At 42.4% G+C, this 144,179-nt stretch overlaps 2 protein-coding genes across 14 annotated transcripts in view; both read right to left on the bottom strand.

Annotated features, from left to right (window-relative positions):
- Anks1b (ankyrin repeat and sterile alpha motif domain containing 1B) overlaps nucleotides 1–3,410 on the bottom strand; it is a 1,165,946-nt gene extending 1,162,536 nt beyond the window's left edge. For 3 of the 5 annotated variants that reach the window (XM_087557137.1, XM_087557138.1, XM_087557132.1), the window contains exon 1: nucleotides 2,487–3,402. In XM_087557137.1, the coding sequence (XP_087413263.1) occupies nucleotides 2,487–2,620 (134 nt within the window). In that variant the 5' untranslated portion in view covers nucleotides 2,621–3,402. Of the gene's footprint in view, nucleotides 1–2,486 lie in introns of all 5 variants that reach the window. The other 2 variants (NM_001414940.1, NM_001271371.3) reach the window with 1 other exon arrangement.
- A 51,601-nt stretch (nucleotides 3,411–55,011) lies between these two features.
- Bltp3b (bridge-like lipid transfer protein family member 3B) lies at nucleotides 55,012–135,091 on the bottom strand. 9 transcript variants are annotated; one of them, XR_015624317.1, is made up of 22 exons: nucleotides 134,806–135,089; nucleotides 124,826–124,960; nucleotides 100,195–100,357; nucleotides 99,016–99,054; nucleotides 96,958–97,049; nucleotides 93,609–93,798; nucleotides 92,354–92,494; nucleotides 87,867–88,037; nucleotides 84,748–84,928; nucleotides 82,275–82,358; nucleotides 80,276–80,458; nucleotides 79,545–79,663; nucleotides 76,424–76,565; nucleotides 71,440–71,633; nucleotides 67,904–69,405; nucleotides 67,207–67,379; nucleotides 65,309–65,451; nucleotides 64,210–64,360; nucleotides 61,753–62,006; nucleotides 61,366–61,474; nucleotides 58,269–59,483; nucleotides 55,652–57,556 (listed from the first exon to the last, which is right to left on the bottom strand). XR_015624317.1 is itself a non-coding variant. In XM_087558434.1 (22 exons), the coding sequence occupies exons 5-22, from the start codon at nucleotides 97,029–97,031 to the stop codon at nucleotides 57,422–57,424; spliced, it is 4,140 nt and encodes a 1,379-aa protein (XP_087414560.1). In that variant the 5' UTR covers nucleotides 97,032–97,049; nucleotides 99,016–99,070; nucleotides 100,195–100,357; nucleotides 124,826–124,960; nucleotides 134,806–135,089; the 3' UTR covers nucleotides 55,652–57,421.
- Between the last annotated feature and the right edge of the window lie 9,088 nt (nucleotides 135,092–144,179).

Raw genomic sequence — 144,179 nt, 5'->3', positions numbered from 1 at the left:
CCACATAAAATATGTCCTCTTAGAAACATTTTATTCAAAGGATCGCCTAAATACAATTGCAGCTCCTATTCTGCTAAAAGACATATGAGAGTTGTTGGGTCAGTGTGAGGTAAGTAAATGCAAGTCTGGAAGGTTCTGCCATTAGTTGTGGGGTTTGCAACTTGATTCAAACTGTCCCCATGAATACATCGTTTTCCATGCGTGTTCCTATAGAGCTACCAGGGCCGCCCAACAAAATCAGTAATAAAGAAGATCCATTCCAGATGAACACTGTGGCTCGTGCTTTTCTGGCTTAAATATTTACTAGCATTAAATACTTGGTGCTTTAACCCTAAAACTTGTCAACTGTTTCTGTTTCAAAAATAACACAACTGAGAAGGGAGTATATGAAAAAAAAACATTTGTTTCACTTTGTGTCAATGAAATTAACTAAATCTCTCATTGCTAATGAATTCTTTATTTTCTAAGAATATTAATTTTTAATCTTTAAGGAACTGGTTTTAGCACACAGCCAGAATCATTTTTACACTTATGCATTGATACTTTTGCAAACACACCTGGTTCACTTATCACTTAAAACTGTAGCTGACTTTTTCTATAAAGTATCTAGAGGTAAACATCAGAACTGTAGTCTAAAATATGTATATTACCTACCTGTATTTGAAAATGGGGCACACAGAATAACTATCTTTTCTAAGTCTAAGACCCACTGGGGGGCAGAGTGTCTACACACAGTCATTGTTCTGCAATGAAATACCATTCCAATATGTCACTGTCACCAATTATATATAATAGTCTATGGTTCTTTAAACTCACCATTTTTTCAGTTATGTTCATTTCACTGTAAGACAACCTTTTCCTTTCCCTAGAGACAATAGTGTAATTAATTGCACCATTTGACCACAACCTATGGGAAACTGTGTATACAACACAATATTTTCATGCAAAAGTTTGTATCAAACACTTAGGGACATCAGCACAAGAGGTCAGAGCAGCAGTTCTCAACCCCAGGGCTTGCGATCTCTTTGAGAGTCAAATTACCCTTTCACAGGGGTTGCCTTAGACTCCCAGAAAACATAGATATTTACCTTGCAATTGGTAACAGTAGCAAAATGACAGTTATAAAGTAGCAACAAAAGTAATTTATGGTTGGGGTGTCACAATAGGAGGGACTGTATTAAAGGGTCACAGCATTGGGAAGGTTCAGTGGATAACGATGTTTGCTTGCTCTCAAACCTGAGAACCTGAGTATCACTTCTTGAATCCACATGATAGAGGGAAGAAAAAAAAAAAAAACAGACTCTCACAAGTTGTCCTCTGTTTTCTGAATGGGCTAGATGGCATACACAGCACACACACACACACACACACACACACACACACACACACACACACGCACGCACACACACCAAACATATGTACTTTTTATTTTTTTTATGAAAAGTAGTACAAAATACTTTTAAGCAAAAAAATCACTTCAGCTTTTAAATTTTTTTTTACAGGTATCGTTAAGTTGCCTAAGAGATGTTTTAACATAGAGCTATGCATGATGACAGACGCTTCCAAAACTACACAGGACAAACTAAGCAATACAACTTGAGAACTGAAGAGATTTCCTTGAATTTCATTTAATGAGTGCTCTTCGGGCTTCCTGCCTCCTAGGCGATTTCATTCGTACAATTCAACTTTTAATAATTTCCCAAACACACAAATCAACCCGGCTCTCCCTAGCTTATGTATGGTGAATAAAGACCTTGACTTTTTTTTTTAATGTCACCTTAGAAAGAGCCTTTGAGCAATATTTGTCTCCCCTGCAACATGTTGACATTAAAAGGCCTCTGCTGTATTCCACACACACTTTCCCAAGCCGGATGTGGCTTCCAGCAGCCTGAGTTTCACTCAGCCGTGTCCGGGGAAACTAAAAGTCCTGCCTAAAGCTGCCTCACCTGCCTCATCAAGTTTTACACAGTCCTGATTGACATCTCCTCGGAAGGTCCACAGGCTTTGTTTTTGTGGGATCATAACCCACCGCTGATGCCTTCTGCAGGAAAAGGTAGCAGCAATCCAGGGAGCCTGTGGCTGTCACAGGGTAACTGCAAGCATCCAACAGCTTCTCATTTAAAGAGCCAACTAGTAGGGGTGGGCTTTCACAGCTGCAAACACCAACAGTAATGGGCATGCCGATTTTCTTCTAGCAACATCAGGACCTGTACAAGTTCTGCACCACAGCTTGGAGAAAAGTAGCTGATTGACGCATTGATGGAAAAAGCTATTTTAAAATTACTCCAAGAGTCTAAACCATCAGTCTGACTGGGAGGCTCTTGCCTCCACTTCACACACAAGGTCTGTTTTCCTGCCTAATTTAAGAATGAATCGCTGACATCTCCAAGGTGCCATACCCTAAGGAGAGAACGTACCCATCACAATGCTAACGAGGGGTGTACAGAACACCACCCCTCGCGCCCGCAGTGGGTGCCAATTCTTACCTTAGCAGATTAGACAGGGGCAGAGGTCCGGATCCACCACCCAGGATCCCTCCTTTCCTGCCAGATAGGAGTTTCTCGACCAGAGCCACATTGCCAGTACGAGCAGCCTCTAGCAGCTCCTGGTCCTTCCCCATAGTCTCTCACCGAGTCCGCTACAGAGTCCTTTCCCTGCTCCGGTCCTCCTCCAGGTCCACTCCCCAAAAGCCAGGGCCCTCCCCGCCCCACCCTAAAAGGACGCTGAGATTCCCCGCAGCCCCGCACAGGGAGCAGCACGCCGTCCTCCTTCTCCCGGAGCAGCTTTACAATGGGGAGCAGCCCGTGTTTGGGTAGAGGGGCTGGCCGAGCGGCGACGCGCCCCCACAGCCACTCCCCTGCATTCCCGAGGCCTCCTTCCCGCGGGTGGGGTGCGAGCGGGTGGGGACTGGGCCCGGGTGCTGCCGAGGAACGGAAGGAGGATGCAGAGCTCGGAGGAGGACGCTGAGCACAGAGAATGCCAAGCACTGGGCAGGATGCTCCGGCGCTGACAGGAGGATGCTGAGCACAGGGAAGGATGCTCCGGCACTGAGGAGCAACACGGAGCTCTGAGGCTGATGAGGAGCGAGTCAAGCGCGTCCTCCCGGGAGCTAGAGGGTAGCGAACCACAACGGCAGAGGCGGCCCGTGCTTACGAGCGCCCAGCCTGGACCCTACTGGGTTCTGCGCCCGGCAGGCTCGGCTCTTTCAGGGCGGCGATGGCCGCGGCCCGTGGCTGCAAGAAGCGCGGCAGCCGCGGCTGGGGTGGCTGCGGCCCGCGCCGAGGCTGGGCTGTGCGGGCTGTGCGGGCGAGCCGCGGCGGGTGCGTGCGGAGGGCGGCGGCGGCGGCAGCTCGGAGGCTCGGCGCGCGGGGGGCGTGTGCGCGCGGCAGGTGCGGCCCGGGGCCGGCCGTGGGGCGGGCGGGGATGGGGGGTGCAGCTCTGTGCCCAGTGGGCGGGGCCCTCCTTGCTCCCTCCTCCGTGCTCCCTCCGCTCTCCTCCCTCCTTCCCCGCTCTTTGCTCCCTCTCCCTCCTCTCTCTTCTCCCCCAACCCCCCACCCCGCTTCTGCTCACTTCTCCCGTCTCCTCGGAAGAGGTTTAACTGTGTGAGTACTGGAGATCACCGGGCTAGCTGCTGAGGCGCCTTCTCTGCCTGGAGCCCAGAGTCAGTCAGTAGCGTTACTTGGGGGAAATCTTCCACTAGGATGGAGATACCTGATGCTGGGAAGGGGCGCTTTTGCTGCTGTTTCTGTCCCAGTGCAGGGGACTTGAAGGATATTTCATCCTCTTGCTTGGCCCCTGGTGAGAGTCTGAGATGTCCGCCCTTGGAAGAGGCAGAAGAGGTTTGTTTCATCCTAGTGTCTGAACCACTGAATGCCTTGTGACTTTTGCAGGTTGTTTAGGGGTTTTAATCAGCCTGAATTTTACTTGGGCTTTGGAGATCTGCTGACTTGTGCAAGCACCAGAAAAAGGGTTCTCATTGGAAATTCTTCCACATCCACCCTAGGAAAAATATAAATGGGCATGGATGAGAGAACTGCTTTGATTTGCATATATCATCAGCAGTTCATTGTGCATGGCTGCCTTGATTTTGTTGGCTGTTTTCCTTGCCTGTGCTAGAGAACGAATGCTTATTCTCCTTTGAAACTTCCTGTGACAGCTTGTGGTCAATTGGAAGGAAAAGATGTGACCGTCGTTTACAAGAACCCGATGAACTGGATGTCATTACTAAATATTACTTTAGAACTAAAGTTAGAGGTCCAGAAAAGGACAAGGTGCCACACAGTCGTTGGCTGACAAACTAGACCTGGGAGCTAGTAAGATGGCTCAGCAGGTAAAAGAGCTTATGCCCAGCCTGAGGACCTCCTCAGCCCTCTTAGAAAAAGGAAATAGCTCCCACCAGTTGTCCTCTGGCCCCCATATGCACGCACGCGCATGCATGTGCACGTGCACACATACCTGTGTGCTCCCATTAAATAAATAAATAAATAAATAAATAAATAAATAAATAAATAAATAAATAAATAATAGGGTTGGAGAGATAGTTCTACAGTTAAAGAGTATTCTCCTGCTCTTTCGGAGAATCAGAGTTCAGTTCCTAGCACCCATATCAAGTGGCTGACAATTTTGTGTAACTCCAGCCATAGGGAATCCAAATCAGCTGGCCTCCACAGGCCCTACACTTCGGCGCGTGCATGCACGCACGCGTGCACACACACACACACACACACACGCACACACACACACACATAGAAACAAATCCTTAAAATAAATCAATAATAAATGGAAAAAATTTAATAGCTGTATCCTAGAACTGGCTTAATTCAGATCCCGACAACATTGAATAGCAAATGACACCAAAGTTAATTCTTACAAACATTGGATGAGCGGTCGCCACATGCCAGAAGCCATATGTACTATATTTTTGTTTCCACACTCGACAAAATTTCTGTAGAATATGAGACTATCATGCATGCATTTTGCTTTTCTGTGGGGGCAGAGGTGCCTCTTATATCCTTAGTGTACATATGAGGACACTGATGAGTTCAAAGTCATGCTGCTGGGAAGTAAGGCAGGCAGGACAAACCCAGGACTCCCTGCTGTCTAGGCCAAGACCTTAAGTGAACAACAGGGAAACTCAAAAGACACTCAGGAAAATAGATAGGTAGATAGATAGATAGATAGATAGATAGATAGATAGATAGATAGATAGATAGATAAAAATAATTTAAAGTGTTTTTCTGTAGCTCAATATTCTAAGATTTTATTTCAGTGGCTTAGAGCATCAGGTAAATTTGTAGCTTCTCCTTGCAAGATCCCCAGAAGACACAGAGTTTGACAGTCTGATGTTTTGGTTTTGCTTTTCATTTTAAAATCTATTTTAATGAGAAGACGATATATGACCCCTGACATAACAGGCCTAGCAGAACAGTTCGTGAAACAAGAAAAGAGTAGTCATGAATTCGTTTTGAAAACAGCACAGGAAAAATCCTTTTTCTCCTTTACTACTGTTGCCTCCCAAACAAACAAAAAACAAAAAAAAAAAAAAACTTCTCCCAGCATATTCTATAAGTACTCAAGAGAGAAAAGCTAAACTATTAACCGATATCAAATCATGGACGAGTTAGTGACTGGGGGCTCACGAGTCCTCCATATCAAAATCATGCGACTTCCAGGGGGGAAACCATTAAAAATGATTTGTGCTAAAGATCAGTGCCAAGTTCCAGCCACTCTGCTGACATATGATATTCAAAAGCAATTTTCTACTCTACACTTTTTATTTTAGACACTTCCTAACTTCCTACTGAAGAGGACAAAGGCTTTCACTGAATGATAATAAGCTCGCAAATTAAAAGAGAAAACAATATTCCAAGAATCCAAAGGGGCTAGATATACAGGATGTTTTTTAAGTGTCCAGATTTCATCAAATATACTTGCATCTGTGAGCAATAGAAAGAAACATTAAATCTTGGGAGCCAACTAGTCAATCTGGATCTCAGTTTGTTAGATAAAAGTTTGGAAATCATCTCTACTAGGCTTCCCCATCCTAACAATATAGTCTAGTAGTGAAATACAGAGATTCTTATTTTAACCTGATTTTAGGACTAGGAGGTAGATAGAATTGCTGTAAAAAAAAAATGTAGCCCTTACTCCTTTTAAATCCTTTATTTTAGATTACCATATACACAAATGTAATTATAAATTATTTTGAGCACATGGAGAAGTGTGTGTGCGTGCGTGTGTGTGTGTGTGTGTGTGTGTGTGTGTGTGTGTGTGTGTGTGTGTAGAGTGTTGGGATCACTAAATGGAGCTTATGATGGTTTGTATATGCTCAGCTCAGGGAGTGACACTATTAGGAGGTGTGGCCTTGCTGGAGTGGGTGTGTCACTGTGGGTGTGGCTTTAAGACCCTCATCCTAGCTGCCTGGAAGCCAATATTCTGCTATCACCCTTCAGATGAAGATGTAGAGCTCTCAGCTCCTCCTGCACCATGCCTGCCTGGACACTGCCATGCTCCCACCTTGATGATACTGGACTGAACCTCTGAACCTATAAGCCAGCCCCAATTAAATGTTGTCCTTTATAAGAGTCATCTTGGTCATGGTTTCTGTTCATGGCAGTAAAACCCCAACTAAGACAGGGCTAAAAATAAAAAAATGGGAAGAAAAACAAAGATGAAACAAGAAAGCATGTATTTATAGAATGTAAACAAGGAAAGCCTTTGAAAACATAAGGACAGTGAAGTATCTTGAACCTAAATCAACTTAGAATGATATCTCTTAGTCTGTTGATCTGTTTGCCGTGAGGAAAAAAGAAAAGATAATGTCTTAAAATGTGGAGTTCATGGAAGAGCTTGAAGGGGCTCGAGACCCCATATGTACAACAATGCCAAGCAACCAGAGCTTCCAGGGACTAAGCCACTACCTAAAGACTATACATGGACTGACCTGGACTCTGACCCCATAGGTAGCAATGAATATCCTAGTAAGAGCACCAGTGGAAGGAGAAGCCCTGGGTCCTGCTAAGACTGAACCCCCAGTGAACTAGATGTTGGGGGGAGGACAGCAAGGGGGGAGGATGGGGAGGGGAACACCCATAAAGAAGGGGAGGGGAAGGGGTTAGGGGGATGTTTGCCCGGAAACCGGGAAAGGGAATAACACTCGAAATGTATATAAGAAATACTCAAGTTAATAAAAAAAAAAAATGTGGAGTTCACAAGTAAGGCTCTGGTCCTCAACTCTCCTAAAACTTCAACCCTTTAAGATAATTCTCATGCTTTTGATGACCACCAACCATGAGATTATTTTCCTTGCTACTTCGTAACTGTGATTTTGCTACTGTTATGAGCCTTAGTGTAAATATCCGTGTTTTCCAAGGTCAACCCACCGAGGGGTAGCACTGAGCTAAGGTGTGGCAATTGGAATTGGGTAATGCTCTCCTACGCTCCTGGAACACTTGGTATCCAGTTAGTGGTGCCGTGTGGGAAGGCTATAGACCCTTTAAGAGGTGGAGCCTTCTTGGAGGAAGTACATCACTGGAGGTCGACTGAGGTCGCACAGCCTGACCTCACTTCCTTTTCTTTCCCTCTGCTTCCTGTTTGTGGCTGAAATGTGATCCTTCCTGGCTTTGAGACCAGTCTCACGTTTGTGCTGCCCTGCACTCTCTGTCAACATGGACTGACTATATCTCATATTGTCTGGAACGTTACGCTCAAACAAATCCCTTTCTTCCCTGACCTGCTCTGTGTTAGAGTACTTTACCACTGAAACAGAAAGGTTAACTATAGATAAGCTAAGCTAGGATAGCACTGTAACTTGGGTGAAGCAGGCATGTGCTCCCTTCACCCATTTCAGGCCTATCTCTCGTGTGGTTGGTCTATGGGGCAGACGTGAACAAATCCTAAATCCGGAATATAGATTTAGGATACTAGTTAAGGATACTAGAACCCTGAGTAAGAGACCAGGATTTGTATTCCTATGTTTCAGTCCATTCCTTTTTCATTTCCCTTGTCCCAAAGCCTTTCTCTCTCACTCTCTTGGTGGGGAGTCTGGGGGACAAAGAACAAGCATATCGCCAATGTACAGTGTTTATGAAAATTTCCAGTCCATGAGCATTGAAGACCATGAGGTGATAATCACTCAGTCCTCTCCAAACGAGTTCGTCATGTGCACGTTATCTTCATTGCTGGCCCAGGTAAGTTCTAACAGTATACATCTCTACTAGAGTCACACAGTAAGGAGTCACCCACCCTAGTGATAGACCTGCAGAGGACGAAGGGGACATGCCCTTGCTTCATCCAAGCTACAGCGCCATCCTAGCTGTGTTTATGCGTTATGTTACTTTTCTGTTGCAGTGCTAAAGTGCTCTGTCAGAGAGCAATGTAGGGAAGAAAGGAGTTCATTTTAGCTTAGAGTTCCAGAAGACCTACCTCCCTGGAAATGTGGATCTTGGGACCTGCCTCTGGGAAAAGCTACATCTGGCACATATACAAACATATACCAGAATGATTCTGCCAGATTAAAATCTGAAGAGGCTAAATATCCAGGATTTTTTTTTCAGTGTCCAGATTTCTACCTGTGAGTGGTAGACAGAACCATTAAATTGAGGGAGACCAACTAGATGATATGTTTGTCTGTTAGGTGATCATTTGGAATCCATTTCTTCCCAATCCAAACAATAAATTCTTTGGTCAACTATATAGATTTTTTTTTTTATTATTTCATCCTGATTACAGGTCTAGGAGTCTCTCTACCAAAGAGAGTAAGAACAAAAAACAAAATGAGAACTAGGAAGCTGGATGCCAAAACCCACCAACCTGTTTAGTGACCCATGAAGAGGCAAGAGAAAAAGAAAACTAGAGTTAAGCCAGAATCAAATCAACTCCACCCACTGGCAAAGCATTCCCGAAGGGTCTAAGTAGAAAAAAACAAAGTGTTCACTGCCTCAGCGCTCCCTCTTAGTAACAGAAGTTTCCTGTCGCCTAGGGAGAGCCAGTGAGGAGGAATAGAGATTCCCCCAGGATCCTACTCCTCACGTTCCATCACCCTTCCTAGGGCTTGAGGTATTAACTCCCTCCCTTCTCAGAGACAACCTACTTCTGTGCTACTCTTACCTTTGAGAGCCCCACGTATACCCAAGGTGGGGCCCCACATATACTCACTGAAAATGTAGTGTAGTCTACAAACCCTCACACTGAGAGGAGCTCTCTAAAATTAGGAAACCCCCCCCATTGAAATTAGCTTTCCCCCATCTCTTTATTTTTCTACTGAGAAGCTGGGTGCGGTACTCCACACCGTTGATCCCAGTGATCTAGAGGCAGGTCGATCTCTGAGTTTGAGGCTAGCTAGCCTTGTCTACAGAGTGAGTTCCAGGATATCCTACACAGAGGATTCTACTGAGAAAATGCCAGGTACATCTGACAACCTATTATACACCACCCATCTTAGTTAGGGTTTTAGTGCTGTAAAGAGACACCATGACCACAGCAATACTTAGAATGTCTAACATTTAATTGGGGCTGACTTACAGCTTTAGATGTTTAATCCATTATCTTCATGGTAGGAAACATGGCAGATAAAACGCTGCAGGAGCCAAGACTTCTCCATCTTTATACAAAAGCAGACAGGAGAAGACTGATTCCACAGTAGGCAGAATTTGAGCATAGGAGACCTCAAAGCCCTCCTACACAGCGATGTACTTCCTTCAATAAGGCCACACCTCCTAACAGTGCCATTCCCTATGACCAACCATTCAAACACATGAATCTATGGGGGTCAAACCTATTCAAACCACCACAGTACCTCAGAGAAGCAGCTAAAAAGATACACAAACATATAATTTAGTCTGGGCATCTGATCGCCTTCAAACAGCTAATCTCAGCCTTCCTTCTTTAACCCCATCTACTTAGTAATGTAGGTTGTGCAGTCTCTGTCACAGCACTCAGTCCTGCTGTTGTACCTTAAAAGTGGCCTTAAGGAGATATTTAAATAAATGAGGGTAGTTGTAATCTAGTTAAAAAAGAAAAAAATTTCCTTATGTACACAGAAATGTGAAATTTATATTATATTTATATCATATCCACAGATTACAGGATAACTTATCAACTGCTTAAAAATGCAAAGGCTGGGGGTTGGGGATTTAGCTCAGTGGTAGAGCCAAGCAAGCGAAAGACCCTGGGTTCGGTCCCCAGCTCCAAAAAAAAAAAGAAAAAAAATGCAAAGGCTGGAGAGATGGCTCAGTGGTTAAGAGCACTCACCACTCTTCCAGAGGACAGGAGTTCCACTCCCAGTACTTAGAGCAGATCACAATTACCTGTAACTCTACTCCCAAGAGAGTCAATGCCTCCTCGTGGCCTTTGCTGGTACTGCACACATGTGGTACACAGAAAAACACACAGGGAAAGCACCCGTGCACACAAACATGGTGTTAGTGAGGAGTTCTTAGTTCTTTGGCTATAAAGGCTGTCAAATGGGACTGACCCAAGCTACAATGACTTGATCTAAAGCCTACCTAGAATAATACTTCTTCATTTAGCTTGACTGTTTAAATGTGGGGGTATAGAGAAGAATCAGACTAAATGACCCCTTATGCCATCTCCCCCCATCCCTTAGCCTGGGCAGATAGGAAGTCTCCCCATCACTAAATTCTAATTCCCATATATCTAGAATTGACTCTTAGCATCTTTTGTTGCATTTTTACTGTGCTTTTCTTTAGGCCTCCTTGTGTCCACCTTTGCCACAGTTATAGCAAGCATCTTGAAGAAGAAGGGGCCAACCAAGCCATAACTAAACTTAGGAGAAGAAGGAGGGTATATGCTAGTATTGATGACCAAAAACAAGGGGCTCCACACAACTGAGTTCCAAATTCTTGAGGGTAGCTACCAGCTGGTTGATGCTGATGTCTGTGAGGGAAAGCAGTAATCGTGGATTAACTGCAGTTTCTGAAATAAACTACCAATGCCAGGTTGAGGAAGTGCAGCTGGAGGAAACACAGCCTCCTTCAAGCATCCTCTGTTGGTGGATCAGAACCAGGGGCAAAGCAGTGATAGTGGTTTGCAAAACTTTGAAGTATAGTACAACCACACATAACATAACAACCTCTTTCATGTACACAGGAAACTAAGCTTCCTGTACACAGCAGTGGTCTTGTGCGCTCATCTTGCCTACTAACGTAGCTGTTACAGGTTGTAGGCATGCTATACAATGGTGACGCAACACCAAAATCGCCTAACTATGCACTTCCCAGAATGCATCTCTGTCATTAGCATCACAGAACTATATATGAGAGTGGGTATAAAGTTAAGAAATAGTAACATTATAATTGACATAGCCACTCCCTGGAAGTTTCGATTCTTCATGCCTTGATCAAGGGATCCCTTGATCCCTTCACAGTGTTCTACCCTCGGCTTCTAAGTGTTCCTAATTCCCTCTCTCCATTCCTAAGACTCTTGGACCTCTGCTCCGACTCCTGAAATTTCCAGCCCTTTTGGATTCTACTGTCTGCTCCAGGGCAGAATCCTACCTACCCCTTACTAGTTCCTATAAAAGCTCTGATCACTTTCAATAACTTGGAGGGTGAGATGTTTTCTTACAGAATTTCACCAAGCACCTGAAAAACCATTTATAATTCTCTTTACTTAGCACACTCTGATACTCATCAGAGAGACTCCTGGGCCCAGACATTCAGCGCTGCCTAAAAGAGACCCTTGAAAAATATGATCCAGTGGTCTAGTTGTAAGACGAACACATTCCAGCTGTTTTTCCTCCTCCTCCCCCTCCTCCTCATCCTCCTCCCCCTCCTCCTCCTCCTTCTCATGGATTTTCTTTTTTATTTCTTTTTCTTTTTCCTTGTTTCTTTTTATTTTTTTCTTGTTTTGGTTGATTTGTTTGTGACAAGATCTCAATGTACAGCTACCCCAAACTCCCAATCCCCCTGCCTCAGCCTCCCAAGTGCTAGAATTATTATAGGCCTGCCCCATTGTTGTTCAGTTTCCTCCCGTAGTTTGATGGGTACAACCTCTATTATTAGCAGACTGCAATCCCAGCACTCCAGATGGCCAAGGGAGGAAGACGGCCACAGGTTCGAGAACAGCACGGACTGAACACTGTGAGCCAGCCCCACTGAGCCCATCAAGGGTGGACAGATGCACCCCAGGATGGGGATGCCGGGTGGCTCATGGAAAATGACTGTGAATTCCAAAGTACTAAATAGGCTAACATTTCCCATCATGCTGCCGCAACCCAACATTGCTTTGTTTGATGGAACAATACAAAATCTCTTCATGCTATATTGGACTTACCCCAACAAACACACGCATGCACGCATGCGCACACACACACACACACACATTCACACACACACACACACACACACACACACACACCACTTCTCCACACACTCACCATAACCACACATATTCACACACCCATACACACCACTCCTCCTACATACACACACACACACACCACTCCTCTTCCACACACACATTCACACCCCCATACGTACCATTCCTCCTACACGCATACACAAACACACACAAATACATTCACACCACACACACACACACACACACCCCACTTCACACACTCACCACACCCACACACATTCACACACCACTCCTCCTACATACACACACACACACCACTTCTCCACATACTCACCACACCCACACACATTCACACACCCATACACACCACTCCTCCTACATGCATACACACACACACACACACACACACACACACACAGCCAAAGTGAAAACCCAAGACAGATTTAAAACTAGAAGAAAAAGTTAGCTTTCTAGTCTCACAATTCATGTGTCCTTTGTCTGTATTCTATTCTTGTCACCTGATACCACCATTCTTGGTCTTTCCAGGCGTACTACTCTACCTGAACTCACAGCTGTTTGTCTACAGACATGTAAGCATCATGTTTGCGGTCTGCATTTGAGGGACTTTTTTCTTTCTGAGTTTGTGTGACCTCGCTTAATATTACATGTTCTATGTCCGTCCAGCTTCCTGGGTCTTGAAATCGCCTCGCTTCCTCTTGGCTCCTTCCCAAACTATCTCATGAGTGTGCTTATCTGACTGATGGTGTTCTATAAATCCCTGAGGTTCTGCACACATCTCTTCATCATTACTTTGTTTGCTCTTTTTTTATGATTTATTTATTTAATGTATGTGAGTACACTGTCGCTGTCTTCAGACACACCAGAAGAGGGCATCAGATCCCACTGGATCCCAGATGGTTGTGAGCCACCATGTGGTTGCTGGGAATTGAACTCAGGACCTCTGGAAGAGCAGTCAGCGCTCTTAACCACTGAGCCATCTCTCCAGCCCTCGTTTGCTCTTTAAAGTTGGTACTTTCCAGAAATCTGTCTTCAAGTGCTCCAGCTCCCTTTCCTCCTGTCTGTAGCTGTTGAATACCTATGAATTTTTCTAATCAATTTGGCTATTATATATTTTCTGTATCAGTACTTCTGTTTATTTTTTTAAAATAAATTCTGCTGCTTTCTTGTTACTTATTCTGCTCATAGATCACCTTCCTGGTTCCCTTTGTGAATAGTTTCCTTTAGGTATTTGAGCATATACAAGAGGGTGTTTTAAACCTTTACTGAGTTTGATACTTATGTTTCTGCAGGGACACAGACTAAGAGATTTCCTTTCTTAAATGCATCATTTTTCCTTTTTCTTTTTATGCTTGTGTTTTGTCAAAAATTAGGCATCTGGAAAAAAAAAACACAGCCATAACCACTGCTTTGAAGATAGTCTCTGAATTGAGGAAGCCCTTCATTAATTAAATTAATCTAAATATTTTTGGTCTTCTCAGACCTTTTCTCCTCCCCTTCTCTCCTTCTGTGTGTGTGTGTGTGTGTGTGCGCATTGTGTGTATATGTTATATGTGTTATGTGTATATATGTTGTGTATGTGTATGATGTGTGTGTTGTATTGTGTTATGTTGTGTATTGTGTCTATATGTCTTATGTGTATATTGTGTCTATATGTCTTATGTGTGTACATTTGTGGGGTATGTGTGTGTGCATGCATTCTTGCATGCGTGCGTGTGTGCTCTTTTCTGATTCCCCCAGTGTAGATGACTGCTTTTAAATGTTTTGGTTTTCTGGGGTTTCTCCTGCTTGTTGTTGAAGCCCTAGCTGTTGTATTATGTCCCTCAGTCAGTTATGCCTGGCCCCAGGAGTCTGTGAGCTGCAGCTACTTACACTGCCACGAGGCCTTTGCACTGCTTCCTGTGGCTCTCTCTGCCCAAAATCCAAACTGTTCTACTTTTGACCGTCTGAGCTCTAAATTAGGAAACAAAGAGACTAAGCAGGTATACCCTAGGCAGGCATGAACGTTGCTTATGAGGTCCACTCTGCTATCTCCAGTTTGCAGAATGAGGTCCACAGTCAGGTTTTCCCAAATTTTTCTGAGCTATGCTATGCCAGGGAATAAGTTAGAGCAAGTGAGTGGAATAAGAAAAAGGAAGAAAGAAAGAAAGAAAGAAAGAAAGAAAGAAAGAAAGAAAGAAAGAAAGAGAGAGAAAGAAAGAGAGAAAGAAAGAAAGAGAGAAAGAAGGAGAGAAAGAAGGAGGGGGAGGGAGGGAGGGAGGGAGGGAGGAAGGAAGAAAGAAAGAAAGAAAGAAAGAAAGAAAGAAAGAAAGAAAGGAAGGGAGGGGGAGGGAGGAAGGAAGGAAGGAAGAAAGAAAGAAAGAAAGAAAGAAAGAAAGAAAGAAAGAAAGAAAGAAAGAAGGAAAGAACAAACTTTTCCTGCTGAGTGTGCACTTACTCCAGGGGGGGCATTCACTCCCTCACTATATACATCACTACTAATTTTTAGAGAACTCTGAGATGGCTATTCTTGGCAGCCAACTTGACCACATCTGAAATTAACTAAACCCAAGTGGTTGGGTACACCTGTGAGAATTAATTTCTTCCTTTATTAAATCATTTGAAGTGGGAAGACTCACTTTTAATCCAGATCTTTTGAAATGGAAAGGTTCACTTTTAATCTGGATCTTTCGAGGTGGGAAGACCCACCTTTAATTTGGGCCACACCGTCTGATGACAGCCTATATGAAGGACACAGAAGAAGGAAGCTTGCTCTCGCTCTCACCGCCAAGTCCACTCCTTCCCTGACATTAGAGCCCACTTCTTTGGAGTTCCGTAATATACTGAGGACCAGCTGAGACACCCAGCCTTGTGGACTGAACGACTACTGGATTCTTGGTTCTTTTTTTGGTAAACTTTGTTAGTCTAGCTGGACCACAGCCTGTAAGCCATTCTAATAAATCCCCTTTATACATATAATATATGTATATAACATATATAATGCATATATACATATATGTATTATATATATATGTATATACATTACACAAACATATATATACATATATACATATACATATACATATATAATATATATATAGCACCAGGTAAGCTAACAAGCTCTTTTTCTCTATACCTATCTCTGTAGATATGGGTAGAATTTTCTCCCTCCATTTCAGTTCTCTGGCAGATCAGGACATCACTGTTTTTCTGTTTCTTCCTTATTGTAAGGATGGGCATGGTGACTTTCGAACTCTTTGTACATCATAACTTCAGTTGGAAACATGTCTTTCTAATTATTTATTCATTCTACATGGACTTTTGGTTTTTTACTGGTATATATCAAACACCTTGGCCTTGGATTCAAAACGGGATTTTCATAAGTAAGATACAGTATAAAGACCAACTTGCTTGTTTGCCCGTTCTGAAATGCACTGACTTATTTTTGATTCTTTGTTTGATTCACCGTTAACCCACTTTGGGGGACCAGGGTAGTAAATGCACTTTAATGAACTGTCACGTCTCATTAAGTATCTCAGTAAGTCTCAAGGCTTCATCTACAGACCAAGTAGTGAAACCTCGAGACACTCGGGGTCTGGTACTTCCCAGATCCGCATACTTCATGTAAAGCTTCGTATATTCCTTAGTCCTGTGCCAGCTCTTCATTGCACTTAAAAAAAGTCACCCTTCATGGGCCTGGAGAGATGGCTCAATGGTTATGAGCACTGACTGCTCTTCCAGAAGTCTTGAGTTCAATTCCCAGCAACCACATGGTGGTTCATAACCATCTGTAATGGGATCCTATATCCTCTTCTGGTGTGTCTGAAGACAGCAACAGTGTGCTCACATAAAACAAATAAACCTCCTTGGGCCTGGATAAATAGCTCTGTGTTTAAAAGGACTGGATACCAGAAGACCTAAGTCCAGTGTCTGCCACTTGCATATTGGATCACATCTGCCTATAACTCCATTGCAGGGTATCTGTGGCCCTCTTCTGTCTTCTGAAGGAACTGGTGTGTGTGTGTGTGTGTGTGTGTGTGTGTGTGTGTGTGTGTGTGTGTGTGTTGCACAGAGAGATACACAGAACAACCATATATGTAAGACTGAGGTTCTCCTCACCTTTTTGTGTGATTGTCGCAATGTCCTCCATTTGCCCAAACTTCAAATCCAGGTCTGGCTTCCCTGAGCAAATGTTGTGTGTCTGTTTGTTTTGTTTTTGACACAGGAGTCTCTGTCCTGAAACTCACTCCATAGACCAGGCTGTCCTCAGACTCACAGAGATCTGCCTGCCTCTGCTTCCCGAGTGCTGGGAGTAGAGGCGTTAGCCACCACCGACCAGCAGCAAATAGGTTTTTAACGAAGATGATAGCGGCAGAGACCTTGGGATCACTGGCCCTGCTCTCTGGAGTTTGACCTCTCTTATTTTAGGGATCCTGACAGTTTAGGTAACTAATGCAGCCATTCACAGTATCTAGCTCCATTTAATAAGCCTTGAATTTTCTTCATGTCTTATTGGCAAAAGTGTCTGTTAAGACCGAATAAGGTAAAGTTTAGATAGGGAGTTTCTAGAAAGTAGGGAAGCTTTACCTAAATATAGAAAACAATAGATTGCAAAATTGATTCTGATTAAGTGTGTGTGTCTGTGTATCTGTGTGTGTGTGCCTGTGTGTGGCTGCTTGAGTCTGTGTCTGGGTGTGTGTATGTATGTGTCTATGTGTGGCTGTGTGTGTGGTTGTGTGTGTGTGTCTGTGTTTGCATCTGTGTGTGGCCGTGTTTATGTGCTTGTGTGTATCTGTGTGTCTGTGTGTGTGTGTGTGTGTATGATTGTGTATGTATGGCTGTGTGTGTGTGACTGTGTAGCTGTGTGTGGCTGTTTGTGGCTTTTTGTGTGTCTGTGTGTGCGTCTGTGTGTGGCTATGTTTATGTGCTTGTGTGTGTCTGTGTGTGTGTGTGATTGTGTATATATGACTGTGTGTGGCTGTGTAGCTGTGTGTAGCTGTTTGTGGCTTTTTGTGTGGCTGTGTGTGTATGCACATATGATGTATGTGGATGTATGTGTGTGTGCATATTCCTGTGAGCATTGGTATGCATCTGCCACACGTGAATGTCAGAGAACTCCTCAGATTTCTCTTACCTTCCACCTTGTTTTGAGACACTCTCTTTGCTGCCCACCACTGGATATGCTAGGCTGCCTGGCCTGTGTACCCCTGGCTATTTTTCTTTACCCACATCCTATCCCATGATAGGAACATTACAGACCCGCCACCACACCTGGCTTTTATGTGGGTTCTGGGGCTTCGAGCTCAGGCCCTTGTGATTGTGCACTTTGCCCACTGGGTCCCGCTCCAGCCCCTCTGCTGAAGTTTTGTTGATTACACACAACAGTAGGACTAAGAGGTAACAATGCTGAACAGTTTGGCAGGATAAACTCTCTTCGGGTGGGCAGCCCATGGAGGTAACAGCCAGAGCCCGTTCAAAAGCTTTGCCTATAACCAGACACTTAACGTGGACTGGTTCATTTCCTCCTTACAAGTTTTGGAGCTGTGTACATATACAGTGGCATCTAGAAACTTCTGTCCCCTTCCCCACTGCCACATGCCCACCAGCAAACACCCACCAGGAAGGGACTTCAGGAATATTGCACTAGGCATTCTAACATGAGACTACCAGCATTATACTCCTTGAAGGTCAGCTCGTAATAATTACATTTTAATGCCATGCTTTTGCTTTTATCAGTCACTCGGACATCTGCTAGCAAAGAGGATGGAGGGATGTTCTTGGGAACATCCCCTGCTACTCTGCAATGGATTCTCCGTGAAACCTCACTGGTAAGTAAGGGAGCTGAACTAGGAAAGTTTGGGTGAGCACCGAGACTTCTTTGTGGACAATGCTAACTAGGCCATTGGTTATTTCTCTTCTCATCTTGACTCCTAGGAAACAGACCATGGCAGGTTTGGCATACTTGTGGTCTTTCTTTACATTGTGGCCTTTACTATTGTACTGACTGGGTTTGTATGTCAACTTGACACAAGCTGGAGTTATTACAGAGAAAGGAGTCTCCCTTGAGGAAATGCCTCTATGAGACCCAGCTGTAAGGCATTTTCTCAACTACTCATCAAGGGGGGAGGACTCAGCCCATTATGGGTGGTGCGATCCCCTGGGCTGGTGGTCCTGGGTTCTATAAGAGAACAAGCTGAGCAAACCAGGGGAGGCAAGCCAGTAAGAAATATCCCTCTATGGCCTCTGCATCAGCTCCTGCTTCCTGACCTGCTTGAGTTCCAGTCCTGACTTCCTTTGGTGATGAACAGCAATGTGGAAGTGTAAGCTGAATAAACCCTTTCCTCCCCAACTTGCTTCTTGGCCGTGATGTTTGTGCAGGAATAGAAACCCTGACTAAGACACCTATTTATTTGACATATTTTGTCTTTGTTTCCATAGCTGTGCAGCTGATATTTGATGTCTTTGTTATTAGAGCTCCATCTTATGAATTTCCTGTCTGCCAGGTGCTGCCCTGACTGATAGAATGGACACTAAGAACGGTATCTTCCAATCTCCATGGAGTTTCAATCAGAAGCTGTAAGAGATATCAGTAATCAAGAAAAAGAGGCCACCCCCTGGTTTTTGCCAATTTCTATTTACTGCCTGTAGTGGTTTGAATATGCTTGGCCCAGGGAGTAGTACTATTAGGAGGTGTGGTCTTGTTGGAATAGGTATGGCCTTGATGGAGGAAGTGTGTCACTGTAGGTGTGAACGTTGAGACACTCTTCCTAGCTACCTGGAAGCCAGTCTTCTGTGTGCCTTCAGAACAAGATAGAGAACTCTCAGCACCGCCAGCACCATGCCTGCCTGGATGCTGCCATGCTTCCTGCCTTGATGATAATGGACTGAACCTTTGAATCTGTAAGCCAGTCCCAATTAAATATCTATAAGAGTTGCTTTGGCCATGGTGTCTCTTCACAGCATATGAAACCCTCACACACCGCTCCATCCATGAAGGCACAGAATATCATGGAAACCGGCTCCCCTTTCAGCAAGCGTGTTAAGAAACACACTTGCATCGCTTTAATGATGTAACGAGAGCATGGCTTTCCCAGGGAACTCATTCAGCTCCTCCCGGACGCTTGCTGTGTACTAGGAAGTCTGCCAAGTCCTGGCGTTTCAGCGCTGAAGAAGCCAAATGCGATCACAAGCGTACAGAAGCCACCTTCTATTCAGGCAGAGCGCTATGGAGCAGGGACCAACAGCGTTGACGAGTGTTAGGAAGAACGTTCAAAGCCCTGGGACAAAGAGCAGCAGATCCATCACCTAAGTTTGGGGGCGAGTGGAATATCTGTCTCTGTGTGAGACATTGAATCTGGGACCTGAGAAATGAGGTGGAAGGAGGGATACGGGGAGGGGCGTTCCATGAACACTGTGGGGAGCATGATAGCTGACCCTCATGTCAGCCCCTCTCTTCAGCTGTGCTCCTAGCTTGCTTTATACCCTCACATATCCTCGCTGTGCTTAATTTCATTCTAGTCATCGAATGCTCTTAATTTCACAAAACACATAAGGTATTATTTTTTAAAAAAATGCTTTTTCTAAAAATGAAAAAAATTTTCTTTTCCACTTGTGTATACCCCCTGACATCATTTTAAATGAACTTTATGTGAAGAAGCCTCCCTGTAGTAAAAGAAAACAAAGTAAATAAACCAGGGCTCCACTTTGCAAAGTGCCTGTGTATATGCTCCAGACCAGGGAGTAGGGATGGGGACAGTCTCAACAATATGAAGAAAAAAAAAATGCTAAGCTAAATATAAAGGTTGAATAGTTAATTCTAGCTATAATTGTCTGCCATACATATGCTTTTTAGTTCCCATGAGCTAACAAAGAAACATGTGCAGCTAATTCTCTATTTATTTGCTGCAGTACAAAGTCCTCCCACCTACCATGTTCATGGGCTGGCTCCTTCCTGCTACCCAGCTGAAGCTGAAACCTGCCAATATGGGGACCAAGCTGGATCCCATCTGCAGCCAAGAACAGAAGGGGAACCATTGTGACATTTTTCTGGGCACAGTAGTTCTCATCAGACTAAATGTATGTGTTTTATTTTATATTGCTACCGAATGCATTTTCTATTATCCCTCAGATCATAGGGCATATCATAATAAAGGGCTAGAGCTGCGGGCAGAAAACCTGGGCTTGAATCAGAACATCTGGAGTCCAACCCTGGTATGACCTTTTCTTAGTTTGGAGACCTTGGGGAGATAGTGTGCCCACATGGGAATGTAATACACACACAGTCACCTTCAGAGGTCTGCTATTAGCTTGCTGGGATTGAAGTAACAAAATACCATAGAGTAGAGGAGTTAAAGAAGAACAACATGTTTGCACATAGCTTCGGAAGCTAGACATCACAGGGTTAATATCTTCTGGTTGGCTCAGCTTCCCTGTGGTCATAAGTCTTACTTCCATGTGTCTTTATCCTCTTCTTAAAGGGACAGTACTCAGATTAGATTAGACCTGTCTCAACCCATTTGTTTCTTTATAAAGACCTAGTCACCAAATAAGTCTCATGCTGATGTAACTGGGATTGGAATTTTAACATGTGGACACGAACTTGGAAAGACACAGTTTGGCCCACAAGAACAGAATAACGGATTTACCATTTGTCTGTCTGTCTTTCTGGTTGTGACATAACCACATATATCCCAGGCTGGGTGAATTTCCTACGTGACTGAGGCTGGCCTCCTACCTTTACCTCTCAAATATGGGAATTATAGGCAGACAGAACACATCTGGCTAGTTAGCTGTCTTGCAAATCAGATTAATCAAGACTACTTAGTTCTAAGTAGATGTTCAATAAATGTTCATTAAATCTAAACAAGTAAAATTTAAAAGTTATTTTATTACTAATGTTGCCTAGATCTCCACTTGATTGCTAAATTGGCGGTAAAGGTAAATTTTAAATAACAAAACTATATTCTTACAGGGATACAGAGCTCCTGCCTGGTGTTTGGAAGTAATTTCATGCTTGAACCAATTCCCCTTCTTCTTTTGAGATTTAGCATAATCAGGGAGATGTTATTTCAGTTTGAAATTCATAAGTTCATAATGCTCGTTGGAGTCATAAGAATCTTCTCATTGTGGAAGTTCTGAGCATTTTTAAAATTTTAATAATTGGAGCTGACTTTTTCTCACATTCTATTCTAAATTAAATATTTTTAGTTTTTTATTTAGTATTTGTGGCGGGGAGGGAGACAGAGGTAGGGGGAAGGGAAGGGGGAAGGGGGAGGAACAGGGAGAGGGAGAGGGAGAGGGAGAGGGAGAGGGAGAGGGAGAGGGAGAGAGAGAGAGAGAGAGAGAGAGAGAGAGAGAGAGAGAAGAGAAGAGAGAGAGATATGCTGGCTTATATGTGGAGACCAGAGTCAGGAATCAGTTCTCTCCTGGAGACACAATCAGGCTTATTTGACAAGCACTTTTACCTGTTAAGCTGCCTTACTGACCCAAACTATAAACATTTAAGTTGATTGTTCAACTCTTAAGTTCAAGTATATAAATGTTATGTGTGTGTTACTTCATATAGTAAAACCAGGGAAATGGTAATTGTATTAATAAGTACATTAATACTACTATATTAGTGAATGGATTCATTATTAGTAGCGAGCACAAGGATAAAGAAACATTCCAGTGCTATTTTGGGAGCAAAATTAGACTAAAAGTTAAAAAAAAAAAGAAAAAGAAAGAAAGAAAGAAAGTGACCCCCCCCCAAATCCTCAGTCGTTAAATCACTTCCCTAAAACAACCAAGATAGATCAGCTGGCCGAGTACTTACCCAGCATGCGTGAAGCCTGGGCTTGAGCTCCAGCGTTGCATAAAGCAGGCAGGCGCATGCCTATAATCACAACACCCCAGAGGTGTAGGGAGGAGGATCCCAAGTTCAAGGTCATTAATGGCTAAGATAGCAAGTTCAAGACCCACAGGGGACCATCTGAACATAGAACAAAAACTGCCAGCCTGCCCTTACAATGATATTTGGTAGCTCTGACGTGTCCTGAGATCCCTAACTCACCTTCAAATAGTTTAAAAATAAAGGTTTATATCACACAAATTATATTCTTTAGAGACAGGATGCTCTAGGATGTTGTTGTGCTTCTGACCAAGGTATACTTTAAAAGAAATACCGTGATGTAAGAGCCACTTGCTTTCACAGCATACCCTCTGTGGGACCAGGAGTTTTCAGCTAAGTAGGGCTGAGGGGTTTATAATGTAAGTTCATTAAGATCCCAGCACTTGCTAGACAGAAGCAAGTGAATCTCTGTGAGTTCAAGGCTACCTTCACCTACATAGGAAGCTCCAGGCTAGCCAAGGTTACTCAGTAAGACCCTGTCTCAAAATAAGTAAATATGAATAAAAAGTGTATTGAGCCAAAAGTTAAAAACATAATCAGGAAAAAATTCTCTTTCCATTTTTTTTTAAAAATGAGGTCTTGCTACAGTGACCAAAGTGACCTTGACCTCATGATTATACTGCGTCAGTCTCATGGGAGTTGGAAATTTAGGCACGTACAACCATAGGCAGTTTGGCATATAGTCTTAAGGATTAAGCTCAGAGTTTGCCTTAATACAATAAGCTGTGTTTACTAATTATATCAGTCACTGTGGGCTGGCTACAATAACAAATTAATACAATAAGACAACCTCCCCAGGGTGTCTTATAGGGACACTAATCCTATTGGATTGGGGCCCCTGGTTTTTACTTTATTTACCACTTAGGCCTTATTTGTTTAGGTACAGTCAAAATAGGTGTCTGTATCCCACTTAAGTCTAACTTGGAAGCCAAGCTTGTAGAGGAATTTTAATCTAGCAACTTGACTTCTCTGGCAGAGGATCACATCCAAAGATCTTCTAGGTCTATGTGATCTGACTGGAATGCAGACATGCTCTGGATTGCAGTATGATCTGGTTGGAATGTATAATCACACACCCTTACTACACACCTTGAATCCCTAACAGTAAAGGTAAAGTTAGTTTGTAGAAGGAAGCAGCCATGTTTGAAAGTGACGTCTAATTGAGGGGCAGACAAAGTGACGAATCAGAGAAAGATTTGACAGAATGAGTCAGAGATAGAATACACACACCCAACTCTCACAAAAACAGACGTGAAAGAAAGACAACAGACATGAAAGAAAGCAGAGCGGGGAAGGGGGGTTATGAGGTCAGTCAGTGCAGCTCTTAGGCAGTGTACATCAGCAGAGACAGAACAAGCCAGAGAATGAGATTGAATCAGTCAGCTTGAAAAAGAGTTTGAGTCAGAACAGCTGAGTTGAACCAACCAGCCAGAGTTCAGAAAGAGCTAGAAAGGGTGAGCTTATTCAGCAGGAAGACTCCCAGACGACGATTTCATTTGGCAAATAAAACCAATATTTATGCAAGCTGGCCTTGAACTCAAAATCCTGCTAGTCTAAGTCTCATGAGTACTGGGATTAAGTATGGTTATGTACCCATCTCCATGTTAGGTCTGAAAGGTAAATTTTAAAAGGAGCACAATTCCATTCATAGCATTTATACGTTGAAGGCCTTCAAGGAGTGCAATCCTATAGGACCAAAGATACTTACAGCATTTTCCATAACATGGTTAGCTTGCTTTGCATTTTAATCCCATAGGCATTCAAGACAAGATTCACAGTATTAATAAAGGGTAAAGTTACCTACAAAAAAAATACCCTGTTTTAAACATCAGTTTAAGAAAAAAAAAGATGTATTTTTACATCTATCCTTGAAATTTATTTAAAATTGTAAGCAACTGCTCCATTTCTTGTTAAATCATTACAATTAGAATACACTATCATTCTACAAAACAATTTGTGCAGAGCATTATTGATGGCTGGCATTTCCCTTATTTCTTTGTTAACTGAAATACCATTGCTTTGGACTTCTGCTGCAGCCATATGATTACCATTGATCCAGAATCAGAAATGAAATTTTTATTCTTTAATAGTAGATGACAATGACAATAGTGGTGGCAAGGATGAAGAAAACGTAACAGTCCAATGCAGATTATTGGCTTAGACATTGTTACCCCTTGTGTACTTTTTATTTTGGCTATTAATACCTTATGTTATTGATGGTGACTTGATATGATTAAAACTTTAATGTACAGACAGTATAGTCTCACAATCAGCTCGAGTATACTTTTTGGTTATTTCCACATTCCTAAATCTGTTACAGCCATGTGAGCTTACAAAAAGATTGAACACCAAGTAAAGAAATTTTTCTGGAAATGGTGTTATATTAATAATCCTACAATTCAGTCTATATTGCTCACTTAATAGCTATGATTAAAAATATGATTGTGTGTTTTTAATGCTATAGCTGTTCTGGGAAAAGGCAGTTATGTTCCACAGAAAATGGATTTTTAGGCATTTAAATTGATGTTCATCAAGTACATTTTCTTGTGTGACTAGCAATCTTTTAAAGAAAACTCATGTTAGAATTCAAAATATACCCCCTTAAAAGCGTTATTGAACTATCATTTATAGATCATAGAGTTTATCTTTTTTTAAGTGTAAACTTGTATAACATGCAGAGTTGTACAAACACCACCAGATTCAAGATTCGAGTGTTAGAGGATTTAGGTCAACCAACCAATTCCCTTGGACCCCTGCAGTGAAGCCATCCTTGCCTGTGACCCATAGCTTCTGGGCCAGCTACTTCTTCTTCCGTAAATTTATATTCATATTTCATCTCTACGACTGGTTTCTTTTATGTCAAGAAATGAAGTGTGTTCTTGCTGAGCTACACTTAACTCCTAATAATTGTTTATCTCTCTTTTTAATTTTTAACCTTTTACTGAATCTTTATGAGTTTCATATCATGCCCTCGGATCCCACTCATCCCCATATCCCTTTATTTATTTTATATTTATTTCATTTATTTACATTCCTGTCGTTGCCCCCTCCCACAGTCCCCCCTCCCACAGTTCCTCATTCCATTCCTCCTCCCACTTTCCTCTGAGAGGATGCTTCCCCCACCCACCCACCATGCCTCCCCCTTCCCTTGAGCCTCAAGGCTATCAAGGATTAGGTGCATCTCCTCCCACTGAGGCTAGACCAGGTAATCCTCTGCTACTTATGTCCTGGGACTACTGACCAGCCTGTGTATGCCCCTGGTTGGTGGCTCAGTCTCCTGGAGCTCCTCGGGTTAGTTGAGACTCCTGGTCTTCCTATGGGGTTGCTCTCCCCAAAAGTTTCTTCAATTCTTCCCCTAATTCAACCATAGGGGTCCCCAACTTCGGTCCAGTATTGGCTCTAACTACCTGTGTCTGTCTAAAGCAGCTGCTGGTAGGGCCTCTCAGAGGGCAGCCATGACCAGCTCCCGCCTGTAAGCACATCATAGCATCAGGAATATCAGTAACAGTGTCAGGCCTTGGTGCCCCCCCACCCGCTCCGCCATGAGATGGATCCCAAGTTGAGCCAATCACTGGCCCACCTTTCCTTAAGTCTCTTCTCGGTTTTTGTCCCTGCAGTTTTAGACAGAAGCAAATCTGGGCCAGAAAGTTTGACTGTGGGTTGGTAACCCTGTCACTCTATGTCAGGCCCTGTCTTTCTACTGAAGGCGGACTCTTCGAGTTCCTTATCCTCACAGTTGGGCACTTTGGCGAAGGTCACCCCCATTGAGAACTGAGAGTCTCTCACCTCCCAGGTTTCTGGAACTTTCTAGAGTGTCCCCCCACCTCCCACCCCCTGAGGTTGCATATTTCCATTCATTCTCCTGGCCCTCTGGACTTCTCTCCTGCCCCAACTCCCATACCTGACTGTGTTCCCCTTTTCCCCTCCCTCCTCACGTCCCCTCTCCTACCCAGGTCCCTCCCTCTGTCTCCAGTGATTTCCTTCTTCTGTCTCCCAAGTGGGATTGAAGCATCCTCACTTGGGCCCTTTGACTTGTTAACCTTCTTGAGTTCTGTGGATTTGATCCTAGGTATTCTGTACTTTTTGGCTAATATTCACTTATCACACACACAGCATGCATGTCCTTTTGGGTCTGGGTTACCTCACTCAGGATGATATTTGGATAGTTCCATCCATTTGCCTGCAAAATTTATGATGCCCTCATTCTTAATAACTGAATAGCATTCCATTGTGTAAATAAACCACATTTTCCATATCTATTCTTTGGTTGAAGGGCACCTGGGTTCTTTCCAGCTTCTGGCTATGACAAATAAGGCTGCTATGAATAAAGTGGAGCCTGTATCCTTGTGGTATGGTGGGGCATCTTTTAGGTATATGCCCAAGAGCACTACAACTCAGTCTTCCGGTAGAATTATTTCTAATTTTCTGAGAAGCTGCCAGATTGATTTCCAGAATGGTTGTACCAGTTTGCAATCTCGCCAACAATGGAAAAGTGTTCCTCCTTCTCCACATCTTTGCCAACATGTGCTGTCACTTGAGGTTTTGATCTTAGTCATTCTGATTGGTGTGAGGTGGAATCACAGGGTCATTTTGATTTGCATTTCCCTGATGACTACTGACTGAACATTTTCTTAAGTGCTTCTCTGCCATTTAAGATTCTTCTGTTGTGAATTCTGTTTAGCTCTATCCCCAATTTTTTTAATTGGGTTATTTGGTTTGGGTGGGGTGTTAGTTTCTTGAGTTCTTTATATATTTTTGGATATTAGCCCTCTATCGGATGTGGGGTGAGTGAAGATTTTTCCCCCAATCTGTAGATTACTGATTTATTCTATTGACAGTGTCTTTTGCCTTACAGAAGCTTTTCAGGTTTATGAGGTCCCATTTTTCAATTATTGATCTTAGATCCTGAGGCATTGATGTTCTATTTAGGAAATTTCCCCCTGTGTCAATGAGTTTGAGGCTCTTCCCCAATTTCTCTTCTATTAAATTCAGTCTATCTGCTTTTATGTTGAGGTCCTCGATCCACCTGGACATGATCTTTGTGCAAGGTGATAAATATGGGTCTATTCTCATTCTTCTACAGATAGACCACCAGCTAGACCAGCACCATTTATTGAAGAAGCTGACATAATACAGCTTGAGGTGAGGGATGGTGATTCCCCCAGATCTTTTATTGTTGAGAATTATTTTGGCTATCCTGGATTTTGTTTTTGTTTTTGTTTTTTGTTTGTTTTCCATATGAAGTCTAGAATCGATCTTTCCATGTCTGTGAAGAATTGTGTTGCAATTTTGATGGGGATTTCACTGAATCCTGCTTTTGGCAAGATGGCCATTTTCATTATGTTAATACTACCAATCCACGAGCGTGGGAGATCTTTCCATCTTCTGATGTCTTCTTCAATTTCTTTCTTCAGGAATTTGAAGTTATTGTCATATAGATCTTTCACTTGCTTAGTAAGAGTTAAATCAAGGTATTTTATACTATTTATGACTATTGTGAATGATGCTGTTTCCCTAATTTCTTTCTCAGCCTATTTATCATTTGTATAAAGGAAGGCTACTGATTTGTCAGAGTTTTTATATCCAGTCACTTTGCTGAAGTTGTTTATCAGTCGAAGGAGTTCTCTGGTGAAATTTTGGTGGTCATTTATGTATGATTATGTATATATCATCTGCAAATACTGATACTTTGACTTCTTTCCAATTCGTATCTCCTTCATTTCCTTTTGTTGTCTAATTATTCTAACTAGAAACATACTATATTGAATAGAGAGGGAGTGGGCAATCTTGTTTGTACCGGATTTTAGTGGGATTGCTTCTAGTTTCCATTTAATTTGATGTTGACTGCTGGTTTGCTATGTATTTCTTTTATTATGTATGTGCCATGAATTCCTGGTCTCTCCAAGACTTTTAACATGAAGGGGTGTTGTATTTTGTCAAATGCTTTTTCAACATCTAATGTGATTATCCAGTTTGTTTATATAGTGTATTATATTGGTGTATTTTTGTATATTGAATCATCCCTGCATTCCTGAGATGAAGCCTACTTTATCTTGGTGATTGTTAGTTTTGTTGTGTTCTTGGATTTGGTTTTCAAAAATTTTTATTGAGTAATTTTTCATTGATATTCATAAATGAAATTGGCCTGAAGTTTTGTTTGTTGGGTCTTTGCGTAGTTTAGGTATCAGAGAAATTGTGGCTTCATAGAATGAATTAAGTAGTGTTCCTTCTGTTCGTATTTTGTAGATGACTTTGAGGAGTATAGGTATTTATTAGCTCTTCTTTGAAGGTCTGGTAGAATTTTGCACAAAAGCCATCTAGCCCTAAGCTTTTTTTTTTCATTAGGAGGTTTTTAGTGATTATTTCTATTTTCTTAGGGGTTACAGGACTATGTAGATAGTTTACCTGATCTTGTTTTAACTTTGCTACATACTATCTGTCTAGAAAATTGTCTATTTCATCTAGATTTTCTAGCTTTGTTGAGTGTAGACTTTTTGTTGTAGGTTCTGATGATTTTTTTTAATTTCCTCAGTTTCTGTTGTTATGTCTCCCTTTTCATTTCTTGTTAATTTGCATAATGTCTCTGTGCCCTTCAGTTAATTTGGCTAAGGGCTTATATATCTTGTTGACTTTCTCAAAGAACAAACTCTTAGTTTTGTTTTGTTTTTTAACTCTTGGTTTTATCGATTCTTTATATTGTTCTCTTTGTTTCTAACTGGTTAATTTCATCCCTGAGTTTGAGGATTTCCTGCCTTCTATTCCTCTTGGGTGCGTTTGCTTCTTTCTATTCTAGAGCTTTCAGGGGTGCTGTTAAGTTGCTAGTATAGGATCTCTCCAATTTTGTTACGAAGGCACTTAGTCTATGAATTTTCCTCTTAGCACTGCTTTCAATGTGTCAAATAAGTTTGGGTATGTTGTTTCTTCATTTTCTTTGAACTCTAGAAAGTCTTTTCTTTATTTCTTCCCTGACCAAGTTATCATTGAGCAGATTTTAGTCCAGGTTCCATGAATATGTGAGCTTTCTGTTTTTACGGTTATTGAAGACCAACCTTAGTCCATGGTGATCTGATAGGATACACGGGGTTATTTCAATCTTCTTGTATCTGTTGAGGCCTGTTTTGTGTCTGATTATATGGCCAATTTTGGAGAAGATTTCATAAGGTGCTGAGAAAAAAGTGTATTCTCTTGTTTTGGGGTGAAATCTTCTGTAGATATCTGTTGAGTCCATTTGGTTAATAACTTCTATTAGTTTCACTGTGTCTCTGTTTAGTTTCTGTTTCAATGACCTGTCCATTGGTGAGACTGGGGTGTTGAAGTCTCCCTCTAGTAATATGTAAGGTTCAATGTGTATTTAGAGCTTTAGTAAAGTTTCTCTTATGAGTGTGGGTGCCCTTGCATTTGGGGCATAGATGTTCAGAATTGAGACTTCTTCTTGATGGATTTTTTCCTATGATGAATATGAAGTGTCCTTCCCTATCTCATTTGATAACTTTTAGTTAAAAGTCTATTTTATTGAATATTAGAATGACAACTCCAGCTTGTTTCTTGGGACCATTTACTAGGAAAACTCTTTTCCAGCCTTTTTTCTAAGGAAGTGTCTGTCTTTATAACTGAAGTGTGTTTTCTGTATGAAGCAAAATGCTGGGTCCTGTTTATGTATTCAGTTGTTAGCCTGTGTCTTTTTACTGGGGAATTGAGTCCATTGAAGTTGATAGAAATTAAAGACAGATAATTGTTAGTTCCTGTTATTTTTGTTGCTGGAGGTTGTATTATGTGTGTATGATTCTCTTCTGTTGTGAGATATTTAATTTCTTGTCTTTTCTTCGATGTAGTTACCCTCCTTGTTTTGGAGTTTTCCTTCTAGGATCCTCTGTAGGACTAGATTGGTAGATAGATATTGTTTAACTTTGGTTTTGTCATGGAATATTTTAGATTCTCCACCTATGGTGATTGAGAGTTTTGCTGGGTATAGTAGTCTGGGCTCGCATTTGTGTTCTCTTAGAGTCTGCATGACATCTATCCAGGCTCCTCTGTCTTTTAGTGTCTCTGTTGAGAAGTTTGGTGTAGTTCTGATAGGTCTGCCTTCATATGTTACTTGGACTTTTTCCTTTATGATTTTTAATATTCTTTGTTCTATGAATTTAGTGGTTTGATTATGTGACAAGAGGATTTTCTTTTCTAGTCCAATCTATTTGGTGTTCTGTAGGCTTCTTGTATATTTATGTCCATCTCTTTCTTTAGGGAAGTTTTCTTCTATAATTTTGTTGAAGACGTTTTCTGCCCCTTTGAGCTGGGAATCTTCACCCTCTCCTATTCCCATTATTCTTAGGTTTGATCTTTTCATTGTGTCCTGAATTTCCTGGATATTTTTGTGTTAGGAGCTTTCTACACTTTGTACTTTCTTTGACGAATGTGTCAATATCTCCTATGATATCTTCCATGCCTGAGAGTCTCTCTTCTGTCTCTTGTATTCTGTTGAAGCTACTTGCATATGTAGCTCTTGATCTCCTTCCTAGGTTTTCCCTCTCCAGGGTTTGCCTCCACTTGTGATTTCTTTGTTGTTTCTATTTCCATTTTTAGGTCTTGGACCGTTTTGTTCACTTCTGTCACCTGTTTGATAGTATTTTCCTGTATTACTTTAAGGAATTTGTTTCCTCTCCGAGGACTTCTACCTGTTTGTGTTTTCCTGTATTTCTTTAAGAGAGTTATTTATATCCTCCTTAAAGGCCTCAATCATCTTCATGAGGTGGAATTTTAGGTCAGAATCTTGCTTTTCAGGCATGTTGGGGTATCCAGGGCTTGCTGTGGTGGGAGGACTGGGTTCTGATGGTGTCAAATTGCATTGGGTTCTGTTGTTTAAGTTCTTGGCTTGACTTTCATCATCTGGTTATCTCTGGTGTTAACTTACCTGAGTATCTTGACTGGAGCCAGCTTCCTTGGAAGCAAGTCATGTTCTTCGGCCTGGGTTACAGCCAATCTCCGGGGAGGCAGGCAGCAGTGTCTCTGGTTAGGGCAGGCCTCCTGTGTTCCTGGTAAGGGCAAACCTCCTGGGCAACAGGCAGGCTTTGGGTTCCAGGAGCAGGATCTTCCCCAGTTGCATAGTGAGGTGCAAACAGGAAGGACTGTGTCCCTGATTAGGGAAGACCTCCTGTGTCCCTGGTTAGGGCAAACCCCCTGTGTTCCTGGTTATTGCGGACTTCCTGGGAGAAAGGCAGGCTATGTCCCTGGTTATTGCAGACCTCCTGGGTGACAGACAGGCTCTTGGGTGTGGGTGTTGACCTGCCAGTCTGGCCCAGGTGGAGAAGCAGACCAGGAGCTCTGTATCTTTTATATCTACCCTCTGCCCTCGCAACCTCCCCTTGAAAAGAAAACAAAAGTAAAGGTTTAAAAACTACATTTTTTAAATTAAAACAAAGCACATCTCGCCATGAAAGCTGCAGTGTGTTACAATGTGCCGCGCTGTATATCCTTTCCCCCAAACAGCTTTACTTACAAATGTTCACTGCAATGAGTCATTGGTCTGGTTCAAGGCCTCTGGCTTCTGCTTATCAATACTGGATCCTCACCTGGACTCCTGTCTGTTATCCTGTTGTTGCCCTGTGTCCTGGAGATCCTGAAGCTTTGGTTCTGTAGGACCAGCTGCCCCCACACACTAGCAATTCACAGATGAGGTAGATGTTGGGGTGGGCCTGTCAGCCCACCAGCTCTCTTGTGCCTGTGCCACCAGTGCCCGATTTCCTGCTTTGCCCAGGTAAAGGGTAAGGCTAGCTCTCCCGCTCTTATGCCTATACCACCAGAGCCAGCTCTACTGTGCTGCCCAGGTGACGTTTGGCCCACACTCCCACGTGCTGAAATCAGGGAGGGGTGGGGCTGGCTCTGCCCAGCTCTTGGACATCGAACATGGCCCCAGGTAGCAGTCCAAACCAGAGATGTCCACATGGCTTTTAATGGAAATGTGGGCCCTGGACATCAACACAGATGGGCTGCTTCAGAGCCATGGACCCAGACAGTGCAGTCTGGGTCAGTCAGTGCATCACCATGACCTCAGGGGACAGCGCAGGCTGTTCCCCACCAAGTTTGTGTCCCCAGTCACACCTCTCTTCATGGTGTACAAACCATTCCACTTCTCCTCTTCTCCCATCTCTCCAACCACATCCTTGCTCACTGTACTGGCACCCACGGGTGTCTCCCACCTCTGGGTGGTGGCAGGCAGACCTCTCCTTTTTAAAGTTTTAAGATTTATTTATTTTATTTTCTGTGTATGATTGTTCCACCTACATGTATGTCTGTGTACCGTGTGCGTGCTTAGTGCCCATGTAGACCAGAGGGGTACATCAGATCCCCTGGAATGGGAGTTGGCGGTAGTTGCGAGCCATGATGTAGGTGCAGAAAGCCAAAAGTACAAATGCCTTTAACTGCTAAGCCATCTATCTAGCTCCTTATTTATCCTTCTAAAGTGTGAAAATGCCTGAAAACATCCATACAGGCAACGTTATATAGACTGATCAGGGTTTTGTGGAAATACATGTGCATATAACTATATTTAATGTGTGTGCAGTAACAAACAGTAAAGCTGTAGTTGTTAACAGTAGTTTATTCCTTCGAGCAAAATATTTCTCTCTCCTATGATGCTACTGAGAGTCACCATGCGACTCTGAATATCTTTTGACGTGGCCCCAGATAGCAGCCCAAACCAGAGACGTCCACGTGCCCGTATCTTTTGCATTACTTGCTGAATTATATTCTGCTGAGCATATTTGCCAAATTTCCCCCAGTCATCAACTGATAGCTGTGGTGGTTTGAATGGGAACGGCTCCCATGGGATCATGCTTGAATATTTGGTCCCCAGCTTGTGGAACTGTTCGTCTGAGAAGAATCGAGGAGTCTGGCCCTTTATCTGACATCAGTGGGAGGGGAGGGAGGCTCCAGCATAGGAGGGTGCTAGAGGGGTGAATGGGAGTGGGTGAGTGAATGGCGAATCGTCCTCATAGAGGCAAAGGGGGAGGGGATGGGGGGTTGTGGAGGGGTAACTGGAAAGGGGGAAATGTAAACGAATAAAATGATCAATAAAACAATAAAAAAGGAGTGTGGCCTTGTTGGAGGAGGTTTGTCACTAGAGGTGGGCTTTGAGGTTCCAAAAGCTCATGTCATTTCCAGTTAGTGCTCTCTCTCTCTCTCTCTCTCTCTCTCTCTCTCTCTCTCTCTCTCTCTCTCTCTCTCTCTCTCTGTGTGTGTGTGTGTGTGTGTGTGTGTGTGTGTGCGCGCGCGCGCGCGCGCGCGCGCGCGCCTGGTTCTTGTGGATCAAGAAGTAAGCTCTCAGCTACTGCTCCAACGACATGCCCGCCCGCCCGCCCGCCCGCCCGTCTGCCCATCTGCCCGCCTGCCCGCCTGCCTGCCCGCCCGCCTGCCCGCCCGCCTGCCCGCCCGCCTGTCTGCCCGCCTGCCCGCCCGCCCGCCCGCCCGCCCGCCCGTCTGCCCGCCTGCCCGCCCGCCCGCCCGCCCGCCTGCCTGCCTGCCTGTCTGTCTGCCCGCCTGCCTGCCTGCCTGCTGTCTGCCTGCCTGCCTGCCTGCCTGTTGCTATGCCTCCTGTCATGACATGACTCACCCTCTGAAACTTTAAGCTCCCAATAAACTATGTATTCCATAAGTTGCTTTGGTCGTGGTGCTTTGTACAGCAATTAAAGTAACTAGGACAACAGCTAATTCAGTTACTTCTATTGGGGTGGTAATTAGGAATAATGGTGGTTTGGGAACATTTATACAAAAAAGTATTTATGTGAAGTTTTTTTTTTTTTTACTTCTCCGAGGTCAGCATCCAGGAGTAGGCTTGGTGGGTCGTGTGGTAAGTAGTTTCCGTTTTGAAGACTCACTCAGACTACCTGACAGTAATTGCACCACTTTAAACCGCTACTAACACTGTGACAGTCCGACTGTACCACATCTTCACCAGCACTTGGAAGTTCAGTCGTTCAAAGATTCAAATGGGGGGGTTGGGGATTTAGCTCAGTGGTAGAGCGCGTGCGTAACAAGCACAAGGCCCTGGGTTCGGTCCTCAGCTCCGGAAAAAAAAAAAAAAAGATTGAAATGGGAATGTGGTAGTATGATGTGGATTTAATCTAAAGTCTCCAACAGTCAAGGAATTTATGTTTCTTTCTATTAACCATCTGCACAAATGTCCTGATTGGGTTTATGTTGTTCGATTTGATTTATTTTTATCTTGGCATTAAGTTGTATGTGCTCTCAGTTAGATATGAAAACAAATGTTTTGTCAGGAAAAAATGCTTAGCAAATATTTTCTCCCTCGCTTCTAGCTTGTCTTTTCATTTTCTCTAATGATTTGACAAGGAAAATATTTTTTTTGAAATTTGCTTACACATTCTTTGGAAATATTTTGTATTATGTGTCTTAACCCAAGGTTGCAGAGCTTTTCTTGTGTGTCTTGATATGTTTTGAATTAATTTTGATTCGATTCAAACAAGAGCATCACAGTTCACTTCTCTTTATTTAAATGTATCTAATGTCTGGGCGTGCTTTACCTGCATGGACGCTGAACCACACGTGTGTGTAATGCCTGCAGAGGCCAGTAGAGGGCGTCAGATCCCCTGGTACTGGAATTCTGAATTGCTGTGAGCTGCCCGGCATGTGGATACTGGGAATGGAAGCCAAATCCTCTGGAAGAGCAGCCCAGTGCCCTCAACTGTTGAACATCACGTCAGCCCCCTCTTTTCATCTAAATGAATACCTAACTGTTTCAAAATCACTTTGTGAAGACTCTTTTCTTTACCCTTTGAATTAATTGACCACTTAAGTATGGGGTCATTTCTGGATTCTCAGTTCTATATGCTTTTATTTTCTCAAATCCTTCATGTGGAATCACCCAGAACAGGATAAAATTTAAAGGAAAATGAGTATATTTTATACTGAAGCACATAACACATCAGAATTTAAATATAGTAATGATCAGGGGAAAATTGATCTCTCCAAAATCATAGTCTTACCCGCACATTTTAAAACAAAAATAACAAGTCGATTTTGATCATTTTTACTGGGACCTAGAAAAAAAACCAGAAGAGAATACTGCTTGAAAGAATAAACTACTGTTGACAACTACTACACTGCTTGTATTCATCTAGAAAAAATAACACATCTAGAGAGAATAAATAAACAATATTATGAGACAATTGTAGCCTAGCAAGAAAATACCTTTAAATTTTAGGCCAAGTCTTTAGACAGCAACAATTACATTAATGGGTATAAAAGGTGAGGACTCAGAAGTTGGTCCTCAGTGTTTACCTAGCATTCGGGAAACCCTGGGTCTCCATCCCCAGCAATGCCTGTAATCCTAACGCTGGGAAGGCAGAGGCAGGTGGATCAAAAGCTCCTGGTCAGTCTCAACTACATGGTGAGTTCAAGGACAGCATGGGATATGTGAGACTCTCTGTCAAAAAGAATAAAAGAAGACTTACTGACGGGAGCAAACCATTGTCAGAAATTTTGAGTTTTGAGAAAGAGAAAGATCTAAAAGTTGCCACAGGCCTGGAGATGCTCAGATGTTTCTATTTTCAGAATATCTGAACATGACTGCTAAGAATCCACCTTACTGAAAGCTGCAGTCAGGGGACACATAAAGCACACAGTTTATCAGTAGACTTTTGGTAGAAGATAAAAGCTTTTCTTCACTACATTCAGTGTAATATCTGAAGATAGCAAACATAAGTCCTGAATCATTTAAAGGAGCCAGTAAGTATGTCTTTATTAAAAAGAAAAAAAAAAAAAGAAAGAAAGAACCTCAGACCTATCTCTGGAAAAGTCATATAACAAAGTGAAAACAGAGGTATAAAACCAAAAATGCAGAAAGATTTGCAAATTGATTGCTAAGCTTTGCTCTGCATTTGAAAGAATTGTTAAGTCGTAATGGCGTGGCTTCATCTCAAGTCATTCAAAATGGCCCTCTTTTCCTTGTGACAAAGCTAATGATACAAGGTATCAACTGGGCAATACCCAAGTCCAGGTTAAATATGAGTTTCAAGGTCCCAGAGGAAGCCAGGGCTAGAAATACAGCTCCCGGATAGTCGATACACTCTTGCTTTGTAACAGTTAGCGGCTGGGGATAGTCGATACACTCTTGCTTTGTAACAGTTAGCGGCTGGGGATAGTCGATACACTCTTGCTTTCTAACAGTTAGCGGCTGGGGATAGTTGATACACTCTTGCTTTGTAACACTTATTGTTAACTATCGACAGTCTAGAACCACCTGTACGCTGGGCCTCCCAGCATAGCTCATGGAGATTAGCTTGACTGCAATAAATGAGCTGAGAAGATCAACCATGTGTGGAAACCAGTCCCTGACTAATCCTGGGCTGGACCCATGGAGAGAAAGCTGAGATCCACACTGTTCCCTTCTCTTCCCTGCTTGTGGATCTGATGTGACAAGCTGCTTCAGGTTCCCGATGCCCTGGCTCGCCCTCCATGATGTAGCTTGAACTGGGAGCTGTAATAATCCCCTTCTCCCTGAGGTTGCCTTTGTCAGACTATTTCATTACAGCTTCAAGAAAATAGCTAAGGCTCTATTTAGTCAAAAGACCAGAATGGAGCCCCATCTTGAATGGGGAATGGATAGACTCTTTTACATTCAGACCCTGGCCAGCAGAGGTCAGATGGAAAAAGGCGAGGGTAGTCACTGGCGAATCCTAGGACCCTGCCTTAACCCCTGAAGGCCTTAAAAGCAGGGTGTTATTAGTCATACAAGAAAGAGGACAATATGTAGATGAGCTTCGAGGTTGGGGGATGCAGATTTTGTCTTCTGATTATTCTTTTCCACAGTAAAATATTAACCAAGTGTTGGTTTGAATGGGGCAAAGGAAAGCATGTGGAAAGTCTATACACACACACACACACACACACACACACACACACACACAATATTAAATAGTTGATTGAGTAGTAGTATGGGCAAACTAGGCATCTCTGGTGGCTTATTAAATAGCACTTCACGTTCATAAATTTCAATCAAGATTAGTAGACAAAGGATTAAGAGACGAGACAATAATTAGTGTGTTGAGGTCTGCCCCCTCCCCACCCAGCATGGCTGTAGCCATTTTGTTCTGTGCCTGCCAGCTATTTCATACTGTTGCTCTAATACGTCAGCCAATCACTGACAGAGAAATAACTTGACTCAGATCAAGTTCATGGTCTATTTTTCACTAATTGTTGTTTACACATGTGTGTATATGTATGTATGTATATCCTTACACACAGTATACAACCTGCTCAGTCTATATAACATTACTTGTATGTTTATAACCAAGGTGAACCATTTGATGTTATATTAGTGTGCTCTTCCCTGGAAAGGACTGTTTCTCTCACTCTCAGCATTCCTTAGTCATCTGTAGTTCTTCGTGAAGGATCGAAGCCTGTGGTCTTTCCTCTCTCCACTTTTGCATATCTCTTGTCCTTGTCCAGCCTGTGCTTAGGCAGTCACCTTGGTAAGCCTCTATGAGTGTGGCTTCTGATATTTCTAGGAAATGCAACCTCACAGCAAATCCCTTGACCCTCTGGCTCTGACAATCTTTCCAGCCCCTCTTCCTCAATGATCCCTGAGCTTTACATGTAAGAGTTATGCTATGATGTATACGCAGGGACTGGGCTCCAGAACTGCATTTTGCTGCTTTTCTGTAATGCTCTCTGAGTCTGTTGCAAAGCAAAGGTTCTCTGATTTTTTTTTGGGGGGGGGGGGGAGGGAGGGTGGAGGTGGGGATGGTGGTAAGGATTACATTTATCTGTGGGTATAAGGACAAACATTTGAAATAAAGTTATGGATTATGCTGGTTTGCCAAAATGATGGTTGTGGGTTCTCTTCCAAGATCTATGAATTCCCCAGCCCTGGGTAGTTGGCTTTCCAGTACTAGATTTAAGCTCCACCAGCCAAGGGAAGTCGGGGATTACCAGAAGCTAGAAGAAGCAAGGAAGAAACTATGTTCGGAGAGCATGACCCTGCTGACCACTCTGTGTTAATGTTCTCTTGCTGTCATAAAGCAAGGTAACTTGGGGAGGAAAGGGTTTATTTTAGTTTACAGTTGTAATTCATCATGAAGAGAAGTCAGGGCAGGAGCCCAAGGCAAAGAGGTCTGGAGGTGGGAACTGAAGCAGAGGCCATAGAAGAACGCTGATTGGCTTGCTCTCCCTGGCTTGCTCACTTACCTTTGTTATGCAACCCGGAACCACCTGCCCAGGTAGGGCACTACTCAGAAAGGGCTGGGCCATCTTCAGTCATTAATCGAGAAAATGTCCCCAGTGACCTGCACACAGGCCAGTGTGATAGAGGCATTTTCTCAACCGAGGTTCCCTTGTGCTAGATGACACAATTTGTGCCACGTCTACAAAACGCTATACAAAAGAAAACCACACTGGCCAGCACACACTCACATTTGACTTCTAGCTTCTAAAGAAAATTGTGAAGTAATAAATTTTTATCACTATAAGCCACCCAGATTGTGGGGCTTTGTCACAGCCACCCTTGGAGATTAATATATGACGTTAATCTCTACATGATCAAAACATGGTGGAAACTATTAGAAGGTCAAGTAAAACCATCCCCTTGCATAGACTCCAAATTCTCTTGGGGTTTTTTTTCCCTTCTTGATGCATACCAATAAAGCATCATTACATCTGAATTTAAACCCTTCCCATAATGACAACTGTGCAGTATAACCAGCCTGGAAAAAAACACAAGATTACGCTGACCAGTTTCACTTAAAGCACATGAGAAAGTGGATCCTAACACGGTTGTCAGTTATACCATAGTCCTCCATTACATTTACTCTTCCATAAAGTGTTTCTCCTCTCTCTCAAGCTCTTCAGTACCTATCTCTTCGTCCTTGTAACAACCTGTCTGAAGAACACAAAATGTCATTAAAATGTTTAGGCAATTTCTCTTAACCACAGCAGCCCGCCTACCTTCCTTTGTTCTCATATTCCGTTTTCCTATGCTCCTAGCAAAAACTGACCCTCCCAATACCACATACTCGCATATATTTTATACTGTGTGACCTTCTGGGGACAATGTAAAGAAACTGCCCCAAAATTTCCCTTTGATCCTCTTGCACAAAATATCTCCTGGTGAGTCATTCTCATTATCTAATATTTGACATAAAAAAACTAATAATAGTAATAATAAATTATATATTTGTTATATATAATCTTTATATTATATACTTTGTTTTTTACATATAAAATATATGTGATTATAATGTATAATTAAATATGTAATAATTGACATATTATTTCTTTTAGCCTTCTTCCCTTCCAGTCACACACATACCCCTTTTTTCCACAGGGTGACATTTCCTCTAGTTTATACCTAATTAATTAACTCGTGGCTTAATTATTAATGGTGCCCTTTTCAAATGTTTCAGTTAAGACTGCAACTTTTAAATGTAAAACATCTTCAAAGAGCTCTCTGATCATGCTCTCCCACTTTCTCTCCTTTTTTCTTTGAGGGACACACTGTAAATCCGCCCCCTCCTACCACTACTCCTTTGTGACTCCTCTTTTCATGCCATCCACCTTGCTCACACTGTGAAAAGGAAGTCTTGGTTTTGGCCCTTGGGCAACATTCACCACAGCTGATCATTCCCTCCCTCTCAATTCCTGCGGTTCAGTTGGCTGTCATGGCTATCCCTCATTCTCGGCTGTGACTTAGGAAGAAACACGTGTCCCAGCTGGTAGCAAAGAGAAAGAAACAGGAAAGCACAGACCCCTCCCTTTAAGGAAAGTCCCCACAGCAATGTAGAACTTTTCTCCTTTGTAAACGTGGCCTCCACGGCTGCACCAAAAGGCCTTGGAGTTATACGTACTCACATATATTTTATATATGCAAATGCATTTTCATGTGTGCACATGCTCCGGAAAAACCACCTAAGAACTGGAGGCTCCAGTCCCAAAATAACATGCATGGTATGTACTCAGTTATAAGTGGACATTAGCCATGAAATACAGGTACTCTACAGACCCAGTGAAGCTAAACAAGACGGAAGGCCCAAGCGAGGAAACTTGGATCTCACTTAGATGGGGGGAGGGAGGATGGGAGGGGGATGGGGGTTCAGGATCAGGTGTGGGGAAAGACAGGAGAAATGGCTACATGGCCATGAAAATTAATAGAAATCTGCAACTGATGGGGGTGAGTAGGTGGGGAGCATCTCCAGGAGGAGACAGAGACCCGGGGTAAGGGAAGCACCCAAAACTCAACTCCACGTGGACCAAAGACCTTAACATAAGACCCGGGACGTTTGGAGAGAAAAGCAGGAAGTGCGCATCAGCTTTCAGACACGGACAGCAACATTCCAGATAAGACTCCCGTAGCTCGGGAAGGAAGACTGACAATCGACGATGATGCCATGAAGCGAAGAAGCTTCGGTCCAAAAAGAAAAGTACAATGAGAATAAACACACAGCCCACAGGACAGGAGAGAATCTCCACCAGCCACTCCCCTGACATTCTTGAGCTTACGTAAAACAAAACATAAAGAAAATAAATAGCCCAATTGAAAATTGAGCTGTGGTACTGAACAGAAAATTCTCAAAAGAAGGAAATGCAGATGGCTAGGAAACACTCTAAAAAAATGCTCAGCATACACAGGCTGGACCACCTCCCCACCCCCTTACATAGGTAGCAGATATGGGCTCCATATTCATGTGGGTCCCCAACAACTGGAGAGTGGGCTGTTCCTAAATCTATTACCTGCCTGTGGATTCCATTCCCCTGACTGGGCTGCCTTGGCTAGCCTCAGTGGGAGAGGATGTGCCTGGCCCTACTTGATGTCCTGGATTTGTTACCCAGGGGAGGCTCCCTGTTCTCAAAGAAGGGAAGGGGAAAAGGGGAGGTGTTATGTGGGGGTGGACCAGGAAGAAGGGGAGCTGCAATTGAGATGTAAAGGGAATAGAAAATAATGAAAAAAATGCTCAGCATTCATAAGCACCAACTAAAACTACGCTAAGAGGAATCACTTTGGAAATCTAAAAAATAGAACTGTCACATGACACAGCTCTACCCTCCCCAAGGACTTTAGATACAACTACGAAAATATTTGGACATCTATGCTTGCTGTTGCTCTATTCAAACAGCGAGCCTATGGAATCCACGTTGATGTCCATCAAGAGATCAGTGGGTATCCTGGCAAAATGGCGCATACCTTTAATCCCAGTAGTTGGGAGGCAGAGGCACAAGGACCTCTGAGTTCAAGGTCAACTTAGTCTACAGAGTGAGTTCCAGAACAGCCAGGGTCACACAGAGAATTCTGTCTTGAAGAAACCAAAGGGGGAGAGGGGTAAGAAAAAAGTGTGGCATGTGTACATAGTGACATTTACTCAGCTGTAAAGAAAAATGAAATCATGAAATTCCCAGGTGAATAGATGGAACTGGAAAAACAATTATCCGGATAAAACTGAGGTCCAGGAAGACAGATGTATGTTTTCTCTCCTATGCAGATCCTAGCTTCAGAGCGTGGTTTGTATAACTTGGACTCAAGTAGAAACCAGGACAGTGGAAAGAAGCTTTTTGGTGGCATGTTATGGGATGGACTAGTAGACTACAAGGGAAAAGGAGGTAGAGATGTGGAGATATTGAAGTAGAAAGGCCTGAGGAGAAACAGGCATGGGGATATGTGAGAAAGGTGAAGGAAGGGCTTACTCAAAGACAGCCAACTCTCTCACAATCAAATTTGGAAACTAACTGGACAGGCCATAGGATACATGGGAGATGAACAAAGGGGAGTTCAGGGAGTTGGAGGATAAGGCGGGAATGGGGGCAGGAGTATGTGAGAAAGAGAGGGGAATTGGATAGGGTAGCCAAAACCAAGGATACATGAAAAGCTTTATGGGAACCCACTAGTTACTATGATAATTTCAAGATTCAACTTAAAAAAGAGAAAAGGTTGGATTGGAATTACCCTGAGTGAGCGGGTAATATGACTTTTAGAAGATATGGTTTGCTATATGAAAATCACAGCTGAAGGCATGGTTACTGGTTGGGGGACCCCAGAGTTCTCCCAAACAGTACATACTATTGCCATTGTCTTGTTACTCTCCATAAGAATGTGGTAAGATCTAAGTGTGGAACAAGCCACACACTTTGGCTGCAGGATATATACATATAAAATCAACGTCAAGCCAGCCAGCCAGGTACTTCCTCTCTTCTTGCACTCACAGTGGGAGAGGGTGCTCTGCAGGCTGCTTGGGGAGAAAACTCAGGGCACCTATACCAACGCTGCCCGTCCCAGCCCAGGGAACACTGCAGGAGAGAAGAACATAGAACCTGGAGAGCTGGAGGAATGCTGGGACAAAAATGCTGCCTTCTGGACATGCATGATCATAGCACTCGTGGGGACACAGAAGCTGTCATTACCAGCACAAGATCCTCTCGTGGATGGGATAGATGCTCTCCAAGCTTCACCCCCGACTGAGTTGCTAGTTGTTGGGGGAGGAGATATCACTCTTTAGAAGATGTGTCACTGGAAGGTTTCTCAGGTTCCAGTGGATGATGGTCCCACAGCCACACATGCCAGTACCTGGGCTTAGTGGGTTATCAAAAACAAGCAAACAAAACACCCTTCAGCGTTGTCTCCTCCTCCTCCTCCTCCTCCTCCTCCTCCTCCTCCTCCTCCTCCTCCTCCTCTTGTCATTGTCATCGTCATCACCAACATCAGGCCCCAAGTGCCTCCCGAGTGCTGGGATCAAAGGTGTGTGCCAACCATGCTTGGCTCTTCAGTCTTGGTATTTGGCAGATTTCCCTTTTGCGTTTCCTTCAGTGAAATGTAAAAGCATCAAATGTATATGGTAGCAATGAACTGGATGGTGTGCCCAGGAAGTGATGGTGTGTATACTGCATAGATAAAGAGTTAATACAACTGAGAGGCAGAATGCAGAGATCCCAAAACAAGCAATTCACAAACTCGTTCTCAATCTGATGCTCATAGCAATTACGAGAAGTAAATATAAAGAGTGAGTTGAAGAGTTCGCTACTATTTTACAAACTCTTTGCTTTTAATGAGACTTTCAGTTGTTTTTCTTACTTCAGAACTTTCTAGAGAGAAAGGTCTATCTTAGGATAATATGGCTGGATGCAGTTATGGTACAGTTGAGAATAGATCCTAAGAAGTAAATGCAACAGCATACACTCTTTTGGTATGAATATGTTCACTACATTACAGAGTTGTACACAATAGTGTGTACAAAATAGCCAGGTAACACCTACACAACTATAGGGTGACTGATAAATTTTATTCTACTCCATAAAGTATCATACAATAGTTACAAAGAGCTCAGTCATATTGGTAAATGTTCATAAGAAAAAAATTTCATGGTTGAATAAATGCAAATGCTAAGTAATTAGTGTAATTAGGGAATAAGAAAATTAAAAATCCTTAATATGCTCAAAAATATATTAAAGTGCTATTTCCAACACAAGCAGAGAAACCAAGCAAGCACTTGAGTCGTTTCTCCAGGGAGTGGATGAGGCCAGAAGAATCAAAGGCAAAAGAACATGTCCTGCTACTGCCTTGACTAGAGGGGGCTGAGAGCTAAGGCATGCCTGTCCTCTCTACAAGCTGGGGACACGTTCCACGGCCAGGAAGGGAACGCTCCGTCCTGAAGGTATGAACTGATCTCAGCAACAGTCTGAAGGAGCTCGGGAGCCTTGGGACCCCAGGAAGTAACGCAGCCTTTCTTGTCACCTTGATTTCCGCCTTCATAATGGGAGATGGATCTAGCTGAGCTGCACTGTACCGGAAAATTGTGTTGTGAAATAAATTTCTGGTAGTTGATTATAGCAACAATAGAGATTAATAAAGAGGGAAATGCAGAGTCTGTTTAACAATTCTACAGGACCGCCGGAACCTGAAGGAAACAGACCGGATAAACAGTTCTCTGCACCCAAATCCCGTGGGAGGGAGAGCTAAACCTTCAGAGAGGCAGACAAGCCTGGGAAACCAGAAGAGACTGCTCTCTGTACATACATCTCGGACGCCAGAGGAAAACACCAAAGGCCATCTGGAACCCTGGTGCACTGAAGCTCCCGGAAGGGGCGGCGCATATCTTCCTGGTTGCTGCCGCTGCAGAGGGCCCGTGGGCAGCACCCCGCGAGCGAACTTGAGCCTCGGGACCACAGGTAAGACCAACTTTTCTGCTGCAAGAAAGCTGCCTGGTGAACTCAAGACACAGGCCCACAGGAACAGCTGAAGACCTGTAGAGAAGAAAAACTACACACCCGAAAGCAGAACACTCTGTCCCCATAACTGACAGAAAGAGAGGAAAACAGGTCTACAGCACTCCTGACACACAGGCTTATAGGACAGTCTAGCCACTGTCAGAAATAGCAGAACAAAGTAACACTAGAGATAATCTGATGGCGAGTGGCAAGCGCAGGAACCCAAGCAACAGAAACCAAGACTACATGGCATCATCGGAGCCCAATTCTCCCAGCAAAACAAACATGGAATATCCAAGCACACCAGAAAAGCAAGATCTAGTTTCAAAATCATATTTGATCATGATGCTGGAGGACTTCAAGAAAGACGTGAAGAACTCCCTTAGGGAAACACAGGAAAACATTAATAAACAAGTAGAAGCCTACAGAGAGGAATCGAAAAAATCCCTGAAAGAATCGCAAAAATCCCTGAAAGAATTCCAGGAAAACACAATCAAACAGTTGAAGGAATTAAAAATGGAAATAGAAGCAATCAAGAAAGAACACATGGAAACAACCCTGGATATAGAAAACCAAAAGAAGAGACAAGGAGCTGTAGATACAAGCTTCACCAACAGAATACAAGAGATGGAAGAGAGAATCTCAGGAGCAGAAGATTCCATAGAAATCATTGACTCAACTGTCAAAGATAATGTAAAGTGGAAAAAGCTACTGGTCCAAAACATACAGGAAATCCAGGACTCAATGAGAAGATCAAACCTAAGGATAATAGGTATAGAAGAGAGTGAAGACTCCCAGCTCAAAGGACCAGTAAATATCTTCAACAAAATCATAGAAGAAAACTTCCCTAACCTAAAAAAAGAGATACCCATAGGCATACAAGAAGCCTACAGAACTCCAAATAGATTGGACCAGAAAAGAAACACCTCCCGTCACATAATAGTCAAAACACCAAACGCACAAAATAAAGAATATTAAAAGCAGTAAGGGAAAAAGGTCAAGTAACATATAAAGGCAGACCTATCAGAATCACACCAGACTTCTCGCCAGAAACTATGAAGGCCAGAAGATCCTGGACTGATGTCATACAGACCCTAAGAGAACACAAATGCCAGCCCAGGTTACTGTATCCTGCAAAACTCTCAATTAACAATTCTACAGTAGGTGTAAGGAATGCCTTTCAGCTTTAAAAGGTGTGCAAATAGAGTAGATGTAACCTGCAAGAAAACTCAGTATCGGGCTTACATACAGGCTGGAAAGGGCAAGATACCATCAAGGACATGGATTCACTTTGTTATAGAACGTAAAGTTGCCCCATAAAAGCCTTACCTGTGCTTACACGTTTTACAAGGCTGATAACATACATGATTGTGGATAGTTGGAACATTGCAGGTTCAGAGCCAAATCATCCTACAGTATCTTTTTAAAACTCAATCATATCGTGTGTGTGTGTGTGTGTGTGTGTGTGTGTGTGTGTGTGTGTGTGTGTACGCATGCTCGTGACTGCAGGTGCCCAGGGAGGACAGAAAAGGGTATCAGATCCCCTGGAGCTGGAGTTACAGGCAGTTGTGAGCCACCATGTGGACGCTGAGAAACAAGCGGGCACCATTTACAAGAGCAGCAAGCACTTTTAATCTCTGCACCATTTCTCCAGCCCTTGAGTTATTTTAGTCCCTTTAATCGGCATGCGCTGCCCATCTCTGTTTGACCTAACATAATTGTGACCGTTACATAAGCCCTTTCCAAATGTACTAACAAATCAGCAGTTTCCATCGACTCAAAGGCTACCTAGTAATATCATCAGATAGCATCCAAGACCAGAGCTGAGATCTCTCCACCTGCTTATATGATGTCTCCACCAATGTATTTGGAAAGTGCCCTGAGTTAGGACTTTTTGTCCTACAAAAACCTCAGTCCCCATGTTGGAACTGAATTTGGGGCAACCTGAATTTGTGCTCTCAGCCCATGGTTGCCCATATTTTGCTCCAGAACAAGCTCTCATTTCCTTCGAGATCAGAGTTGTGTTTTCAAAGGAACGACTGTAACATGACCATCATGGGGGAAAATATATGCTCATCCAAGGTGAATCTGGGTAGATCTCAGGCACATAGAAATACAGCTCTGACTGGGTAGGTCAGTGGTCTCACCCTGTGGGTCTCACCCCTGTTGAGAGCCAAGACTCTTTCACAGGGGCTGCATATCTGTTACTTACATTATGACTCATAACAGTAGCAAATTTAGCTATGAAACACAAATAAAAATAATTTTATGGTTGGGGGTCACCACAACATGAGGAACTGTATTGAAGAGTCACAGCATCAGGAAGGGTGAGAACCCTGGGCTAGGTCACTAGGCTAACAAGATCACTTATTTATAGATCCTTGCCTCACCCCATCCCTGGTCACAGCCTTCATATAAAGGATTGGTAGGGATGATGGGAAAACTGACTTTCCTAGTTCTGGGTCTAAGTCACCTTGGGACTGGAAACCATGTCTCCAGGGTGGCAGGTGATGACTTCTGCCTTTATATGTTGTTGAGAGCTGACTTCAGTATTACGGCAGAGATGGGTACCTGCAACAGATGCCACAAAATACATCCCTTACCCTTTGGAGGGAAAAAAAATGTGCTGACTTCTGTCCTAGTTACCGTAATTATTGAGCACCCTCCCCACAATGAAATAAATTAAAGATATAGTAAATTAAAAATAAAAACACAACTGCAAATGTACATATATACACCATACACATGTACATTTAGGAAACCTGACTCAGTAAAAATGACCTTGAATGGTTATAAATCACACAAACTATACATGGAGGATAGTAAGTATACTCCTTAAAGACACTACAAGAATCATCCAGACCAGCAGTTGCAGCTTCTGATCAGCCACATGGCCTCTGTCACCATCTCTGTTCTGCCTCACACGTCCTGGCCTGCAGGTGGCACTTCTCAGACTTCAGCTCCAGTGTCATCTTCTAAGAGGTCTTTAGCCTCCAAGTCTGGATCACACAGATTTACTTAATCAGAACATATTGAAGCTGTCTACTTGCCCCCTCCTCTGCACTGAATCCACACAGGGAGGGAGGGTTGGTGCTCCTCAGACCACAGCCTGCCACACCGATGTTAGAAATGTGTGTAGAGTCATGAGAGCTTGTCACATCCCACTATAGACCTCATCCTCATCACTAAGACTGTTTTAAACGGTTTGGGTGTTTAGCAGACTGTGTTTCCTCCCCTGACTTTCCCGTTGACAGTCTAAGGTTTTTGTTGTTTTACCTTTATTTGGAGTGGGTAAGGGGAAAGCAGCCATGCTCTGCAGGTTCTAGAGGGCAGAATTGTGACAACTCTTGGGACTTGTTCCCCTATTATATAGCCAGGTTCTTCCTAGATTCAAACACTCCAGCAGTAGGGAAGGTCTTTAAGACAGGTAAACAAGTCAAAATAGTTTCAGGAAGTCCCTGAAGCTGACAAGACTACTAGGCCTCTCCCTCTCAACAGTAATACTACTTAGTCACTCTTGGAAAAACCAAGCTGCAAAGAAGACCAGGCCACGTTCCCAGAAGAAGCAGAAAACAGCTAAGATTCCTAGAAGACAGGAGACCAACTGGAAAGGAGAGACTACAACCTGTTGAGCAGTCTGTATCAGGACTCTGGAGGTATCTGCATGGTCTGCTATGGGCTTCCTATTCAGGGTGAACAGACATGTGTAGCTGTGTCTACCCATGAAAAGCCTGCCACATGCCTTCTCCAACCATACAGGTTCTTAAGAAGTAACTCAAGTCATCAGGCTTGACAGCAATGGCTTTATCTGTGGAGTTCTGTGTGGCCATGTAATCAAAGTATGACCAGTACTCTGGACCTGGGTAATACATCTGAATCAAGGATGGCTTAGGCAGATTTGTGATCCATTTTATGTTCAGCAAAATGTAATAAATCTCATGAAAAATTCCTGGTAAAGTGTCTTACTTTAAAAGGTATTTGTAGGGGTTGGGGATTTAGCTCAGTGGTAGAGCGCTTGCCTAGGAAGCGCAAGGCCCTGGGTTCGGTCCCCAGCTCCGAAAAAAAGAACCAAAAAAAAAAAAAAAAAGGTATTTGTAAATAACATCAAACCTGACAATATTCACACTATACACACACACACACACACACACACAAACACACACACACATCGAGTAATTAATTTTTTTAAATAAAAGATTTCAGAATTGAAAAAAAAACCATTAGCTCTAGTGACTTTTCCTAGACCAAAAATGTATTTCACATATTTCATAAGACATAAAGGGCATTGGCTTGTTTTTGTATTTCTCATGAATCTTTGTTTCAAAATCTCTGCTGGCCACATACATGCTAATTTCAAGGCTTTAACATTCACATGGATTGCCCTATACCCATATGGTAATTCATTAGACTGCATCTAATGGTTCATAAAAATCATCATGCTCATATTCTACATCATGTTAACTTTGGACTGCTCAAGAACCAAACAAAAATATACCAAATATAATTCAATAAACATTCCTTAGCATTTGAAAAGAAATATTAAAATACTAAAACAGGAACTAGCAAGTGGCTCGGTAGTTAGAGTGCGCACTGGCCTTCCAGAGGACTAGAGCTCGACTCCCAGCACTCACACTGGGTGGCTCACAACCAGCTCTCACTCCAGCGTGAGGACAGGATGCCTCTGGGTTCTGTAGGCACCGACACTAACATGCACATACCCATACACAAACATATACAAGCACATTACAAGTAATACAAGTTTGTTAAACTTACCTGTTGGGCAAGGGAGATGGCTCAGTTGATAAAGTGCTTGCCATGAAGGCATGGGAAGCCAAGATTGAATCTCTAGGACCCAGGTCAAAAAACCCAGGCCTGGCTCACAGACTAGACTGGCAATTGTGGAGCCTGCATGAATCTACATGCTAGGTCCTCTGCATGTATGTTGTAGTTATTGGCTTGGTGTTTGAGGGACTCCTGTCCGTGGGAGTTGGGGTGTCTCTGACTCTTTTGTCTGCCTTTAGGGCCCTTTTCCTCCTACTTGGTTGCCTTGCCCAGCCTTGATGTGAGGGTTTGTGCTAGTATTATGGTATCTAGTGTTGTGTTCAGATGATGTCTCTAGGAGGCTTGGTCTTTCCTGGGTGGGTGAGAAAGGAAGAAAGGGAAGGGAGAACTGGGAAGAGTGGAAGCTGTGGTTGGAAATGTATTGTATAAAAAAATAAATAAAAACATATTTTAAAGGCCAGGAATGATGACCCATGTGTGCAATCACATGTATGTAACCACAGTGCTAGGAAAACAGGTGGGTCTCTGGAGCTCACTGGCCAGCCAGTCTAGCCAAATCAATTTGGTGAGAGACTCTGTCTCAAAAACTAAGGTGGGGTAATTCGAGAGCTCAGTCAACATCAATCTCCAGCTTACACACACACACACACACACACACACACACACACACACACACACACACACACACCCTACTTAGCACCTCAAGGGATAAGCTAAAAAGAAAAGATTATGGAATTAGGCACAACTGAAATTCAAAGTGTCAGTCACTTTTCCCAGAGAGAAAGCATTTCAGGTGCTGCTCCCATGGACTATGTGAACTCTGTTTAGCAAATGGGATTGGCAGCTCTCAACAGCCGTAACACCATATGCCACCACAGACGCCAGATGACACTCTGTGTAGCTACCACCCACAGGGATATGCTGACTTTCCACCTTGTGACAAACCAGCCAGAAACTCAGATATTCCACAAACCGGGGGCAGTGTGGCCCACACTTGCATGCCGCCACTTCACACTTTCTCCACTGTGGACACAAAGCCCCCACACCCACTTCCGACAAATAACCACCTCCCTCTCCATGTTGCGTCTCCCTTACATCCAACTAAGGAAAAAGGCAAACCTGAAAAACCTCCTCTGCATCCTACTTTATGTGTAACTCAAAAGAGTCAAAAAATGTACTAAGCACCTATGCCCGCACTGTATAAGGCCAAAGAAATGCAAAGTTTAATAAGGACGATGACAAAATCCTCGTGCAGTTCACCATCTAGTAGGTCAGACGCTAATCAGACAGACATGTCTACAATCACAAAGGCATATGGCAGTAGGGATTTATGAGCAAGTGAGAAGCCATAACGGATGGTCTTAAGGAATCAGGAAATGTTTCCCTTAAAGGATGGGCCTGCTAAGATCTGAGACACAAACAGGAATTAGCCAGGCGATGAGGAAGGACATATATTTCAAACCCCTGAAACGTGTGTGCACAGAGTGTTCGTTCCGAATGCTTAGAGTAGAGTAACGAGGACAGAGGACACAGTAAGACATGCTTTACAAAAAGAAAGAGGGAAAAGGAGGCTCACTGGCAGCAAGTGCTAACCTCTACTTCAGGTGTGTTTTAAGAAGTGTGTGCCAGTTTTTAACCCCTTGAGTGGGGGGAATCAACTCACTGAACAACAGCACTTACACATGAGGCAGACTTCTCGTGGCAACAATGAAAAGCTGCTACTAAAGGATTATTCTAGGGACTAACGGCTTTGATTAAAATTGCTTACAAGGCAGCACACGGTGTCTCTTTGGCTATTGTCTCCTATTAAAAGGTACTGCCTTTATCCTCTTGTTTAAATGTGATTCTGTATATATATTTTTAAAGCTCCTGTCTAGGTTTCCATGTGGCTCTTTCCAGAGCTTAACTGTTATCCCTCCCAATGACACACGAATCAGCTCCCAGTCGCTGTGAGAGCATCCACATGCTCTGCATGCTCCAGCCAGATGGAAGAGGGCAGGGGCAGGGTCCCACCCCAAGCTGACAAGCTATAGGCATCTGACTGCCTAGAGTAGTCAGCTCTGTTTAATCATGTGACCCTGATATGCTGATCACATCCAGGAGCAGTTGGTCAACACGAACTGGATTTGATGGGTGAAGATCATAAAGTTGGGTGGGAAGTGCAGTGGGAAAGAACAGGGAGGAGTTGGGGGGGTGTTATCAAAGTACATTGTATTAAATTATCAAAGAATTAATAAAATGTTATCAGATGGTGGAGAGAGCTCCGTTTAAAAACCAGGATGAGAATCACTATAAACAGGCCAGTTAGGAGACAACTGTCTCAATACGAATAAAGTTGGTGATGGCCACACGGGTGAGAAATGAAGCAAACAAAGTTGTTTACAAAGTAAAGCCTAAGGACTTGGTGAGGATACGAGAACATGTGTGTTCTGGTACAATCTAGGTGAGAGTCTCTGGACCAGGATTGAATATACACTACACAGATGGGACCAGGATTAGACACACATTACCCAGAAGGGACCAGGATTGAATATACACTACACAGATGGGACCAGGATTGAAAACGCACTCTACAGACGGGACCAGGATTGAACACACACTACACAGACAGGACCAGGATTGAACACTCACTCTACAGACGGGACCAGGATTGAACACGCACTATACGGATGGGACCAGGATTGAACACACACTACACAGACAGGACCAGGATTGAACACACACTACATAGACAGGACCAGGATTGAACACGCACTCTACAGACGGGACCAGGATTGAACACGCACTATACGGATGGGACCAGGATTGAACACACACTACACAGACAGGACCAGGATTGAACACGCACTCTACAGACAGGACCAGGATTGAACACACACTCTACAGACGGGACCAGGTTTGACCATAAAACAACGGACACAGACGCCTTGGGTGTCGTGGTGTGTGGATGAGAACGCCCACTGCTCAGATGTTTGGATATTTGGTATTCAGTTGGTGGTGCTGTTTGGCTAGGTTTAGGAAGTGTAGCCTTGCTGGAGGAAATGTCAGTTGGGACAAGCTTTGAGGTTTCCAGAGCCAAGTACCATTTGCAGCTTGCTCTCTCAGATTCCTGCTCAGTTCAGACTGTGAACTTCTGTTTGAGCCACCATGCTTGCAGCCTGCCTCTGCTCTGCCATCATGGACTTTTAACTTTCTGGAATCCTAAATACAAGTAAACCCTTCTTTCTATAAGGCACCTTGGCCATGGGGTTTCATCTCAGGAATAAAAAGGCAATGAGTACAAGGGCAGATATAGAGGATTAGGTGGAGTGGGCAGTGAGTATCATTAAAATCCACTGCATGCATGTATGAAACTCTCAAATAAAAATATTACATTAAAAAAAGAAGTTAATACCTTGGTCAGTCTAAGATAATGGAGTATTGTTAGACAAAGTATAACTTTCATACTAACATATGACTCTCCTACAAGTAATATCAAATGGTAATATTTAAAATTTCTAAGATATGAGAAAAGAATAATGCACCAAAAATGTTTTGATGTTAACCTAAAAAGCAATGCATATCACCCAACACACACACACACACAGACACACACACACACACACACACACACACAGACACACACACACACACACACACACACACATACATAGACAGTGAGGTCATGGCAAAAGAGAAAAGATACAAATTCAAATATGAATAAAAAATAAGAAGCCCATAAATAAGCCTAGAAATTTATAACTAACAATTTTTTGACCAGAATACCAAGAATATAAGGGAGAAAAGAGCCTCTTTAATAAACTGAGCTGGGAAAAACCAGAGGCAGAAGAGTGAAATCAGACTATCACACTACACTATATGCAAACATCAACTCAAAATAGAAACAATACTTAAACAAAAAAATCAGTTGTTGGAGGCTAGAGAAATGGCTGACTGGTAAAAAGCACTGGCTACTCTCCCGGAGGTCATGAGTTCAATTCCCTGTAACCAAATGGTGGCTCACAACACATCTACAGTGGGATCCAATGCCCTCTTTGGTATAGAAATGTACATGAAGACAGAGCACATAAATAAATAAATAAATAAATAAATAAATAAATAAATAAATAAATAAATAAATAAATAAATCTTTTTAAAAATCAGCGTCAATGCACTGGAGGGGGTGGTAAACACAGAGGAAAAGTTCTGTGACATTAGCCTTCAAAACAAAGTTTAAAATATAACCCCTGACATACATGTAACAAAAGCAAAAACAGGCAGATGGGATAAAATCAGACTGAGAAGCTTCTTCGACGAGGGGTATGAAGAAGCTACAGAATGAAGGAACCACTGTGTCTCCAACAGGGGGTTATAGCTATGACATATGTAAGGAATCCAAGCAACCCAGAAACAAGAGCTTTTGAAAAAAAAATACATATACAAATGACCTAGATAGACAGTTCTGACAAACAGCAAATATCAGAGGACATGAGAAATGTTCAGAATCCCTAGTCATGGGAAAGCCCAAAAGTTCTAAGAAGCTGTGGTGGATTGAGTACGCCTAGCCAGGGAGTGGTACTATTTGGAAGTATGGCCTTGTTGGAGTAGGTATGGTTTTGTTAAGTGGGTGTATCACTGTGGGCATGGGCTTTAAGACCCTCATCCTAGCAGCCTTCAGATGAAGAGGTAGAACTCTCAGCTCCTCCTGCACCATGCCTGCTTGGACTCAGCCATGCTTCCTGCCTTGACGATAATGCACTGAACCTCTGAACCTGTAAGCCAGCCCCAATGAAATGCTGTCCTTATAAGAGTTGCCTTGGTCAGGGGTTGGGGATTTAGCTCAGTGGTAGAGCGCTTGCCTAACAAGCGCAAGGCCCTGGGTTCGGTCCCCAGCTCCGAAAAAAAAAAAAAAAAATGTTCCAATGAAGAGTTGCCTTGGTCATGGTGTCTGTTCACATCAGTAAATTCTTATTTAGTCAGGAGCCAAAGAATAACAAGCTTTTGTTAGGACGTGGAGAAAAGTAAACCCGTGTGTGATGTTGGTAAAAATATAAATTAGCATAGCTATTACGAAAAGCAGTAAAAATTAAAAACACAACTATCATAAGACCCAGCAATGTTCCACCTGGATAGATAACCAAGAGTATAAAATCAATGTACTCAAGGGAGAGGTGCAATGCCATGCTCACCACAGCAATATTTACAACATCCCAGATGCAGGATCTCCTAAGTATCCACTACTAAATGGAGAATGTGATTTACACACAACAGAAAAATATCCAGTACTCAGAAAAAAGTCCCGTCATTTATGACAGCGTGGCTGAGTCTGGAGGAGGCAATGCAAAGTGAAATCAAGCAAACCCAGACACGTACTGCGCAAGCTACACTCAGTGCAGAAGAGTCGCTCATGAGACCAGACACTGGATGTTAGGGTGCTTGAGGAAGTGGGGAAATGTCTGTTGATGGGTACAGAATTTCCAATTGGAGAATAAAATTCAAGAAATCTGTATCATGGTAACTGTAACTCATAACATGCTATATGCTTATAAGTTAGTGAGAAATTTTATGTATTCTTGCCACAAAAACAATGTACATGAGATAATGTGTATGTTAAGTACCTTCATTTTACTATTCCACAATGTGTATATATATAAAAATCACTTGGTGCACATAATTTTTAACTTATCAATTAAAAATTTTAAAAGTTCCCCAAATAATAATGAAAAGCAAAATATTATTACCACTTTGCACTTCTGAACATTCACATATTAGAGATTTAACCAAAATAAAATTCAAGATATGACCATTTTATTTCCAATTAATAGTACTGTTAAAAATTCTGCTGCTTACTGTAGGCTTCTCTTTTTTTCTATTAAATAGTATGAAGTTAATTTAATGAAACAAAAATTGTCCTAGTATCTTTCAATTAGTTTGTATAATATACATCTATATCTTAAATAAACACCACACACACACACACACACACACACACACACACACACACACACACACACACACACACTCTCTCACACGGGAGCTCACCATTTCCGGCTAACTCCATCCCAGGGTTCCTGAAACCCTCTTCTGGCTTCCGCAGGCACTGTACTCACATGCACAAACCCACACTCACATAAACACGGTAAAAAGTAAAAATGAAATCTTTAAAAATACAGTCTTCTTTGAAGAAAACCAGGCAGGACAGTGACTCGTCCCTTCGCCACCACCTTGACAAAGTCTCCAACCCAATGGCTATGCGGAAATGAAGCAGATAGTGGTGCACTTCAGGTCAAAACCACAGCACCACGAACACTGAGGGTTCTTCCTCTCAGGTTCCCAGCACCCCAGCCACACCCACATTCCATAGGGGAATACACTAAATATTTTGGGAGATGTTTCCTGAATCATAAACCACTATCAAGACAGTACTTTTATGAAAAAAACAACAACAATCAGACAAACAAAGGATCTGGGATGCTCGGCGTGTATCAGTTCTGCTGTTTATAGATTTCACGGGAAGGCCGAATACATTTTAAGGGAATGAGGAAACCGTTCAGTGTCTAGTAACATGAAACAGTATCACATTATTCCATAGGAAACGTGTATATTTATGTAGAACAGGTCAGTCCTGAGAAACGGCGTCAGCTCAGTTCGTGTCCCATCCATCCTCCTCTGAGATCGCTCTTGCTGCGTCCATACCAGACATCCCAGGTTGGTTAGCAGGGCATACATCTGAAGCTCTCACCAGACCTCCGCACCTCATCTACGGCTACATACAGCAGCCTAAAGAAGCACGGCTTTCAGGTGTGGTGTAAAGACTCTGAGGTAATAGGGAACGAGTTAATTTGTTCTTGGCTGTAGTTGGCTCCCAAAGAGTGCCTGTGTTTTTCAAATGATGTCAACTAGAAAAAGACGATGTGGGGAGGAGGGAGGTAAATACTGTTCTCAATAAAACTGAAATCACTCCAACATGTGACGTAATGAAGTATGTAACTGCTGCCAAGTCCTCAGATGGAGAGATGGCTGTAATTCCGGCCAACATGCAAAGCACCGAGAGTGTCACAGCAAGGGCCATGGTTTCCAAGTCCCTTAAAGAAAGGACAGTCCAGCTGTCTCATGGCCTATCTGGATATGTTTATATTGAGGAATGTGAGGTTTAAAATAGACACCACTTACTTTAATTCTATCAGAAATATATTATCTTCAAAAACCTGTTTCTTAAAATACTTGTGCACTTTATTTCATACGATTCTCTCATGGTGTTTCCAACCTTACCCCATAGAAAATAGATTTCAAAATTTACCAATGACTCGTATAGAAGACTGTGTGTGTGTGTGTGTGTGTGTGTGTGTGCGCGCACACACATATATACACACATAGACACATCACAGAAATCTAATCAAAATTGGCTTTATATATTCATATGAGCAAACGTGTGTAATATGATGGTACAGGAATGGTATGAAACTTTTATGTGTGTGAAAAACAAATTCTCAGAAAACATTCTCCTTAAAGAGGAAAGATAAAGAATTATTAAAATAGTATTAATTAAAATTTTTATAGTTACAAATACTGCCAAATACAGCAAGATAAACTGCCTCTTTACTTCTAGTGACACACATTTGATGGAATGTACAGGTGATCCTTTAAGTCACTTGCCCATATGCCCTTCCACTTGTGCTTTGATTACATGTGTGCCTTACTGATGAAGCCTCCCCCATCACGGAAGGTGTCTTCCCTTTCACATTTTCAAGTTACTTCATAAGCTCAGTAGGGTCAATAGTTTTCCATTTGTAAACTCGGTAATTATATAATTTATTAATCTGATTGGACTTTTTACAACAATTAAATAATTATAGATTAAGTACATAATTTTAATAACATTTAAAATGTAATCCTACTTTTCTTTTACATGAGCCCTAAAAGCATCTGGGGTTTTTTATGTGAAAATAACAGTAAATTATTAACAAGGAGAAATAAATTCAGCAGTCTGCATGAGCACAACAGGTCTTCGTTTTTCTTTTAAAAATGCTTGGGACGAGACACTGAAGTTAGGAGCGGGCGTTTTTCACTGGGCATGGAACTGTGTTACAGTGTGCACAGCCTTCACGGGGCCACCCAGCTGACTGTGCCACTTGCAGCCAAGGTTTCCTCCACAGGGTCTGGAACAGCCACACTTTACCACACGCTTTATTTCATGTAAAGGAAAACCTCCCACCAACTGGTTACATCCGCATTTGAAACATGCCCACGCTCTCACGGCCGCTGCAGCTGGCCCAGGGCCAGCCTCTTCATCTGGTGGAGAAGCTCGTCTCTGGCCGAGTGAGCCTCCGCCAGCTCCATCCTAGCCTGAGCCAGCTCTTGCCTAAGACACTCGTTTTCCTCCATGAGCTGAAAAGACATTTGGAAAACGAGAGGTTTTAATCGCTTTCTGGAAATGTAACTATTTTATGTGGCATCACTTGAGATGGTAAACCACCCAATGCTGGTCAGGGTCCACGTGAGCTGAAAACTGCTGCCAGGAGCTATTGGAAAGCACTTACTATGCAATTAACTGTGTTCCTAAATCTTGACCCAGTAATTCAAAATACTAATTAACTTCTCAATTCCAAATTTAACAGTGATACTGTGTCACTGTAGTACCTGTGGGCTTCTGTGTCTTCAGACACGTGACCTCCCTTCTCTGTCACATCTCCATCTTTCCGTCCTGTACCAGTTCTTTCAACTTGCCACTTTCCCACCTGCTCCTCCTCCACCCCTTACTGGGATCCCTTCTTTTTTCTACTAGATTTCACAGTTGCCCACTTTCTCTTTTACCTAAGTCATGCTCTTAGGTGAGCTTTACTAGACCTACAATTCAACTAGCTCACAGACAAGACACAGCCTGGCCCGGAACAACTCTCTCCTGATCTTCAGACTCATGCTGTAAACACTCCAACAAGGCATTTTCTTTCAGACGGTCAAAACTTTCTAAGACTTAATTCAGGTATTTTGCCCTCTCAGATCCACTGCATGAGGATACAATAAAAACTAAGGATGGTGTTTTAACTGCTGGTGTTTTGGTAGTTGTCAAATGCTAGAATTAAACCTAAGTTCCCAGTACCTGTTCCCGTGTAATGTCAACCGAGCCCTCAGGAAAGGTAGCTGACTGTGAAGGCAAAGGAACCTCTGGGCTCGTCTGGGTGGCTTGGGTGACACTGCTTTGCTTCCTGACGTCACACGTCCCCCTGGTCCGTACCTCTGAATTGCTGCTGGCACTGTCTTTGAAATCAGTCCCGGTGTTAAACAGCTGAGAATCTGAACAAACAAATAAAACGCTTGGAAAACAACTCCAAGTCATCTGACAAATCTTTAGGGTTTATGAAGAACTAATTTTAAGATGAGAACATAACTGCTACTGTGAGGACAGTAGTTTGTGATAGAGAAACAGAGACAACACACACGGTAAAACCAAAAGCTTATTCTCTCAAAGATCCCAAAACAAGAACAACAACATGCCAAGAAATTACAAATAAGATCAAGATGCTTGCGACAGAGACACAGCTATCCTGTACAAAATATTAGAGAAGTGAAGAAGAGTATATCAACATATAAACTATAAACGCACTCCAGGCAAGCAGTACTGAATGCAGGATGCCGTACATTAAAACCAGTCAAATAACTGAATATCTCTACAGAGTACTTAGTAAGAGTTTTGGAATTACTTCAAAGCCTGTGGAAAGGCACATGAGGACTGGGCATGGTGGCACATGTCCTTAATCCAACACTTGAGAGGCAGGGGAAGGCGGACATCTGAGAGATTCAGGACAGCCTGGCCTGCATGAGAGTTCAAGAACAGCCAGGGCTACATAGAGAGACTGCTTTGAAAACCAAAACAGTAAAAAGAAGGCACTTGAAAACCCTACAGCTCACCATAATAAACGTATAGACAATCTGGAACAGAAAGGGAGCTTTCTCAGTGTGACAGACAGGTGGTAGGCACCCCACACTTGTATACTTAAGGGTGGTTTTTCTCCTCTTTGCCACACTTAGGAACAGGACAACCTCTCTTCTCACAACCTCAATACTGCCCGCGAAGGTCTGAGCCATCGCAGTTGGGCAGGGAAAGGGAATCAAGAGACCTCAACTGTCAGGAAGGCAGGGCACTTACAGGTGATATGATCTTGTACACAAAAATATAGAACGAGTTGGGAAAAAACAACTGGGGGCTGTGGAGGCGGCTCAGCAGCTGAGAGCTCTGCTGCTCTTCCAGACCTGAGTTCAGGTCCCAGAATCCACATGGTGGCTCACAACTGTCTTGGGGATCTGATGCCCTCTTCTGGTGCGCAGATGCCCATGCAAACAAAACATAGGTTTACATAAAATAAAAAATCTAAATAAACAAACAACTGGAACTAGTGAACTGTTCAGCAAAGCTGTAGAATTAAAAAACCAGTAACATGAAAAATAAACAATATATTTATATACCACTCTATGTAACGTCTTGAAATGAAATTTAGAAAACAATTAAAATGTCTTCAAAATTGGCACAAGCCCTGTGTTCATCCACCAGAACAATCAAACATATTTTTAGAGAAAATAATACTTAAATTTAGAAAGATTGTAACATTTGCTGAGCCTGGTGCAAGCAAGCATGTCTAGAACCCAGTCCTAGAGAAGCAGATGGAAAGACTGCAAGTCCCAGGCTAGCCTAGGCTACAACAGAAAACAGGAAAACCAGACTTCATCAAATACAGCTGAGCTTCAAACCTATTTAAGTTTTTAAGACTTGTTTTATTTTCATATATGAGCATTTTTACCTGCATGTGCATCTGTGTGTGTGTGTGTGTGTGTGTGTGTGTGTGTGTGTGTGTGTGTGTGTGTGTGTGTGTGCGCCAGAAGAGGACGTTGAGCCCCCTAGAACTGGAGTGGGCTTACCCATGGGGTGGACCCTCCATGTTCTCTCTAGTCTCAGGTTCTTGGCCTCATTAACAGTAGCAGGTGTAGGCGCCATCTCATGCAATGGGCTTTAAATCCAATTAGAAATTGGCTGGTTACTGCCATAACATTAATGTTACTACTGCAACAATGGGCTTATCTTGCAAAAGTCATTATTGTAGCTCACAGGGTTTGTAGCTGTGGGAGACAGATGTGTACTGCACTGTCCAGCACTATGGATGCACTAGGAGGGCTGAAGCTTTCGGTTGAGTGCAGTTCAAATTCTCCACTGTCTAGGCCACAAACACGCAGTGTCTTCAGCAACAGATCTAACCCTCAAAATGCGGAAAGCAAGCACGATGGCTACACTACATTGGCATTACGCTGCATTGTTTACGTGGACTATGGAACCCCATTGGCCAAGAACTCAAGATGTAAACCATTCTAGGGGTTCTATTTGGTAACACATTATAACATTATATCTAGCTGGGGAACTGGGTGCCTCATTCTATGGTGACTGACTATATGTCAATTCTTTTTCTATGTGTAAATATTTTAGAAGCTGTCCACACTAATAGGTCACCTGGCTTTCAAGAGGCCTTTAGTGTTAGTTATCTCACCTCTAGCCTTCTCTCCCATCCCCATTAACCCCTCCACTTCAGGTCTCCTTCATCCCTCTATAGTCAGGGGAAGAACTGCCCCCCCTGACTAGCTACCCAACCTCTGTGTGGTTCTCAAACAAACAGTCCTATCTAGAGCATAAAAGTGAACACCCATATACAGAAGATGCATGCAGGGTTTGTCTCCCTGGGCCTTGCTCACACAGGGTGTTTATTTCTATTCTCCATCCATTTCCCTGCATAGTTCATAATTTTATTTTTCTTAGCAGTTGAACAGTTGTGTCTCCAACTGTTCCTATGAGGAGGTAGAAGGCAGGGGACAGAGACTTGCTGCCTTTTACACACACACACACACACATACACACACACACACACACACACACACACACACACACACACACACACACACAGAGGTCACACAAAATCACCAGCTCCTTTCTTATTTTCCTTCCAGACACATCTGCAGCAGCACAGGTATAAAGCTAACTACTGATGAGTTACTGCAGGGTTTATACCCAGACACCACAGACTGATATGGCCAAAGTGGCGATCCCTCAATCCACTACTGATGATCCGCACACAGTAACGGTGAGTGACAAACGAACAGCCATGGCTGTGCCATGCCGGCACGCCAGGCGCTCACTGGCATCGTTCTCAGGGTACCTCTGATGTGGAAAGAACCGTCGTCATTCCTCTCCACCACGAGATGATCGATGTGCACAGTTACGGGACTTGGCTGGAGGGACACTGTGCTACCCCGGGGACTGTCATCCTACAGATAAGGAGAAAATATTGGCAAGTTCTTATAGAAATAAATGAAAATGTTCAAACGGTCAACCTGAATAAACAATCATGTCACATTAGGTTAATATAAACATAAACTGCCTGCACTATTTCCCTCTCTACAAAGGGTCTCTGCAGCCTTCACTGTAAATACCGATCACTCCGCTTCACAAACTCTGACAGAGACAGCATGATTTCACACACAAACCCAAGTCCAGAAAGGGCGGTGTGGGCGTCTGTGAAGTAAGAGGCTGACTGTGGACGTACTGTCACGTTTATCTGTGTGTTGGACACTTGTATCTTCATTGGCATGGCTGTCGCAACAGTGTCATCCTCCAGGAAGTGCTGAAGGTTCACAAGGGAAGAGGTGAGGAACTCCGTAGTAAAGTTCTCTATGTGGCATTGGAGGAATCCATTTTTTTCTGCAAGCAGAGAGTGTACGACAGCACCTGGCCCACTTTCAAACCTCAGAGAAATCTCAGGAGAGGATTTGGGATGAATTATAGCTTTCTGGTCAGAACCTGAGAAAAAAAATGAAATATTGAAACTTTGTAACTAACACTACCAAAAAAGGATATTATATACCATTAAGATTATAGTGAAAACTATCAGACACTGCATATTAAAGAAATCCACAAAACTGCCTCAATATTTACTCCTAATTCAAAGGACTCTACATTATAAATAAAATATATCATAAACAACATAATTTCACTTTTTCCCCACAATTTTCAAATACACTACTGGCAACTTTTCTATATCTTCTACTTTTTCATAATAGGGAAAATTCAGGATGCACAGTCAGATCCAACATCCACCTGCGTGCCTGGCTATGTCTCTGAAGAAGACAGGAAAACTGTGGTGAAGGGAGTCTTAGGTTTTGCACCTTCCTCATCAAATTAGGGTCTTAAATAAAATGAAAGTATATAGAAGACACGTCACTGAAATATTCCCAAAGAATACTTAAAACTGAAATTACAGTAAAGAATATGTAATTCATTTATAATTAGATTTAGTTATGGGTTGACCTTGTTCCAAGGAAGAATTTGAGTTGGTTTATAGAGATAAACACCAACATATAAAAAAAAATTAAAAATCACAGAAGTCTTATATTATATCCAATGCAAATAGGTACCAGGAAAGGGAAGACTGATACCGATTATCTGGGGATGGGAACTGATGGAGTACTTATTTTATGCCAACTAACATCACAATAAACAGAAGAAAACCAGTACACAGCACAGCAAGGAGACCTCATGAGGAGACGCCACAAGGAGAACCTACATAAGAAGGGACGAGAAGGCAAAGATGAACTCCAGAGGCTTCTGTTCTCAATTATTCAAGACAAACTATTCTGGTTACTAAGGCTAAAAATGGCCTGGAGTCTTTTTTTAGATTTTCCTTTATTCTTCTCTCATAAATACATCCTGACTCCAGCCTCCCATCCTTCTTCTCCTCCCAGTTCCTCTCTGCCTCCCCTCCCCCAGATCCACTGCTCCTCCATTCTCCTTCAGAAAAGACCAGGCCTTCCCAACCAAACATGGCATAACAAGACACAGTAAGACGAGGCATAAACCCTCACTCATATCAAGGCTGGGTGAGGCATTCTAGTAGGAAGAAAAGGATCAGGCTGGGGAGATGGCTCAATGAGTAAGAGCACTGACTGCTCTTCCAGACATCCTGAGTTCAATTCCCAGTAACCAACATGGTGGCTCACAACCATCTGTAAAGGGGATCCAGTGTCCTCTTCTGGTGTGTGTGAAGACAGTGACAGTGAAATCACATACATACATAAATAAATAAATCTTAAAAAAAAAAAAAAAGTCCAGAGCAGGCAAGAGTCAAGACCCAACTCCCACTGTTAGGGTTCCTCCAAAGTCCCCAAACTAAACAACCACAGCAAGAATGCCACAGGCCTAGCACAGAGCCATGCAGGCTGGGGTGGCCACACCCGTCTGTGTGAGGCCCTGTGAGCCCCCGTGAGCCCTGCTTGCTTATGATTCCTTCCACCTCCCAGGGTAAGAAGTGACAGCATGCTTTCTGATACTGTGCAAAGCTGTATTAATTTCTATACATTATGTATCATATAGAATTCTGTACACACGGCAAGAACAAATCACTGACATTTTAGTCAGTGTGGTCTCTCAAGCTGAGTCAAAATGACAACAAGACCATTAGTGAGCCATGTGTGGAACACAAAACACATTTAAACATATGTAAGGATTCTGTGTGGAATGTGGCTTAAGATTAAATGTGGGTTAAGTGTGGTTTAAGAAATGTGGTTCTCAGTTCAACCACTGAACTGAGAACAGGGTCCCCAATTGAGAAATTAGAAAAACGACTGAAGGAGCTGAAGGGATTTGCAACCCCATAAGAACAACAACATCAACCAACCAGATCCCCCAGAGCTCCCAGAGACTAAACCACCATCCCAAGAGTACGCAGGGATGGACCTACGGCTCCATCCACATATGTAGCAGAGCACGGCCTTGTCAGTCATCCATGGGAAGACAGGCCCTTGGTCCTGTCAAGGCTCAATGCCCCAGTGTAGGAGAATGTCAGGGCAGGGAGGTGGGAGGGAGTGGGTGGAAGGGTAAGGGAGCACCCTCACAGAAGTGAGGGGTGGAGTGATGGGATAGAGAGTTCTTGGAGGGAAACCAGGAAATGGGATAACATTTAAAATGTAAATTAAAAATGCAATAAAAAAAAAAAGAAAAACCTTACCAATTGGACGGTTACTGAGGTAATGCCGCAGACTGACGTTGCCTAACTGACTTGGCGTCACCTGGTTCACCTGAAGACAGACTTCTGTATCTTCCCCTCGGATATCAATTTCCCCACTAACACCAATGATTTTAAACACCACGACCGACATCTGTTAATGGTGGTATAAACAGAGTTAGTACCCCACCCACATAATTCCGAAAGAAAAAAAGAAAAGGAAAAAGAAATAATAAGCAACTATTATCTCTACAAATACAGTTCTCCCTTATCAATCAGGCTACCCTTGGGGCCCACAGAGCCTGGCGACTGCATTCCATAGCTCGAGTGTCTCTAGTTCTTTTGAACTAGACATGGTAAGTTGCAGGGCAATGCCACAAGTAAGGACCTTCATAGCACTACACTGCTTCACGAGACTCAGAACCTGTGTGACGTTTCCTAGACCTCTGTGCATAAGGAGCTATGAAATATAATCGACCTTGGGTTTAGAATCGAGTTCCATGTCCAAGATATTGCATACGAAAAATTCCCAAATCCACAAAATTCAAGTCCAAAACTACTCTGGACCCAAGAATTTTGGACAAAGGACACAGTCTTTGTAGACTCATCTCCAGTGGCTTTTGTTTTCAATCAGTAGAGAGAAAGTATTTGGTTACAAGACTAACAATATGACATGTCCATATGACTGAATGTTCACTAAAAGTAGGGTATGTCTGCATTTTTTTTTTCAGAAAATTTCACTTGTGTCAGCAAGGTTTGAAAGAAACTAGCTTCCTCCTATTTCCTTTGTAGAAGGACACTTACTATAAGAACTGGCTGCCGTCTCTGCTGTCAAACTTCTAAAAAGTTTACACAAGAGGAACTAAAATACTGGCCAAAACATAAATGGGAAAGAAGACAGAAAAAAATGCACACATCACCTCTCCCTTCTGCAATACAAACAAAACAGACTTAAAGAGTAAAGCACAGGAATAGCCAGCTGACTCAGCAGAAGCACTGTCCAGGGCAGCATCCGAGCGGCCATCTTATGAATGAAGCTCCCTAGACATGCATGCACTAAGCATGAAGGACAGTGGCTTCCCCACAGGACTGTGGCTGTTACCAGATCATCGCGGAGTTCCTGTGTGCCCTCTGAGGTGGTGCTGACAGCATCTGGAGAGGCTTCCCCACAATTCTGCATGTTTGCATTAATGTTCCCACTCTCTGCCGGGCTCTGGCAACTTGTACTTGAGTTCCTTTTAATTGCTGAAATAATACAAAGGTAAATTAATAAACTAAGATCTGTTTATACATGCTCCAGCAATGTTTATATTTATCAAAAAGTGAACTAGACCCTTTAATTCTTTCAAGCAAAGCCTTCTTTAAATTCCACTAAGCAAACAGGGTCAAATGATGGTCCCTTAGCAAATGAGAAATGATCTTCTATAGTAAAATGCCAGAGATACTGGGCTGACTAGATTTATGTCAACTTGATACGAACTACAGTCACCTGAGAGGAGAAAATCCGACTGAGAAAACACCTCCACGAGATCTGGCTGGGACCAGCTTGTAGAGCAGGTTCTTAGTTAGTAATTGATGGGGAGGGCCCAGGGCATTGTGGGTGGTGCCACCACTGGGCTGGTGGTCCTGAGTCTATAAGAAAGCAGGCTGAGCAAGCCATCAGAAGCAAGCCAGTGAGCACCACGCCATGGCCTCTGCATCAGCTCCTGCCTCCACATTCCTGCCCTGTGTGAGTGCCTGTCCTGCCTTCCTCCAGTGATAGCGTCTGATGTGGAAGTGTGAGCCACATGAGTCAGATACGAAGGCCCTACACGTAATGAACTAACGATGACAGTGATGATCAATGAAGTGACAAGCAAGTCTCTCCTGCTGGGGTGACACTGCTACAATGGGGAAGTCCCGTCAGCCTCACATCCCCCCTTCTACACACCACACAGATCCAGTCTGAGCCCTTCCTCTCTCTTCTCCCCATCCTACAGCAACCCCCAGTCAGCTCTTGCATGAATTGAATACCATGTGACTGTTCTCCAGTATTTTCTAGCTATCTATAAGAAAAGGAATCAGACCATTAATTTTCTGTCTATCACACATTAATACTGTAAGATGCCATGAAAGAACTAAAATTCCAATGACGTCCAAGACACAAAACTATACGCCCCACTCAGCCCAGTGCTTACCGCCGTGCAACCAACCGGCATCTCCCCACACTTGGCAGCATGGAATGTTTAGTGAATTATCCTCAGATGTGGTGTATGTGCTACATGACACTAACAGAACATTTCGAGTCTTTCTCACAGCCCGGGGAAAGAAGTCTGTGATGAGTTCTGCTAAACTGTGCAGAAGTAAAGCAGCTCTCCAGGCACACGTGTAACACTGTGAAGCGGAAAGACATCCGTCACAGTAAAGAAACTGAGACCTGGGCACAGCAAGCTGGCTCAGCTCAGCAGGTAAAGGCCACCCTGCCTGGAATCCACATGGTGGAGGGAGAGAAACAACTCCTGCAGGTTGCCCTCTGACCTCTACTCATGCTGTGGAACATGTGTGCTACCCTGCCCCACACACTCCAATACACAGATGAGTGTAATTTCTAAAAATGAACTATAGGAAGGGAAAAACTACATGTAAAAAAACTAAACTGAGGTCAAATCATAAAGATTTCCAAAGGATTAAGAATTCTAAACTTCACAACCTTAAAGCAATGAGAAGTTCCTGCGACGACACTGGAAAAGAACATGATCAAATCTGTACTCGGGGACGAATCTCCTTCAAGGGTGAAAAATAAAGCAAATGAACAGAAACAGACGTGAGGAGACCCGTTAGCAAAGGAACAGCCACTAGGAAGTCACAACTCGAGGACAGGGCTGGATGTACAGACCTGAGTCATTCTGTCTGTCCGTTCGATGTCATTAATAATCATCAGGTATGACCTCAAGTGCTCGTGTGGTACTTCTTGTAAGCACAGTCACATCTAGTGACAGCTCCTACAGTGTGCTGACCTACCTCTCCCCAGCAACACGTGGCTATCGCTTCCGTCACTCTCCAGCTGCTCTTCGAATCCCACGCTGTCCAGGGAGACGGTATCCAAGGAGATCTGCGAGGCGCTCCTTTTCATGTTCTTGTAGGAAACAGAGAGTGGAGCTGGGGTGGGTGGGCAATGTTCCTTAGATTTAACACTGTTAGCAAACAAAATTAGTGGAAAATTACCCCAGGTATAGAAAAGAACTTCACCTTCCACTCTCAGTAGCAGTGGGGAGAGGAAGTGCCCCTGGAACCCCAGAACTGAGGCAGAGGCAAAAGGAACACTGGAGTCCTAGCCCAGCCAGACCACAGCAAGACACAGGCCCCACAAGGAAGTACGTGCTAAAAAAATATACCAAAACATAGACATTCAAAAGCTTTCTCCAATTTTGAAAACTGACTCTTTTAATCCTAACAATGCCACATTTTGTCCTGCAGATTTCTACTCCCAAACAAAACTAACCAACACCAGGCTGAGAGAAGCCAGATGCTATGGGCTCCACTCGCTGCTCTGGAGCAAAGGGGCTGCATTAGATCCTTTCTGGATTGATTGGAGAATAAGTCAATAAATAATAGGAGACAGAAATCAGAAGAGAATCAAGCGGGGATTGGGGGAGTTAGTTCTTAAAAAAAAAAAATAACAAAACTAAAAGCAATTCTATTCCAACAGAATCATTACCTTAAAGGTGGCTGGGATTTAAGTGCTCTGGCTGTGGGGGCCTCTTCTTTACTATTCTCCAGGCTCTCGGAGAGGGAAGCTGTTTCTGGAGGGAAATCTTCAGCCTTGAAGATGGAGCGTATGGTCTCATTTCCCTTACGAGCTGCAGCATTTGAACGTGTGATCTGATTGGCATCGTTATCCAGGGAAATCGTAGCCGAGTCCTCTCTGTAGTCTGAGACACTATCTGAGTCTGTGCAAGCCACACCCTTTGTGTGACTCACCTCTGAGGCCATTTCTCCGGCGCCACTCTTGTAAACGAGCCCACTACTCTCATCCTCACTTATTTTCCCTAAGTGTTTGTCTGATAAATAGTCTAGAAAAGAAGTGCCTTTTTGCAGGTTTGTGTCACTGGCTGACTTAAAAAGCAAAGGATCCTTTAAAGGGGCGTGGCTAAGGTCAACACTCATTGACCTATTGTCTGACATATGGCTGAGAGTAGCATTTCTAATCCGATGTACACCACTACCACCTTGTTTTCTCTTTGAAGACAAAATCCCCCCATTTTCTGCTGGCAGGTAGTCAGGCAACAGCGGGCTCCCGCTCTCAGAAGCGGGAGAGCGCAGAGCGCTCGTGTGATTCACCGGATGAAGCAGCAGAGCAAGCTCCGCACTCCGAAGTAAAACGCCAACGCAGACGGAAGTTTGGGTAGCAGGGCTGCCAGTCACGGCTTCTACATCCTTCCGCAAGGTATCCGAAAGCAGAACGAGAGACTCATGTATGAAAAGCAGCAGCAGATACTGGTAGTGGTTGATCTGCATACTGACATGTTTATGAACACGGACCAGGACGTGAACATCCGCATCTGAAGACGGAGAGGAAAACCTTAGGAATGCATCCGATGGAGGTCTCTGACCACCATTTGTCAAAGACTCAGACTCTGTACTGTAATATTCCTTCAAGAGTTTCTTCCTCTTCATTCGGCCAGCAAGATCACTGGATTCACTCTGTGAGGTATTAAGGGTCACTTGATCACAGGTCTGGAACTCTTTCTGTAACTCTGCGTATCTTGTTGGCTGGCAAATCCAGACAGACAGAGGGAAAGCATCCACAAAGCTTACTGGCCGCCCCTTCCCGCTTTTCATCCCTTCATAGTCTATCCAAAACTGGGAAAAGTGCACCGCCCACACGTCGGTGGCAGCAGACGGTTTAAGAGTGTTTTTATTCAACTTGGGGATAATATTCCCTTTATAAACCTCATGCATTTTGGTATCTTGTTCGTGGGCATGTCTCTGGAAGATCGGATGTAGAAGATTAAAACTGTCACAGGATTTGGGGAATCTAGTATAAGTTTTGCTAAAAAAGTCAATATCTTTAAAGTCTTGAAACAAAGCTTCTAAATCAGAGTGCCGGCAGTTAGGACAGTGCCTCGTGTTGGTGGCTATCATTTCGGAACTCTGAATAGACACTGTGTGGGGCTGATCTCGATGGCAGCCGGGCTTCACTTCAGAAGGAATGACAAACTGGAAGGGAAAACAATTTAGTTCAATTTACAAATCCCTACATCTTGAAAACTACAGAAAACTTGATATTATTTTTATTAATTCTTTCCTTTATAAATATAAATCACAACTTTTCTTTCTGCCTTCTAATAAATTCAGCAAACGATGGCTAACAAATTAACCACTGAAGAGAAGACATATTGTGGGAGATGTCACATATATTAACAATGTTCATGATTATGTATTTTAATAATGTAATAATCAGAAAATAAAAATACAGGTGTGGGGGCTGGAGAGATGGGGCAGTGGTCAAGAGCACTGACTGCTTTTCAATCCCAGCAACCACATGGTGGCTCACAACCATCTGTAATGAGATCTGATGCCCTCTTCTGGTGTGTCTGAAGACAGCAACAGTGTACTCATACACATACAATAGATAAATAATTCTTTAAAAACAGTACAGGTGGGCTGGAGAGATGGCTCAGTGGTTAAGAGCACCCGACTGCTCTTCCAGAGGTCATGAGTTCAATTCCCAGCAACCACATGGTGGCTCACAACCATCTGTAATGGGATCTGATGCCCCCTTCTGGCGTATCTGAAGACAGCTACAGTGTACTTATATATATAATAAATAAAATAAATCTTAAAAAAAAAAAAAACAAAAAAAAAAAAACAAAAAAAACAGTACAGGTATGGAGGAGGAAGTGATGCAAATGCATGCTATGATATACAAGGCCTTAGGTGTGCCGTCCGGCACCACAGTACATAAATGAATAAAAGATAAGTAAATAGGTGCACTTTCAAAACTTACTGAATGAGTGCACAGAAGAAACGCACTGAGTGTGAAAAGGTGAGATTAGCTATTTCTGTTAGGCATTTTTAAGTCCAAGTGTTGCAGGAGACACCTGAAAGAATGACAGCAGCAACTGCACAGGCAGACATCACCTGACTCGGTGCTCTGGGCTGTGCGTGCACACAGGTGTAACGGCAGCGCTCTGGAGAATAGACAGGGGTCTTGAGATAGCGAGACTAAGCTGATAGGTCACTCACTGGCCTGATTCTCAAGGCTGGACGGAATCTAGTCTGTGAGTGTTCCTGCAGACTCCAAGGGTACTGAGTACTGAGTACTGCTCATGCCCAGGGAACAGAACAATCACTGTTGTGCTCTGTCTCAAACACTGTTCTAGAACATGTATGTCCCTTTGTGCTAAGTTAAGAAGATTCTTCTTATGCTAGGAAATGTGGAATATATTATCTGCACAATGTCTTAAAAGAGGCTGCAGTATATAATCCATCAACAATGGACCCTGCAATAGATTTTCAGTTATGCCCACATCTTATTCTCTTTACTAAACTGTGTTATCCTTTAATCTTTTCCCTTTAAAAACCTAAGATTGCACAAAGATCACATTAGCAACGACTTACTCACAATACAAAGCAACTTTTTTGTTAACTTTGGATACTAATAATGGAATAATAATATGAACACATGCAACATCCAATTTAAAAACTGTGTTGCATACTTACTTTTTCTAGAAGGAAAAATTGTATAAACCCTATAGCAGAAACAAAAAACGAACTAACGGCTTTTAAAAACCATTTCTGTTACAGTTGTTTGTTTGGGGGTCAGAGGACAACTTGCAGAGTCGGTTTTCCTTCCATAAGTGGGACCTGGGGACTGAACTCAGGTACTCAGGCTTGGCTACAAGCACAATTTACCTGCTGCGCAATCTTACTAAAGACTTACATTTTACTGCTATCTCTTACCTTCAAACAAACCAGCCTGGTTCGTGGTCTCTGTCTCTGTCTCTGTCTCTGTCTCTGTCTGTCTGTCTGTCTGTCTTTCTCTCTCTCTCTCTCCTGTCTCTCTCTGTCTCTCTCTCTGTCTCTCTCTCTCTGTCTCTCTCTCTCTCTGTCTCTCTGTCTCTCTCTCTCTCTCTCTCTCTCTCTCTCTCACACACACACACACACACACACACACACACACACACACACACACACACACACACAGGGAAAAAGAGGCTCTGCTCCCATGACCACTTGTTTATACAATACCTTTAGCATTAAGCCATCAACTCGAATGTCAACATGCTCATCAGATTTTGAACTGTCATTCAACTTGTACACAGCCATGAACTGATTAAGACTCTGTTTTAAATCCAGTATAAACTGGTTTAACCATAGAATGCTTCTTTCATCTACAGTAAACTGTAAAGCGTTCAGCTGGCTATACAGGTTGGGAGACGGAACTGTGGAGGGAAAAGCAAGTGTTAAGCTTCATTAGTGAACAGACAGCTATGTTTCCATAGAAAAGATATTCTTAACAAGTTACATTCTTTCTTAATATCACACATAAACTAGATATGTGACTAACAGCAAATATAGACATTAAACAGCTTTCTATGCCTCACTACCTGAAAAAATATAGTTTAATGTAAACTAAATGCATAAACAGGAAGTATGTTATAGATTCACAGTGAAGGAAAGTAAGAAGGCATCACCTTCTTAAAACACAATGTCAAAATCAAGCCTGCATGGCCTATCTGTGGGCTCACGCTCTGCATCCTCTAAAGTGGTGCTGGGAAGCAAGCCCAAGAGGAGGAGCATGTGCAGCCCACTCTTGCCTTTAGCAAAGGCCCACAGCAGAGCAGTGCAGCAATAACTGAAATGTCTCAGATAACCCATTACTATACTGTTTCCTCCCGCTAAACTAATGCTGATAATTACAGGTTCTATCACTGCTGAAACCACAAGTATATTAATCATAGAAACTACAGGGTTCAGAACAGCTCCATGAGGTCTTTTATTGAGAAAGGACCCCAGCTTTCCGGTAACACTTGACACACTAAGTGAAACTTCCCACAGTCTCTGGTAACCATGGCTATTCTTTCAATGTATTGGTCCTGCCTCCTACAGAACCAACTCTTGTTTTTAATTGAATACATATAGGTTTTCTTTTCTTAAGCCCTTTTTTTCCTAGAGATGAGGTCTTCTCCACCATCCCTCTCCACCATGATGGTTCTGCACTTCCAAAGCCTAAGACCAAGGTAGGCTGAGGTTGGGCCGATACCTCTGCTACCACCCGTACGTCATCCATGTCGGGAGCTAAAGGCCCTGTGGCTGGAAGAACTTGGAAGACAGAAGGAGCAGACAGTAAGATGGCTCCCTGGGCCTTGAGGATGATGAAGACACGACACAGGTAGACTGGTAAGCTATAAGAACAGAACATATGGCCTGGAAGTAAAATGTGGGTCTTGAGAGCAGGCTCCTTCTTCAGTCTGATCAAAATTCAGTAGGAATGGAACAAGCCATTCTGGTGGGACGGTGGAGCCAGACAGCACTGTTAACAAAATGGCAAGACTGATATAGCTGGAAGTTTATATACAAGAACTAAGGCGTCACAAAGAAACCCCAAAACTTCCACAGCCACCAGGACAGGCATATAATTCATTTTAATGATCTAAACCTGTCTATGCATATAGATGTCTTGATTATTAAGTGAACATGCCAGGGCATTCATAAGGACACTGTACAGTGCTTCCCTCTGTTGCTAAGGCGCTGTAATTTGAACACTCACCTGAAGTGTGTGAAACTAAATTCAGGTTCACAGAATGAAAACATGGTAAATAATGTCAAGAGGCAAAAACTCTGAATGTTTCTCAAAAGTACAATCTCAAGAAGGAGAGACAGAAATGGTGTGCTTTCTCCACCCTGGAGCCCTGGAGTGAAACTTTCTAAGGCAGCAGACACAGTGAATGCTGTCAAGCGCTACGTTAGGTCTTCAAGTGTTACGGATGCTGACCGCTAGAAGCATTAAAAATGGGTTGAAGACCGTTTTGGAGTCTGTATTAAAGTAACGAGTTTGACGTGAACAGACCATTGCTGTGGCTCATGCTTGCAATCCCAGCAGTGGGGTTAGAGCAGGAGGATCTTTTTGAGTTCAAAGGCCAGCCCGATCTACAGAGCGAGCTCCAGAACACCACGAATACATAGAGATGCTATATCCAAAAAATGGGGGAAAAAGTAAGTGAAATGAGAAAATAGGTGCATGGGGTGTATAGATATGTGATTTTGAGATTAAAGTCAGTCTTAACAATCTTATAAAAACAGAATGCATACATAGAATTTCAGATCAAGTTGGGAGAAAGAAATCCCAGCATGCAGAAAACCAGAGTATTCTACAGGAAGATCTGCGTTTGACGCTGGGTGATCGCATCCATCTCTTCACTCAATTCAAAGCAAGGAAGAGTCCCTGAAGGTCCAGCCTGTATGCTTTACGCTAAGGACACAGACATCGAAGAAATAAGGTGCATCCAATTCCATTTAACTTTCTGTACATGAGATAGATACGAAATGAAACAGGTTCATTCAAGTCTCTCAGAGGCCAGCTATGACGCTGAGGTATTTGCCTTTGGGATTAAAAGAACGCAGAGTGCACAGGAGAATGCTTCACACTCAGAATGAAGGGAATTTCCAAATAGGGACCATGCAGCAGCAGCAGCCACAGACGACTAGCCGGAGTCCCCACCCAGGCAGCACAGGGCTCCATGTGCTATTTCTAGCAGGGTCCAGATGACCATGCAGTTTGGGGACACTTATCTGCTTACTTGTTGTTCTGCTGGGAGAACTGCTTGCCTTGGGTTTGCTGGCACTGAGGACTGAAAGCAGGCATCACAGATGCCTGGCAAGCATGCCATGAAGTTATACCTCAGCCCTTAAACAGTTCAAACCAGCTCCTGGGAACCTCTGCTGGGCTTATAAAGTTAAGGGATCCAAATCAAATATGACAAAGAGGGACACTGTTAAAAACAAGATCAAGAGTACTATTCTTATTTCTATGAGCTAAATCATACAGTCATGCCTCCAAAGTGCTTCTGCTGAATTTTTAAATTCAGCACCTCAGAATGTGACTACTTGGAGACAGAGCTCTTGAAGAAATGAAGGCACAGTGAGTCCCTGTGAGTGGGCCATATCCAGTGTGGCTGATGCACAGCGGTGCACACTTTAATCTCAGCATTAGGAGGCTAGCCTGGTTGGTAGAGCAGGCCGGTCAGTCAGAGGCACACAGAAAGACAGTCTCAACTTCTTGCTTTTGTTTTTGTTTTTAGTTTTAAAGGAATCATGAAACCTAAAAACTATTCTTAAACTCCAAAGAAAAGTACTTGGAGAATGAAATATTTTAGTTAGGTACACCACACTGAGGGATTTCAGCAAGATAAGACAGTGACAAGCACATGGCCGCCATGGATGCCCTGGGGAGCGGCAGACGCTGGGGAGGCAGCAATGGCCACACCAGGCCTGTGCTTCAGGTGCTCTTCCATTACATAAGAGACCCTGGGAATACACTTCAACCTACGCTAACCCTGCCTGCTTAGTTACAGGAGGAGCTGAGAGGAGCAACTCATAAGCACACACACAAGAATGGTACAAAGTGGGGTTGGGGATTTGGCTCAGTGGTAGAGCGCTTGCCTAGCAAGCACAAGGCCCTGGGTTCGGTCCCCAGCTCCGAAAAAAAGAAAAAAGAAAAAAAAAATGGTAGAAAGCAAGAAAACGAAGGATTAGATGTCATCATTTGATGCAAATAATAGTGTGATAAAATACGTTTCTCTACAGTGTTTCTAAAATGCCTTATTTTATAACAAAAACAAAACTTATTTCAGGAGCATCAAAAATTCCTGCTGAAACTAAAAGACTACACTAATGTGTCAACACTGCGCTGGGGAGATGAGTCAGCTGCTGTTAAAGAGGACCTGGGTTTGATTCCCAGTCCATGTGGTAGTTCACGACCATCTGTAACTCCAGTCCCAGGGGATCTGACACCCTCTTCTAGCTTCATTGCACACTATATGCAAGTGCTGTACAGACATACATGCAGGCAAAACATTCATGTACATAAATTTATTATTTTTAAATAAATAAATCAGCATTAAAGAAAATAGGCAAAGTCTTCGAAGCATAAAGACTTGAGTTCTTAGAACCCTGTAACAAAAGCTAGGTATGCCCAGCTGTAGTCCCAGGAGAGGGAGGTAGACAGAGAAAGGCTCCCTGGGACAGGACAGCCAGCTAGCCTGCCTAACATACTTGGCAAGCTAGAGACCAATGAGACATCTTACCTCAAAAAAACAAACTGGGTCAAGCACGGTGACACATGCCCTTAGTCAAAGCATTCAGGAGGCAGAGAAAGTAGATCTCTGAGTTCAAGGCCAGCCTGGTCTACACAGAAAATGTCAGGGTAGATTGGTCTACAAAGCAAGAGTACCAGAAGAGTCAGGACTACATAGTAAGACCCTGTCTAAAAAGGCCAAAGTAAAAGCAAAACAGACAAACAAAAAAAGAATCAAAGTAAACAGTGAATAAAGAATGACACCTAAAGTTGGTCTCTGACCTCCTTGCACACAAAAATTAATATACCTGCATGCACTCATGCATGCAAGCACGAGTGTGCACACACATGCACACACATGCATGCACAAGTGCATGTGAAGATTACAGTAAAAAGGAAGATTTTTAATTTGAAAAACTCAGATAAAATGAAACAAAACATACTTTTAATATTCAAATAAACAAATGTACAATCATTTTAATTTTAGAAAGCCAAAATAGCTTACAAGAGCCAAGAAAAATTCTTTATACCTATAAAAAAACTTCAATTATTCCTTTTTTAATAAAATGGGTTTTTATGCATCTGACTTTGTCAGTGGAATTTTATAAATGGAAATGACCATTGTCTACAATAACATTCATTCACACTTCATTTAACAAAAAGCTAATAAGCACAAAAAAGCAGGGTAAAAGCACAAACTGCAAATATAAAATCAATCATAAATGCCACAAGATTCCTGCCAAAGACACCACAGTGGAAGAAAAAAGGACATACAAACGACAACGTGCAGACATGTAAGGTACAAAGGTGTACATATGAAAAGGGTGTCCGAAACACAGTGTGATTAGAGCAAATTTCCTGCATAACTTAATAAGACCGAAAATATTCATAAAAAATCCAATAATGAACAAACAGTAACAAAGTAAACTCTCTTACTTGGAAAATCCTTCCCATCTGGGTAGTAGTACTCTGTGAATTCTATATAGATAGCTGACATTTCTTGTGGAAGATACAGAGATTTTTTATTGCAGGAAATCATACTTTTAGGGGAAGAACGACACTGCTCTGCTGTCGAGACCTGAGAAAACAAGTTTGCTTAAATACCAGGAAAATAAAACTTTCCAAAGAATTTCTACAACCTACATACCTATCACTTTCAAGCCTCACGTCTGGGCCGGCAAGACGGCTCTGTGGGGAAAAGGACTTGCTGCCAAGCCTGATGGCCTGAGGTCAGCCCTGAAAGCCACATGGTGAATGGTGAGAACTACCCCCAAGCTGTCGGATGACCTCTACGTATATGCTGTGCTGTGTGCAGGAGTGTGCGTGTCAGTGACACACTAAATATACAAGTAAATGTACAAAAGTGAAATACCCACGAGCCATTCAGAAAACTCTATAACCAAACGGATCTTTACCAATTAAAAACTCTACTTTGTATACTATTGTCAATAAACTATTCTGAATCTTTAAAATGACAAGGAAATAGTAATAAATATCTATTATTGGTTAATATAAATAAATAAGTGGCAGATTGAGGACATAGACTGAAATCAAGGTCAGATGGCTTCTCAGTATGTTCTTTGAAATGCTTCATATACTCTCATTAATATGAAAGAGAGTTTTAGAGTTTGTGATACAGAAAAGAACTATGCAGATAGACAGTGGTGTTAGTCACACATTGTGAATGCATTTAATGTCAACGAATAGTAATTTTAAAATAATTATAACAGTATAATATAAATAGTTCACTCAAGTCATTTGATTCTTAATTATTTTCCAAGAGAACTATTATTTTTAAGGTCCTGGTTATACATAAATACATACACACACACACTACTATGTTTGCCAAATGACTCATTTGTAATTACATCAAAATAATGTATACACACTAGGCTAGGTTGTAACTCAGCTGGCAGAGTGCTCACTTAACATATATAGACCCCTGAGTTCAATCTCCAGCTGGTTAGTGCACAACCCAGGAATGGTGGCACAAGCCTGCAATTCCAGGACTTTGAAGGTGGAGTCAAGAGAAAAGTAAGTTCAAGGTCAACCTTAGCTACAAGTCTGGCACATCTGAGAGCCACTATAGCAAAAAAAAAAAAAAAAAGCTCTAGTTCTCAATCAGGGAAGCTTTATCAATTCACTTATAGAGGCTACATTAATCGGGTTGGAAATTGTTTTAACAGTTTCATTTGTTCAACAAATACATATGTTCCTTTTCTATTTATCATATATTATTATAATTAAATTGTATTATTATTATCATTAAATTGTGTGTGTGTGTGTGTGTGTGTGTGTGTGTGTGTGTGTGTGTGTGTGTATAACTGTGCATGACATGGTATACATGTGGCAGACATGTAGAGGACACTTTAAGGAGTCAGTTCTCTCATTCTGTCATGTGGATCCCGTGGATCAAACCAAGGCTTGGAACAGACACTTTTCCTGCTAAGCCCCTTGAGAGCTCCACATGTATCTATTTCTTATATGAAGCATTAGTAGAGTACATTTTCTTTTGACAATGTTTCTTTTTTAAATAATCAAACTTTCTCGTTACTTATACAAATAGATTTAAGATAATTTACATTGTATAATTTAAAACCCTTCTGCATATTAAAGAAACAAACTCTTCTCAATATTGTCAACTTAATAAACATAAGCATATTTTTAATTGTTAAAGTTATTAAAATTATGATGAAAACATCAGTACTTTCTGTCACTTTTCACTTTTGTGTTTTTAAAATGTTTCTGGACACAGAGTTTCTTCACTACACTATGAACAATTTGAGATGATGAGTAATTTCCCTATGGTTTTATTTAAATGTTAAAATGTAAAGTCTACTTTAAAGCTAGGTATGTGGTACATGCCCATACCCCAAGCACGCAGGAGCTAGAGGCAAGGGTAAACACAGCTCAAGGCCAGCCTCAGCTACATAGGGCACTTAGGCTAGCTTATGCTACATGAGTGTCTATCATAAAGAAAAATAAAGAAACCAACAAGTAAATGAGCTACATTATATAAGGAGTTTGTAAAGAAAGCTACTGCACAATAAGAAAATAGTCAGGGCTCTATATATACTTAAATGACACTTTTCAGCAAGACTTACCACAATAAATGATAACGCAGTGGAAATGATTATATAAATCTAAATGTTTTATTTTTAAAGATAGGTCACATATAACTTACTGCTCTTGAAGATGGAGCTATTAGGCTATGTTGTATATTACAGTAATGACTGAGTAAAGGATGATTATAGTATGACTGAGTAAAATAGACATGAGGCAGAGTTCCTCCCAAAGGAGTAAATTCACAGCAGTTAATCTGGAAGAAGGATTGAGTATAGCAAAAAAGGTGATTTAGGTTCTTCCACTCAGACCACTGTGCTGTAAGAAATTGGTTCTCCAAGTGGTCTGGGTTTTGGTCTTGCTCCCTAAAGATAATCAGAACCCATAATTTCCTAGTCAACTGATAAAGTTATAAAAACCAGAAGGCTGTGTGGGTAGGGCTGGTCATAGCGGATAGTCCTCTTAGTGGTCCGAGGTCAGGGAAAATGCTGGGTCATCTGCCATCAGTCTACTCCAGGATGGTTCAACCACAAAGGCAATACTCCAAGTACACAGCATAGCGAGGAACCCAAGGCCTTCTGAATGCTAAGGAAGCTCTCTCTACCACTGTGCTACAGTTTGAATTTTACATCTAGAAGGTTTCCAGACTGTACCCTATGCACTGTTTCTATGGCAGGTTCTACTTTGTATCCTTTTTCTTTATAATCAAAATGAATATAACAGATTTCAGTGAGACCTGAGGCTTTTAAAGGTAGCACTAAGCTGAGTATAATTTAGGTAACCCCAAAACTTGTAACTGGTGGAAGAAGCCTCAGCAATGACAGTCTCAGCACCTCTCCCTGGACTTCAGCTTGTGTCATTCAAGATAAACATCAGCAAACTGGCATTTTCCATCCTATACAATTAGATTTCATAAACGTAGTCTAGACTTTCAAAGTTAAATGATGGTATTAATTAACGGGTTGCTTATGCAACAAAAAGGTTTAATACATACCTGATATATATTGAAATCTGCAAGCCTAACAACTACAGAACTAGACATGAGCTTAGCTTTGGATGGTTGAGATGACACTGAAGGTGTTCTGGGAGTCCCTTTCAGAGTTGAGTCTTTCTCTGTGAGAAACAAAAACTCCTTCCAGTTTATCATGAAATTACTTTTCATAGGTAACCTACTGTAGAGAAAGCTACGAGAAACAGATAAATGCTAAATTTCTCAAACAAGGTAATATAGATGGATACAAGAATGCAGGCTTTTATAATGATCATTTTTAAAACAAGAGTCATATTTTTAATTATATTTTAAGCCACGCTCTCAGAATGTAAAGGTGAAAAATTAACAAGCCACTTAAGAATATAAATATTACAAGATACTCCTGCTGTTGGTTATATTAAATCTTAAGAGTAGAGATCTGACTTAAAAGCCCATAGTTCTCTTACAGAGGACCCGAGGGTGGCTGCCAGCACCCATCCTGGCAGCTCACAACTTCCTGCAACTTCAATCCCAGGGGACCCATTCCCCCTTTGACTCCACAGGCATTGCACTCCTGTGTATAAATCCATACATAAAGTACACACATGCACATTATTAAAAATAAAATCATTTAAATGTGTTTCAGCCTATACAACTGTTAAATTTTTAAAATAATGCTTAGAAATATTTATAAAAATATATCCTCATCCTCCCTCCCCACCCACGTGAGTATCGGGATGTCAGTGGTAAAATACCTGTTTGTGTGTGCTGGGGAGAGGCGTGTGTCGGGGATTTAGGAGGTGAACCTAAATTATGGTCCTTCATCGCCTGCGTAAGCATTTCAACGTTGCATTCGAACTCATGCAGCAACTCGTTGGCCCATCCGATTTTTGTTTTAGTTGCATCACTAAAATACATCCAGTGACTGCAGCTATCTCCTGCAAAGCAGACACGAGGAGCTTTACAGTGTGCACGACCCGTACTCTGTCACAGCAGCGCTTTTGACAGAACAGTCGCTGTTCTCAAGACACTCAGCTTTCTCTTCTTAGAGACAGGGTCTTGATTACAGGAGGGCTCACCATACCCAGCTTAAGTCATATATATATGGTGTAAATATATATAAGATAAGCATGTAAATATGATATATTTACACAATATATATGTTTAACTTCTCTAGCAAGACAGAAAGAGTATCAAAAGCAAATAGTCGAGAGCCCACAGTTGGTGATGCAATGCTCAATTCAAAGCTAAAGGATTGGACAATTTTCATTAGATGCTCAATTAACTGTCAACCATCTACTATACACAATCTTAGAAAAATATCAAGGAAAAAGACCTTTCAAAAACTTATAAAGTGACTAACCATAATCTAGTACATGAAACTGATAAGCTAATGGTTATCAAAACATTTAAGGAAACAATAAAACTTCACAATACAATTACCAATCATAAATAGTTACACATTTTGAGAAGACAAAACAAAATCAAGATTAAGTTTCTCTATAACAACTTAGAAAAGTTTTATACAAAAGTTAAGAAAATAAAATCTGCTCTATGATTAGAACCCTCTAAAACAAAAATGATCTCCATAGTGAGAAGGCTTTTCTCTTCCATTGAGATAATCCTTCCTATGTGACTGAGACTTCATAGATGCTATCCTCCTGCCTCGTCACAGTGCTGGAACTATATAGGCAAGTACAAGGCTCCCAGGCCTATGACAGCACAGCGTTCAGCTGCCAGGTTCTGATAATCTTACCAATCAGGACAGGACCCAAAACACAGTCCATCACAAGAAACCAAGACAAACAGCAGAGTTTCTAAATCTGTCCCTGCTGACATAGAAATGACAGGCACCGACAAGGAAAGCCTGGACACAACACTGTGACTGCTCTACAAAGCCCTGTAATGCTTTGGGGTTTTTTATTTGTGTAAATTACAAAACAAAAAGTAACATACTATCAAAATTCAAAAGATCGGTGAGATGGTCAAATTACTTAATTTGGAAATAAATCATCCTATTTTAATAGTTTGTGATATCTGGGGAGGAAAATATATAAATACTTGATGATTAAAGAGTCTATTAAAATCTCACTGATGAATTTAGAAAATATTAGAAAAGTAGAAAAAAGTTCCAATATCATTTAAAAATTCAAACTATTGACTAATGATTTAATTTGTCACAAATGACAAAATAATACAAATGCATGTTGCTATATTCTAAATTTTTATAAGCTTTAAAAGATGTATTTGTGATGGGTGTTTCAGCAGATGACTTTAATCCCAGCACTCAGGAGACAGAGGCAGGCAGATCTCTGAGTTCAAAGACAGCCTAGTCTACGGAACTAGTTCCAAGACAGCCAAGACAACAGAGAAACCTTGTCTCAAAACAAAACAAAAATGTATTTATTATTTATCTAGATAATTTTAATTATCCCCCCTAACTTGTGTGTGTATGTGTGTGTGTGTGATACTCTGGATCAAACCCATAGCTGCAAACACGCTATTCAAGCTCTCAACCATTTAGTGTACCTTAGCCCAAACTGGTGGGTTTCTGACAACTGCAGTTTCTAATAATCTACACCTCAATATAATTCCACAGCAATTCTAGACTCTTGGTAAAATGCTGCCAGAAGAAAAATAATAGCAATATCTTGATCTCTTTTCTTCTTAGTAAGTTAAAACATACAATTAAATTTGAAAATATGTCCTTTTAAAAGCGAGATTTGCATATTTTAGATAAATTAGTATACACACCTGCTTTATGATAAGGATAATAATCTACGGTCAGCTGTGTGAAAGAGAGTTGCATAGCCCCTCCACTAATACGTCTGCTCGACTCTGGGAAGAGAAAAAGAATGGAGGGAGGGAGGGAGCGAGGGAGGGAGGGAGCGAGGGAGGGAGGGAGGGAGGGGAGAGAAACTCTAAACAAGTATTAGAAACAGTGAATTCGCCATTAAAAAAAGCTTCACAAAAATCAGAGTCCAAGTAGCACTAGCAAGTGTACACAGCCGATGTCATGTTCGCCCAGTTCCCATCCATTGGTATTACTCAGCAGAGCCCACGTCCTCCCTCACGTGGCCCTCTGAAGCAGTCGGTGAGGGGCTCCGCAGGGAAGACCACTTGGCCTGCAGCCTGACACCCTGAGCTCAATCCCGACCCACCTCAGGCCGGAAGGACTCCCAGAGGCTGCCCTCTCACCTCCACTCGTTCAGAGTTGTTTCAGAACTCAGAGTCCTTTCTGTTTGGGTCTTGAAAGTGTACACTGGTTATGAGCAGTTTCTGAGGGAGTGCGCAGTAATAAAAACAGTATTTTGCACCAAAGCCTGCCAAACAGGCAAAATCAGTGCAGTAATGAATACGTCTTGGTTAGCTTGTACCACAGATGAGTCTTCTGCAAACTGATGAGTGTTTCAGAGGATTTAGAATTTCACAAGAGCAGAAGTAACTGCTTAACCTGGACAGTGTGGGAGACGTCACCAGTGGACTTCAGAGGGAGTAGCTAACAAGAGGAATGGTGGAGGGGCCTAGGAATTACTGAGCAAAAAAGCTTGGCTTTGACATTGCACTTTGCTACTGTGCTTTAAAGGTTTTTGGTTTTTCCGTTTCGATCACTATAGCAGAAAATGACAACCATAAACCAAACGACACAAAGTAGACAAAGAAAATGGCCACAAATTCCTTTACAAACCCCAATCTTCTCTTTGCCCTCCACCCCCACCATGCTTCAGCAGTACTGGGGACCAACTGAGCCAAGGGCCTCTCCCGTGCATGCAAGTGCTCGACCACTGAGACACATATCCCTAGACTAAAGAAATAACCATGAAAAACAAGGTCTGACTAACTTGCCGTACACTTACTTTGAGTTCACTATGAAGACCATGAAGGACTTGAATTTGTGATCCTCCTGCCTCAAGCTCCCAGCAGCTGTGAGTATAAGTCTATGCCACTAGGCTAGGCCCCCTCCCCTTTTACCTGTCAGCCCATTCCTCCTGCTCTGTCTAATAACTACAATAATTTCTAAGTACACAGGCCTTAATACTTTTTTAGCTTTAAAACCAGTAAAATCCAAAAGATGTTCTGATATAGGCCTGAAGAACCCAGGTCAAAACCTCAATTTTAGAGATCTCCAGCTTGGTTCTAAACCCTGTCCCTGAGTCAAGCCTGCCTACTGAACTCTCCCAGCACCAGTGGGCCACTGACACTGTGACAGACAAACTGACAGACAAATAGGAACATCAAGCACTGAAAGTGTCGAACCTGGATTTTCTAAATGACCAAGAGCAACTTTCCGCCTGCCCTGTTACCTGTTTAGTAAGGATAAAAACAAGGGACACGGGCTGCTGGGAATCTGCTTCCTTATGAAATGCTGAGAAGGCAGGGCGGCGACACAAGGTTAAGCACAAGACACAGTTGTCTTCATGTGTATAAAGAACATGGGTTCAGGGCTGGAGAGTGGCTCAGAGAGGAAGAGCACTCATTGCTCTTCCTGGTAGGATGGATTCCCAGTACCCACACATCAGCTCACAACCATCCATAACTCAGTTCCATGGGACCTGACATTACCTTCTGGCTTCCAGCGGGACCAAGCGCACAGCAGTGCACAGACACACTTGCAGGCAAAATCCCTCCAGAAGTCAGCTTCATGAGCACTGAGTTAATCACGTGGCTTAAGGCAGTAACAGGAAGTATAGGATAACACTTATAGATAATCTCAGAAGACTCTGCAGAATGCCAGGTAGTAAGTCTGTTGTTTCCAGACAGGCTTTCATTATGTAGCTCTAGTAGGCTAGCCTGGGATCCAGACATCTGCCGCTCCAGTGCAGGGAAGAAAAGTGTGTGCACCACACTGGCCAGTCTTAGTTTTTTAAACCTAATTTTATTGTTAGCGTTGATAGCCAACAATTAATTAACATTAAATATTAGGGCTGGAGAGATGGCTCAGCAGTTAAGAGCACTGACTGCTCTTCCAAAGGTCCTGAGTTCAAATCCCAGCAACCACATGGGATGTGATGCCCTCTTCTGGGGTGTCTGAAGACAGCTACAGTGTACTCCCATACATTAAATAATTAAGTCTTAAAAAAAGATTAAGTATTCACTATTAAAGCCAAATAAAATTTTATATCAATAAAATATTTCAAATAATGCTTCATATCCTACAATATATACTCCATATAATAAGCAATAGTTAGCGATTTATACAAAAGCCAAGAGTCTGTTGTAAGATTACCTTTTTCTTTTGCATGGATATCATCACAGATATGTAGATCTAGATGGGAAATCACTAGATGATGGGAGGTTTCCTTCACATCAAAGTCATTGAACAATTTCACAATTGCATCGCCGAGGTCAGGAGCATTGGCGGCCTGCGGGGTCTTGACGTGCTGTGCAGATGAAGTGATTGTAGAGCTCTAAAGAGTCCAAACCAGACTATCACTGCCCACGCACTCCTCAGAGTGTCACATACAAGCAAACCCGAATGCTTCCAGCAATAAACTCATGCAAAGTAAGCATGACACCGTGCATTTTCTATCAGTAACTCAGCAGCCTTAAAATACCTTCTGAATTATGTAAAAATAAATTTAGATGAACACAATGACTATACGCCCAATAAATTTCAGTACAAATCTATACACACTTACATTCCTAGCTTTCTGTGCCTGTACCTCTTCAAAGCTGCTTCCTCCCCGGTATTTCTTTTTATGGTGACAAAACAAGACCTTATCATTCTAGAGTCCTCGTTCCTTACTGTAACCTTTGGAAGACCTCAGCATTGCTTTCCAATCGGCTTGATACTGCTTTCAAGCTGTTTTCAAAAGTCCATGTGTGCACCTCCTCTGGACTGGCCCTGTCCTCTTGCTCTCTTAAGCTCAACTTCTACAATGCAGTCATAAGTCTGACTGGACCTCCACATAAAAACTCCTATTAGCACCTAGATGCCACAGAAAAGTGTACAAAGTCCTTCTTATCTGTCCACTCTACTTGTTCTACTTGCCGCAGTCCTGTAGACTGTTTCTCAGTTGAAAATTAGGCTGCCAGGACAAGTCATGGTAGCACATGCTTTCCAGTATTTAGAAGGCAGAGGCAGGTGGAGCTCTATAAGTTCAAGGCCAAACTGGCCTCCAAGCCAGCCAAGGCTAGTGAGATCTTACCTCACAAAATCAAAACAATAAAAAGTAAAAATAAATAAGTCCGCTCCCCCAGAAAACTCAGAAAGTGCCATGTAGATAATATTTCAAAACTGGCAGAGGCGGGCAAGACTCACCATTTTTGTTGGTACTCACTTGGTTACATGGCTACAAGTTCTGCAAAGATTTGTTCATACCAATGGGTAGAATGGAATGAGAGGAATTTGTTTATAAACTCCAAGTTACATGCTAGGGTTCATAATGTGCTCGCCATATGCTATTACTTCCAGTAACCCAGATCTTTTAGTGCCTCCTAAGATAGATTAGCTCCTCCTCCAAATGGATTCAAAACAAAGTAATGGAAGTCATTTGTCATTAGTCAAAACATGTATCCATTTTTTGTTAGCAAGTAGCTCAGATTTCCTGTCTTGCTCCCAGAAGTACTTGTTCTTCCTGAGCAAGTCCATCACGGACTGAAGATTTGTGGGGGGCGCCTTTCACTTCTTAGGGTCATTGTGATCGTGGCATGGGAGAAAACTCAGGTAACATCTAAAGCATGCATATGCTCAGGCTGTCAGGAGAAGTAAAGAGTACATAAAGTGTGGAACGCAACCTCAACCTCTTAAATGCAAGCCTCAGACACAGAGTGGGATGTACGCGTGCTGTGCAGGCCTCTGCACACTGGCTCAGGGGCCTCGTTCCTCATCTTCCCCAGGAAGGCTGGGACGAGGGATGGTTACATCTGGTCTCATGTGGGTGCTGGGGATCCACACTCGGATCCTAACGATGGCTCGGCAAGCACGTTTCCCACTGAGCCATCTGTCTAGCTTGGTTCTTCACTTCTTAAGGACAAGTCTTACGGCGACCCTTATAAAACATCTCCAGCTCTACAGCTCAGACATAACTCTGCTCCTTTCCTGTCTCCATCTTGCCCTCGTCTGCTTCTTCCCTCTGAGGCTCAAGTGGAACTGCAGGGTTTACTTTACACTCTCTATCACTCTGAGGTCCGGTAAGTCGGTATCACATGGTAGGCAGATGACAGTGCCAGTCTGAACAGCACTCAAAGTCTACAGTGTGGCCATTTCATGTACTAAGCTCCATCACCCATGAGCCTGACGGCTGAGAGGTATCACTACATTAAAAACACTAACAGCAATGTGATTTTATAATAGCTCATACAGATTTTACAAGTTATGAATTTTTTTCTACTTTTAATAATCAAAGATACTACATACTAGAATTTTCCACATCCCTTCTACAAAGATGCTTATGTATTAGATTATGTATCAGATTTTAATACTGGGAAAACTGAAAAATTTGTTTTCTTCAGATAAACTGATGTTTCTTGTTCCCTCCCTCACCCACCACTGGCCATCAGAAAATCCTAACATGTTTTCCTTTCAACGTCAGTGTCTCCAGACAGCTGTCTATGCTGCTAGCCTTTAGTGCCTTCTCTGCATTGCCCAGGGTTTTTTGGGTTTTTTAAAATATTGATTGATTGATTTCTTAATTGACTGATTGATTACAAGCACACTGTAGCTGTCTTCAGACACACCAGAAGAAGGCATCAGGTCCCATTACAGGTGATTGTGAGCCACAATGTAGTTGCTGGGATTTGAACTCAGGACCTCTGGAAGAGCAGTCAGTGCTCTTAACCCCTGAGCCATTTCTCCAGCACCCAGGGTTGATTTCTAGTTCCCTTGATTTTTTTTTTTTTAATTTCATAAAAAGCACTATTGGGCTAGAAGATGGTTTAGTGCATAAAAGCAGTTACTGTACAAGCACAGAGACTGGAGTTCAAGTCCCCAGCACTCATGTAGACAGTGGGGTGCTGCCAACTCTAACCCCAGTACTGTGAGACGTGGAGCTGGAATCAGTGCAGCTGGTTGCCATTCCATCAGCAAGCTCAGGGAGAGAGTCTGTCTCAGGCAAACAGGTACGGCTTGATGAAGCAGTGACTCCTCTACCCTCCATGCATGGTGCCATCAAATACTTCTATGCTGTCCATAATTCTATCCTCTATACAAAGAGCCCCAAACAAAATAGGCGGTCGACACACAGTAATGTCATATCGAACATTATCCTGATGTTTACTTAGATAAAGAAGGTGGTTAATTTCAATGTCATGATATCATAAAAAGATATCATAAAAAGGAAATAGCAGCTCACCAGCCTAACTGTTAAAGGAGTCACATGTCTCCAGTCTGTGACTCTAGCATACCTGAGCAGGTTCAGGAGCCATGCTCTTCCTCTGTTCTGTTGATTTTTCTATGGCCTCACTAAGAGACTTTGCATACTGCACCATCGCCTTCAACTGGGAATCCGTTAAAACCCATAACAAGTCATCCAGGATTAGAACTAGCTTTGTTGCAATGACATTGCAGTCTTTTAACTGTAAGAAAAATTATTTAGAAAATTAATCCAAGTAGAACTTATAACACATATTTTGCATAAAGTTTTTTAGTTGGATTAAATGTGAATTTGGATGCTGCCTTCATTTAATGAGTATTTAAGCCATCAAGGTAGCTCAGCAGACAAAAATCACCAAGCCCGATGACCTGAGACCAATCCTTAGGACCCACACAGCTGAAAGACCCAACACCCCCAAATCATACTCTGACCTCCACACACAGCATGGCATGGGTATCACACTTCCCACAAGATGAATGATAAACAAGAATGAAAATATAACAAATATTTATTAAGTTCTTACAAAATGGAATATTTCTCAAAGCTAGAAATCATGCAACAAAAAAGACTGACAAGTTTCTGACATAGAGATTATATAACATGTAATTTCTACGTGCAGCACCACAAATCATAATCGCTTCCATTAACTGAACTCATCCTACCTGAGAAGACAAATTAACAATCTATCAAATACCTAATGGCCAACCTGCCCACACTTCCCATTTCAGGGATCTATCTCTGTTCAATCCACAGACAACCCCCTCAGTGGAGCTTACCAGGTACTGATGTTACTGGGCAGTGACCCAGAGCACAGCGCACACTGCAGGGCCTTTAAATGGGCTTCTTTCTAAAAGAACCATCTCCTCCTTTAGTCTCACCAGCAGCCCCAGTGGACTCTCAAACTCGACTCCTCGTACTGCGGATTTCTTATCTAAGTTACCAGCCGCAGGATGTCATACAGGTGAAGGCAGGTACAAGAAAGAATGAGGCACCCAAAAGTTCCACCAGAGAACTACTTAACCTGATAAACCACTTCAGCAAAGTGTCAGGGTATAAAATTAACTCAAACAAATCAGTAGCCTTCCTCTACTATGTTAAGGAAATGACACCCTTCACAATAGTCCCAAATAATATAAAATACCTCGGTGTGATTTTTACCGAGCAAGTGAAAGATCTGTATGACAAGAACTTCAAGTCTCTGAAGAAAGAAACTGAGGAAGATCTCAGAAGATGGAAAGATCTCCCATGCTCATGGATTAGCAGGATTAATATAGTAAAGATGGCCACTTTGCCAAAAGCAATCTACAGATTCAATGCAGTCCCCGTCAAAATTCCTACTCAATTCTTTATAAAGATAGAAAGAGCAATTTGCAAATTCATTTGGAATAACAAAAAACCCAGGATAGCCAAAACTATACTCAACAATAAAAGAACTTCTGGGGGAATCACCATCCCTGACCTCAAGCAGTATTACAGAGCAATAGTGATAAAAACTGCATGGTATTGGTACAGAGACAGGTAGATCAGTGGAACCGAATTGAAGACCCAGAAATGAACCCACACATCTATAGCCACTTGATCTTTGACAAAGGAGCTAAAACCATCCAATGGAAGAAAGATAGCATTTTCAACAAATGGTGCTGGTTCAAGTGGAGGTCAGCATGTAAAAGAATGCAGATCGATCCATGCTTATCACCCTGTACAAAGCTTAAGTCCAAGTGGATCAAGGACCTCCACATCAAACCAGATACACTCATACTAATAGAAGAAAAAGTGGGGAAGAGTCTCGAACACATGGGCACTGGGGAAAATTTCCTGAACAAAACACCAATGGCTTATGCTCTAAGATCAAGAATCGACAAATGGGACCTCAGAAAACTGCAAAGCTTTTGTAAAGCAAAAGACACAGTCATTAGGACAAAATGGCAACCAACAGATGGGGAAAAGATCTTTACCAATCCAAATCTGATAGAGGGATAATATCCAAAATATACCAAGAGCTCAAGAAGTTAAGACTCCAGAGAGCCAAATAACCCTATTTTAAAAAATGGGGTACAGAGTTAAACAAAACATTCTCAGCTAAGGATTATCGAATGGCCAAAAAGCACCTAAAGAAATGTTCAACATCTTTAGTCATCAGGGAAATGCAAATCAAAACAACCCTGAGATTCCACCTCACACCAGTCAGAATGGCTAAGATCAAAAACTCAGGTGACAGCAAATGCTGGTGAGGATGTGGAGAAAGAGGAACACTCCTCCATTGTTGGTGGGATTGCAGACTGGTACAACCATTCTGGAAATCAGTGTAGAGGTCCCTCAGAAAATTGGACATTGAACTACCTGAGGACCCAGCTATACCTCTCTTGGGCATATACCCAAAAGATGTCCCAACATATAAAAAAGACACATGCTCCACTATGTTCATCGCAGCCTTATTTATAATAGCCAGAAGCTGGAAAGAACCCAGATGCCCTTCAACAGAAGAATGGATACAGAAAATGTGGTACATCTACACAATGGAGTACTACTCAGCTATCAAAAACAATAACTTCATGAAAGTCATAGGCAAATGGAATGAACTAGAAAATATCATCCTGAGTGAGGTTACTCAATCACAGAAAAACACACTTGATATGCACTCACTGATAAGTGGATATTAGCCAAAAAGCTCGAATTACCCAAGATGCAATCCACAGACCTCAGGAAGCTCAAGAAGAAGGACGACCAAAATGCAGATGCTCCCACTACTTCTTAAAAGGGGAAAAAAAACAATATCCATAGGAAGGGATATGGAAGCAAAGTTTAGAGCAGCAATGGAAGGAATGGCCATTCAGAACCTGACCCATATGTGGCCCATATATATATACAGCCACCAAAACTAGATAAGATTGATGAAGTTAGAAAATGCATGCTGAAAGGGACAGGATATAGATCTCTCCTGAGAGACACATCCAGAGCATGTCCAATACAGAGGTCAATGCTAGCAGCAAACCACCTAACTGAGAATAGGACCCCTTTTGGGGGAATTAGAGGAAGGATTGAAAGAGTTGAAGGAGCTTGCAACCCCATAAAAACAACAATGCCAACCAACCAGAGCTTCCAAGGACTAAATCACTACCGAAAGACTATACCTGGACTGACCTAGGGCTCCAACTGCATATGTGGCAGAGAATAGCCTTGTTGGGGCACCAGGGGAAGGGGAAGGAAGCCCTTAGTCCTGCCAAGGTTGGACCCCCAGTGCAGCGGAATATGGGGGGAGGGGGCAATAAGGGAGATGTATAGGAGTAATACCCGTATGGGGGAGGGAATGGGGGCTTATGGACAGGAAACCGGGAAGGGGAATAACGTTTGAAATGTAAGTAAAGAAATATTATCTAATAAAAAAAATTTAAAAAAAGAGAGAATGAGGCCTGTCATTGGACGAGAAGGAAGGATGGGTGGGAGAAAAGTTTGAGGGAGGAGGAGGAGACGAGAACAGAAAGAAAGAGGAAGCTGCCGAGAGAACATGGAGGCTGACGTTAAGATTCCACTCTGTATCTTTACAGGTTGTTATGAATGTTCTTAAGGGATGGATGTGTATAGGGCTTTGTGTGTCTAAGTGGCAATTATATCTTATCAATTGGATCAGAGATTATTCTGTTGTGTGTTCTTTCCCAGGAATTTAAGTTTAAGAAAGTGTGTGACGGCTAAAGACACTAGGCCACCACGGAATTGGGATGTGTGTTTCTGGCATAGTGACAACCTGCCTTGGGAACTAGATGGGTAGAGAGATTGCAGCCAGGCTCAGGGAGAGGCCTTCAGCAGTGTGATATGGGATGGAGCAAAGCAGGAGGGAGGCTTTGCTGACTGAGATGAAGATGTCTACCAGCTATCTTGGGGCACTGCGGTGCCGGATCTAGTGGGGGTAAAGAAACAGCATTTGTTATAGTTTTACAGCAACAACTAGCAACATCTCTGTTTGTGTGAGATAGGGCCTTTCTACGTAACTGCCTTCCCAGTGGTGGGCTAAAGGGATGTGTACCACATCTGCCCTCCGGAAAAACCTTAAAAACGTACTGACCACTACAGTTTTGGCTACCAATAATAAAAACCTTTGTTGAGCAAAATTCAGAAAAAGAAATTTCTTCTTCCTCTTCTTCTTTATTTTTTTTTTCCTAGCCCCATCTGAGGACTGAAATCATGGCCTGATTGATGGTAAATAAGCATTCTACCACAAATTAACTCTCAGCCTGGGAAATGAAATTCTAACACAGGACATATCCAGTAAACATGTGAATCTGAAAGAACCATTCACTCACCGACCAGACGAAGAGTGCTGTAACTGCTAGACTTCTACAAGCCTAGTCATCGGGCAACACAAGTGCCCTCACCTGCCACCTCTGTCTGAATAGGGCAGACAGTGTCAGAGCACCCCTGACCTCCTGCTTACTCTGTCACAGCACACAGTGTCAGAGCACCCCTCACTCTCCTGCTTACTCTGTCAGCTATCACAGGAGACAAAAGACAGGTCTTACTCACTCTTCTTTTAAGGGTGACTCGGATTTTTGACTGATTGGTTATTAAGCGAACAGGAGCACACATAATTTCAAGATGTGAACTCTGGGTAGCATCTGCCTCAATTCGAATCATCTGCCAATTTATTTCTTTAAATGTCAAAACCTAAGAAGAAAACAGAGATTAGCTGTTTCTCATGCAAAATGAGAAAAGTGTACATTTATGAAACCAAATAATTGTTGTGACATTATGAAAATATTCCTGCTACTTTATATGCTTCATCAAACTCAATAACATGTTCAGAATTGTACTCATCTGTAAGCCTCTTGGTAAATTCATTTAGAAAACAGCATCAACATCAAGTAGTACTAGAATTGTCACTAAAACAGGGTCAGAATAAAATGCAAAGGAGCCAACAGTGGGTGCGCACTGTGGTTGGATGAACTCAGCTTGACCCCTGGAACCCATGTAAATATGGAAGGAGAACTGACTCCACAAAGTTATTCTTTGACCTCCACATGCATGTACATGCACCAACATATAAGCACGTATGTATACAGAAACATACACATACTCAGGAACATACATGTTCATACATACATGTGCAGACACACTCATGCAGATACTAATAAGTACACAGTCACACAAAAACACATGCACATACACTCATGCACACACACACACACAAAGTAGGACTCATTACTTTCACAAGGTCAAAAAGATACATAGTAAAACATTAAAATACAAACTTTTATAATTAAATAATTTAGGTTAATATAAAAGGATACTTGTAAGTCCAGAAGAAAAATAATCAACTAGAATGTGAGTCCTGGCAACCATGGATGTATAAGATTAAGCATATGTAAGTGTACCATGAGTGCATGTGCCTGTAGAAACCAGAAAAGGGAGTCAGATCGCCCTGGCACTCAAGTTCCAGGTGCCTGTGAACCTCACAGTGTGGGTTCTGTGAACCAAATGCAGGCCTTCTGCAGTAGCACCATGTGTTCCAACTGTGCAGCGCCCCTCCAGGCGTCCTACTTACCTTTTAAACTGACTGTGCGCACAAGTGGACATGTGTACATATGTGTGGACACACTCAGTCCTCAGGAGGAGTCAGGTCTCCTGCCACCACCTGGGCTCCAGCAATGTATCAGGTCATCACTTGGCAGCCAGTGTGCCCTCACCCATAGAATCATCTTCACAGGTCCCAGATGTAATCTTAAACGTCCCTGTTTATTTACACTGACTAAAATGGGTTTTAGTAAGAGAAGTCTTTTACCTCTCCCCTCTGTGGATCTTGAATCCGAGTAAATCTCAAGTCTCCGTGTTCCCACTGTGCGTTGACACTATAGATACGGAGCTGAGAAAGTTCAAAGGAGGCATTGAAAGCTTTTGCTCCAATTCTGATGACGATAGAATTGACAGAAACAGTAATCCCCTCGACAACCTTCTCAGCAAAGCCGTACTCACTGGAAAACAAAGCAAAACAAAATATAATGTACTAAAGGAAAAATAAAGTCATTTAAAAAGTGTTGGCTAATAATCTCATGCAAGTCCACATATGCTCTAATATCTAACTCTCATTTCCCAAAGTGAAAAATGCACAACAGTCTTACTACACATTTCCCCTTCGATAATCTTACAAGTGTTTCTACCTTTTCTCCAATTCTTTCAGACAAGCCAGTCTAAAAACAAACCACTCTATCAAACACGAAACTTTAGTCCATATTATAAGTTTCTAGATAGAGGAAAAATTATAGAATTAACATGAAAGCCATTTTCCTGTCACTGTTATGTGTGGTCCAAAGCTAAGTTCTGCAGCCAATAAACACGGCTCTTCCCGCATCTCAACACGGCAGGTAGGTAACATACAAACACACCGGAAGTTATGGATTAGTCTGAGTTAGTCCTCTCCTTCCAGTGTGCACCCCTGTAGTCCTCACCCACTGAGCCATCTTACCAGCAATGCTTTTTAAGATTTGTTTTTATCTTATACATGAGTATTTTGCCTTCGTGTATGTAAGTGCACAGAGGCCAGAAGGTGTTGGATACTGCTACAACAGAAGTTTGACAAGGTTGTCAACAGCCATGTGGGTGCTGGCAACCAAACCTGGATCTGCTGCAGGAGCAACAAGTGCTCCTAACTCTGAGCCATCTCTCCGGCCTCTTAAATTAATAATCCTTAAAAATCTATTTCCACTTTTCAATAATGCTTTCCAGGATCAAATTCCCCCAGGGAAAGCAGCTGAGAAGTTTTCCACTGGCTTCTGGCAATTTAACTCCTGCCAAGAGCAGCAGGGGATTAAGAAAGAAAAAAAAAAAAAAGACTGAATTACCTGGGCTCTTTTCTCTATGGCCCCCCACTGGCCAGATGGCCAGGTGAGAGGCTCAGAGTTCATTAACTCTTTGTAAACAGAGAGAAAAGGAAGAAGAAAGCCAGGTGTGCTCACAGACAGACAGACAGACAGACAGACACACACACACACACACACACACACACACACACACACACACACATATTTTGGCTGGGCCCAACCACCTGTTTCACCAATATTTACAAGTGCACATGCATACTTATATGCACACACATAAACTTACACACATATGTATGTACATATGTATGTAGACACATATACATATATGCATTTAATGGATGGGGCAGAGTCCCAAATGTCACACTTTATTTCTTCTCTCTAGCAATTTATATCTTCTAGACAAAAGTTCTCTATAAAATTAACCCATAGATAAAATGCTGCACAGAAACAGGAGTTACAGAAGGACGTCGATAGTAAGTTCAAAGCAGTGTTTCATTCTATAAGCTCATTATAAGTTCAAAGGAACACTTTCCCATGGCCTTGCTTTATCATAGTCCTGTGGCTTCATCCTTGGACCTAACCGAGAAAGAATCTTTTTCCTTGATCACAAATGTGTCCCAAGCCTATTTCTCTTCTTAGTATAATTTATGAAAGCTCACTGTATTCCTAATTATGCAGCCTTTACTTACTATTCTATGAGGAGGGACACATTCTGCTCTTGATTCTAACTCTATTACAACTCTATTACATCTTTCTGGGAAAACAACTAAAGCCATCTCCTTAGACTTTCTTCTTAAAATTATTTGAATCAAATCAGGAATGCAATAAAGTAATTAATTCCTCTAAATAGCACTAATATCTGAAAGCTCATCTTCATGCTGATCTGCAGAAAGCCTGCCCAATAGGCACCATTAGGCTAGTGGCATCCTAGCATTGGCAGGAAAGGCGGATCAGCAGTGAGAAGCAGTCCTGAGATGAAGTCTCTGGGGCTGTGCCTCTGCAGAGTGCACCACGGTAGTCATGGGTGGATTCTGTAAAAGAGTCCACATGAGACCTTTTCCTAGCACCTGATTTTATTTATCTAGTAACAAGATCTAACTTGTGGAATGCAACGTGTTTTGAAACTGACATTTTATACTTCTATACTTTACCAAGACAGCAGTTAACTTTTAAGAATGACAGAAGTATATTGATGCCTAGGAAGTGAGGTGCAGAGAAACATTAATGTTCCAAGACTCTAGTGGTTGCCTGAAAATCACAGATTCTATCAGACTGTATAATATTATTCTTCTGTACACATATACTTATAGTGGAGTTTAATTGATAAGAATTAACAATTAAATTAATTACCTGTTAATTGTTAATTGACAAGAAGCTAGCAGAAAATAATAATATAGAGCAAGTAGAACTATACACTGTAAAAAAGTTATGAGACATCGATGTTCTTAAGATTTTTCATTTTGAAACAGGATCTCAAACAAGAGGCCAAGAGTAATCTTGAACTCTCTATCCTTCAGCCTCTACTTCCTGCAGGCTGGACTTCCAGTCTTACCTCACATCTGCTTGTGAGTAGTGCTGCATAAACCCAGAGCTTCGAATGTGCTAAGTTAAATACTCTATCAGCTAAGTTACATCCCCAGTTACATCAAAACATCTTAGGCTAAACATGCCCTTCTCGTGATAATGTAAGAAAATAGGGGCTTACATGATAAATTAAATAAAGCCGACAGCATCTATGCTGTGATTTTTATGAGCATTGTGTATGGAAGTTACTTGAAAACAGAACACTGTGATCCCGACAAATGATCAGAGACCCCAGGCAGCAGCTGACTGACTGCCCAGCAGCAGCCTATAGTGTGAAGACCCTGAACAAAACAATGGGTTCCATGTCTAGCTAAATTCCAGTCTTTCATGACACTCATAATGGCATAAATTTCTCAATTATTTCCAGAACTTGTCATCTAGTATTTTTAGACTGTCTCTATTCACAGTTAACTGAATACATGGAAAATGAGAGCACAGACAGCTATTGTAATGAAAAATGAAAAGAAGATCTGATTTATAGAACACCTAAGCTCTTCTGCACTGCTCTTGGCTACTCATTACTATTTAACAATTCGATAATCAAGAGGAATGGAACTTAAAATTAGCCTGCTCCTCACTGAATGTGGAGACTGTAATGAAGAGGCGGTCTGAGCAGAGGGTATGTGAGGGTAAAGGACTCTCTATCTCCCCCCCCTGCAGCTGCAGGGAAGAGAGCCTCCCATGGACAGAAGAGCCCGTAGCAGCCACACACAGCACAGCACGGCTTACCTCTGTCCTGAAGCAGTTGCAATCGGGGATGGACCATTAGGGGCTCGTGGCTCTTCACAAGTACTCATCTCCATTACTACTTTATCTAGGGACTAATGAGAAAGTAAATGAGCAGAGCCAGTGCAGACTGTCTAAGTATGACGTGCACTTTGTCTCTCACCTATGTGGGATGGAAGCTAACAATTATAAAACTCCTGAAAAGGAAAACAGAGCATCCAGTCCGACACTGGGGCACTGATCTACTGGGGAAAATTGCATATACATTCCATGAATAGGGGAGAAAATACAGAAGCAGCCGTTAACTGATTAGGTCACCGGATTTAATGAAGCATTATCTCTAATCCCTTATTACTGCATTATTGATAAATTATATACATATATAAATATGTTTACTAATGGAACTGAACCACATCTAAAAGTCTTATGTCGAGACCCAAGATGTGAGACATAAAGGCAAGCGCATTATGGAGAGAGAGAGCGAGGGAAACACTCCATAGCAGGAAAAGTTCTTCTCCAAATGGCTTTTTTCTTTTCTTTTCTTTTTTTTTTTTTTTTCGGAGCTGGGGATCGAACCCAGGGCCTTGCGCTTGCTAGGCAAGCGCTCTACCACTGAGCCAAATCCCCAACCCCCAAATGGCTTTTTTCTTGAAGATAGATGTAATGTCTTTAACAGTGACTGTATCCACAAATTCAGAATGTCTTCACTTTAAGTAAGCATTTATCATTATCTAAAATTATCTCATTTTATTGTGGGATCAGTTAACCTCTGTTAAAATATAAATTTCTTAAGATCAAAAAACAGATAATTTTAGTCAAGTTGGCAGTAAATATCGCTGGAGACTAATCAGAATTCTGATTTATAAGAATATTTACTAATAATTCTGCTTTCGTTTCAGAAAAGGAAAGAGAATGGAGACAGGACAGGCACTGAGAAGGTGGTGACACTGTTTCAGGAGAGAGATGAGGAAGCAAACCTATTACTGATTCCAGAGATTTAGTCAGAGCTGACAGTAATTGCAGTGCCCAGCTTGGAGCACTGGGTGGAGCTTGGAGCACTGGGTGGAGCTTGGAGCACTGGGTGGAGCTTGGAGCACTGGGTGGAGCTTGGGGCACTGGGTGGAGCTTGGGGCACTGGGTGGAGCTTGGAGGAACAGCAATCACGGAGATGAGGACAGAGGGTGGAACAAGTTATTATGGGAAGGTAATATGCAGTGTTACATTTTCTGTGTTTAAGGCTTTCTCAGTATTTGGGGGTGGAAACAATTAAGAGAGAGGATTTCTGGTTTAGGACGTATCTTATTCAATAATAACTAGAGTCAAGAACAAGGATAGTCTTGGCTGGGCAGTGGTGACACAAGCCTTTAATCCCAGCAGAGGCAAGCAGATCTCTGGTGAGTTTGAGGCCAGCCTGGTCTAAGGAATTCCTGAAAAGAGGCTACACACAGAGAAACCAAAAAGAAAAGAGGTGATTTTTTTAAAGAATATTTATGGAATGAGGCTAAGGGTAGAATAGCTCAACATGGAGAACCACAAATTATTAAAGAGTCCAGGCTGGTGAAATAGCTCAGGTAAAGGCACACGCTGCAAGAGGTGGGCAACCGAAACCTAAGTCCCCGACTGGAACTCACAGAAATACGGCAGGAGGAAAGAGCCGACCCTGCAAAGGCCTTTAACTTCCTTATACCCGCCACGGTGTGTGTGTGCGCGCACATGAGCACAGACACAAACACACACACAATATAAAACTTAAACTAAAAAACAAAGGGTTAACTGAGAAGCTTTAAGCCATTAAGTTCATTACAGAACATATTACTAAACTTGTGAGACCAATAGAAGCAAAAACACAGAAAGTCTTAATTAAATTTAAATTAAAAGATAAATTCCTCTTAATTTAAAGTTCAAGTTTCTTACACAACAGCTGAAAAAACTAGGTCCAATAAAAATAAAGTGAAAGTTAACAAATGGAAAATCCAAGAAACAAAATATTAATGTCTACAGAATGTTACAGTTAATCTACATACTTAAATCATTACTTTTGAAACAGTTTTCAGTACTCACCAAACAGATGGGGTGTGTTTTCAGCTTTGTCCACGGAATCTACAAATAAATTTTTCTTTAAAGTGAATTATTAAAGCTTAATATGAAGTAATCAACAGACATCTTTGCATTTAAAAGATAGCAACTTAACATTATACTTTATATACTATACATCTCTCTCAGATTGTGAAATAATAAATTGAGGGAATTATTAATACTATTGAAATCAAGGTATCTATGTTATGTAAGAAAATAGTTGACTAGAGAATTTCAAGTTCTGCTAGTTACATGTTTTTGTTTTTGTTTTTGTTTTTCAGAACTGAGGACTGGTTACATGTTTTTACCAGTCCTTAAAATATGTTTATAATTTAAGAATTATCAGCAAAGCATAATCAATCTGTTTAACTTTAGAATTCCAACCATCGTATTTTCAGCTCCTTAAAAGTAAATTCAAAGTAAACCATTGATAGAAAAGGCCAGCTACATCACAGACACAATGTTCATATACTCAGTCAAGTCATTGCTGATACTTGGGTCATAGACACAAATTAACTATGAACACCAAAGGATACAGTACCCTTTTCCAAAGGAAACCCAAACTTCATTTTTATAAAAAATATTAACATGCACTGTCTCTCCCAAGCAACCTCTCAAGCTAACCCTGGTATTTGGCAGTAAGAAGTTTTGAAATTTAAGAACTCACATAAGATTAGAAACAAAAATCAGTAGAATAATAAGAATAATAATTTAATAATAATAAAGTAAATAAAAATCCCTAACTTTCTCAAAATAACAAAGGAATAAATGAAAAGGTTAAAACTCTAAAATAGCATGTCTACAATTATGACAATTCTTAATGTATGTTTTTAAATAAAGCATTACAAATTTAAAACATTTCATTTGACAATAAAACATAAGGGGAGAAACTATCATTGTATCTATGCCAAAGTAAAACAGTTAATTTATAACAAATTAATTGTATTAAACTATCAATAAAATTGTTTTAAAGAAAATGTAAACGTAAGTTATTGCTATGTTACTTCAATTATAAGGGATGAGAAACATCCACGTAGCTATTTTCTCAGTAAATAATAAGAACACAATGTTTCTTTATAACATGATCTGAAGCTGAGCATTTTAGAAGATAACAATGAAACAAAAACTAAGAGCAGGAAGTCTCCTCAGACCCCCAAATCTTACCCTGATGGATGCTTTATTACAAAACACTTTGTTGATGGCCAGCCAGGTGGGCAAATCCAGCATGTTCTGGAGCACCTCCTCATCCAGTTCCAGGTTCTTCAGTTCACCTTCTCCTTTAAGGGTGCTTAGGTTTATTTTGTCAGGAGATAAGTTTTTGGTGAATCTGAAAGAGACCACAGTTACATTATTTTAGTGTAAGCTAATGGGCCCTACGGACAACCTAGCGAATACAGAGTATTAAAAAAAAAACAGCAAACTAAATGCAAAAGAGCTCAGAGATGGAACCTATTTTAACCCGGGCCGAGTGCCTATCACTGTTGTTCTGATCTCTCCTAAAACCAGTTCTCTAATACTAATCTACAATGTGGGAGCACAGATTGGAATGTCATATTCCTGTACACTGCTCAAGTCTGGTCCTTACTAGCTGTCTAGTGGATGAGAATGTGTCAATACCACTGTTTTCCTTCCAGGCACTATGCGAACCCATCCCCTACCTCATCTGGTTCACTGTAGACCCTATCAGAGAGAAGAAATAATACTGTGCTATCAACCGAGCTACACAAAGGTAGAATTGAGAGAACCCTCTAACAGCAGCTCACACAGCAGCAGATGTCAGTCACCACGCAAATAACAATGGTCAAAGTCATACTACTCCCCTTAAATCACCTAGCTACTCCCAGCATTAGAAACCAACCCAAAGCATTTCTGAAATAAATTCTGACATATAGTGGTTTTAAATTTTCTGAGGAAGGAAATTATACAACCCCATTTAGAAACTGATTTTGATATTCTCTGGGTAACTTTAAAACTCAACTATTTAAAACTCTGACTTAACTCTAGAAGCACCTCTTGTCCTTCCACAGGTTTACTTACCTGTAGGAAGTCAGAAAAATGAAATCTGTATTCTGAAAGTGCTAGAAACCATAAAAGAATAAACACTGAACTATAATTAAGGCTATGATTTCTTTTTCTAAAAGGCATTTTTTCCTAAGTTTTGGAAGTATTAAAGACAGGATACACCCCAGCTCACTGGTCAAGCTTGCGTACCACGTGTTTGATTTGTTCCCATGGCTTGCAATCAACAGTTTTTGTAATGAAGCATCTCTTAGGGGATATCTGTGGAAGACCTTCCTATTTTCATTTTTAAGTTCACCTCTGCTTTTTAATATAATGCTTCGGATAATTCAACAAGACATTTTATTGGTATATTTATATTTAAAACAAGCTGATCTAGCAGTGAATTCCCTATAGAGTGCACATGAGAGGGGAGTGGAGGAGAATGGCTCAGTGACGGAGAGCACTTGCTGCTCTGCCATGACGACTGAAGTTCGGATCCCAGCACCTACACTGCAGCTCACCAAGAGCTGTAGCTCTATATCCAAGAAATCCAGCACCCTCACACGCACGCACGCACGCACGCACGCACGCACTCACGTACCACACTCACATACAAACCTAAGAAAGCATAAATAAAACAAATTATGAATAAATAATAGTGTGTCTATCTGTCTGTCTGTCTGTCTGCACAGCCCAGAAGAGGGAGGGGAAGCAGATCCCTCTAGCTGGAGTTAGGGTTGGGAGCTGCCTGATACGGGTGCTAGAAACTGAACTAATGTCCTCAGAAGGAGCACAGTGCTCTCAACTGCTAAGCCATTTCTCTAGACCCTAAAATAAAATCCTTTAAAAACTATGTTACCCTGTGTGCCACACAGAACAAGAAACATGAACTTCTTCTATGCTTGGTATTGCAAACAATAATGATTATATTAAACGACAAACCTATTTCTTCTTTTTTTTTATTAACTTGAGTATTTCTTTTTTTTTTTAAAGATTTATTTATTTATTTTGTATATGAGTACACTGTAGCTGTCTTCAGACACACCAGAAGGGGACATCAGATCCCATTACAGATGGTTGTGAACCACCATGTGGTTGCTGGGAATTGAACTCAGGACCTCTGGAAGAGCAGTCGGTGCTCTTAACCACTGAGCCATCTCTCCAGCCCAACTTGAGTATTTCTTATATACATTTCGAGTGTTATTCCCTTTCCCGGTTTCCGGGCAAACATCCCCCTCCCCCCTCCCCCCTTCCCTTCCTTATGGGTATTCCCCTCCCCACCCTCCCCCCATTGCCGCCCTCCCCCCAACAGTCTAGTTCACTGGGGGTTCAGTCTTAGCAGGACCCAGGGCTTCCCCTTCCACTGGTGCTCTTACTAGGATATTCATTGCTACCTATGAGGTCAGAGTCCAGGGTCAGTCCATGTATAGTCTTTAGGGAGTGGCTTAGTCCCTGGAAGCTCTGGTTGCTTGGCATTGTTGTACATATGGGGTCTCGAGCCCCTTCAAGCTCTTCCAGTTCTTTCTCTGATTCCTTCAACGGAGGTTCTATTCTCAGTTCAGTGGTATGCTGCTGGCATTCGCCTCTGTATTTGCTGTATTCTGGCTGTGTCTCTCAGGAGCGATCTACATCCGGCTCCTGTCAGTCTGCACTTTGCTTCATCCATCTTGTCTAATTGGATGGCTGTATATGTATGGGCCACATGTGGGGCAGGCTCTGAATGGGTGTTACTTCAGTCTCTGTTTTAATCTTTGCCTCTCTCCTCCCTGCCAAGGGTATTCTTGTTCCCCTTTTAAAGAAGGAGTGAAGCATTCACATTTTGATCATCCGTCTTGAGTTTCGTTTGTTCTAGGGATCTAGGGTAATTCAACCATTTGGGCTAATAGCCACTTATCAATGAATGCATACCATGTATGTCTTTCTGTGATTGGGTTAGCTCACTCAGAATGATATTTTCCACTTCCAACCATTTCCCTACGAATTTCATAAAGCCGTTGTTTTTGATAGCTGAGTAATATTCCATTGTGTAGATGTACCACATTTTCTGTATCCATTCCTCTGTTGAAGGGCATCTGGGTTCTTTCCAGCTTCTGGCTATTATAAATAAGGCTGCGATGAACATAGTGGAGCACCTGTCTTTTTTATATGTTGGGGCATCTTTTGGGTATATGCCCAAAAGAGGTATAGCTGGATCCTCAGGCAGTTCAATGTCCAATTTTCTGAGGAACCTACAGACTGATTTCCAGAATGGTTGTACCAGTCTGCAATCCAACCAACAATGGAGGAGTGTTCCTCTTTCTCCGCATCCTCGCCAGCATCTGCTGTCACCTGAGCTTTTGATCTTAGCCATTCTCACTGGTGTGAGGTGAAATCTCAGGGTTGTTTTGATTTGCATTTCCCTTATGACTAAAGATGTTGAACATTTCTTTAGGTGTTTCTCAGCCATTCGGCATTCCTCAGCTGTGAATTGTTTGTTTAGCTCTGAACCCCATTTTTTAATAGGGTTATTTGTCTCCCTGCGGTCTAACTTCTTGAGTTCTTTGTATATTTTGGATATAAGGCCTCTAACTGTTGTAGGATTGGTAAAGATCTTTTCCCACTCTGTTGGTTGCCGTTTTGTCCTAACCACAGTGTCCTTTGCCTTACAGAAGCTTTGCAGTTTTATGAGATCCCATTTGTTAATTCTTGATCTTAGAGCATAAGCCATTGGTGTTTCGTTCAGGAAATTTTTTCCAGTGCCCATGTGTTCCAGATGCTTCCCTAGTTTTTCTTCTATTAGTTTGAGTGTGTCTGGTTTGATGTGGAGGACCTTGATCCACTTGGACGTAAGCTTTGTACAGGGTGATAAGCATGGATCAATCTGCATTCTTCTACATATTGACCTCCAGTTGAACCAGCACCATTTGCTGAAAATGCTATCTTTTTTCCATTGGATGGTTTTGGCTCCTTTGTCAAAAATCAAGTGACCATAGGTGTGTGGGTTCATTTCTGGGTCTTCAATTCTATTCCATTGGTCTATCTGTCTGTCTCTGTACCAATACCATGCAGTTTTTATCACTATTGCTCTGTAATACTGCTTGAGTTCAGGGATAGTGATTCCCCCTGAAGTCCTTTTATTGTTGAGGATAGTTTTAGCTATCCTGGGTTTTTTGTTATTCCAGATGAATTTGCAAATTGTTCTGTCTAACTCTTTGAAGAATTGGATTGGTATTTTGATGGGGATTGCATTGAATTTGTAGATCGCTTTTGGTAAAATGGCCATTTTTACTATATTGATCCTGCCAATCCATGAGCATGGGAGATCTTTCCATCTTCTAAGGTCTTCTTCAATTTCTTTCTTCAGTGTCTTGAAGTTCTTATTGTACAGATCTTTTACTTGCTTGGTTAAAGTCACACCGAGGTACTTTATATTATTTGGGTCTATTATGAAGGGTGTCGTTTCCTTAATTTCTTTCTCGGCTTGTTTCTCTTTTGTGTAGAGGAAGGCTACTGATTTATTTGAGTTAATTTTATACCCAGCCACTTTGCTGAAGTTGTTTATCAGCTTTAGTAGTTCTCTGGTGGAACTTTTGGGATCACTTAAATATACTATTATATCATCTGCAAATAGTGATATTTTGACTTCTTCTTTTCCGATCTGTATCCCCTTGACCTCCTTTTGTTGTCTGATTGCTCTGGCTAGAACTTCAAGAACTATATTGAATAAGTAGGGAGAGAGTGGGCACCTTGTCTAGTCCCTGATTTTAGTGGGATTGCTTCAAGTTTCTCTCCATTTAGTTTAATGTTAGCAACTGGTTTGCTGTATATGGCTTTTACTATGTTTAGGTATGGGCCTTGACTTTTATCATGAAGGGGTGTTGAATTTTGTCAAATGCTTTCTCAGCATCTAATGAAATGATCATGTGGTTTTGTTCTTTCAGTTTGTTTATATAATGGATCACGTTAATGGTTTTCCGTATGTTAAACCATCCCTGCATGCCTGGGATGAAGCCTACTTGATCATGGTGGATGATTGTTTTGATGTGCTCTTGGATTCGGTTTGCCAGAATTTTATTGAGTATTTTTGCGTCGATATTCATAAGGGAAATTGGTCTGAAGTTCTCTTTCTTTGTTGGGTCTTTCTGTGGTTTAGGTATAAGAGTAATTGTGGCTTCATAGAAGGAATTCGGTAGTGCTCCATCTGTTTCAATTTTGTGGAATAGTTTGGATAATATTGGTATGAGGTCTTCTATGAAGGTCTGATAGAATTCAGCACTAAACCCGTCTGGACCTGGGCTCTTTTTGGTTGGGAGACCTTTAATGACTGCTTCTATTTCCTTAGGAGTTATGGGGTTGTTTAACTGGTTTATCTGTTCCTGATTTAACTTCGGTACCTGGTATCTGTCTAGGAAATTGTCCATTTCCTGTAGATTTTCAAGTTTTGTTGAATATAGGCTTTTATAGTAAGATCTGAAGATTTTTTGAATTTCCTCTGAATCTGTAGTTATGTCTCCCTTTTCATTTCTGATTTTGTTAATTTGGACACACTCTCTGTGTCCTCTCGTTAGTCTGGCTAAGGGTTTATCTATCTTGTTGATTTTCTCAAAGAACCAACTTTTGGTTCTGTTGATTCTTTCTATGGTCCTTTTTGTTTCTACTTGGTTGATTTCAGCTCTGAGTTTGATTATTTCCTGCCTTCTACTCCTCCTGGGTGTATTTGCTTCTTTTTGTTCTAGAGCTTTTAGGTGTGCTGTCAAGCTGCTGACATATGCTCTTTCCTGTTTCTTTCTGCAGGCACTCAGCGCTATGAATTTTCCTCTTAACACAGCTTTCATTGTGTCCCATAAGTTTGGGTATGTTGTACCTTCATTTTCATTAAATTCTAAAAAGTCTTTAATTTCTTTCTTTATTTCTTCCTTGACCAGGTTATCATTGAGTAGAGCATTGTTCAATTTCCACGTATATGTGGGCATTCTTCCCTTACTGTTATTGAAGACCAGTTTTAGGCCGTGGTGGTCCGATAGCACGCATGGGATTATTTCTATCTTTCTGTACCTGTTGAGGCCCGTTTTTTGACCAATTATATGGTCAATTTTGGAGAAAGTACCATGAGGAGCTGAGAAGAAGGTATATCCTTTTGCTTTAAGATAGAATGTTCTATAAATATCCGTTAAGTCCATTTGGCTCATGACTTCTCTTAGTCTGTCTACGTCTCTGTTTAATTTCTGTTTCCATGATCTGTCCATTGATGAGAGTGGGGTGTTGAAATCTCCCACTATTATTGTGTGAGGTGCAATGTGTGTTTTGAGCTTTAGTAAGGTTTCTTTTACGTATGTAGGTGCCCTCGTATTTGGGGCATAGATATTTAGGATTGAGACTTCATCTTGGTGGATTTTTCCTTTGATGAATATGAAGTGTCCTTCCTTATCTTTTTTGATGACTTTTAGTTGAAAATTGATTTTATTTGATATTAGAATGGCAACTCCAGCTTGCTTCTTCCGACCATTTGCTTGGAAAGTTGTTTTCCAGCCTTTCACTCTGAGGTAGTGTCGGTCTGTGTCTCTGAGGTGTGTTTCCTGTAGGCAGCAGAATGCAGGGTCCTCCTTGCGTATCCAGTTTGTTAATCTATGTCTCTTTATTGGGGAGTTGAGGCCATTGATGTTGAGAGATATTAAGGAATAGTGATTATTGCTTCCTGTCGTATTCATATTTGGATGTGAGGTTATGTTTGTGTGCTTTTCTTCTCTTTGTTTTGTTGCCAAGACGATTAGTTTCTTGCTTCTTCTAGGCTATAGCTTGCCTCCTTATGTTGGGCTTTACCATTTATTATCATTTGTAGTGCTGGATTTGTAGAAAGATATTGTGTAAATTTGTTTTTGTCATGGAATATCTTGGTTTCTCCATCTATGTTAATTGAGAGTTTTGCAGGATACAGTAACCTGGGCTGGCATTTGTATTCTCTTAGGGTCTGTATGACATCTGTCCAGGATCTTCTGGCCTTCATAGTTTCTGGCGAGAAGTCTGGTGTGATTCTGATAGGTCTGCCTTTATATGTTACTTGACCTTTTTCCCTTACTGCTTTTAATATTCTTTCTTTATTTTGTGCGTTTGGTGTTTTGACAATTATGTGACGGGAGGTGTTTCTTTTCTGGTCCAATCTATTTGGAGTTCTGTAGGCTTCTTGTATGCCTATGGGTATCTCTTTTTTTAGGTTAGGGAAGTTTTCTTCTATGATTTTGTTGAAGATATTTACTGGTCCTTTGAGCTGGGAGTCTTCACTCTCTTCTATACCTATTATCCTTAGGTTTGATCTTCTCATTGAGTCCTGGATTTCCTGTATGTTTTGGACCAGTAGCTTTTTCCGCTTTACATTATCTTTGACAGTTAAGTCAATGATTTCTATGGAATCTTCTGCTCCTGAGATTCTCTCTTCCATCTCCTGTATTCTGTTGGTGAAGCTTGTATCTACAGCTCCTTGTCTCTTCTTTTGGTTTTCTATATCCAGGGTTGTTTCCATGTGTTCTTTCTTGATTGCTTCTATTTCCATTTTTAATTCCTTCAACTGTTTGATTGTGTTTTCCTGGAATTCTTTCAGGGATTTTTGTGACTCCCCTCTATGGGCTTCTACTTGTTTATTTATGATTTCCTGGAATTCTTTCAGGGATTTTTGCGACTCCTCTCTATGGGCTTCTACTTGTTTAATTATGTTTTCCTGGAATTCTTTCAGGCATTTTTGTGATTCCTCTCTGTAGGCTTCTACTTGTTCTCTAAGGGAGTTCTTCACGTCTTTCTTGAAGTCCTCCACCATCATGATCAAATATGATTTTGAAACTAGATCTTGCTTTTCTGGTGTGTTTGGATATTCCATGTTTGTTTTGGTGGGAGAATTGGGCTCCGATGGTGCCATGTAGTCTTGGTTTCTGTTGCTTGGGTTCCTGCGCTTGCCTCTCGCCATCAGATTATCTCTAGTGTTACTTTGTTCTGCTATTTCTGACAGTGGCTAGACTGCCCTATAAGCCTGTGTGTCAGGAGTGCTGTAGACCTGTTTTCCTGTTTTCTTTCAGCCTGTTATGGCGACAGAGTGTTCTGCTTTCGGGCGGGTAGTTTTCCCTCTCTACAGGTCTTCAGCTGTTCCTGTGGGCCTGTGTCTTGAGTTCACCAGACAGGTCACTTGCAGCAGAAAAGTTGGTCTTACCTGTGGTCCCGAGGCTCAAGTTTGCTCGCGGGGTGCTGCCCAAGAGCTCTCCGCGGCAGCAGCAACCAGGAAGATCTGTGCCGCCATTTGCCATTTCCGGGAGCTTCAGTGCACCAGGGTTCCAGATGGCGTTTGGTGTTTTCCTCTGGCGTCCGAGATGTGTATGCAGAGTGCAGTCTCTTCTGGTTTCCCAGGCGTGTCTGCCTCTCTGAGGGTTTAGCTCTCCCTCCCACGGGATTTGGGTGCAGAGAACTGTTTATCCGGTCTGTTTCCTTCAGGTTCCGGCGGTGTCCACAAACCTATTTCTTAGAGATGTTTCTGAAACCTGAAAACGATCCCTTCTCCCAAACAAAAATTTTCTAATCTTACCTAGCTACTCTTCAAAAATTAATTACTGAGCTGGGTGGTGCCACAGGCCTTTAATCTTAGCACGTGAGAGGCAGAGGCAGAAGGATCTCCAGGTTACAGGCCAGTATGGTCTACAGAGTGAGTTTCAGACAGCCAAAGCTACACAGAGAACCCTGTCACAGGGGGAGAGATAGAGAGAGAGAGACAGAGACAGGGAGAGACAGAGAGACAGAGAGAGACAGAGAGACAGAGAGAGACAGAGACAGGGAGAGACAGAGAGACAGAGAGGCGCAGGCTGCAAGATGGCTCAGCAGGTAAGGCACTTCCACCACCTCATGGCCTGAGCTTAATGACTGGATCCTCCAAAGGTGGTGGAGAGAACTGTCCCACAGCACTGTCCTCTAATGTTCACATATGCAGTGGCATGAGTGTGCCTCTTGCCCATGCATGCACAATGCACACAATAATTATAATAAAGAAATGCTTTGAAAGCCCTGAGACTGTAGAGAACTGAATTGTTACAGCTGGGAGCCAAACTATCTTGAGCTCTCTAAGCCCCCTAAATAGTCACTCATTGCCCACCTGTTTCACTTAACACCCTAACTATTACGTAAGTGCACTGGAATGTACAGAGAACATTCAATTTCACCAACCCAGAGACGAGGCTTATCATCAGACAACATCTGGGGCCTTCAGAAGAGACTGCCCCCATTTTGCTGTAATCTAGTGCTTTCAATTCACCAATGTATCTGATGTGTCTCCATTTCTGATATTCTTTGCTGTTTTACTATAAAGACTTCGTGAAACTGTTACCACATTGGAATGTGGTATTTGAGGTATGCTAAATCTATGTTCTTGGGTCCTGGTCCTGACAGCTGTGTTTTCTGTGTCAGGAGTAGGAATGTCTAAGTTCATGGAGACCAAAATCACCAATCACTGTCACAAAAATACAATACCTCATATTAAGAATTTAACGCAATTTCAAGAACAACCACAAACTGGTGAACAATTCCATAGGAAGAAAACCTGCCTGCTATCCACATAAGCACATCTCACCCTGTGGAGTGGTCTGCCAGACTGACCACAGAGCTGCTGCTGCTGAGAACACCGATCTTCCTCCGTCTCCGCCAGCCCAAGCTCCAGAACGCCTAGCTCTTCCACCAACCAAACTCCTATTTCCTTTGATGGCCTAGTACTGTAGCCTGCAAGATGAATATTCCCCCTACAAAGAACCCTGTGAATAAAGGTTTGGTCCCCAAGATGGTGTGATACAGAGGCATAAAGAGGGGTGAGACCTAGGAGTTGGGGATTTGGCTCAGTGGTAGAGCGCTTGCCTAGCAAGCGCAAGGCCCTGGGTTCGGTCCCCAGCTCCGAAAAAAAAAAAAAAAAAAAAAAAGAGGTGAGACCTAAGCCAGGCAGTAGTGGCCCAGGCCTTGAATCCCAGCACTCAGGAGGCAGAGGCAGGTGAATCTCTGAATTTGAGGACAGCCTGGTCTACGAGAGAGTTTCAAGACATCCAGGGCTACACAGAGAAACCCTGTCTTTAAAATAAAATAAATCAATCCCTCTCTCTCTCTCTCTCTCTCTCTCTCTCTCTCTCTCTCTCTCTCTCTCTCCTGCAAATGTCACAATAGACAGCTAGGAACAGGAAAAACCCTGGGCTTTCATTTTGCATCTGGTCTCATTCAAATTCCAGTTGAGACCCCTGCTCAAATCTGCACGCAGCACGTTAATCATTTAAGAAGTACCTGCACAGAGGCTGGTACTTCAAGGTTGGTTAACCCTAAATATATCTATTCTTATCTCAGCTCGCTTCCAGACTAAAGGCACCAAGATAAAAGTAAAGTATTTTCAAGATCTGCAAGGACACTCAGAGGTCAGTTCTTACATCAGGTTCGCGTGTCCTGCGCAGCATCTACAAAGTTCTGGTCTTTGTTGCTAACTTCCAGTCACCTCAGACAGAGTTCAAGGACAGATCCTGTGTGGTAAGAATGCCTCTCCCCTATCTCCATCCCCACCCCACCACCCAACCCTCACCAAACCCGGGGACCACTCTCCACTGACTCTTCTAGAACCTGGAAAATCTAGAACTGAGAAAAGGACCAATCAGATCACAGATGACAGGCCTGACCTACTGCTTCCCTCTTAGCTCTGAGCTAACTAATTCTTCCTGCTGAATGTTGAGCTCCCGTCCGTATCATGTGGTCACACTGCTCCCGTTCCCACCCCACCTTCCCACTACTATTTCCTCCATGTAACTCCCGGGGTGATGGCTGAATCAGGCCTCTGTCCTGTGACTCCTGTGACAGGTTCTTAGGTCCTTTGGGATGTCAGGACTCTCAGTCTTGGTCTCACTCCCACTCTCTCCTGCTCCTGGCTCATGATATAACCACTTGTTTGCTCCCAATATGTTCTCCTGCCATTGCTCTCTGCCATTTGCCACCTGCTGATGCGACCAAGGATCAATCCTGAGCCACCTGGACCTTGAGCCTTCAAAACTGTGAGCTAAATCCTCGCTACCTAGCCTGGGTCAGGTCCTCTGATACAGACTGCCAACTAACATATGAAGGTCAAAGGGAACTAAGAAAGACTCCCTGATGTCTCCAGGTAGACAGCCGTTCTTTAATGTGTGTTCCCAGATTCTTTGCACTGTGACAATGGCTGCTGTCTATCAGCTACACGTCTGTCAAGTATTATTTTAAAGTACTTTATAGATTTCATCTCAGCTTACAGGTTTCTGAAATATGTATGATTATTCCCTTCATCCTAAAAGTGGAGAAACTGGGCTGGTTAGATAGCTCAGGTTTGTGAGAACCTGAGTTCAAACTCTGGTGCCCACAAGGTGGAAGACGCGAATCAAGTTGGTACTCATCCCCTCACCGTCACACTCACTCTACAGCACACGGACGGGCACGCACACAAATGTAACTTTAAAAATTTAAGTGAGGAAACTGAGTCATTAAGATGTTAGACATTTCGGCCAGACATGGTGGTGCACACCTTTAATCCCAGTACTCAGGAGGCAAAGGCAGGTGAATCTCTGTGACTTTGAGGCCAGCCTTGTCTACAAAGCTGGTTCCAGGACAGCTAGTCCTGTTACACAGAGAACCTGTCTCAAAAGAACAAAAATAAATAAATACATACATACATACATACAAACAGACAGACAGACATACATACAGACATACAGACAGACAGACAAAAACCCCAAAGATGTTAAACAATGGGCTGGCGAGATGGCTGCATCTTGATGCTGCTCCTCTTGAGAACCCTGGTTCATTTCCCAGCATCCACATGGCAGACAATTCACAGCCCCCTGTGCCTCCAGTTCCAGGAGAGCTAATGGCCTTGGCTGGCCTCCCTGAGCACCAGGCCTGCACATGTGGTACACAGGCACATATGTAGGCAAAATCTCCATACACATAAAACAAAATAATTTTTAAAAGTTTTAAAATATTAAATAACATGCTCACAGACATACAAAGGGCCAGGGCAGGAACTGACCACAGGTGCTCTGGTTTCTCCAGCTTTAACAATGATAAAAAAAAAAAAAAAGCCAGAAATACACACTGGAAAAAAGACATCATCTTCAAACAAATGGTGCTGGTCAAACTGGATGCCTGCATGTAAAAGAATGCAAATAGAACCATACCTAACACCCTCCACAAAACAACTCCAAAGGGATCAAAGACCTCAGCATAAAACCACATACACTGAACCTGTTATTAGTTCTCCTGGTTGTGTTTACACAGTTGGGTGAGGAAATGTCAGTGGACCAGAAAGCCCATATGATGCTCTGCTCGGCATCCTAGACTCAGTAGGAAAAAGCACTCCCCTGCTTGAAGAGGTTATTATTTTACACTCTGGAACACAAAAATGCCCCTTATATATTAAGAGCAGATACTTCCAAGAAATAGCTCCTTGTCACTTATTTCACAGTGCACTGTACTAGACTGTAACATACTCTCAATATATAAAGCTTCCAAATTTAATTTTGGAGACTGTCTCATCTAGTCCAGGCTGGTCTCAAACCTGCTATGCAGCTAAGCATGACCTCCATTCTGATCTTCCTGAGTGCTGGGTTACAGGCAAGCATCACTATGTCCAGTTATGTGGCACGGGTCCACGACTTCACACACTAGGCAAGCTCTCGCTAAACAGCTACATGCTCAGTCCCATGTAGCTAATTTCTCATATGCTTAGCTTTCAGACGTGGTTATCAACTGTCCTATGGCATACATGAACTAAGAGAAACGTTTTGCATATGTGGCTACAAGGCACATTTAGATATTTATTCTCTAATCATCTTTTTTAACAGGCAAAGCTGTTTATCTCCAGAAATCTTTGGAAGTATAGCTTGCTGAGTGTTTTGTTTTATTATTTTAGATGAGTATTTTATCTGCATGTGTGGGTCCCATGTGTTTGCCTGGTGCTGGAAGAGCAAGAGAATTCCAGATCCACTGGAACTCAAATTACAAGGGGTTGGTTCCCACCATGTGAGTGTTGGGAATCAAACCCAGGTCCTCTGGAAAAGCAATCAGTGTTCTTAACTATTACACCATCTTACCAGCGCCTCCAAAATTTTATTTTATTTTTTTAAGATTTGTTTTAAGGTGTGTATGTGTGTGTCTGTGTGTGTGTGCGCGCTTGCATATGTACCATGTATATGCAGATGCCTGGAAGAGTTATAAGTAGCTAGGAGCCTCTGATGTGGGTGTTGGAACAGAACCTGGGTCCTCTATAAGAACAGTAACCCCTCCCCGCACCTTCATTTTTTACCAAGACAGTCTCTCCATATGGCTCTGGCTGGCCTGGAACTCAGTATGTCAATCAGACTGGTCTCAGACTCAGAGATCCACTAGCCTCTGCCTCCTGTGCTGGGATTAAATGTTTGCATCAGCATTGCCCAGTTTAATGTGCACCTCAGGAAATAATTTCAACCCTTCAAGGCTGCCTTGTATTAGAAGTCGCTAACCTCACTCATTACACTTTTTCTACCCTCTAAGATCCAGTGAAGAATGTACACCAAAGATATGCTCCAAAAACTAATTCCTGAAGATGGCCCTGTACCATTTAGAAATGGAATGATGTCTAGCCAAATATCTATCTTTTTTCAGAGCACATGGACCATATCTTTTTGAGGAACTAGAAGTAAATGTAATAAACTCAGAGCTCTTCCGGATCCCCTTTTAATTGTTTAGAAGGTACTCAGGGATATCAGTGCTCTTTTTCCTCTTGCTTTGATATGGTTTTTGCTTGATACAGATTCTCATGCAGTTGGCCTGTCCCCAACCTTCTATGTAGCCAAATATGCCCTTGGACTCTGACCCTTTTCCTCCTGCCATGCACTAGGACGGCAGGTGTACATGACCTCACCAGGCTGCGCAACACACCCAACACTTTATTGTCGAAATCATCTCCCAGGCTCCTAAAATTGCTTTAAATAAAATAAGTTCATCCCCTATATTATATTTACTTGCCATTTAAAAAAGGACACAAGTAAAGGGAAAAAGAATGGGGAAAAGAAGGAAAAGAAAGCAAGAGTCTGCACAGAGCACACCTCTCACCTGAGCCTTCTGCCACTGTACTCTTTCACATCACTGGTAAACGCTCTGCACCATCAGAAGATAAACGCTATGTTAACTCTTAAGTAAAAGGGAGAAAATAAGAACACCTGAAGCTGAGTGTGGTGCCCCACACCTAAAGTCCCAGCACTCTCAGGTTGAACCATGAGTTTAAGGCCAGCCTCAGCTACTTAGTGATATCCTGCTTCAACTTTTTTTTTTTTTAAATAAAATGAGAAGAGGGAAAAACCTAAGTTGAAGTAAACGGAAATGAATTGACTTATTTTAAAATGCTGTAACCACATTGAAACCAAAGTGCGAAAAGAAGAGTGGGAGGAGGAAAGGGGAGGAAGGACAATGAGAGAAGAGGAAGGCGGAGGGGGAGGAAGGTTGAGGAAAGAAGAGGAGCAGGGAGGAGGAGGAAGGATGAGAGAAGAGGAGGAAGGAGAGGGAGGAAGGATGAAGAGAGAAGAGGAGGAGGGAGGAAGAGGAAGGATGAGGAGAGAAGAGGAGGAGGGAGGAGGAGGAAGGAGGAGGAGAGAAGAGGAGCAGGGAGGAGGAGGAAGGATAAGGAGAGAAGAGGAGGAAGGCACAGACCCAGATTAACCGGAACAGCTCGTAACACACACATGAGAGCTAACGACTTGGACTTGCAGGGAGAGGGAGGCTTAAGACTCAATTTTTTGCTTTCTGAAAGGAGTGTTCATAACTTCCGTGCAGACGAAACAACAGAGTACAAAAAGAAAAGTCCAGCAAAAAGCAAAGGATGGAAAGGACCAAAGTGTATGTAATCCACAGCACACTGTTTTCAGTTTATAATAAAGGGTGAAATTCTGCAGGGAGCCTGGCCTGAGAATGAGACACCGATAGGTCTGAACCCCAGTTCAGCCACATGTGTCTCTCTACTGTTCAACTTGCTCATCTGTACAATGGGAAACAAACTAAACTGACCTTCAGTGGGACCTGAGGATGGACACCAGGGAAATCATCGGGGGTCTCTCCCGCCCACCTCTCTATTTTCTAGTGAACTATGAATGCTAACCCTGTAGTCCGAACACAGGAATATCAGAAGCTCCTACTCCCAAGAGGACTTTAAAACTGCTGAGCTATGAAGTTAAGCTTGTGAATATTAATATTGCTCATTCATCAAACTATTTTGGGTAGTTTATAATAGATGGAGAGACACAGGCAACTGTCACATTCACAGTTATACAGCAGCTGGTTTCTTGTACTAAGTACCATATATTCTAAGCTATATATTTTCTATTATCCATACATTGGTTTATTTTACATATATTTCACTTACCACAAATGATTACCAGGCACTTAATATCATGCTTCAGGAAGTGATTTTTCAGTCATATTTCTGTGAGACTAAACGAGGAATGCAGACATTGGTTAAGTGTCTTTTGTGTGTCTCCCTGTTTGCACGAGGGGAAGACTACAATGCAGTCTTAGGGCATGGAAGAATGACATTTGCCTAAGCTTTCCAAGTGCTGCCGTGGACTCTTTCCTAAGGCTCCATGTGACGTTCCCAGATAGGACAGTAATTCTCATGAACGTTATCAATGAATGGGCCCTAGTACTGAACTTGACTCAAAATAGAATGCATTATAATCTGAAATCAAATAAATTATTTTAGCTTACTGACTAATCACTAAATATTTGAAAGGCACATGAATATTTAAAGCTAAAGTGTAAAGGAGAAGGGCATGCTAACTCCCCAAAAAACTTGTGGATGTTGATTTGGAAGACACAGAAGAATGGGAGCATGAGAATGCTAGATGGGAACCTCAGTAGGTAATGTTAGCAGGGATACAGAGGCTGAGAGAGAAGAAAACTGCCTGGCCCAAATATGTCCAGGCTGAAGCAGCTGCACAGAAGGCAGTCACACGATATGCTAAAGATAAAGTCAGCAAAACTCTTACTCATTTCCTTTCCTGTGCTTTCCTCTTTTTTTCCAGTGTTGAGGATATAACCCCATCTGGTGCCTATGCTAGACAAGTGTGCGAACCACTAGCTTCAGCCCCAATAATTATTTAGAAAACTCAAATTACAGAGTAAAATTTCAATATTGTGTCAATATTACGGCAAGCACAGTGGCTTATTTTAAAACTGTCCGGGCAGGCTGAAGAGCTGGCTCAGTGGTTAAGAGCACTGGCTGCTCTTCCAGACAACCCAGGTTCAGTTTCCACCCGACAGTTCAAACTGCCTCTAACTGCAGACCTGGGGAATCATAATCCCTCCTCTGGCTTCCACGTGTGCCAGGCGCATCTGTGGGTATGCCGTACACAGATATACATATCAGCAAAACAGCCATGCACATAAAATAAAGTTAGAAAAAAAAGAAGTATATGGCCAGTGAAATACCTCAGCAGGTAAAAGTATGAGCAGCCAAGCCTGACAGCCTGGGTTTTCACCTAAAAGCCACTTGTGGAAGGAGAGAACCAACTCCCACAACCACCTTCACACACACACACACACACACACACACACACACACACACACACACACACACATTTCTTAAAGGGTTATTTATTTATTTTCTATGTGCCAACTGAATGTGTGTGTACAACATGAGTGCCTGGTGCCTGTTAAGTCAGAAGGGTGCTGCGTCCCCTGGGACGTTACAGACACAGAGGGCTGGGAGCCAATCCAGGAGCGGGTACTGGGAACTGAATCTGGGACCCCGGTAAGAACAAGGAGTGCTCTTAACCACTGAGCCATCTCTCCAGCCCACTCTACCACATTCTTAACGTAGTAAGTTTTTTAAGTACTTAAAAACAAAAATAGCTTCTATTTTTAATACACATTTCCTTTAATCACATATATGAAAACAAATTTACTAGCTTCTTAGTATAACAAAAATATCCAAACTTCAGCATTAAATTTACAAGCAAATGTGTCTTATTTAAATTACACATTTTACAATCAATATATAGTTATTATAGTCTGAATTATGTCTAAAATGCTGCATTAAGCAATGGTTTTGGGAAAACAGGAAAGTTTCACATGATGGAAGATTAACCGTTTGCTTCAGGGAGCACATCCTAAACACATGACATGTAAAATGCACGCCTCAGTTCCCTTACATGTAAAGGCAGGTAATAGAGTCTCCTTGGTAGAGTAATTCTGAGGACTGTCCAAGCGAGAGCACGTGACGTGCTATCATGAGCCCCAACACACAGTAACTTGGTGGGTGTCAGCACTATTACACTACCATAAGGTTTGAAGAACACGAACACTGCACAAATTACATCCTAATTTACCCTAATTTTCTTTACAAATGTTTTGGGCTTTGTAAAGATTTATGAAATACATCTTAACTTAGAAGATACACATTTTCATATCTAATATTACCTACTATAAATCTTAATCAAATTTATATCCATTTTTATCAAATGGGTTTGCAGTATCACCACAAAATCAAAGCTCTCCAGAGCGATGCATGCCTGTAACCCTGCACTAGAGAGGCTAAGGTGAAGGATGAAGAACTCAAAAACGGCCTGGGGGGGATGGGGCTTAGTCAGAAAACATGAAACACGGGCTGGTGAGGGCTCAGTCGGTCAAGCCCCTGACCCTGCACTTGAAAACTCGAGTCCCATCCCTGGAACCCACAAAGAGAACGGACTCCCACAAGCTGTCCTCTGACCTCCATGTGCACACACATGCCCAAACAAACAAAACTGAATAAAAACATAATAAAATGTAAAAGGAGAAAAAAAGCCTGCAAATATCATACAGTTAATTATTTGCCAAGGCAACACTTAACTATTTGTTAAGTGCACCACGAAAGTTAAATAGAATGTGCGAAGGACAGTGTAAAACTCTAGCGCTAATAAGAACACTGGAGAGCTGGCCCTGGTGGTGTGCGCCTGTCCTCAGGAGATGGGGGAGAAGGATCGGAAGGTCTGAGCTCAGTCTCTAAAAGGAAGAACCAGGCACAAAGCAGACAAAGCAGGAACTTAGAACGTGAGCCTATCCCAACGCCTTCCTGCTTGCCTCCCTCCCTCCCTTCACGCCACCTTCTGCCATCACATACCTCCCTCCCGAGACACCGGCTGAAGGGCATACCAACAAGTGTGCATCCCTCAAATATTCTAACTACTCAGAAAGCATGTTTCTGACTGCTGTGCTCACATGTTCACCCCTGGACTATTCCTCCAAGCTCATCCTAGACCTTGAAAATATGCTGTCAATAGCAAATATGTTATCAAATATCTAATAGTAATCAGAAACAAGTGTGTGTGTGTGATTGTATCCCACGATACAGCACGAAAGCCTAGTTTTACACAGAATTTAACAAGATATGTCAATTTTTTTCTAGTAGTTATCCAAACTGCAGTTCTTAAATAGGGCCCATATTTTAGCAAAATAGTAAAGGTTTTAAACACAGAAAAGGCAAAATACCACTGCATTGAAAACTGATCAAGTTTAGTTATACGAAAATAAAACCGGACAGGTGTAGCGGTGCGTGCCTTTAATCCCAGCTCTTGGTAGGCAGAGACAGGCAGGTCTTTGAGTCACAGCCAGCCTGCTCTATAAAATAAGTTATAGGTCACCAGGGACTACATAGTGAGACCCTTTCTCTAAAAACTTAAAATAAATGAAATACAACCACTTCAAATCTGTTATTTTATTTTTGTTAAAATTTAAAAATTTGATATTTATAAGCAAATACTTTTTAAAGATTTATTTATTTTATGTATATGAGTACACTGTCTTCAGACACACAAAAAGAGAGCATCAGATCCCATTAGAGATGGTTGTGAGCCACCATGCGATTGCTGGTATTTAAACTCAGGACCTCTGGAAGAGCTCTTAACCGCTGAGCCACCTCTCCAGGCCAAGCAAGTATTTCTTGAGTGACTTGTACACCACACTTTTCTAGGAAGCACCACAAACATGGAAAGTAACACATAAAACATTATGAAAGGTGTCTTTAATTACACTTGGTTCATGTAGAGGTTGACAGGTGTGCTCAATTTTCTGTTCCTCCCTTCTGAAACACTAACACACTGCCTCAGGGAGACAGCATTAAATTCTCAGTCTACAACTAATCACTGAGAGCGCTTGTGACTGAAAAAGAAACAAACCAACATTTTACAACAGATGCCTTCAAAACGACTCCTCATAATATTCTTCTCAACTCATCCAAGCTGGACACAACAATGACAACAACAAAAGCCTACAGTGAGTAAGAAGGCGCCATTGGTAGACACTCAAGGCTGTCTCTACAAGGATCAAAGTCAATAGAGCCTGAGCATGTGCTTCAGTGGCAGAGCTCCTGTGTAACAAGCCTAAGTTCCACATCTGATCCCTAGCACTGAAAAAGAAAACCATTACATGTGCAGATAGTGACATCATTACCGTTATATAAGTGTGTGCCCCACTGTATTCCTAACACGATTTCTAGAAAGATAAAGTGCCTTCAAACCGCTGCTCTTTTTGTTCTCTCTTAAGGCAGGGTCTCACTACATAGCCCTGAGAGGCCTAGAACTCTAGGCCTAGACCTCCCTTCATAGACCAGGCTGGCCTTGAACTCACAAAGATCTGACTGCCTCTGCCTCCCTCCCAAGTGCCACCACACCTGGCTTACAATACCACATTTTAAAGTCAAAAAGAAGGGATACTTTGGAAACACTTTCCCAAATCTGATAGACTACCAAATTATTTATCTGAGAACATTACATTATTTTTTAATGATTTATATATTTTATGTGTATTGTTGTTCTACCTGCATGTATGTCTGTGTGTATATATGAGGGTGTCAGAACCCCTGGAACTGGAATTACAGACAGCTGTGAGCTACCATTTAAAGGCTGGGAATTGACCCTGGTCCTCTGGAAGAGCAGCCAGTCCCCTTAACCGCTGAGCCATCTCCAGTCCCTACGAACATCAGATCCTTAATCTACAACTAATTGCATCGTTCACAGTCCATGCAATGCACTATATACCATTAATACGGCTCCAGGAAAGTAAGGAAAGAACAAGGCTCTTCCACAGAGACACCTTCTCTCTGACCCAAAGCTAGGCCTTTCAGCCCAATCACACCTTCCTCTACCAACATGCTCTGCTGAAAGGTAGCCACCTGCTTCCTTTCCTTCCCTCTACTCTCCTGAGTGAGTGTGCCCATGTGTGTGCGCATGTGTGTGGCTGTGTGAAAATGCACATGTGTGCAAAGGTCAGAGGATACATTTCAGCAATTGGCCTTCTCAAGTTGCCAGGTAAGGTAGCTAGGATTAGGTATGTTAACACATGGCCACAGAAAATATGAAATTTTGAGTTATACACTTTAAAGGGTGTGTAACATGTATAAATTAAAGATTTAAATAAATTTACTCAACTTCATGACTCAATATTGCTAAGAAACCAATTTCCCTAAATAGACACCTATTTAGGATAACTAAAAGTAAAATTTCATTAGGATGGTAGAAATAGTATGCTGATTTAAAAATTCATATAGAAATGCAGAAGACCTAAAATAGCTTTCAAAAGAGATGAACAAAGTTAGTGGCCTTATACAAATTCAATATTTATAAAAAAGCTACAGAAACCAAATTAGCCTGATACCAGTATAAATAATGGATCAATAAAACACAATACAGCTTTCAAAACATAGATCCAAATTTGTAGTGAATTGGTTTCCAACAAATGGGTAAAAAGAATTCAGGTGAAGAGCCAGGGCCAGCATATACTAACTATGCACACTGGATTTCACCGACATTCTCATGCATGTGTCTGGTACACTTTGATCCCAGTCACCCCACATCTCCTTTGTCTCCCTCCTGCTCCCACATTTCCTGCCTTTTCTCAACCAGTTTCTCCTCTGCACTCATGTCTCAGCTTTTGGTGCTGGCACCCAATGAGCTCAATAACGGTTGCTTACAGGAGCACGGGTGACCGACTATCTACAGAAATGTGGGCATCTTGCCGGTGGCTGCACCACTGAGGAAAATCTCTCTCCATCCACTTTGCTTCCCAATCTCAACTTATATTGCTTATTTGGCATGGTTATTTTTGTAAATGCAAAAAATAAAACAATTTTGAATAGGCAGTTTCTCAACATAAGCACTTAAAGCACAGAAGAAGGTGGAGGCCCATAGACCACATGCTGTCTTCTGTGCACAGATACAGCTTGTTCAGCTTGCACAACTATTTTCAAAACCATGAAAATAGTTCTATGATGGTTTATTTATGCTTTGGCCTAGGGAGTGGCACTATTGGCACCATATGGACTTGCTGGAATAGATGTGTCACTATGGGCATGGGCTTAAGACCCTCATCCTAGCTGCCTAGAAGCCGGTCTTCCACTAGCAGCCTTCAGATGAAGATGTAGAGCTCTTAGCTCCTCCTGCACCATGCCTGCCTGGATACTGCCATGCTCCTGCCTTGATGATTATGGACTGAACCTCTGAACCTGTAAGTCAGTCAGGACTGGGTATCTAGACTGTTGAAATATCAGGCATGGCAAAATCCCACACTTATCCTTCATAGGCTCTGCAGAAACTTGAACAGCGAGACCACAGTGTGTGATAAAGCTACTATGTGACAGGAACCATGTCATAGACAACACCATACAAATGAAAACAGGAGACAGAGGAGGCTGGGGAAGAGTGCTCGACTGGTTGTTGGTGATAAAGAACACACCTTTAGCTGGCCAGCGGTGCTGCGGCCCTCAATCCCAGCACTCAGGAGGCAGAAGCAGTGGATCTTTGAGTTCAAGGTCAGCCTGTTCTACAGAGTGAGTTCCAGGACAACCAAGGCTACACAGAGAACCCTGTCGTGAAAAAACAGGGGAAAAAAAACATAAGACAGCTTTGGGAAAGCATTCTCTGAGACCTGCTTATTTAAAGGAAAATGAGACAGAGGACATTCTGACAGGGGCAGTAAGTAATGTGGTCAACGTTTATAAAGGGCCCATACAGTGGCCATATGCAGATGTATTGTAATATAGAACAGTATACTGTAGAATACGCCATTTTCATCAGGAAAAAAAATGGTATACCTTGAGAAACAAAACAAAAGTAAGGACTTGTATTTTACATGGATATAATTTCTTCCCATGAATCAGTATTCTCGTGTTCTCAGTAGATTGACTGGTTCAATCAAGGTGGAAGGAGAATCAAATAAGGACATGAGTCCTGTTTGACTGTTGGCCCCAATACCAACTCAAGAAGTTGACTTTCATCAACCTTAGGAATTCTTTGAGGCCAGGAGTAAGAGTGCACGCCTTTAATCCCAGCACTCAGGAGGCAGAGGCAGGAGGATTTCTGTGGATTTGAGGCCAGCTTGGTCTGCACAATGCATTCCAGGACACTCAGGTCTATGTAGAGAGACTCTGTCTCAAAACAAAAGTCTTTGAGGGGAAAAAAAAAATCTGTTAAAAACAACTTTTTCTTGAAAACTTCAACACGAACCATTAAAAGATTTTGCAAAAACTTAAGGTTAGTTTCAAAACGCCTCTCTGGTAACAGAGCTAGGGATAAAATAAAGAACTGTAAGACCAGAAGGAAATTAGAACATTTAGTTGCAGAAAACTGATACAAGAACTGATAAATCTGGGTAGTGAGAGCAGAGATACTCAAAGTGTGCCAAGCAGTCTGCCATGTCTTAACGTCAGAACATGATAACCTCAGGAACCAGGCTGGTAGGATGGCGCACTTGCTGCTTCTGCAGAAGACCGAGGCTCGGTTCCCTGGACCTACATGGCAGCTCGAACTGTCTGAACTCTGTTGCTGGAATGTGCTGGGGCTCTCTGGGTCTACAGTCACTAGGCACACAGAACCAACATGCATACACACAGGAAACACTCACATAAACTATAATAAATACATATTTATAAACGTAAGGGTCATCTACTAAAAAGGAACCATGACTGGTTCAGGTGAGGAGCTAGCCTGGCTCTGTGGCACAAGCCTGTAAGCCAGTACCTAGGAAGCTGAGCAAGCTCCACACCTGCCTGGGATGCAACGTGAGTCCCACAGTCTACCTGTGTGGAAAACTTAGAAAGATCTGGTCTCAAAACCAGAAATAAAGCTAAAGGGCTAGGGATACAGCTTACTGCCAAAGCACTTGCTTAGCATATACTAGGTCCTAGGGTCTCCCCCAGAAATGGGGAGACAAGCAAAGCACAGTGAGGTAAATGAAAAGGGATTAGCCCTGGAAATAACAAGTAGTGATACACAGGATGGTTGGCACTGTGCTCTCACAGTGCTGGAGACGGGTCAGCAGGTAGCAGCGCTGATGACTCTTTCGGAAGATGCTGGGTCAACTCCCACCACCCCATGTGACTGTTCAGAACCATCCATACCCCCAGCACAAGGACACCAGACACTCTCTTCTGGCCAACACGGGCACCAGGCACACAGACAGTCATGCAAGCAAAACACCTATACATATAAAATAAATACACCTTAACAACAACCAAAAACCAGAGCACAATCATAACAGCTCATCTTCAGTAAGATAAGCACTGACAGCAGACTTATGTTAAAGGAGCAATGGAGACACTGCACCAGACTGTGGTTAGACTGTACTTCCTGAGTGCCTGGCCCAGATGGCTTACAGCAGGTAAACACAACATCAGAGTCATCCTTGAATGCCTTTATAAACAACAACAAAAACCTTAATTGCCACTACAGTAGAGCGAATTCCAAAGTTTCTAAAAGTTTGACAGTTTTGCAGCGAGAGCCAGATTCCTAAGTGCCTACAGAGAATCAAGAGGAGCAAGAACGGCAAACAAGACCATCGTGACAATATAACTGCTAAAGCTTACTAACTGCCCCACTAGTCCGGGTTATGTGATGAGTTGTATAATGTCTTTAAAATTACGTTTGTCTTTTTTTTTTTTGGACCTGACGTGTGTGTGTGTCTGTGTGTGTGTGTGTGTGTGTGTATGTGTGTGTGTGTGTGTATGTATGTATGTGTGTATGTGTATGTGTGTATGTGTGTATGTGTGTATGTATGTGTGTATGAGTGTATGTGAGTGTGTGTGTGAGTGTGAGTATGTGTGAGTATGTGTGTGAGTGTGTATGTGTATGAGTGTGTGTGAGTGTGTGTGTATGAGTGTGTGAGTGTGTATGTGTGTGTCAGTGTGTGAGTGTGTGTGTGTGTGTTTGTGTGTGTGTGTGTGTGTGTGTTATCTGAGTATCACAATTAGCTGGAGCTACGTGCTGGTGGCACAGCTCAACACTGATGATGAATCTTCAAATGAGATGCAGAAGGTAAGACAGAATGGTGAAAAGGCTGCCCAACTGCAAACAAAACCATTCCCACAATTATGACTACATTTAAATGATCCAGATCAAAATTGATATTAAACATACAATAATCCCTTAACGCCTTCAATGAGAATGAGAAGTTACCAAAACATTTTTATGATCAAAAAAGTCTTTAGACTTAGTAATCGCCTTAGACTATGAAGTCATACCCATTAAAACATCAAATGCTAGTTACTATTGCCCAATACCTGGTTGTAAATTATCAAACTCCCCTTTGCAACATCAGAAAAGGATGGCAACAACTTTCTGAGTTGCCAAACCTTGTCCTTGAAAAAAAAAGAAAGAAAGAAAGAAAGAAAAGACATTCTAAAGGAGGATTTACATGAACTGGTAGCTATCAACTTTTTTAAAAATGAAGTCATCTTTATGTAGGGCACAATCCGTGCTTACAGAAAGGAAAAGAAGATGGGGAACAGAAGTATTACCTGAGGGACAAAAGGTCCCTATTCCTGGTGAAAGGAAGCAGTCAGCTGCCAGGGTTTCTTAGACTCTTCTGGTACTCACTTAGGTGATTGTGCAATTCACAGCACACCAATCTCCACCACAGCCAGCAGGGAACGCTGTAGGGAATGGGGACACAGGGGACACAGAAGCGGGCAAGTTTAAGGGAAGGAAGGAAGAGGAGTGAAATATTCAGCTGTGATGTGCTTACAAAAACAGTTGTATCTCACACCAGATCACCACCAGGCAGACCCTGTGTAGATCTGCAAACACACTAATCACCTAGAGGTTCCACACCCTCTCCACAGCTGCCATTACTCTCCTGTGGTACATCCACTCTTAAATGCATACAAAAGCATAACAAAAATGAGCTAGCTGTGTGGAATAAACATTATGTAAAGGCTGCACTGAATAACTTAACATTAAATAAATAAATTCAGATCCTCTACAAAACAGCAACCTAAAAATAAAAATTACCACATCATTGGACTGCCCAATCAGTGAAAACTGTAGTTCTCATCTCTAAATACTGAAGCATACATAGCATCACCCATGAAAAATAGTCCAGCCTAGTGTTGTCGTTCACATCTGTACTGCCAGCACTCAGCAAGCAGAGGCAGGGGAATTGCTGTGAGTTTAAGGCCAATTTGGAGTACAAAGTGTGTTCCAGGCCAGCCTAAGGTATGGTACTGGACCCTGCCTCTTAGGTGTAAAAGAAAGAAGGAAGGAAAGAAGAGAGGAAAAGAGGGGCAAAGAAGAAAAATAACTCGTAAACCAGAGAATGTTCCAGTAATGAACTATATATATCTGTATATCCAAGTGTCTTAAAGGGTCTGGAGAAATGCATCACTCTTAACAACACTGGCTGCTCGTTCAGAAGACGCAGGTTAGATTCTCAGCACAGATGTAGTGACTCACAAGTGTCTGTAACTCCAGTCAGGGAATCTGACACCCTCTTCCGGCCTCCAGGACACCTCAGGTATGTGGTGCACATACATTCAGGCAAAAGTCTCATGAACATAAAGTAAAAATAAATAAAATCTCAAGAAAATTTTTTAAAAATAGTGTATTAGAGAACTAATGGACTGCCAAAATTTTTTAATCTAAATTCTCTGAATGTCAGGCAAAAAGGTATTGAGAACAAGCAATTTATATTCATCAAGCTTTATGTGAATGCGTGCATGCTTCCACATGCACATTCACACAACTGCATAGGCACCAGTGCACACACAAGCACACACATGCGCACACACACACACACACACACACACACACACACACACTACACACTACACACTACAAGCTTATCTGGTGCCTACAGAGGCCAGAAGATGGCACCAGATTCCCTCAAAGTGGAATTAAAGATGGTTGTGAATCACTGGGTGGATGCTGGGAACTGAAAAGGGTTCTTCTGCATGAACAGCAGGTACTCTTAACTCCTATGCCATCTCCCCCACTGATATAAACTTATTTCTCTAGGCTAATAAGTGTGAACAGTTTTTACACTCAGTTTCTACCACAGAAGCTAAAGAAGCAATGAGGAAGAATGACAATCAAGTCACTGGCCTTGACCATCAGGGCACTCTGTCCATAGAGAATGCACCCACAGGACAACAGTTTTAATACTCACTCATACATTCATACATACATACATACATACATATAAAATAAATACCAATCGAGTCTTTAAATGAAGATAAGTAAAGACTAACTTCATTAAAACTGCTCACAGAAAATGTCCTTGTAAAATGAGGCCTCCAGTAGATAAGGCACAGCCCCCCAGGGATGGGACCATCCACCCATCTCAAAATTTTTAACCCAGAATTGTCCCTGTCTAAAGGAAATGCAGGGACAAAAAATGGAGCAGAGGCTGAAGGAAAAGCCATCCAGAGACCACCCCACCGTGCGATCCATTCCATCCACAGACACCAAACCCAGACACAAATGCTGATGCCAAGATGTACTTGCAGACGAGAGCCTGGTATGGCTCTCCTCTGACTAAGACAGATACAGATACTCACAGCCAACCACTGGACTGAGCCTGGGGACCCCAATGGAACAGTTAGGGGAAGGACTGAAGGAAATTGTAACCCCATAGGAAGAACAACAATATCGACTAACTGGACCCTTCAGAGCTCCCAGGAACTAAACTACCAACCAAAGAGTATACATGGGCCAATCCATGGCTCCCACTACATGTGTAGCATTGGACTGCCTCATCTAGCATCATTGGGAGGGGAGGCGCTGGGTTCTGTAGAGGCTTGATGCCCTGCCCTAGAGAAAAGGGATGCTAGAGGTGTGAGGCGGGAGTGGGTGGGTAGAGGAAGCAACCTTTTAGAGGCAAAGGGGAGGAGAATAGGGTGGGGGTTCATGGAGGGGCGACCAGGAAGGGAGATAACATTTGAAATGTAAAAAAACATAAAATGGTTAATAAATTTAAAAAAAGAAAGAAAGAAAAGTGAAGTATTGGGGGGAGGCAGTAATCATGAAGCAATTGCCTCAATGACAAAAACACTTCCACTGTTATTGCCAGACTAAATGGTTGCATAGTCTAAATTGGGTCATAAATTAAAAAGGGAGGGCATCTCTATTTCATAAAGAACAGATACAAATTAACATATTCAAAACCAAACTTCCAATCTCTGATAGCCTGCTTCCCCAGAGGTTATCAGCAGTCATCTCCAATTTAGTTAACGGCAATTCCATCTTGTCAATGGCTTCCATTGCTCTTTTTTTTTTTAAAGATTTATTCATTTATTATATATAAGTACACTGCAGCTGTCCCCAGACACACCAGAAGAGGGCATCGGATCTCTCTACAGATGGCTGTGAGCCACCATGTGGTTGCTGGGAATTGAACTCAGGACCTCTGGAAGAGCAGTCGGGTGCTCCTAACCACTGAGCCATCTCTCCAGCCCCCCATTACAGCTCTTAAGAGAACTCTTTTCTTTTTAAAGATTTTTATTTATTTTATGTATGTGAGTACACTGTCACTGTCTTCAGACACACCAGAAGAGGGCATCAGATCCCATTACAAATGGTGTGAGCCACCATGTGGTTGCTGGGAATTGAACTCAGGACCTCAGGAAGAGCAGTCAGTGCTCTTAATCGCGGAGCCATCTCTCCAGCCCTTAAGAGAACTCTTAATATGTATTTATCTGACAGTCTACGGGGCTCTACCTTCCAAGTACATCTAGAAACTGACCCTCAGCAACTCCAAGGTATCTATCTTCCTTGTACTATTTTTTTCACCTGCATAGTTAACTGTCTCCATCGGCCTTTCACTTCTTCTCTTTCCCATTGCTCATACAGCTGCCAGAGTGATCCTTTGCTAAGAAAGAAAACTAGTGATTTCCAACCTCACTTCAGTATAGAAACTTTGTCCCAGTAAATATAGAAGTAAAACCTGAAACTAGGGGTTGAGAGATGGCTCAGTAGGTAAGTGATTTGCTGCTCTTCCAGAAGACCTGGGTTTGGTCCTCAGGACCCACAGGTGGGTAACAGGTTGCAGAGATGAAGGATACGAGAGGCCTTGTGGTCTACCAAGCCTGTGCTGGCCTCTAACTCACAATGGAGCCAGGAACTTCCTGAGTCCCTTCTCTGTGTGACACACACTAGGATTGTAAGTATGTCCTGCCTTGTCTCCCCATTTCAAATGTGGCGCCCTAGATAGCACTCAAGGCCCTGTGCACATTAGCCAAGCACTCTAGATCTGAAGTTAGAGAACTCATATCTTTTGTCCCCCGAAGGTCTGTTTTTGTACTTCAGCATGATCTGGACTTTGCTGTCGAGAGGAGATCAAACCCAGGGCTTCAAGCATGCCACACAAGCTCCTCATCACTGGGGTACTCTCCCCAGCTGTGGCCTGTGTTTTCTTTCCTACTCCACTCTATTTCACCTCACTGGAGGCCTCAGCATATTTCATAATAACAAGCAAGCTACCACCATCAGGCCATTTGCATTGGCTCCTACCACCCCTTTCAGGTGTCTTGTGAAATACATTCCAGTTGAGCATTACTGACCGCCACATCGGGACTAACTACAAACTCCATCCCTACATTCCTACCCCCTTTCTGTTACTTTTTTTTTTTTTAAGATTTATTTATTTATTAAGTACACTGTAGCTGTCCTCAGACACACCAGAAGAGGGCATCAGGTCCCATTACAGATGGTTGTGAGCCACCAAGTGGTTGCTGAGATTTGAATTCAGGTCCTCTGGAAGAGCATTCAGTGCTCTTAACCGCTGAGCCATCTCTCCAGTCCTTTCTGTTACTTTTTAAACTGCATCTAACACCCTGTTACATGTTTCACTGTTTACTACTAATTGATTATCCTTATCCTCTGATTAAAATGTAAACACCATGAGTCACAGTTTTCTATCGATGTTTCTCATTGCTATGTTCTCAGTAGTACAGAGCAGTATTTCATATAAAGCAGGCACTTAGTAACTTACTTGTTAAAAATTAGTACAGCTAATGTCAACATACATGTATTACATTAAAATGACTACTATAAAAAAACCAAATTTCTTTTAAATAATCTCAAATCTTGTAAAAGTAAATTCATTTGTAATCCAAAAAGTAACCAAGTTTTCTCTCAGTTGCCTAATCTAAGTTAACTGACTCACAAATTTCATACAGCAATGCAGTTTAGAAATAAACTAAAACCCCTAGAACAGAACAGAATCAATTAAAATCATCTTGCATCTGAAATGCTTAATATGTGGGGTGTGTGTGTGTGTGTGTGTACATGCACGTGTGTGCTCAGAATCTGAAATACACATATCCCTACAAACTTTCAAGTTTTATTACAAAAACGTGGGCCAGAGGTTCAGGCTCAAGCCTGAATTCATAGCACTTGGAAGCTATCAAGAGTCCCAAACAGGAGCTGATGAGATAGATGGCTCAGTGAGGAAGGATGCTTGCCACCAAACCTGATGACCTGAGTTCCGTTCACATGACCTACAGGGAAGAAAGAGATCCAACTCCCACAAGTTGCACTCTGACTTTCCACATGTACATCATAGCATGCATGTACTCTACACACACAATAAATACTTAAGAAATGTTAAGTTTCCAGCAATGCTGAGCTAAATAGCAAGACCTTGCCTCAAAAAAAAACAAACAACAACAACAAAAATAGTCATGTAAAAACTTAGTCTTTGAATAGAGGTATAGTTACTTAGAAAGTGACTTTGTGCACAAGTTTGTATACAGATACACATATGTGCACACAGATGTCAAGGCCAGATGTTAACACCTGATGTCTTCTTCACTGACTCTCTTTTTTACCTTTTCGGATAGACTGTCTCACTGAACATGGAACTCACCAACTCAGATGTATTAGCATGCCAGTGAGTTCCAGGAAGCCTCCTGTCTCCACCTTCCCAGCCCTGGGATTAAAGGCATATGCTGCTGCATGGGGGTTTATATGTGGGTGGGAGGGATCTGAACGCAGGTCCTCATGGTTGTGCAGCAGATACCTCCCCCACAAGCCAACTCCTCAGCCTGCACTCACCCTTTTAAACTGTCTTTTCCCCTTAGTTTACAAAACAACTCATACTGAGATATTCAGGTTGTCTCTCCTACTTCTATCCTTGGAGTTGGCCTGGACCCAGAACCCTTTCAAATCTGGTTCTCTAAACACAGTAACAAATAGATACTGAAGGTTCCGAAAGATACAGCAACCTTTCAGTACATGAGTTATTCCAAGTCGTTTGCAGATGTTATATTTCTCCTTTAGATATTGTTCCTGAACCCAGACTCCACAAACAAGACTTCTATACTAACTATATCCTTCTATTAGCTGGAATTACTTCTTAGCAGTCACCCACAACCCAGGTATGAGGTTGAGTTTCCTTAACACAGCAAATGAGGCCCATGAAAATCTAATTTATTTAAACCTAATATTGACACCAAAATGAGCAGCAATCTCAACTCAAAATAATTCTCACTCTAACCAGATCTTTGCTGTCTGTGATGGTTTGAATGTGAACATTCCCCACAGGCTCCTATATTTGAATGCTTGATCCTTACTTGGTAGAACTATTTGGGAAGGATCAGGAGGTGTGGCCTTCTTGGAGAAGGTGAGTCACTAGGCAGTGGGATGGGAGGCAGGCTTTGGGTTTCGTCCATGTTATTCCCAGCTGGCTTTCTTTCTTTCCTTGCCTTGTGCTTATGGATAAGGATGTAAGCTCCAGGGTTACATCTGACTGCTGCTGTGACGTCACGGAGCATGACAGCCACAGACTCACCTTATGGAAATGTAAGCCCCCAACTAAATGATTTATTTTATATAAACTGCTTCAGTTGTCAAGTCTTCACAGCAACAGAAAGGTAACTAAGACACTGGTCCGTTCTTTGCCACGACAAACTGATGAATAGCCAGAACTGGGTCATAAAACTTTTCTCTTAAGAATTTAAAACTTGCAGGAAAGATAAGAGAGTAAGAATCCTAACTCCGAAGTTGCAATTTTCAACCAGGTGCAGTTTTATCCCCTGGGGAACTTTTAGAAATTCCTAGAAATATTAAACACCTCACACTGCACATAGTAGTCCTCTACAGCAAAGAACTGTCTAGTCTGCGATCTGAAACTGACAGGCCTTGCTTGAGGGCCCAGGGAAATTCAAGAAGTGCCTGTCTTCCGCCTGTCTCAGGGTATGTGGTCAGATCTTCCTCTGAATCTGTGATCCACCCAACAGCTTCAACTACATTTCCTTTTTACTTAAATTGACACATTTCTGTTGCCTGCAGACAAAATAACTATAGCTAGCAAAGTTATCGAGCTCAATCATTTGATACACATCCACATACTTGAAACCAGTTTCTCAACCTTTCAGCTGCTGACACATGGACCAGATGAATTTTCATTTTAGAGGACTGTGCCGGCTATGCATGAGTGTCTGGCAGCATCCCTGACCTCTACCCACCAGGTGACACCTTCCAAGTAAGTCACAATAATCAAAATCATTGCCAAATGTCCCCGGAGGAACAAAGTCCCATTGGTTGAGAACCAATGCTTCAAACAGGACAGACTCCACCCTATGAGGTACAGTCTACCAAGTGAACTCCTAAACTGCAGAAAAACTTGTGTGTGTAATATAGTATGCCCTGAGGCTAAGGGACAGGAGGCAAGCATTTGTACTTGGATCTTTCTTACCACTTTTCAGGTCCCAGCTTAAATAAATATGTACCTTTTGTCCCTGCCTGTCTTCTGCTTGTCTCTCACGGGATGTGTGGTCAGATCTTCCTCTGAATCTGTGACCCAACCAACATCTTCAACTACATTTCCCTGCACAGATACCTACACACGTGTGCACAGAGAGACACAGAGCAACAGACAAAAAGGTGTTAACAGTGAAATGACAGGTAGTTCCACTTGCTCCTCCTTTCTTATATGTGAATGTTTTAAAGAACTTCCTACTCCCTTATGGGGGGAAAAGGAAGATTCCCACCTTCAACACATACCCTGTCCTGATCTAAAAATCTGGGTAAATTTTTCTTTCAAAGGCTTTTCCTGTTTTATATCTCTTAAAATATAACACTTCTAACCTCTTCCTCTTTCTGTTCACACACCCCATAGTTGGTTCAGACCAGTCAAGTCTACATACTTTTCATTAATGCAAGAGGCACTTCGGAAACAAACATGAGGCAAGAAACAGAAATGTGACTTATAATACTCATACCATTCAGTATTTACTGAAAGCATAAAGTATGTGTCGATCTCTCCTCTTCCACACTTGTCCAATATGCCAACTTCGAAAGTGCTGCCCAGTCTCCAGTGCTGCCAGCTTCAATCTTAACGTTTCACTCAAGTGACCATTCTATTTTTCTAGACAGACTCCTTCCTGGAAGAGTCCCTGCAGGAGAGCCTGGAAGGACTTGGACATTTTCCTAATGTTTCCTTTTTATGATGGTACAGGTTCAACCCCTGCCCCAGGGTATTCCAGCATTCCAGGCTGGCCTCAGACTGTGCTGCCAAGGATGACCTTGACCTGACAGCCTCCACCTCCCGAGTGCTGAGACTATAGCAATCTGTCGTCACACCCAGTCTAACAGGTGTTAGGCATCGAACCCAGGGCATCCTACATTCTAGGCCAGCACTCTACCCAGCCTGGTAAACTGAGTTTCGCCTCCAGAGCACACATGGTGGAGGGTGAGAAGCAGTTGTCCTCAGACCTCCATACATACGCTGTCAGGCACATATGTGCACCCTTGGATTCCCACAGTAAGTAAATGTAAAAATATAATAATCTTTAAAAAAAACTACAAATAGTTTCCCCATTTTAAAAAGAAAGAAGGTGCTAATGTTTCAGAAACTTTCTGATTTAAAGAAGAAGGGCTCCTTACTATTTACCACACAGGTGTAAGAAATCAGGAAGATTATCATGTAATCCTAAGGACTTAACTCTTAAGTATGTGGATGTTATCTATGTGATAGAGTAAGCCATTACACTCTGGCTCCTAAGAGTTCCTCCCAAATGGACTTATACAAGAGAATTAAAGGATAATGCCCTAAGGCACTTATCGACTGAATTACATTTTCTTTTAGGCATACAGAGTGGTACAGTACCATTATCCTTGGAAGGGAAATAGGCAATAAAGTCATTGTCTATGGATCTGAATTTTCCTATGGATCTAGAAATAGGCAAGGGTGAAGTGTATCTCATGAGTCAGACTTACCCTAAGTAATAGACAATATTCAAAATAAGATGACTCAGTATTGCACTACCTATATAATTAAAAAATACTTCCAACAAAGCACAGACCTGTAATCTCAGTATTCAGGAAGTTGAGGCAGGAGAGTAGCCTGGGATTTGTCATGAGTTACAGGGCAGCCTGAGCTACATAACCTGTTTCAAACACACACACACACACACACACACACACACACACACACACTAATTAGTGATGTTAAGAACCAAACACATGGTCACAAACTTTGCTATAGTTCACTACTTTATGTATTAAATTGTATTCAATATGTCAGGAAACTATCTGCTGAATCATAGTATTGTTTTTGTTCAACATGTTCTCAACTGTAAATATACTTACATATGTGTATATATATATATATATATATATATATATATATATATATATATATATATACATACACACACACATCCGGAGAATGAAGATTTATGTTTACTATAGAAGTCTATCATTAACCAGAGTACCTTCCTTTAATCAGTTTAAAAGCATTCATTAACTTAGAAATAACAGAGGAGAGAAAGAGATCCTAACCAGGAGTTTTTAATTCCCTGTCCCCAACTTGGAACAGGATCCTACATTTAGCCAGTGTCTTGAGACAAATATGGAGAAGCCAAGAGCAGTAACGAACTGCCAGTTTACTGAGTCATGTTTCTGACTAAAACTGTGTTATGAAATGGAAAGAATGACACGTCTGGGGTTTAAACACCAGAGACGCTAACTCCCTCAACTCAAGGGTCGCAGAAACAAAATCGGAAAACTCTCCAGCAAGAACGATGCGGGACTTGAAAACGACTTCCATAAAGAACTTGCTGAAGCTGTGAACTCCTGCCTATTTCCCTAAAACAAATCCGAACTGTGCAAACAAGCACACCCTCCTCCCGTGCAGCGGGAACGCCAGGTAAGGGGCACCGAGAACAATCACAAGGTTAACGTTTCACCGGCACACTCAAGCACAACCCAGTCCTCCTCGGTTAACGGAACCGCTCTGCTCCGAGCCCCGGGAGCTTCCGAGCGCGACCGGGTCCCAGCCCACCCCATCCACCCAGCACCTGGGTGACGCCGGGGACGTCATCCGCCTCGGCCCAGGAGCGGCCCCCGGCGGAGACCCCAGCCTGCCGAGCCCCGCCGCCCTCCGCGTGACTCCTGAGGCCGGTCGGGGGCGCCAGCAGCACCGGCAGAGCCCGGACCTGCGACCTGTACCCCAGAGCCGGCGGCCAGCGGAGAGGACCGGCCCCGCGCGCTCGCTGACCTGGAGAGGTGCTTCAGGATCTGTTTCTTAATGATCCCAGCCATGGTGCCTGCCCGGCTCGAGCGCCGCTCTCTCGCCGCTCCTCACAGCCTCCTCTCTTCGCGGCGGTCTCCTCTGGGTCCCGCCTCACCGGGCCGGAGGAGAGGCGCCGGAGAGCTCACTCTCGGGAGAGACTCAAGGCCCTGGCCGAGGCCACAGCCGCCGCAGCCGCCGCCGAAAGCCCGGAGCATGACGCTCAGGCCGCCGCGGCCGCCGCCAGCGCCATCTTGGCTGCAGCATCACCTAAGAGACCGGGGGCGGGGAGAGGAGTCGGGGGCGGAGCGAGCTCGAGGTGGGCGGGACCTGTGGGAGTTCCGGGAATCTTCAGCCTTGCCCACTTCTGACTCTGTCTGGGTCCTCTGATGCCCTGTTTCAGCAGGGCCCATGACTCCAGTTCCCAGAAGCTACTCGGGATTTCATCCTTTCCTCATCTCCCCTTAATCTTGTCTGTGCCTCTGTCGCTGACTTTCTCATCCTAGTGTCTTGCTTCTTCATTTCCTCCGAACTCAACTTTCTGCTTTACAAAGAGCTATTCGTTTGTGTTACTCTTTTGGCCGTCTCAGCTTTTTATCTCAGTTTCTTTTCTTTTGGCAAGATCCTTCCCTTAGCCTAACGGCAGTCATTTAATGTTTCCATTCGTTATTCTAACCCTAAAGGAAGTAAAGTTGACAGCATGTCATATTGAACTGAATAGATCTAAAGACGTAGAAATTAGAAAGCCTAGGGCCGGTGAGATGGCTCAGCCACAAAAAGTACTTGTCGAGCGAGCTTGATGACCTGAACTTGATTCCCAACCACCGCGAGGAAAAGAAGTGATCTCAAAAGTTATCCTCTGACCTACACTTGTGCACGCGCAAACACACACACACACACACACACACACACACACGAAATTTTCAAGTGCCCAGGTTGAAGTTCTGGTTCTAATATTTTTCTAGCTGTGTTAACCTGGAAAGATTGTTTTCAATTTTTGCTTTAGTTTGTGTACGTGTGTGTGAATATGAATATGACTTTGGTCGCACAAGTGGAGGTCAGGAAACAGCCCTGGGTGTAGAGCCTCGCCTTTTGTCTCTTCCATAACAGCTGTTTGCATACTCCAGGTTAACTGGCTCCTAGGAATCCTCTTGTTGGTCTCTTCTTGCCTCTCCCAGATTGCCTAAAGAGTGCTGGGATTACAGACATCTGGCTTTATGTGAATCCCAGAGACTCAAATTCAAGTCCTCATGTTTGCCTGACAAGTGTATCGTCTGCTAAGCCAGCTCCCCTAGCCAGTTAATCTGATTTTTAATCATCTTTAAAATATAGTGTCTGCCCTTAGAGATGGTTTGGCAGGGGCCCTAGTAGGTACTGTTAGTGTGTCTGGACTATATTGGCTGGCCACCTGTTGTAGAAGCAGGTTTTGGAAAAGATATAAATCACTAAAATGTTTCTTTCATAAACAGTTGGGAGATAGGCAGTTCTCCCAACTTTGAGGTGGGAGAATTTGAGGTGGGAAGAACCAGCATTAAAGTTAACAATGCATGAAACATGCCAGGCTAGCAAACAAGAATTTGCTAACACAAATACTGTGTAGGGATGAAAGCAGTCTGAGCTATTCGAAAGTAATCAAGCTGGGCGTAGTGACACATGGGTCTGTAATCTCAGTATTTTGGGAACAGAGGCAGGAGGATTGCTATAAGTTTGAGGTCATCATGATCTTCATAGCAACACTTTCTCTTTTAAAAAAAGGAGTCAATTATGGGGGGAGGGCGGCAATGGGGGGAGGGTTGGGAGGGGAACACCCATAAGGAAGGGGAGGGGGGAGGGGGATGTTTGCCCGGAAACCGGGAAAGGGAATAACACTCGAAATGTATATAAGAAATACTCAAGTTAATAAAAAAATATATATATATATAAAAAAAAGGAGTCAAGTTTTAAAAAATAACTACTAAGCAAAAATGTACTTAAACATAAAATTCATAACTACTCATAAAAATGCCTGTCTGGGGACTGACTCCTACTTGGAAGCTGGCATGACAGTCATGTGTTGTACTTCAGAGTCTTACTAGACTGGAGAAGGCCACCTACAGCTGGCCCTGTCCTGTCCCTGGCCAGGTGACTCATTCACAGTCTCCACCCAGAACCCTGCTTCCCTCAGTCCCTATGCTTCAGGAAGATAACAATCCTTATCCCCAGGTCCAACCCCTTTCTTCAGATGACCTAGGGTTTCTTATCTTAAAAATAACTGTAGATGGAAATCAGCTGTATTTGCAGAGGAATAAATGTTAAAAGTAACATTTGACTGACCAAACCAAAGCTTTGGGAAGCAGGTGTGCAAAGAAGGGTTAGCTGAAAGAACCTCATGCTCTGTCCTGACTATGAACTGTTAGGACAAACAAATACAGAGCAACAGAACACAAGGAAGTTCTTGAGGTCCAGGCAGTCTCTGAGCACAGTCCAGACTAGATTGTCCAGTGTACTTCAAACTGCCAACGCCCACAGGCACCTTTTCTCTGGCCTGGACTTCCTACAGTGCCATAATAACTCTGATTATAGCAACTCCCCACCTTCATCATTTTAGTTTAGGGCCTGGAGAGACGGCTCGGTGGTTAAGAGCACACTGGCTGCTCTTCTAGAGGAAGTGGGTTCAAATCCCAGCATACACATGGTGGCTCACACCTGTTTGTAACTCCAAGATCTGACACCCTCACACAGACAAACATGCAGGCAAAACACCAATACACGTAAAAGTAAATCCTTAATAATTTTGGTTTATATGTGCTCGTAGTGCACACATGTGGATGCGAAAGTCAGGAAAGAGATCGATGCACCTGATCTTTGGCACCTTTAACATTTTTTGGAGCCCTTTGATTTTAAAATATACATTCAGAAGGACACATATACCATTTGTTTTCTGGTTAATTGAGATATGCTAATTTATATGGACATATAACCCACATGTCAAATCTAACTTGGCTATGGTGTGGAACCTTAATTTTACAGTTTAAAATGAGCCAAGCAGTGGCCATGCATGTCTTTAATCCCAGTACTGTAGAGGCAGGGGAAGACCACGCTCTGAGTTTGAGGCCAGCCTGGTCTCCAGAGCAAGTTCTAGGGTATCCAAGGCTAGAGAGAGAGAGAGAAGGGAAGAAAGAAAATAACTTCATTCTTTTTTTTTCTTTTTTTCGGAGCTGGGGACCGAACCCAGGGCCTTGTGCTTGCTAGGCAAGCGCTCTACCACTGAGCTAAATCCCCAACCCCATAACTTCTTTCTTTAATCAGCATTTTAAAAAGTAAGCAGGGTGATGGTGGTGCACCACTTAGATCTCAGCACCTCGAAGACAGAGGCAGGCAGATCTCTGAGTTCAAAGCCAGCCTGGTCTACAGAGGGAGTTCCAGGACATTCAGGGCTACAGAAAGAAACTCTGTCTAAAAAAACAAAATGAAACAAAGAAACCAAAGCAAAACAAACAAGGAAGGAAGGAAGGAAGGAAGGAAGGAAGGAAGGAAGGAAGGAAGAAAGAAAGAAAGAAAGAAAGGGAATGCATTATAAGTAGATATAGGTAATTCGTGCACCTTGGGCTAATCCAGATATGGGTATATATCAGAAAGGATTGCTTTCAAAATAGGGTAGGAAAAAAAATGAAAATAAACTAGGAAGCTATAAAAATACACCTATGATATCAAAACAATGGAAGAATACAGTGTAATTCCACTAGCTTATCTACTTGTCTAGGCTGTTGTATCTAAATACATGCATATGTAAATGTCACTTGAAATTTTCTGCATTAAAAAAAAAGGAAATTGTTGAAATAGGAAAAACTGTTACATTCTATTCCTCTTTGTCACCCAGCCACCAGGAGGTGTTTCTAAGAGACAAAAGTGACCACAGGGTTATGTCTACAAAAGGAAAAGAAGTTGCACTACCTCCTGGGGGTGCATCAGGAAGGTCCATGGGTTTGGAGGACAGTTCATCTATAATGGAACAAGCTAACCTGTTTTGATGAGCACGTATGTAATTAAGACAGCCCCACATGCCTGGAGTCATAGCTCATCGAGCAGAAGTAGAGGGACCATCTGAGGCCTGGAGTCTGAGGTCAATGAGAGACGGGGAGTAGTGAAGAGTAAGAGGAAGGGGCAGAGATGAAAAGAACGAGAACCTGAGTGTGGGGGGGGGGGGGGGAGGAAGGGAGAGAGAACAAAAGGCCTTGAGAATGGAAAAAAAATAACGTGTGGGTTGACTATTCATGGTAACATTTAATTATATACTATAAAACAAGGCCTTTAAAAATATCTGTAGCTTTCTGGTAGTGACAACACACCTTTTCAAAGGACGGCCTCCATCCCTCTCCAGAAAGGAGAGGGGGCAATGGGAAGCAGGTCCTGCTGCAGAGGCCAGCTCCTAGCTCTGGTTGCTATAAAGTCACCACAGCCCCTTAGCCCGGATTAAGAAGGAGCCCTTTTCTGTTTTGGCTGCTCTAGTCTCCTCTAGGAAGAGGAGCAAGACTGACTGAAGGATGTTCCTTCCCGAGGAAGCAGGATAAAAAGCACCCTAAGATAAATGGGAAACCAACCCAATAATCACGTTTTGGATATTAAAAAAAAAAAATCCAGGTTTTCCTAAACAAAGAAGTAAGAAACAAAAATCATTCCTGCCCCCTAAAGTAAACAACCTAACGGGATGACCAAGACCCTGTGCTCTCTCTTGACTCAAGGTCAAATGTTGCCTTGGGAACTTTTTATAGTGTAAACTTGGGCAAGAAAGATTTTTTTTTTTTTTAGAAAGGCTTTCATGTAGATAATCGTATCTAACCTCCGTAATTTGTGAGGGCTAAATGAGATTCTGCAGATCTTTAACAAAGTACCAAGTGTGTAGAAAATTTTCTAGATGGTGGTGTTACCATTTGTTACTGGAGTTTTAGAAGGAAGCAAAGCGTTGTGAGAATACAGTGAACAGAAAGATTGATTCAGAGGAGGATTTACAGTCTCTGTACCAGTGGTCTTCCCAGCACTTTTCACCCTGCGCCCTACTCTCCAGCCCAAGGTCTGGGCTTCCCTTCCTTTCCTCCAGCCTGATCCCTATTTAACATCAGCCATTTATCCAAGGTGGTCTCTTGGTCCTTTTGGCTGCCTCCTCTCTCGATTTGCTTGACTCTCCTGTCTCTTTCTCCCCGCCCACCTCTCCTCTCAAGGACGGGTTCAGTCTACTGGCTCAACTCCCAGTTCACTCTGAACCCTTCCAGATGCTTCTGGCTGTTTCTTCCTCCGTAGGAGCAATCATGTATTTTCACATTACCATTCAGAGGTATTATTTCAAAAACGAACGAGTCACTTTTGATTAAAAAAACAACTGACTTTAAAATCGAAGACTTGGGTTAGAAAGCCAGCTTGGCAGAATTTTATACGACAGGAAAGAGAGGAGCTGAGCCTTTATGAGCCCAGCGGTGGCATAAGCCCTCACAATGACGTATGGACCACTCAAGCTAATAAAGTATTCAGAAAAGTGCTGGGCACAACAGAATGGAAGCTATTGGTAACTCAGTAGGCAGAGAAAAAGTTCACAGCTCTAAACGGCTGGTGATTTTTAAAAGTTCCTTTTCAAAATAGCAACTGTTAAAGAGGCCACGTCAGTAATTATAGTTACAGTGTCATGGTGGGAAATTAGTGATAATAGTTTCACACTTGCTCTTCCTTGACAGAGGGAATGCACAGTACCTCAAAGTAGTATAAACGTGGTCGTGCTTTCAAATTAACTTACCTGCTTAGTAATTGACATTTAGTTTGCAAACTGTACATTTTAAATTCAGCGGCAGAGTACTTGCCTAGAACGCCATAAGGCTTTGGGTTTGATCCATAGGACCAGAAAAAGTCTGGGAGTGGGGGGGGGGATAATATAAATTTTAAAAGATTGAATCAGGATTGACATAACATTCATAATGACCACCGTCCTAATTTGCCTTCGTTATTATGATAAAATATTAACCACAACGACTAGAGGGAGGGAAGGGCTTGTTTGGCGAGAGATTACAGTCCATCACTGAGGGAAGTCCAGGCAGGAACCCCACACAGGAATCTGGAAGCAAGATCTAAAGCAGAGACCACAGAAGAGGAACACTCCTACCAGCTTGCTTCTCCCACTTCTCCACAACTTTTCTTACACAACCCAGACCCACCAGCCCAGGGGCGTCACAACTCACAGTGGCTGGGCTGCCCCACGAAACCAGCAATTGTAAATGCCCCATAGATGTGTGAGCATGGTCTCACCAACCAATCAGGTGGAAGAATTCCTCAGCTGAGATGCCCTCTTCCCCAAGGGACTCTACTTTTGGGCAAAGTGGACAAAAATGTATCCAGCACATAGATCAAAGATTTGCTAAGTAATATTAATAGGAGAACTTGTATATTCGTTGTAGACTTACATGACACGCCTAAACGCTCTTAAAGGTACGTATCATTTAAATACACTTGTGTTCGAAAAGTTGGATGTACACACTTGAAGTTGTGAGAGAGCATGGGAAGCGAGTGTGCAAGGTGTGAGGGTGAAGAGAGTCGGAGCTTTTATTGAACAATCGGTGCTGAAGCTGGCTCGCCCTGCCCCTCAAGATCAATTGTCTCCTTTTCCCCAAATACGGTTTGCATTTGGTAGCTGCCGTATGGTTTGGAATCTGCTATAATAATGGTATTCTATTCACACAATAAAAATTATTAAACTCTACACACCAAGGCCTATGTTCCTCTTCACAAACATTTACTAACATGACTTCCGTGGCATGAGCTAGAGGGTAAATTAAAATTGAGGGATTGACTCAGCAGATAAAGGCACTTTACAGACACAGGTGCATGGACATTGCATACACGGAATGAAAATTATTCTGAGGCAGGCTTGCTCTACATAGCCCCAACTGTCTTAGAATTCAGTGTAGACCAGGCTGGCCTCAAACTCACAGAGATCCACCTGCCTCTGTCACCCAAGGGCTGGGATCAAAGGTGTGTGCTACCACACCCAGCTAATATTTTTTTTAAGATTATGATAACATAAGAAAATATGAGGATATAATTTCACAGATATTAACAAGCCATGGCTATTTCTTATGATAAGTGATCTGAGGAGATTTATCAGTTCTCTCATTGCTGCGATAAATGTTGGGAACGAGCAAGAGAAACTCATTCTAAGTGCTGTCATTTCTTTTTGTGACTCCATTTAATCGTAGGGAGAAACTAAATGCAAGGTGCCAGTCACTGGGGATTGAGGACTTCCCTGTAGCTGAACAGCTTCTGTCGTAAACAATTGTCAGAGTCCACACATTTCAAGGACGACCTCTCAATCTTACTGGTAGGGTCAAACAAGCTCGTGTTCCTAGGCCCTAGGAATGAACACCTACTCCACTTCTCTAGGCAGGAAGCCGAGTGCAATGAATGTTTGTGGTCAGCTTGCTTTCTCTTTTTATTTTTATCGAGTCTGGCCATTAGACTCTGTCATTCTACATACATGTCAATTTACATACATGCCAAGAGATTTGTCTCAAAGGGGAGTCTAGATTCTATTACATTAGCAATCAATATAAACCATCTTTTGTGAACATGGCAGTCACCTTTAAGTCTTAGCCTTCTGCTCCTCGTCCCCACAGACTCATGACCCTTTCACAACGCATAGTGCAAACACTCCATTATTCTCTTAACAATCCTCATTGAAGGGGCTCTATCAGGCCGGAGAAGGGCAAACATGGCAGAGAGGTTTTGCTCTTATACCCCCTTCTCCTCTCCCTTGCCAAATCCCATTACATTCCTAGGGCTATCCCCCAAGGTCTATTCCATTATCTGGCCGCTGACTCATTCCTGAGACAAAAACACCAAATGCCAACAATCAAAATTCATTATTTGGCTAATATGTCCAATCAGGATTTACCAACACAAAGACCCCCTCCCCAATTTTTTCCTTAAAAATCCACTCCTCCAGAAACACCTTCTCTTGCTTTTCTTGCTTGCCGCTGCTGCCTTTCATTCCTCCTGCAAAGCAGTTCGAAAGCCCTAGAAATACATGGTTAGGATTATCACAGGGACAGTCCCACTTCTTGTTACCAATATTCCATATTACTTACCTTTATCATTGCAGTACCTGAACACATTCTCTGAAGGGGAAAGGTGCTCGTATTTGGCTCACAGTTGGAGGGCATAGTCATGACAGGGAAGTCACAGTGGCAGGTGACAGAGGCAAGTGGCCATGTAGTTTCCACAGTCGGGAGTCAGAAAGCGAGGAATCATTTCAGTCTGGAAGCTAGTATGGATCTTCATAATGCAATTATCCAAACTAGAATAATTCCTCTCATACATGCACGGAAATTTTCTCCCCTGCCTAATTCTATGTGTTATCAAGTTGGCAGTCAATATAAGCCATCACAGGAGGCTAGCCAGTTTTCCGGTTTATAAAGATATTTACTAATAACTATGTTTTTATTTCAGAAGAGAAAGGAGAAGGGAGGCAGGAAGGGCCCTGAGAAGGAAATGACATTGTCTCAGGCGAGAGACGAAGACGCAAGATCAATCATAGATTCCAGAGATTTAAGAGTTTGCAGTAAAGTTTTAGCTTGGAGCACTGGGTGGAGCTTGGGGCACTGGGTGGAGCTTGGAGGAACAGCAATCACGGGAGATGAGGACAGAGGGTGGAACAAATTATTATGGGAAGGTAATATGCAGTGTTACATTTTCTGTGTTTAAGGCTTTCTCAGGATTTGGGGGTGGAAACAATTAAGAGAGGGATTTCTGGTTTAGGATGTATCTTATTCAATAATAACTAGAGTCAAGAACAAGAATAATCTTGTTCAGAAAGCAGGTAAAAGGTGAGGGAAGCCAAAATGTTTAAATAGGAAAGGGCTGAAGAAGAGAAGGAGAGACCAGATTGAAAGAGCATAGTTTAAGCATGAGAAGCAAATAGAAATGGCAGGTGCTGTGTGATACAAGATTTAAAAGAGCTGTGGTACTTGACTGCAGTAAAAGAGCTTACCACTTTTTTTTGTTTGTTTGTTTTAGGCAAGTTTTTACGATGTTGGTTTTGAGTAGAACTCTACAAGTAGTACCATCTCTGGTCTTGATGTGTATCCCAGGTTAGGCTGGAACAGGTCATTTTGCCTCAGTCTGAATTCTTACCACCCTACTGAGTTGGATAAAATAGAATGTTGATGTTGGTCAGAATTAGCTTTAGGCATTCAGGAAAGCTTTCCTTTTATTTATAGTGCTAGAGAGCAGAACCCAGACCCCTAGAATATATTAAGAAAACACTCCACCACTGAGATTCATCCCCACACCCTAATTAACTTTTTTTGTTTGGTTAGTTGGTTGGTTTGAAGATAGTATTTGTC

Source organism: Rattus norvegicus, chromosome 7 (assembly GCF_021556685.1).
Source record: "Rattus norvegicus strain SHRSP/BbbUtx chromosome 7, alternate assembly SHRSP_T2T, whole genome shotgun sequence".
In the NCBI taxonomy this organism is placed as follows: domain Eukaryota; kingdom Metazoa; phylum Chordata; class Mammalia; order Rodentia; family Muridae; genus Rattus; species Rattus norvegicus.
The sequence above is the reverse complement of the archived record's forward strand: the minus strand, read 5'-3'. Positions and strand labels throughout refer to the sequence as shown.

Coding starts and splice junctions, on each gene's coding strand:
- Bltp3b (XM_087558429.1), bottom strand. CDS start 134,849: ATGGCTGGGATCATTAAGAAACAGATCCTGAAGCACCTCTCCAG. Junction 84,929..87,866: donor TGGCTCCTGAACCTGCTCAG/GTATGCTAGAGT, acceptor TGGACTCTTTAG/AGCTCTACAATCACTTCATC. Junction 79,664..80,275: donor TCCCCAGCACACACAAACAG/GTATTTTACCAC, acceptor TGTTTCTCACAG/AGAAAGACTCAACTCTGAAA.